Here is a 144179-nt window from a genome sequence, read left to right as displayed (position 1 = left end):
AAGACTGGCACACACGTTGCACTTTTATTAGCAATGCAATCAAGGTAATTAGTAACCAAATATGGTGACTATGGGACTTTGCCTGGGACAGACCATTCACTCTATTCAGCAAAAAGTATCCATGAAATTTACATCACTCTACAATCTGCCCCACCCATTAAATTGTTGTCCAGATAATAAACAGCTAGCCACCAAAGCTTAGTTCCAAGGTCTTCAAAGGGTTACATTGGGCACAATCATCTGTGAATTCAGTCACCCTTTCTCCCCCCTGCACCGCCCTCGGCAAACGATGCATGTTAACCAACAGTGGCACGTGTAGTCCTTCTCAGGCCCCTATTCCTTTCCTGATCCTCCCCTTCTAAAATGGGTAAAGGTGCTGTCACTAATACTGCTGGCTGGTCATAGATGCTAGAGACAATGTCAACTTGGCTCATCTGACTTAAAGGTGGAATCAGCACAGGGGTCAATGCCTCAGCAGCAGGGGTCAAGACCTCTGGAGTAGAATCTACTGGTAAAGAATCCACATGGACAACAGGTCCAGTCACTAGGAACCAACAGCCATCCAGATTTTCTCTGCAGTCTTTCCGAGGCGGCACCCCCCCTTCTTGGCCATCTGTCCCCAAACATCGCTCCATGTCCTTACTGGTGACATACTGCTTTAACTGGGTACGATGAACATTCTTAGTCCTACTTATGTCGTGAACTGGGGCCAACGGTAGATACTGCCCCTCTCTCAGCCAGCGCTATCATAATCCAGTACGGCACTGAACTCCAGCAATCTTGAATCATGTTACGGCCTCGCTTGGAATGATCACGTAACAACACCAACAGTCCCTCCTCCAGAAAACCATCACGGACCTTTTGATCATGGCTCTTCTTCCGAAACTCCACTGCCATCGATACGAGGCCCCTCAAAAGCCACCTCGAGTCGTGCTTTATGCTCCACGACCCAGTCATGTACTCTGCCCGCCACGGGGTCCCCAACTCTACCAAGCAGGAATTCAACAGTGAGCCTGGGATCTTGACCAAACATCAAAAAGTGTGGAGATTCACGTGTCGATTGATGCAGACGTATTGTAACACAACAGGAGCTGGGGTAGGCACACAGTCCAATCGCCGCTGATCGGAATGGAGACGACTGGATACCTCAAATTTATAACACCATTCAGTCACCAACACCTTCGCCACCGTGGAGGCCTGTTGGTCTCGAGTGGGGATCACCTGTGTAAATTTTGCAGCGTTCTTTTCCAGGAGAATTGTCCAATAAGAGACCAAGAAAAATTGTTAAGAAACAGTTTTATGTGGTCGAAAAAAAACTTTCCGAAATCTTACTAGGTAATACGCCTGACTCATTTTTTGACTAGATGGCCATTCATTGTAACAAAGTCAGAATGCATGACACACCTTTGCACGGGCACTTTAAGAAATCTGGAGATTTCCAATGGAGAATCTTAAACGTAGCTGTTAATTCTTTTGTTTCTATTATTAATCCCATCACCAGGGATAGCTGCGTTTTTTTGTGAGCTCAGGGAGACAATCTTTCAATGTTTTCTGGAGTGTAACTGGCTTGAACCCTACTTGTTTTGTTGGCACAGTTGTTTTTAGGTTTTGGAGAAAATTTCACTTTCAATGCTTTTATTCTGGGGCTGATTACAACCACAATCAAAGATCGAAATGGCAGCTAATCAACTTTATGGTTGGGTTTAGTGACTATACAGGGATGAAGGACTTGGAAACTTTTGCACTACAGTGATGTTTCAATGAAGTACTTTGTGCTGTGGTGGAGGAATATTACATATTTAACTTTGTGCTCGTATGGTGTGAGTTTTTTCTTTTGTTTTATGTTTTCTTTTTTCGAGTCTCTTATCACTGTAATTGATTAAATAAATGTATGTTAAAAATCCCTCTCTCTGTCTCTCTCTGTCTCTCTCTGTCTCTCTCTCTGTCTCTGTCTCTGTCTCTGTCTCATTGTCTCTCTCTCTCTCTCTCTCTCTCTCTCTCTCTCTCTCTCTCTCTCTCTCTCTCTCTCTCTCTCTCTCTCTGTCTCTGTCTCTGTCTCTCTGTCCCTCTCTCTCTCTCTCTCTCTCTCTCCAGCTCCAGTGACTTTAGATCCAAACACATCTCACTGTGAACTCCTCGTGTCTGATGATCTGATCAGTGTGAGATTCAGTGAAGATGCAGCAGATCTGATTCCTGATAATCCAGAGAGATTTGATGTGTCTAAGTGTGTTTTGGGTTCAGAGAGTTTTAGTTCAGGGATTCACTGCTGGGATGTTCAGGTTGGAGATAACACATGCTGGTTTCTGGGTGTGATGACAGAATCTGCTCAGAGGAAGAATAAAATTACATTCAGGACTGGACTCTGGTTTGTGGGTCATAACTCTGTGGAATATACTGCAGTCATTACACCAGAAACAGCTCTTGTTCTCTCAGTGAAAGAGAAAGTTGAGAGAATCAGAGTTGAGCTGGATTTTGACGGAGGAAAACTGACATTCTCTGATCCTCTCACTAACACACACATACACACTTTCACACACAAGTTTGCTGAAGGACTTTATCCATGGTTTTATGTTGGCTGTAACATTTCTCCTCTGATGATCTTACCTGTAAAATCACAACAGTAACAAACATAACAGATTTCAGTAAAAGATCACATTTTGTGTGTAATAATCGTCATGAACTCATCTGGATTGAAACAAGAACCTTCTCGCCCTTGAGAACCAATCAACTCTGACTACTATAAAAAAGGCCAATGAAATTTGGCCGAATGAAATTTGCATGCCGGTCTCCGGCCCTGGATGTCGGGTATAAAAGGAAGCCGGCGTGCAGCATTCATTTACCTCTTGTTCTGAAGAGCCTGAGATTCTCTCAAGACTGCAGCAGAATACAATACGTGTTTGTGACATAAGGGACACAACGTCTCGTTCCCTCCATCAGGGAACTGAGGTTACATACGTAACCAAGACGTTCCCTTTCTGTCGGTCTCTCGACGTTGTGTCGAGAACGACAGATGGGGTTGCCTATGGAAAACGCCAAAACGCTATATCGCATCACAATCTCAGCAAAGCGACGGTAACAGGCCTGGGCGTGTCAGCTCGATGCTTTCGCGAAATTGTAACCTTCCAATGTGGTGGTCGGGTGGTTCCAAAGCTTTCTTGGGGAAAGATGGGTACAGCCCTGACCGGTATCCTTTCTACCTGCGAGAGGCCGTCCGGCTCGGGTTTATACCGGGTAAGCGCAACTTCCTTAATCAGGGATGCACTGCAGAGGCCACCTCCTACCAGTGGGGAGGAATATGGTGGATATAGGTATGGTCTCGTCCTTGGAGGAGAACGCATGGAACATGCGGACTGGGCAGTTAACTGCGAGATGGAGGTCCACCTGGGGAAGCTCATGGGTTTCCAGAAGTGGGAACCATTCTCATGAGGATACATCAGACGGTAGCACTAGGTCCGGTTAGGGCTGTCTTTGATAGCTCATATGGTATGCCGGCCTAAGGGGGAAGGCTGCTCTGCCTAGCCAGCCCTTAGGGGGTGCTTGCTTAGTGATGGATGGAATGCCTGTTCTTAACCAGTGTCTGGGTAAGAAGAGAGGTAGTTAGCACACTGACCCAGCCTACTGGAGGGTGGAAAGGTGCTTTCGCAGGCATCCCCCGCCCCGGATGCCAGTCCTACATGTCGCCACGCAGGACGTGGGCTGACACCGGGTTTACGCGAAGGTTGTTAACCGTTGCGAAGGTGTATTGGCGTAGCCCAACGCCGCAGCTCTACAGATGTCTGCTAGAGAGGTGCTACTGCCGAGGAGGTAGCTATACTCCATGCGGAGTGAGCCCTCACTGCTAATGGGCATGGGAGATTCTTAGATCGGAATGTCGTCGTAACCGCCTAGTAGATGGGGCCCTAGCCTGGGTGATGGTCTCCGCCATACAGGGGGAGTAGCCAACTCAGGGTATTCTCGTCCCGTCTAGAGACTAGATATGGGTGTTCCAGAGGTCTGATCTGGGATGCTAGAACGTGTCCTTCACCTGAGAGAGCAGGTCCTCTGTCAGGGGAATGGTTCATGGGGAGTCGCTGTCCAGAGCATTAACTCTGAAGCCAAGTGCGGTTAGACCAATGCGCTGTAACCCATCACACTTGGTGCCACAGTGTCTGTGCAAGGAAGCTCCTGGGGGGGGAGGTGTGCTCCCGCCCATCCCGCAGTCAGCTGTGCACAAGGACATCTGTGCCGAGGGGGCCTCGGACAGGGAATACCAAAGCGGACAATTGGTGGTGTTGCGGGAGGCGAACAGGTTTTACCTGGGCCTACCTGAACAGCATCCAAATGAGCTGGACTGCGCGGAAGTGGAGTCGCAACTCTCCACAAGGAGTAAACTGACGAGAGAGCACGTCGGCTGTCTTGTCCAGTTTGCCCGGGGTGTGTGTGGCCCGCAGGCCTGTTGACTCCACTGGAGAAGGCGTCGAGCAAGTTGTGTTAGCTGCTGTGAGGGAACGCCACCCTGACGATCTGATGTACGCTACAGCTGTAGTGCTTTCCTCGGACCAGCACGTGCTTGTCCCGCACGAGAGGCCGCAGCCTGCTCAGTGCAAGTAGTACAGCCCACAACTCTTGGCAATTGATATGCCAGAGCAGGCGGGGTTTCGTCCAACGCCCCGCCTGCGTGCCCGTTACACACTGCACCGCACCCCTGCAGGGAGACGTCCGTCGTCACCACGACTTGCCTCGTGAACTGCTGAGAGGGACCTTAGTCTGTTGAAAAGTCATGGAAGACCAGGGGTTATGGTGCGTCAGCAGCAGGGCGTCATCACCATGCGCCTGCTGCCGGTGTGCCACGCTCTCCTCGGAACTCGACTCTGAAGCCAGTGTCGGAGCGGTCTCATGTAATGTTCCAGGCAGTTCAACATCGGCTAGGCGTGTACTGCGGACAGTTGCGCCGACATGGTGACAGAGTTGAGTTCCATACCGAGAAGGAGTATGCCCTGCACTGGGGAGAGCTTGCTCTTCTCTCGGTTGACCTGGAGTCCCAATCGATCTAGGTGCCGGAGCACCAGGTCCCTTTGTGTACATAACAGATCTCGCGAGTGTGCCAAGATAGGCCAGTCATTGAGATAGTTTAGTACCCGCACACCTTCCCTTCCTCCCCTCAGGTAGAAAGGGTGGCTTCCACAATCTTCGTGAAGACCCGTGGAGACAGGGACAGACTGAATGGGAGGACTCTGTACTGATATGCCCGCCCCTCGAACCATAGCCGGTGCGAGGGGAATGGAGACATGAAAGTAAGCGCTCTTCAGGTCGATTGCCACGAACCAATCCTGACACCTGATAGATGTCAGGACGCGCCTCTGCGTGAGCATCCTCAACGGCAGTTTGTGAAGGTGCTTTGTTCAGGGTACGCAGACTTATGGGGCGCAACCCGCCGTCTTTCTTTGGAACGATGAAGTGTGGGTCATAACCCACTGAACGTCTTGGTTTTTGGACGAACTCTATGTCTGTTTCGCCAGAAGGGTGGTGAACTCTACCCGAAGTACGGAGGCGTCCCTGCCTTTGAAAGAGGGAGAGAGGATGCCCCGAAACTTGGGAGAGTCTCTGGCGAACTGGATCGAGTAACCAAGACGAACCGCCCTCATTAGCCACCGAGACAGTGTGGGCAGCTCTCAAGCTCCCAGGGACTGTGACACGGGGGATGGTTCGTCGGCTGGCGGAGCTAACCATATGTCCTGGGGTCCCCGGATGGAAGGTTGGCTCTGCCTTTTTGCCTGCCTGACGGGACAGCTGCACGCACTGTCGGTTTGAGAGTGGTGGTAGCTGTCGAGTGTGTACAACCTTACGCCTTGCCGGGCACAGTCCAGTGGAGTGTGCGATCGGCTATAAGTACGGGGAGAACCGAAAAACTCTGTGAGTAAGTGGGCGCCAGGCCCTGAAAAGGGTCCGGGTTTGGTGTCGAGGCAGGAGCCGTCCCGTACCGACCGATCAGAGCCGTAGCTGTGAAGGTGTTGCCCGATGTTGTTCTCCCTTGGCTCTTCCCATCAGTGTCACTTCTCGCGAGAAGGTTGCTGACGGGGTGAAGGTTTCCCCCTCGACTTCCGCTTCAGGGGTGCCGCCTTTGGGGGCACAGGAACCGTAGCCGAAGGTGAAGGGTTCCTGGGCTACTGGAAAGCAGACATCACGCGAGATCTTGGAGGCCTCTGGGTGGCCGAGTCGCAGCGCGGTAAAATGTGGCTAATCGCCACTGTCGGCTTCTTCACCGTCAAAAACTGCCGTGCGCAGTCCTCGACGGTGTTACCAATAACCCACCCTGCGAGACGGATGCATCAAGAAAGCGGACTTTCTCGGTGTCATTCATCTGCGCAAGGTTCAGCCGGGGGTGTCTCTCCTGGACCACTATGGTGGAAATCTCTCAAAGCCCTGGCCTGGCGGACCTGGATGGCCATGGCGTAGAGAGAGGGGGCAGCCTGGCACGCGGCAGTGCAAGGTTTCGAAACCAGTGATGCCGAAGTCCTACACGCTTTGGACAGTATGCGTGGCCAATTTCCCTAGGTGGTAGCCGTCTGCGGCACAGGTGCACCGCAGGCGCATGTTCCACCCGGGGGATCTCGACGTAGCCTTTGGCTGCCCCACCAACGAGGGAAGTAAGGGAGCCGGAGCTGGTTTCTCCGTAGCAGGCCGTGAACGGAGTACTCAAAGTTTTACACAGCTCCTCCTGCACCTCTGAGAGAAAAAAATGGCACTCGGGGTGGGCGCGGTTTGCACCGCGCTCCGACCCTCAGGAACCACGTGTCCCCGGATTAGCACGGTTGACATCATCTCTGCTTTCTCCTGAGCTCGACCGCTGGGGGTTGAGCTCAGATTCGTCAGAGTCGGATGCCAGTCTCCCTATGGATCTGCGGGCGACATCTCATCTACGTCACGCATCGTTTCCGAGTGCGTGCCTGCGGATCCGGACGTTCAGAAGAGCGAAGCGGGGTGCGATCGGCCCGTGAGCACTTGGCTGGCGGGTTTACATTCGCAGAGGTCCCCACATCACTAAAGCAGCTAATACAGGCGGACTTCGAGGCCGTAGCCACCGAAGTTGTGGACTTTGGGGCCGTAGCCACCAATGACACAGCCCAGGTAGCAGACGAAATGGTGGCTGGTTCCCGTAGGAAGACAGCCACCCGTGACCGCAACTTCTGAATGTGCGGGCAGATGTGTCAACGAACGCTGCTTCAGCGTGCTGGACGCCAAGACACCTAACGCTGCGATCGTGTCCATCCCCCTCCTCGATGAGGGTGCTGCACCCAAGAGAACAGCGGGCAACGCCGCGCTGGAGAATGCTCAGTCCTGAAACGGACCACCGCCGAGACGCCCAGGGGAAGGTCGCTGCAGGTAGGGACGATCCGCTGCTTTAGGTCGTAGATCCGGCAATGTAGAAGAAGAAGAATTCATTGAATTCGTTTTGTTCGTGGTCATGAGCGAAGACTCTGAAGAACAAAAGGTAAATAAATGCTGCACTCCGGCTTCCTTTTATACCGGACATCCGTGGGCGGAGACCGGCATGCAAATTTCATTCGCCAAATTTCATTGGCCTTTTTTATAGTAGTCAGAGTTGATTGGTTCTCAAGGGCGAACCCCATCTGTCGTTCTTGAAAGAACGTCGAGAGACCGACAGAATGGGAACTGTGAATATGTATCATCAATATTAGGCTACAGATTGTATTTTTATTAATTTTTAAGAAGAATTGTTTGTTTTTATGCAGCAAATGACAATGTGACATGATTTTATTTAAAGCCTCTTTTCCAGTTTCTAACATACAGATGATTTTGAATCTATGAATCTTTCATTTTGTTACAACACAATTGTATGTTTAAAGTCAGTTTCTTTCGTGGTACTTTATATTTTTTACCATAATTAAAAAGTCTTTAATTAACATCCGTGATTGATTGACAATATAAAAAAAATATTCATAAAAGTTAATGGTATTACAAATTTCTTCTCTAGTAAATTCATGTAGTCTAATTTAAGCATGAAAGTCAATCTAAAGTCATTTCAGTTGAACACAATAAATCTCATTGGTTAGAATCAGGGGCGTGTCTGTGAATAAACTCCTCCCATTTACACAGAGAATCAGGAAACTGAGATCGTCACAAACCTGTTACTCAGTTGAATAAGAACAGTCGATCATTTGATGATAATGTTGAAAATGAAATGAAATAAGTTTAATGCACAGATTCTGAAGTCCTTGCTGTGGATGTGAAGATATTTTTATTCACAACTGAACACTGAGAGTTCAAACTGGATTATTACCTCACTGAACTGAAAGTGAAACTGAAGAAGGATTGTGACATTTCACTCAGAGAGAATGACGTCTAAAAGTTTTTCTGAGGAGGATTTATCTTGTCCTGTGTGCTGTGAGATTTTTAAAGATCCTGTTGTGTTGTCCTGTAGTCACAGTTTCTGTAAAGAATGTATTGCAATTGACTAAAAAGCTATTTTTCAAATTACCAGATTGTCTGACCTTCTCGCTCACTTTCATCCAAGCAACGTCCTTTTTATTCCTCTTTTGATAAAAGAAGATGCATCATAAAGCTCCGGGTATCCACATACCGTAGGTATGATGACAAAATGTTCAAACAGCCCCTAAACTCAGAATGGATTCAAAAAACTCAAAATTCCCTTTCCGACGACACCTGAATTGTGAAAATCAGTTGAGGATTGCGAAAGTTATGATATTTATAATACCGAGGAATATGGTCAAATAGTTAACATTAACTACAATAGAAGTCGTGTGACCGAAAATGCTTATAATTCACACCTTTTTGCTTGTAACTTCCTTATTTTATAAGATATTTGCACGAAATTTGAATCGAATGTAGAATTTTGTTAGTTCTTTAAAATGTAATTATGAAAATATACTGTTTTATCTGGAATGGGCTTCAGACCCATGGTACCTCACTCAAAACAAATAAAATTAACAAGCGTTCCTTCATATTCATAAACATTTATTTTGAGAATACAAGAGAAAAAAACAATACACATCAAAATTAATTGTTAATTCATATTCATAGAACATATATTCATAGCATCAGTAATAATTTCTAGAAAAACACCGAATGATTTGAATACAGACGATGTTTTTTTTTTCAGAACGGCGCCTGCAGTACATTCTATAATCTACCCGCCACAAATGTGACTTCACAATTTCCGCGATTTAGTTAAATACTTTCTCCTCGATGGATTTCGATGAAATTTCGTAAGTAACAAGATAAAACCTATTCCACCTACATTTCATTAGTGTCCAGAGCTTAGATGAAGCCCACCGACCGGTTGGACGCAACGCAAATTTTCTGAAACCCGCGGTGACCGAGAAGGGGGAGTCTGCAGACCTGGAGCATGCAGTTTTGCGCCCCATGCAGTTTTAGGAACCTGTTGTTCCTCATTTCTCCACTAGGGGTTCGCTGTTCATTATGAACCACCAGAACAGACCTAACAGATAACTTCATCGTCTATCGCGAGTTAGAGGTATGGTAAATAATCGTTTTTCTTACTAAGAAATGGTCCAACATGCATCGTTTTTTTACGATTAATTGATATTGTTATGAACTAATTTAAACATATTAACATATATATATATAATATAGATATTGGTGAGTGTAATTTAAACTCAAAGACAATACAGTTAATACTTATTGGCGACCAGGTCAATGTTGTGTCTGGATAAGCCTTAGCTAACCACGTGTATGCCAACTCGATATCTCTTACTCATTTTCATATTTATTTTCTTTATAATTTATTCTCATTTTGTCTCCGTAGTCAGTGCGAGATGGCCTGTCCTGGTAAGATATTCTTCTGGCCCTGTTAACTTGCATTGCATTCTATATTATATATAAACTATTTCAGTTTAGCTGCACACATACTCAAGTTTTTTGTAAAAAAAATCAATAATTGAGCACCAACAACCACAAACATGTTCAAACTGAAATTGAAAACATAAGTCCCATATGGACCTTGATTTGAGTTGTTAAAGAGATGATCCAATTATCTATCGTACATACAATATACCTCTTTGATATTTTCCATTGAATATTTTAACTTAATGATCTGGATTATAATGTATGTGCACCTTATGTGGGTTTTATCACGATTGTGATTGTTAGTGCACAATTAATCCTGTATCTTGTTTTCTTAATAGTAGTTGTTGGCTGACTAATTAGGATTATGTTGTGATATCATTGATCTCGTTTGTAATAATACTTGGAAATAATTAAATAATATTAAATGATCATGCAGTTGTACTGTCTTGTTATTTAAAAAAGTTTTAGAAAAATAAATCTCTCTGAACTTGTATGAATTATAAATGCCAATTTTCTCTTTCTATCTAACGTAAATTGTATTCTCTCTTCAGGTAAAGAAATTCCATCAACACAGAGAGGTTGCGAAGTACCAACAGTCAGCAAATGCACCTCTTGCTGTTCACTGTATCACTGTCCATTCTGCAGTATTTCTTTTTACAAACCCTCAAAGAAATATAAAGTACAGACTCATCTTCAGCTTCACTTTTCAAGGGCAGTTGTCCATGACGGTAACATATTTGTGAATTGTTTTTATAATAATGGAATGCTGATGTTAAATACATGAAGTTAAAATGTAAATTTTGATTGATTTTCTTTTTTTCAGATTATACAATACACCGATGTGGTCTAGGATGTCAGACAAGATTACATTACCATTGTGTATATTGTTCTTTAATTGTATTCCGAGGTGTCCACTTTGTGGACCACCTTACCAGATGTAAGATCAGCAATGGAGCATTGACCAGCACTGTTTCATCCACCATTTATGATGTACCACTTTTGACTGCCACTTCACATACAATTCATGGTGTGCCACCTCTGACCACTGCTACACCCAACAACATGCCTGGCGCTGTGCCACTCATCAGTAGACCACAACTACGTAACAGGATGGTTGTTAGGAAAAAATGCCCTCATTGCCACATTACCATTCAAAAATTTTTTTAAGAAAACATATGGAGAGAAAACACACAAACTGTAGAGACGACATTACAGCAACTCATCACCTTTATACTGACTGCATAGACAAAGCTAATGGTGTCTATGCAGTCCAGAAACATTTTCTTTCTACAAGTGTTCCGGTCCATGTTGTTTACAAAGTCTGGGGAGCAGAGCAGAATGTCAGATGCGAGTTGCCAACCTGTCAAGTGGACATCGACTTAGCTAGGAGAAGTGGACTAACCCAATACAGATGCTATCACCTCAGGTCACTAGACTACTGTGGATCCTATGCTGATGCTCTTACTCTGTCTGAAAGTACCCTGACAGATATGGTTGGGTTAAAATGGATCGGAAATGAAAGAAAGACAGACTGCCTACAAAGACAAATAGTGGCCACCCAAGACAACAAACCCTTGTCTGTAGCAACAAGGGTTACAAGGCCATCTTCCAAGAGGTGCATTTCTGTCTATGAGCCACATGCATCATATTATGCCCAATATGGAAGAATAATGGTCACATACAATGTGAAGCAGAAATCCTGGCATTGCCCTTGTGCCAGGTCAAGAAGATCCTGCCTCCATAAATACATTGCGAAATGGCACCTTTTCCAGACTGAGCGTCAGCTATTCAGGACCGTTCAAAGCACAGATCATGCCAGTCCAATTAATGAACATGTTGATGATGCAGGTCTACTGTACCCTCCACCAAAAGAACTGGAATCTATGATTCGCTACACCTTGAACAAGAAGACTATTCCTGCTATTATTCCTGAGCACCTGGGTCTGCCTTCATTTTCAAGCACATACCCAACCAGCCTCATTCCTGATGAGATGTTCTGCCATAGATGTGCTGGAAATGTACCCTTATCAGACCCTCTGCTCATAACATCAAAAGCCAAAATTTTTACAAATACAAGAATTATCAATGGTAAGTATTTATGTGATTTATGTCTGTAATTCTAAGGATTTATAAAATAGCACTAGTTCTGAATATGTACTAAAGGATATTGCATCACAAATTGTATAACATTGTATTTTTCAGATGTTTCTACCTACTCGAAATGTTGCCACCAATGTGGAATCCACTACAGGTATCAGGAGTGGAAAGATGGTCTGCACAATTTTAATGACAGTGTAATCCTTGACCTCCCCTTTTGCCTGCATATTAGAAACATGCTACAGGTCAGGTTATCCAAAAAAATGTACCGTTACCTTACTTGAAAAACACAGTAGTGCCTGGTAAAGTTTTTCAATAAGTGCATAGCAATTATCATTGATTGTCTTTTCTTAAATCATAGGTCCACACTGCTGTTGGAAGAGTGGTTGAGTGTCTGGAGCTCACCTTGAGGGAAAAGTTTCCTCCAGCTAAAACAGTGCCCCACGCCTATCTCCATTTTGAGGCACTCACAAAACACGGGTATGAATACACTTGTGTGACATGTGGGGATCATCCATCCGTTGTAATCATGGATCTCCACAGAAAAGGAGCATTCAACATGTCATGTAAGTCAATGTCAAATGTATTTATACAGCGCTATTTAACTCAACGGAGGTTGACCAATGTGCTGCACAATAAAACAGATTGAAGGTAAGTGTGCTACCATGGACCAAATAGATTTTCTGTGCTTCGGGCAAATAATGCTTTCAGGTCATTTGACACAGGATGTGCATGTGTTTCCACAGCAGGCTTTAATTGTAGATAATATTTATAATATTTTGGCTTTCTTTGTTATTAGTGAGTGACATCAAACCACCGCCAAAGAATTATAACGGCTACGTGGATATGGAAGACTTCTGGGAGACACCAGCCCTGCAAATGATTGGTCGTGGCTTTGTAAAAACTAAGTCTCTTCTTTTATATGGCTCCTATTGACATGTGTAAAGCTGTTTGCTGTTAACATTTTTTTTCAGGTTGTTAAGGACAGAGCGGCAACCCCTTCACTGTTCACCCCAATTACCAATTCGGGGCACCATGGATTGGAAGACATACACGCAAGTCAAATCAGTATCTCAACACAGAGTTTGAGAAAATCCACCAACCCAAAGAAGCTGAGATTTGTGATATAACTGTTTCTGAAGATAGACTTAAAAATGAGCTTTACACGAAAAAGGTAAAGTACATTTTATTTCTCATTTCTACAACTATCGCCAGGTTTATCTTTGTCAGGTAGTATTGTAAGATTATTTTTGTTGCCACTGTATTTTGATTTTTAGGTATCAGTGATAAGAAAGCTGTGCAAGGAATGTGGCATTGATTCCATTGGCTCAAAAACAGACCTCCTTGGTAGACTTTCATTGGAAATGAAAACGAGACAGACTTATGACAAAGTGTTTGAAAAGATTTGGGGTGCCTCTGGTGAGAAACAAACAGTTGTGTTTTGAATGTTTGTGACTGCCACATTTGGGGTGTTAAACTTCTGTAACTGCTGGCTGACATTGATTTAATAATAGAATATTATACCTGAAATAGATTTAATAACATAATTATTATTAATAATAATAATCTTTGTTTCAGGAGGATGGGGTGTGGTAATGTGCCCTTGTGGCATTGTGTACACTATAAAATGCTGTTTACGTGCAGAGAGTCCGAGAGACTTTGCAGATATCCTCCTCTCATGGAAGCACATACCAAATGTTGTAATCTATGATTTTGCACGTGGACTGGCCACACACACACCAATCTTCGCTCCCCAGAGGTGCTAACCTTCACACCACACGAAGGTCGTCTAGCTGACCCCACAGACAGCAACATAAAGATGGCAAAGGAGGGAAAGTTCAAGATCTCCCTACCATGGCTTAATATAAAAAAACAAGTCCCCGACAGCCACGGCCATCCAATTACAGGCTCTGCAGAGCACTATGTCCTCAATGACAAATTTCATGAAGACAATTCGAAAGATCAACGAGATGCTCGCCGCAAGATTGGTCTTGTAGCCCAACTTGCTGGTAAAGTAAACAGCCAGGTTGTGGAGCAGTTTTTTAGCAAATTAAAGAAAAACAACTACTTTCTGAATATGACCCTTCCATCAACACACATCTTCCTCATGAGAAGTATCATCCACCACCACGACAGTCAGAAGAATTTGAAAAGACTAGAGGCCTTCAAGAGAGTCTTTGGGACAGAAGTTGTGCTGAACATCAATCACCAGGCTGTTATTGGTAATGTTTGGATGACTTCCATACGACTTTAGTATCGGTTATAAACATAACTTGTACCGATATTGTCATGTATCAATACTTTGTGTTTATGCAATCAAGCTACTTTAGATATGTCAGAGACCTCCACTCAGCCTCATGTTTCAGAAGACCAATTGACCAGTAAGTGATCAAACCGCTTTTTTGGCAATTAGTCTGTCACTATTAAAGGGTTAGTTCTCCCCAACATAAAAAAAGGTATTTTTTTACTCACACACATGATGTTCTACATGTTTTGAGACCTCCCGGTGTCTTCGGAACACAAATAAAGATATTTTCGATGACTTCTGTGAGTTTTCAGTTCTCCTCATGGACATATTGGTAATAGTTCCTGTCAAAGCCCAGAAAAGTCCTAAAGACATTGTTAAGATGCTCGAGACAAAAGTAAATTGTAACATTTCCTTATTTGCATGTGCCCCCCATTCTTTTCTAATATCAACCTTGTTAACCCTAGCCATATTAATTTTTGACTTCTGCTTTTTCATTATCGTATCGTATTTATATTGCATGTGTATTATACTTGATCTAGTTTTGCATGACTTACAGATATTTCTGGCTCAGAGGCAACAGTAGATGTGCCACCTTTACCAGAGTCTGTTCCCCCTTTAACAGGAATAGGTATGGATAATGCCTTTGCACTAACTAACCAAACATTTTCCATTGCAGTTCATTATGAGTGACAGAGTTTGTTTCATTTTATTCCCTTAGTAGCCTCTGCAGAAGGGATCATGCAAGATTTTATGATTTTAGAGGATGCAGATGAAAATTCAACCCAACCTTGGAAGAAGCCTCATAATCCTCTACAAGACAAATTGGTAGATGTTCATGTCTTCACTAACAATTTTAAAATACTGTCCATAATAGCCTGTTTTATTTAACATCTACAACTTGTACAAAAACGGAAACGTCCTTTTATCAGGTCACGTTGCCTTTCTTAACAATTTACAAAGCATTTCTGTTAATGCCTTGCTATCTTTTGACCTTTGCAGCTCAGATACATACTTGACACGAGGCGGCTGGCTGATGAGGTCATTGTGAAGGAGGGAGCGACATGCCTCACAAGAGCAGATTTTTGGACTTTAGGTTTGAGACGGGACATGGAGTCAGATGTTAGTAAAATTTGCATTTGTATAGTTTTAATGAAGCAAAAATTAAAACATTGGGTGCAATGTATGCTTTTGGTTTTATTTGTTTATGTATATTTTTCATATTTTCAACAGATTGGAAATGCCTGCATGAAAATCATCTATGAAGATGCTCGAGCACATGTATAAATCTTTTTCTAGTGAAATCTTTATGGCACTTTTATAGTGTCTTTTTCATATACGATTAATATAAACAAACTATGAGCTTAATTTTTACTTTTGCTCTCACAGGGCAAAGACATATACATTGCCGACCTGTATCTTGTTCCAACATGGAAAACTGATAAAGATCCCCTAGCGTACTTACCTGTGAGTATCGAATGCAAAAATCATACTACTTGACACAGAGACCGTAAGTCTGAAGTAATATAACATGTTCTGTATTGATGTTGTGTGTTTTTTAAGAGTGATGCTGACATGAAGGATGCCCTTGTGTTTCCTGCATGGACACAAGCTGCCGGACCAGACCATTATGTTTTATGTGTAAGATTTTTCAAGTCATGGTCTAGCTGAATAATATTTTATCTGTATCAAGTTTTATTCAGGTTTATCTACTCTGTGGGTTGGTGGGAATGTTCTTTTACGCTGGATTTACAGAGGGTGTTCTTACCCCAGTTTCATAACGCAAAGTCATAATGCAATTATGAAATGGTTTGTATAACACTCTTTTGCCATAACCATTGATAATGCATCCCTATAGGTCCTGAAGCCACTGTTAAGAGAGATCCTCCTACTAGACTCCCTGTATAGCAATCATGAGTCTGGTTTTGGAGATGACCAGTACAGAGACATCTTTAGGTTCACAGCTAAGGAATATTTGCCCTGTTCCTATGGCATATAATGTTGTCATGCGGTTGCATTGTTCCAGTGTTCAGATTGTTAATGGCGGGTTGTCCGATTTTCCGAATTACACTGGTCTGGACCAACTCAGTTCACAGGACGGACATTACTCGAAAGATTGGGGTATAGTGTGTCTGTTTTGGTGATTTTAACTTCAACAACGGCTTAGATAAATCGGACACCCCACCTTCAAGTTATGAGATTATAAAGTTATATGAGATACAGTTGCCATGTTCCTATCGCATAATATAGACATGCATCATTGCATAACATTGCATTGTTACAGTATTTTGAATCAATTATGAGTTGGTGCTTGTCATATTAACAGTCTGCTTTTCATAGCAATGAGCATAATGTGAATATGACAACTTGTTTGATAATTTTAAGTTTGGTCTTGAAATATTAAACCAACAAAGCAAAATCATGCCTCTGTGAATGAGGTTCTTTGGGAGAGCGTCGGCTAAAATTTATGTGAGAGGAAAAATTGTTTAATTTATGGCCATATACAGTAGTCAACATTTGGATGAAAAAAGTGAATCAAAGTTTTCCGAAGACTAGAACGTTCTTGTTTTCGGACAACTTTTATTCACTTTTTTCATTCAAATGTTGACTACTGTATCATACTATTACATAAGCCCCCGATGGCTTTTTATGTTAATTTGTGTGCTTTACCCAAATCTTAGGAGTATTGCACATCGTCTCGATCCTGGACAGTGGACAGAAGTCACAGGATTGGATATTGGGGTGACACACAACTACAATACTACTGTTCATTTGTTTCAGCTCCGTAAATAAATTCTTATTTCTGTTTTCAAATTGTTATATTTGTATCCTAGGCCTTTCCTCAACAGAGCAACATCCATGATTGTGGGATTTTTATGCTCATGGTAAGTTATATTAATAAAGTTTTTATCACTTTTTTTGGGAAAATAAATTTTTACTCTTTTTCAGTATGCCCTCTACACTGTGCTGAACACTCGATTTAGTTTCACTCAGGTGAGATTTTGTATTTCATTGCTAAAAAGTCATACTTTATTGCTTGTCATTGAATATTAACAATGGAGACACAAATACTAATCCAGTCATATTTCACATTCTTTTAGCTTGACATGCCTGTAATCAGAGAGTGGTGGTGTCTACGTCTCATTGAGCGGTTTGAGACAGAGGGGTGCGTGTACTATTTTCTGTTCTATTAGTCTTGTATTTCATTTTCAATAGAAATTCCTTGCCAATAGAAATAACTGACCAAACTGAGGTATTAAAAAAAAAAAAAAGCTCCACAAAAGCTCGAATGGTGCAGGATGCCTTACACAAGACGCTAAAGGTGTTACAAGAGTGTGCTTGTGTTTGTGTGTGTGTGTCATTACTGTGAGATGACCACATGTCCCATATCAGTAGATTTTGATCTTTTGGGGACAATTTGAAAGTCCCGATGAGTCATACAAAATTATATTTATTGAAAACATTAAAATGCAGAAAGGTTTGTGTGATTATTAGGTTTAGATGTTTGGGCAGGGTTAAGGGATGGAATATATCATAAGCCTGATCTAAAATCAATGGATGTAAATGGAATGGAGTACTGGAGTAAAAATCTGATTTTTTTAGGTATGGGAAAAGGTTTGCCCACTGGAACGAGGATGCAAGGTGCCTGACTGAAGGGACATTACAACCTCTTTACCGGGATTTTCCAGGTCTAACTTATGACCTGCCACAACATGTTGTTGAAAGGAACCGTAAGTCATGCAACCAACCGTTGGTGGACTTCATTGTAGCAACAAGAGGAACAGATAACCACATTCAGGTACATGGTTCACGAATGCATTTAACATATTTACTCAACATAAATGATTTACAGAGACAATGACATTCTCAATTTTCTCTACACAGTCCATCATAAATGGCCAAAAGAAGTCAAAGTGGCTTGAAATGTTTTCCAATCCTTCTGCCAAGACCATGCTTGTACCTGTATACCTTGAAGATCAGGACCAAATAGATGACGTCTACATTCACCTCACTTCAGTTCTAGACAGGAGACCCACACACACTCACAGTGACACAGTCAAGTTTGTTATGGATGTCCTTTTTCCAGAGGTGGGTCCTATGTTAGCTTGCCAACCCTAACCCTAACTTGTTTGGGGTGTGATCCATCTTAACTCTTTCTTTGGTAGTCCATCATCTATGCTCTTGCTGCTTTGGAAAATGTCACCATGCTGGAGGCTGAGAACAAATTTTTACGAGGGCCTGTCATTGACATAAGGTATGTTATGATGCTATAAAGGAGAAATAGTTAAGCATGACCTCCTGCCATTATTTCCAATAACAATTTTGTCTACAACTGTAAATGTTCATTTATCAGTGAGCGGGAGCAGTTTGACAGGAGGATTGGACATTTTTTAAAGAAGAGTGGCAACCCATGGGAATCGTAATCTAGAGACATCCTAGGATAGTTTTTGATCATGGTATCAATAAATTTTGTTCACAAAAAACTTGTCTTTCTTTCTTTCATGAAGCGGTGAATTGTGCTGTTCTTCATAAAATAGTATGCAGTACACACATATAATTTTTTGTATTGATGGCGACATGGTTTATATGATTAGACTTAATGTCTGATGAGCTAAATGTGGTTAGTATTTGAATGTAACTTTATAACATGCCTATACATTCACAACAAACACTCAAGTCTCATATATATATATTTGTATATAACTAGGCCACATTATATTATATATTATTTTTGTACTCTATATCTGATCCAACTGTGTGTATCATTAATTTTTCAATTCACTAAAACACTTTGCATACTTTGTAGGCTATGTATTAAGACCATTAGTAGATATCTACAAATATTTTAAACTGTTCTGCATATCGTTACAATGTCAACAAAAAATAATGGTAACTAAAGATATTTGGTTAGCAGTTTGATTCATATTTTATTTTGTCAGTCAACTCCCCCTACAGGAGAAATAAGGAACACAGGGGCGTAAAACTGTCTGGCGGCGTAAAACTGCATGCTCCAGGTCTGCAGACTCCCCATATAGCGGAGACCTGAAATCACATTAGGGCTGAAATCCCGAAGTGTCCAACGCTTCAGTGGCTTGCACTCGATGTAGTTATCGTCGTATTCAGGAAAAACATACTCCCACCAGGCGGCCAGGAGAAGATATTGAATGACATACACATTTTAGTACCGCGCGGTTTGGAACACATTTTTGAGTCAGAATGTTCGCCGCGAGTGGTTACGATGTCATCATACCTACATACAGCGACGATGATGTTGTCCTCCATTGTTGTTTCAGATTCCTCCGCTCGTTACGTCATAATCACGTCACTACTAGAGCAAGCAGATTTAACAACGTCAAACGCCCGAAACACACAATTCGTACCTGTCGCTACCCGATCCGTCCCGGAAACACGATTTGTTCCGCGCATGCGCGAAAGTGCGTCTACTTCCGGCCGAAATAATTTACGGCAAACACGATTTGTTCCGCGCATGCGTGAAACTCCGTCTACTTCTGTTCGAAACAATTTACGGCAGTTTTAATAAAAAAGTTGTTTGTCCATACCGGAAATATTTTTTTAATAAACTCTGTATAAAAAAGAGCAATTAACATCAAAAGACATCAAACATATTACAAATGATAATGGTTTGGTGAAACGTACGGAGGGAAACACAAGGAATCCTGTAAAGAGTGAAAAGTAGTTTTTCTCTAATAATCTTTATGTTTCTTTTTATTATATTTTTTGATTCCAAGAAAATACAATATGACAAAATATTATATGTCAGGAGTGAAAAACTGATTTTTATATATAAAAATACTTCTTTATTTATAGAAAAACTATAAAACTTAAAATGAATATGGTTATTAGTGATTCTCTTAAAACCTTTTTTTGGCAAAATATGTCAAGGTTAATATGTGGCACAAATTGATAACCTAATTAGATTATTGAAATCCTTGGTTGCCCTTGACAAGCAGGATTTTCAGAATTCATCCAATTTATTTTTACATTTGTTCCTTATTTTCTTTAGTCATTCACTAAATCTCAACCTCCCACCCAGCCTCTCTCAGTCACACAATCAAACATCTATTCGTTTACTTAACTTGCAGATTAAGGAACAGGGCATTGACCTTACTTTTCTAATATTTTAACAAATGTCTGCATTTAAGAAACACACAGAAAAAGTTATTTATGTATTTATTACATTTATTTACACATTTGGTTATTCTAAACAACAACCCAAACCCCACCCACCCACTCACTCAACCTAACGACGCTCTGAAGGACAGGCAGGAATCTCTCCTTTTAAGAGAAATTTCTGAAGTCGTTCATAAAACACAAACGAATCCATAGCGCTGTAAACCATTTTTGTACTCTCCAACATCGCCACTAACAGACTGTCGTAAAACATCTAAGATAACAGGAAGTGGCGCCAATTAGAACGCATCGAGTCGACTGTCGTGAAAATGGTATTTACCGGAAGTAGACGCACTTTCGCGCATGCGCGGAACAAATCGTGTTTCCGGGACGGATCGGGTAGCGACAGTGCCGCCTCATTCGCATGAATCTGGTGGAAACACAGGGTGCTTCTCATGTCTTATTTGTGCGTCCTCGTTTCCTTTCCTCGTGTCTTAGCTCCAACTCTTCAGGGACGGAAGGACGGAGGAATCGAAGCAAGTGAAATGATATATCCTCGCTCTTTAGCTTCACTTCAAAATGATGACTCTACACCGCTGGATTTAGCTTGAACATCGGATATATTCTTGAACATAAGATATAATTATTTACATTGTAACCGTTTCAACCTCCACAAAATACCACATTTCTTCTTATTTTTTACCAGTTATTATTAATGGATTTTTTTTGTAGTGATTTCCCATACATTGTGTTTTGTACGAGTAAACAATAATGATAATGATTATAATTAAAATAATTAAAACTGTGCTGAAATTAAAGGCACTATCAAAAAAAGAACACACAGTGCAATAACTTTATCCTTAATATTCACATTTATGTGTGTTTGAATGTTCTGCCATGGTTAGCACTTGGAGCAGATGTAAAGTGGGAGGAGAATTTATACGTGCGACACGTTTAGGCAACAAAAAACTTTTGCATAGGATACACCTGTGTATCCTCACTCATGACTCCTCAGGAAGCCTCCTCGATCCTCGACTCCTCACGGTGCAATTAGAGAATTGAGATGTCCTTCAATATGGCTGAGCTCGATCGGTTTCCGGGTCATAGGATGGAGGATAGAGGAGCGAGGAGACGAGGAGACGAGGAGGGATATTGAGAAGCACCCACAGTATCAGTTGCGAGCTCTGCGATCCCGAGCCCCACTAGCTAATGTCTTTCAAGAACTTGCCGTCTAATTTTAAAAAGTATATTGAGGCAAACTGAAATTTTGTTATTACTTTTGCGAGCTATCTTTTTTCCAGAGAATTCGTGAAAAATCAACGCCAAATACAGCTGTTTTGATACTCAACATAGTGTGTGGTGTCATTTATAATTAAGTGGGGAACTGAAAAGGGTTTTTTAACGTATACAGAAAATCCCGAGTCAAGAAGTTGAGACGTTGTGAGAATCTGGAATTCGTCCTGTCCTCTACAAATATTGCATCTGTGTTTAATACAAAATTCATATATCATATGTAGTCTTCATATTCATTCCTATTAGTTCTAGCTTCTATTCACATAAGATGTGCCTTACTGTCTTGTTGTTTAACCTCGTTGAAAGTTGTATCATGTCTTATGTTGTCATATGTTGATATAAGTATCTGTTGTTCTCCATCTCAAGGTTCCTAATGTTAGGGACAAGTGTTTTGATACTGTAATATTGAATACGTACTTTGTAATCATATCTGATTGTTCAGGAGGAATAAGACTAAACATAAAGTCTGGTGATTTTCCACTGTTTTGGTGGTTTTATATGACGCCTCCTGATTCAAGCTTATAAATATTAGTCTAGTCCTAAACAATAAACATTGGACTCTGATTGAACAAGCACCTGGTGTCTGTGTCAAACTTTGTCTCCAGATCTGCAAACTCTGTGTGTTCCGTCGACTAGACATTTCAACCGTAGAATATTGTTTAGACATGGGGACGTAAGAAGTTTACATTCTTTCAGACGTCTATGTGATATGCTTAATATTATCTAAATACAGCGACTCAAATATGCCATTCCTCCATTTAATGGCTTAAAACTAAACAAATGCCTGAACTAGTCACTGTTTAATATAAACGCATCAAAGTCTCTACTGAATGCATACATTTAAAAGTATAAATCCCGTGCTAAGAAGCGTTTGCAAATACTTTTTATGACATGCGGATTAATTTGGACAAACATCGTATGAATGATTCTAGTGATTGTGTATGGTAGTCTCTTGGTATTCTTTACTTGTTTTCTAGGGTTAAATTTTTTATGAATTATTGCTGATTACAATAATATTTAAAATATATATTTATATATTATATATAAATATAAACTATTCAAGGGGTGCCATTTGTTAATACCATCTTATTTGACATTAGCATAAGATATTTGCACAAAGCATCAACCTATGGTGACTGTTAAACTAATAAACATTTGAACTGATATTTTCAAATTTGCCAGTCAGAATTTAGTAATTACAATAGTTTGGTTTTGTCTTGCTAAGTGAAAAAATATATATTTTTGGCAAACAGTTGCCTGTTTTTGAATCATGTAACATTTAATTAGTAACATTAAAGACTATTTTGGGGAGGATTGGGGTTGGGCGAGGGTGCGTGCAGTCTTCCTTCTTTTTTTGTCCTGGGCTGATCACATTCCTGATGAAACACCTGTTAATGCTCAATTGTACACATATATGGTTCTTTAATGTATTTGCATTGTACTAAAATGAGTTCATTTTCAATGGGCATATATGTGACTGAAACAGGTAGCCTTGTGCATCCCAAATTTTCCAACATTAACATTTTACCATAACATTATAGTCATTATGGCCTTTACAAAAATGTGTTTTTGAGGAGGTGGGGTAGTGAACAATAGGCCCCTGTGGCGCGGCCTAAGCTTCTGTCCCTAATGGCATTTTCTTCCTTACATTACTTTTCCTTTTATACTTTAAGTAGTTTTTAAACCAGTACTTTTAAACTTTTACTTGAGTAAAAAGCTTGAGTTGATACTTCAACTTCTACAGAAGTCTTTTTAAACCCTCCTGTCTATACTTCTACTTGAGAAATGAATGTGAATACTTTTGACACCTCTGGTATTTACATAAACTTGTTGTTGGACACTCCATAAACCAAAGTAGGACCTTAAAAACCATATGCTACGTACTCTTTAAATTAAATTGTCTGCGAAACATCACAGGTTTCTTTAAAACACAAACCTTTAAAGATTAATATGAAGGTAAGAGAATGTTTTTTTCATTGTAATTTCTGTAAGTTCTTTACATGTTTTCATTACTATGTGGTGATGTGAGATGGTCTGAGTCTGATGACAGAATCTTAAGAGGAAGAATCAAATATTGCTCTGGTCTCTGAGGTGTAACCATAACAAGTATACTCCTGATATTTCACTAAATGGTTTAAACAATTCTACAAAATATGTTAAAATAAAAACAGAATAATGTGAAATAATACCAGTCTGCAATCTCATAGATTGCTCAAAAATGCATCTAGTTAGTAATTGACTTTATTATTGAGTTTAGAGAGAATAAATGTATGTAATCTAACTAAAGCTTATATCTGATTTCAACAGCATTCAAATGAAAACATTGAAACTTTATACACATCAGATGTTTTTATTTGCTCAACTTTAAAGCAGTTAACATTCAAATACTGTTGTGAAAAATCTAATTTCAGTGTCATTTGATGTTCTTCACCTTTAAAATAATCTCTAATCTTCTGTTATTTGTCAGAGAAAGTCTCTGTTCATGAAGAACTCTGAAGACTATCATGTGTTCCTCTAGTAAACTCACCAGACAGCAGAGATAAGTGACTGATGTAATATCTTTAAATCATTGTGAACACATTTGAAAAGTCTCTGGTGGAGAGATTAAGATCATATGAGGATGTTATTATTAATCTACCAGAAGAGATCGCTGTTGCATCACAGACATTCTAGTTTCTTTCCTTCCTTGAAATGTGACGGTTGCCTTTCTGAAATAATAAACCTTATTAGTGACGTATGCCAGTAACAAATACATCCTCCAGAGGACGCAGCCTTGGTACTGAGACGCATCTTCATCTTCTGGAGCTCAGCAGACTGCAGGAGGACACGAGACTTCAGTGTCACACGATCTTGTAGTGAAGCGTCGACATGATGCCGGTGTGACCAACAGACTTTTCTGTTTATTTCACTTCTTCATGAGGACTTGTGTGTCTGTTTTCATGACCAAACACCTGGTGCAGGGAGCGCTCATGGGAGTTGCAGTTTCGTAGTGTCGCAATGCTCATTTTCATTATTTCGCATGACTTTTAAGAAAACTACAATTACATTTTTTTTTTTATATTTACGCATTTAAATAGAATATTTAAATGCGTCCGAAATCTCTAATCTTTGGAGGCAGCATTTCAAGTTAGTAAGGCAATAAGGCACATCCGAATTCAATTTTTGATTTATTTGCTGTCTCCTGAGATACCTCCATCAGGTCGATTTTTGAAGGCAGCATAGATGTTTCCTTACTGCCTTCAATGTCCCACAGTTCTGTGTGTGTGCTCACGCTTGTGATGTGATTGGTCGAGCAGGGTCGAGTTCCAAAATAATGAAATGGCGGCCAAGAAAGCATCTAGAACACAGTAACTGTGTAAATAAAGATCTGTTTTCTCTTTTTATAACTTACGATTGTATTTCTATGGAGACATTAGTGTTTTAGTTCATCATAAGGCGGCCTCTGTTTATTTTTCTGACAGAATCCGTTACGCTGCCCTTGAAGGCGGTCCGAATGTGTTTCTGACTTCATGTCTAAACGCTTCCTCTGAAGGCATTACATCATGAGACAGTGAGACAACAAGTCATCTGCTTAAGCTTTCAGACACAGCCATTCAACCTGCTAAAATGTCTAGTGGGGTGTTTGTCTTACCCTCCACATCTCACCTGTGATCCTGAAAACTTTCTTTACTGGTGCCATTGAAAGTATATTGACTCAGTGCATCTCATGGTGGTATTGAAACTGTTCTGTCCAGAAGCCCTGAAGAGAGTGTTGTGCTTAGCTGATAGCATCTCTGTGTCTGCTCTCCTCTCTCTGAATGACATCTACAACAGACGATATAAAGTCAGAGCTGTCAAAATCATTCAAGACTCCACACACCCTGTAAAGTCTCTCTTCTCCTGCCGTCTGTCGATGTTTCCCTGCCAGGTTTATGATTATGACCTTTGACCGTACATCCTGTGTACATTTATGACCACTTTGTTGTTTGTTCAGGAAAAAATTGTATAATGTCCAGAGCTCGTTTTTTACACCCCCCAGTAAAAAGTAGAGATAAGGAATTGGTTTGAGAATACTTGGTCTTTGACCTCCTGTGAAAGGAATACTTCGAGGATCTCCTCAATCCTGCCGTCACGTCTTCCATTGAGGAAGCAGAGGCTGAGGGCTCGGAGATGAACTCGCCCATCACCCGGGCTGAAGTCACCGAGGTAGTCAAGAAACTCCTCGGTGGCAGGGCATCGGGGGTGGATGAGGTCCGCCCTGAGTACCTCAAGTCTCTGGATGTTGTGGGGCTGTCTTGGCTCACACGCCTCTGCAGCATCGCGTGGCGGTCGGGGACAGTGCCCATGGACTGGCAGACCGGGGTGGTGGTCCCTCTTTTTAAGAAGGGGGACCGGAGGAGGGTATGTTCCAACTATCGCGGATCACACTTCTCAGCCTCCCTGGGAAAGTCTATGCCAGGGTACTGGAGAGGTGAATCCGCCCGATGGTAGAACCTTGGATTCAGGAGGAACAGTGTGGTTTCCATCCCGGTCGTGGAACACTGGACCAGCTCTATACCCTCTCCAGGGTGCTGGAGGGTTCATGGGAGTTTGCCCAACCAATCCACATGTGTTTTCTGGATTTGGAGAAGGCATTCGACTGTGTCACTCGCGGCATCTTGTGGAGGGTGCTCCGGGAGTATGGGATTTGAAACCCTTTGCTAAGGGCTATCCGGTCCCTGTACGACCGGAGCAGGAGCTTGGTTCGCATTGCCGGCAGTAAATCAAACTTGTTTCCAGTGCATGTTGGACTCCGGCAGGGCTGCCCTTTGTCGCCGATTCTGTTCATAATTTTATGGACAGAATTTCTAGGCGGAGCCAGGGGCCGGAGGGCGTCGGGTTTGGGAACCACACAATTTTATCTCTGCTCTTTGCGGATGATGTCGTCGTGTTGGCCCCAACAGACCAGGACCTTCAGCATGCACTGAGACGGTTTGCAGCCGAGTGTGAAGCGGCAGGGATGAGAATCAGTACCTCCAAATCTGAGGCCATGGTTCTCAGTCGGAAAAGGGTGGCTTGCTCACTTCAGGTAGGTGGAGAGTTCCTGCCTCAAGTGGAGGAGTTCATGTATCTGGGGGTCTTGTTCACAAGTGAGGGAAGGATGGAACGGGAGATTGACAGACAGATCGGTGCAGCTTCTGCAGTAATGCGGTCGCTGTACCGGTCTGTCATGGTGAAGAAGGAGCTGAGCCGCAAGGCAAAGCTCTCGATTTACTGGTCAATCTACGTTCCTACTCTCACCTATGGTCATGAGCTGTGGGTCATGACCGAAAGGACAAGATCCCGGATACAGGCGGCCGAAATGAGCTTTCTCCGCAGGGTGGCTGGGCGATCCCTTAGAGATAGGTTGAGAAGCTCGGTCACTCGGGAGGAGCTCAGAGTAGATCCGCTGCTCCTCCACATCGAGAGGTGCCAGCTGAGGTGGCTCAGGCATCTTTTCCGGATGCCCCCTGGACGCCTTCGCAGTAAGGTGTTCCGGGCATGTCCCACCGGGAGAAGACCCCGGGGAAGACCTAGGACACGCTGGAGGGACTATGGGCATCCCTGCTTAGACTGCTGCCCCCGCGACCCGGCCCCGGATAAGCGGTAGACAATGGATGGATGGATGGAATAGGCTAAAATACTGTGGACGAGGGGAACGTGCACATATAATGACAATTTGTTTTAAATTGAAGTCACGTCAGTCATCGACATAGCAGCGCAGGTGCCGGTGATTTCAGCATCATGGTCAAGCGACTTGGAAAGCTTGACCTGAGAGACTTCGGCTTTAAGAGGTCAAGAAGTAGCACTGAAGGCAAGTCAAGAGCCAGGAATACTTTTGATATGTCACCAAAAGCGGAATCTCTGGACAGAGGCGATAACAACACAGTTAACGATGGTTTAGAACTTTTTTTGTAAGTTAACGCCAGGTTAGACTTTACATTCACAAAGTTAATGTTAGATTTAGTTTTTGTTTCACCTGGAATATCTTTTTGCACTGTTTCCCACAGAACTTTACAGCGGCCGCCTAAACAACACATGCCTGCCTCCTTAACTAGCCGAAGTAGAAACAAAATTGTTCTTTTAATCGTTGAGCGTTATCTGTCGTGTTACTCTGTCCCACTATCTATCATCATTCGCCAAACATTCTACAACATATAAATGGCAAGTGCGAGGAAAGCCATTACAAGCCAATTCTTTTCCTTGCATGAAATGAAAGACCTGCATTGAACCGATCAGTTATTAATTTTGCTTCCCTTTTTGTCTTTTCTTTGGCCACCTCAAGTTTAAGAAATATCAGGTAGTGCTTTGTATTTTTATTGTATGTATTATTTTCAGATTGTGTACATTGTACATTTGTTTAATCCATTTGTTCTTGCACTTCAATTAAAGTGGACTTGACTTAAGAGGATTCATGTTCATTTACAACGTTTTGTGAGGTTTTGTTTCAACATTTAAAAGATGAATTCCCAATAGATTTATAGGCATCATGAGTATAAAGTTGCACTTGCGCCCAGTGGGAAACTGTGTCCTCTGTATTTACACTAAATATGTACAGTGGAAGCCATGCCAGCCTGGGGTCCAACTCCACTTCTGAGGTGCCTTGGTCAAGATCACTGACAGGAGTATCTGATAAGTAAAATATCATATCATGCATGTTGTTTTAGAGTAATATAATATAATAATTATCTTTGTGCTTAAATAATAATCAAAAGGGTCCACCGTTGGTCTCCCACCATATGCGCTGTCATAAGCACAAATGATCTTTCCCTAAACGTCAAATCCAATTCACCATCCCCCTGATTTTTTTTACATCTCGAGTACTGCATGTTACCCAACATGAAACTAGGAGAATGTCTTTCTTATCAACATGACCCGAACAAAGTTTATAATTTTGTGTGTTTATGACTTTGTAATCAAAGGTTAAGTTATGTTTTAAAAATAAGTTCTCTGTGTTGAAATGTGTTGGATGCAGTCAGTTGCATCCAGTGTGCATTTCTGACACCCTTTATTGTTGTTCAGGTTTTTTTTGTAATTTCCAGACCTTGTTGTTTCACATCCCCTTCTTTGTAGATGAGACAAGTATGTGGTTTCAGAATCCTTGGTCTTTGATCGTAATGTCTGTGAATGAGGCGATACAAGATGAGTTAAAGATACTAGAAGCACTGATTTAAAATAAAATAGATAAAAAATGAAATACGATCAAATAATTTTGTTAATTCAGGTTTTAAGTTTAAACAGAACTCGCTTGTGTTGAAGTGTGAACATGCAGTCAGTTGTTAAAATGCAAATGAAATTCTAGCAAAGTTGGGGGAATCCTCTGCCCCCTCCTTCCTACCCTCACAAACCCCTCAATCCCCAAACCAAGACCTAGATGTGACCCTGTCTGTCTTTTACTTGGTGACAGCATGTGCTGTGGGTAATTTGTAAATTTGAAAGAGATAAATTAAATGTCAACGTGGGTGACGTTTGATCTAAGAGCGAGTTGGTTTTGACATTTAACTGACAAATGATGAAACGTGTTCGAGACTTTGGCGTTTTGTCTTCTTATCAACGGGTTCAAAACAAAGTTAATGTTTGTGTGTTTTAATGACCTGGTAAATTATGTTTAGGTTTGTGGTTTTTATGACCTGTTGTTGTGTTTCTTCCCCTACTCCAGTTGGTAAAATGTGACGTTTTCATTTAAGAATGAGTTGGTTGCATGTTTAAGACTTTTACCTGCCAAATGATGAAAGTGTTTGAGACTTTGGGGTTCTGCCTTCTTATCAATGTGCCATAACTTTTACTTAAAGGAAATGCCCCGACATGTTCTTCCTGGTCATGAAGTGTTGGTCTGAATGTGAGTTTTTGTTAGACAGTGAGAGGTTTAGTGTGCAAGGGTTAAGTCAAAGATTCAGTTAAAAAAATATGTGTTTTTCATCCTGCCTGATTTTCTTCTGCCTGTGGAAGATGTCGGGGGTGTCTATATAAGTATATCGCTGGTCTGCATTCTTAACAACGCTTGTCAATTAGCTTTTGATTAATGCACGTGCCCGACATGTTCTCTCTTCCTGTTCACAGAAGGCAATCCACATGTCTTAGCACCTCTACACTTTCAGTTTAACACAACTATGGATTTTAGGAGTTAACTCAAGGACTTAACCATGTTGTGAGCTTCTGTCCTGTCTGACTTTCTTCTGCATGAAGATGCAAATGTGACTATCAACCATAGGGGCGGAAGGAATTCTAGCAACTTTGGCAGATAAACTATCCCCTTTCATCCTCACGTTAAAAAACAAACATGTCTAAATCTGGTTTAGTGTTAAACTTTTAAACCTGAAATTACAGGAAAATCAAATATCTATATCTCCATTTTGTCTAGTTCTACACTGTTTTATTTAATGAATGTTTAGTTTAGGATGATATTTCAAGATCTAAAATAAGGATAGTCCCCCAGTTTAGATCTAACCCTAGGTCAAAATATAATTGTTAAGCACTCTTTACAAAATTCAAGAATGATAACCTTATTCTTTAAAAAAATAAAAATAGATTAGTCTATTAACTTCTCCGCATCCTGTTGAGAACAGACAGTGTCACAATGTTTTTTTTTTTAATGTTTATAGCTCTGTTAAAAAAGTTGTAGCTAAGGATGTGTTTATGTTAATTGGTAAAGAGTTTTTTTGAGGGGGGGCGACCCCTCAGCACTCCCACATCCACTTTTTCACAGCTTAACTCCTGAGACTGCCGTGAGACTAGAGTAACTAGAGTTTATTTTTAGTACCAAAGCTCTCCATAGGCAAATTTTGTGTTGCATATCTGATCTAGCAAGGGAATCCAAGAAGTCCAAACAGTAAGTGTTTCTGTTTTACATTAGCCTACTTTAAGGGCAGTTCAAATGATTCTACAGCTATATGTTTGTAAAAAACGAGGTCTGGACATTATACAAATTTTTCCTGAACAAACAAAAAAGTGGTCATAAATGTACACAGATGTAATGTAAAAGGTCATTATGATAATTGTATGATTATTAAACAGTATCTGGACAAACATGAATGTCATAGATCATCTTGATGTGGATCAGAACAAATGTGAAATATCTGATGTTCACTAACAAACACAACACAAGAGTTTACTGAAGGACTGCAGGACATAAACACCTCCAGCTTCTGATCTTTCTGTTTGTTTTCTACTCAACTGTTTTCATATCAACATTTACTAACTGCCATAATGCCATAAAAACGTCTAGATCCGCCTACTTTTCAACACTAATAGAGGAAAACCATCACAACCCTAGGTTCTTATTTAACACCGTGGCTAAATTAACAAAAAAAAAGTTGTCATCGACGTCAGATTCTGATTATCAGCATAACAGTGATGAATTTTTGAACTACTTCACGAGTAAAATCCAAGATATAAGAGAAAAAATTATAACAATGCAACCTGTAGTGAAATCCGCTGAACAAACAAACTACAGCACTCCTAAGGAGAAATTGCAATTATTTTCGACAGTAGATCACGATGAACTGTCTAAAATCATTAGATCATCTAAATCGACAACATGCATGCTAGACCCTATACCTACAAAACTACTGAAAGAAATGCTCCCAGAAATTATAGATCCTCTTCTTAGTATTATTAACTCATCTCTGACATTAGGACATGTGCCTAAAGCATTTAAGGTGGCTGTTATAAGGCCTCTTTTAAAAAAAAAAAACTCGACCCTAAAGAACTAGGGAATTACAGGCCTATATCGAATTTACCTTTTATATCTAAAGTTCTGGAAAAAGTAGTTTCAACTCAATTATGCTCCTTCCTCCAAAGGAATGGCATTAATGATGAATTCCAGTCTGGATTTCGAGCATGTCACAGTACAGAGACTGCTTTGATCAGAGTTACAAATGATCTGCTTTTAGCGTCTGACCGTGGCTGTATTTCGTTATTGGTGCTGCTATTTGACACCATTGACCACAGCATACTTCTACATAGACTCGAAAATTACGTCGGCATTAACGGAATAGCATTGAAATGGTTTAAGTCTTATTTATCCGACCGTTTTCAATTTGTAGCAATAAACAATGAGGTGTCCCGCAAATCACAAGTCCAGTACGGTGTACCACAGGGCTCAGTCTTGGGGCCTCTGCTCTTCGCATTATACATGCTACCTCTAGGAGATATAATAAAGCGACACGGAATTAGCTTTCACTGTTATGCTGATGATACTCAACTTTATATTTCCTCGTTGCCTCATGAAACCCAGCAGTTTCATCGAACAAAGGATTGCATAGTTGACTTAAAAATGTGGATGAGTAACAATTTTTTACTACTAAACTCGGACAAAACAGAAGTGTTACTTACTGGACTGAAAACTGCTATGCGTAACAACCAAGAATACTGCTTAACGATTGACGTATGCTCCATAAAATCCTCATCATCAGCTAAGAATCTTGGCGTTGTATTCGACAGTACTCTGTCATTTGAAAGCCATGTCGCCAACACCGGTAAAATTGCATTTTTCCATCTTAAGAATATATCTAAATTACGTCATATGCTGTCACTGTCAGATGCAGAGAAATTAATTCATGCATTCATGACATCAAGACTAGATTACTGTAATGCACTTCTAGGTGGTTGCCCTGCGGGCCTATTACAAAAACTGCAACTGGTTCAAAACGCGGCAGCTCGAGTTCTTACACGTACAAAAAAGTATGAGCATATAACCCCGGTTCTGTCAACCTTGCACTGGTTACCTATAAAGCATCGCATTAACTTTAAGATCTTGCTTATTACCTATAAGGCCCTACATGGTCTAGCGCCGCAGTATTTGAATGAACTTCTATTGTATTACAGACCTCCACGTACATTATTCTCTCAGGCGTCCTGTCAGTTGGTAATACCTAGAATTTCAAAATCAAGTGCAGGTGGTAGATCCTTTTCTTATCTAGCGCCTAAACTTTGGAATATTCTTCCCTGCACGGTCCGGGAGGCAGACACACTCTGTCAGTTTAAATCTAGACTAAAGACGCATCTTTTTAATCTTGCATACACTACACCTCCATAATATTAATCCTCAGAGGATTTAGGCTGCATTATTTTGATCAACCGGAACCAGGAACACATCCAACAACAAATGATGTACTTGTTGCATCAAAGAGTGCAGAACAGTACTCTACTCTCAGCCAGTCTTGTCTATTTGTTCCAAGGTTACCGCAGGATGCAGTTCATGCCCAGACCTGATGGCAGAGCTGAGAATGGGAAGCGGTGACCTGACAAGAGCTAAGAGGATAGAGCTGGATAAAGGACGCGACAACTTTGTTTTTCCTACAACATTTCAAATGCTATTAGATTGTTAATGATAGTCTTAAATCCTTAATTTTTATATTTTTATTAAGCCTTGTTGTGCAAGCAATGTTGAGCTTGTGCAGAGGCAGCAGCTTTTGCCAGAGGGGAACTGGAATCCCCTGGTTGGGCCTGGGTTCCCCTGAGGTTTTTTTTTCTCAATGGGAGTTTTGGGTTCCTCACTACCGTTTGCATATTGTTTTGCACTATCTGCCTGGCCGGGGGGGCTGCTTTAGAATTCATACTTGTATTAAATGTGTCTCATGTACAGCTGCTTTGTAACAATGAAAATTGTAAAAAGCGCTACATAAATAAAGTTAAGTTGAGTTGAGTTGAGTAACTGACATGATTTTATTTAAAGCTTCTTGTTCAGTTTCTAACATGCAGACGATGTTCAATCTCTCAATGATTTTCTCTTTGTTCTGTTGTACAGTTGTGTGTAATACACTTTTAAAATCACATCTCTTGTTTATTCATGATACTTTATAAGTTTCCTTGAATAAAATGTAATCTTTAAAAACATCATGATTGATGAATATTTGTTTCTATGATTCCATAAAAGCTATAGTTGGTAATCTTGTATCACATATTTAATCTCTATAACAAATGTATTCTCGAGCAAAGACAATAAATTCATGTAGTTTAACTAAAGCGTGTAATTAAAAGTCAATCTAAAGTCATTTCAGTTGAACACAATAAATCTGATTGGTTAGAATCAGGAGGCGTGTCTGTGAATAAACTCCTCCCACTTACACAGAGAATCAGGAAACTGAGATCATCACAAACCTGTTACTCAGTTGAATAAGAACACTCGATCACTTGATGTTAATGTTGAAAATGAAATGAAATAAGTTTAATGCACAGATTCTGAAGTCCTTGCTGTGGATGTGAAGATATTTTTATTCATAACTGAATACTGAGATCAAACTAGATTATTACTTTACTTCACTAAAGTGAAACTGAAGAAGGATTGTGACATTTCACTCAGAGAGAATGGCGTCTAAAAGTTTTTCTGAGGAGGATTTATCTTGTCCTGTGTGCTGTGAGATTTTTAAAGATCCTGTTTTGTTGTCCTGTAGTCACAGTGTCTGTAAAGACTGTATTCACAGATTCTGGAGAAGTAAAGGAGCTCAAGAATGTCCAGTTTGTAGAATAAGATCTTCAAAAAATAAACCTCCAGTGAATCTGGTTTTGAAGAATCTGTGTGAGAGTTTCTTACAGGAGAGAAGTAAGAGATCTTCATCAGTCTGTCATCTTCACAATGAGAAACTCAAACTCTTCTGTCTGGATGATCAACAGCCCGTGTGTGTCGTGTGTCGAGACTCCAGAACACACAACAACCACAAATTCTGTCCTGTTGATGAAGCTGTCGACGAGAAGAAGGTAAAGATCAATAATATTAAAAACATTTCATCACAATTAAAATACTGATAAACATTTTCAGAGTGTCAAATAAGTAAGTGCACCGACAGTGTGATCAGGACGTGAAGCGGAGGGTCTTGTGTCACACTGAAGGGGATTATTTTGCGATAACAGACGGCTGCTTGTATTATTCCGTTTATTACACGAATACTTGACACACGAGAAAAAAAACTGACTTTGAATTATTTTATTACCAATTTTTTTCCGAATGCTAACCTTCTGCGAGGAAAAGCAGTTTACTTTCGGGTTTAAGGTAAAAAAACTACGTTCAAATGTCACGAACAGGCAATTTGGTTTATCCGGGAATAACCAGAGCCCTTGAAAAACAGAGTTGCAACACACTTCGATCTCGCCGTGGTCAAGTGGTTCATGAAGCTCTCAATAGTTCCAAACTGTCAGTCTGTTTGAATGTATTTAAGCGGGTGAGACAGTAGAAGCAGTTGAATTTACAACAATTTCCACTAAATACCAACACAATATATGCACCGATTACAATGTTGATTACATTTATAATAATATTTTGTCTGATGCATAAGGTGCATTACATTTACAGTATAAATAAATGTATTGTGCTTCTATGATCATCAGTACATTTCCATTCCATTCCATTTTCTACCGCTTATCCGAACTACCTCGGGTCACGGGGACCCTGCGCCTATCTCAGGAGTACTCGGGCATCAAGGCAGGATACACCCTGGATGGAGTGCCAACCCATCGCAGGGCACACACACTCACTCATTCACTCACACACTCACACCCTACGGACAATTTTTCCAGAGATGCCAATCAACCTACCATGCATGTCTGTGGACCAGGGGAGGAAACCCCCGAGGCACGGGGAGAACATGCAAACTCCACACACACAGGTCGGAAGCGGGAATCGAACCCCCAACCCTGGAGGTGTGAGGCGAACGTGCTAACCACTAAGCCACCGTGCCCCCCTTCATCAGTACATACCAATGATAAATTATTTTACGACACTCACATAAACGCGGAAGTAATTTATCAAATCATGATCAATGATTGCAAGTAAATTCACCACAAAGAACGCTATAACTATACAGCTCTCCACGATACGAGATACTTCTGTATTCCCCTCTTCCAACAGACATATATGCGAGTGTCGCAACTCTATTTTTAAACCGTCTCTGGGAAGAACAAACCAGCAAATGTCGCGACTGACCAAACAGAATCAAGCATTCCAACGAGGCCGTAATAAGTAGCAATAACATTACATTTGTAACAATACCATGTGTGACATCATTACACTCTGTGTTCAAACAGTATTAAAATTGTTTAGTTAAAATATACAAAATAATTATTTATAATAACATGTTGTTTTCTTTCAGGAGAACCTCAGAAGTGCATTAAAACCCTTACAGGAGAAACTGAGAATATTTGAGGAGTTTAAACAGAATTGGGATAAAACAGCAGAACATATAAAGGTTTGAATGAATCGTCATGTTCTTTTGTAAATGTATATATTTATGGAGAGCTGATTGAGTCATTCTGTGTTTCTCAGATTCAGAGTCGCCGCACAGAGACGCAGATTCATGAAGAGTTTGAGGAACTTCACCAGCTTCTACATGATGAAGAATCAGCCAGAATAAGAGCACTGAGAGAGGAAGAGGAGCAGAAGAGTCAGATGATGAAGGAGAAGATTGAGAAGATCAACAGAGACATTTCATCTCTTTCACACACAATCAGAGGTGTAGAGGAGCAGATGACAGCTGAAGATGTTTCATTCCTACAGGTGCTTCAATCTTCACTCCAATATATGAGGTTCATTTTCAATCATGTCAATCATGTCAATCATGTCAATCATGTGTTTGTGTCTCAACAGAACTTGAAGAGCACACTGGAGAGGTTTGTGTTGTGTTTGCTGTGATTGTGAATGTAAAGTCTGGGCAGAATGTCAGAATGACTCCTGAATGTTCTTCCAGAGTTCAGTGTGGAGCGTCAGATCCAGAGAACATCTCAGGAATGATGATCAATGTAGCAAAACATCTCAGCAACCTGAAGTTTACTGTCATACACAAGATGAAGACAATGTTCAATACAGTGAGTACACAACATACAACACAACACTGACTTCAGCACTTTACTCTCATCAACATCATTATAATCTCTCTCTCTCTCTCTCTCTCTCTCTCTCTCTCTCTCTTGACCCTTCTCTCTCTCTTCAGCTCCAGTGACTTTAGATCCAAACACATCTCACTGTATACTCCTCGTGTCTGATGATCTGATCAGTGTGAGATTCAGTGAAGATGCAGCAGATCTGATTCCTGATAATCCAGAGAGATTTGATGTGTCTCAGTGTGTTTTGGGTTCAGAGAGTTTTAGTTCAGGGATTCACTGCTGGGATGTTCATGTTGGAGATAACACACACTGGTTTCTGGGTGTGATGACAGAATCTGCTCAGAGGAAGAAGAATGTTTTCATCAGGACTGGAGTCTGGTGTGTGTATTATTACTCTGGCGGATATGGAACACTTATTACAGCACAGAAAACCGGTCTCTCTCTGTCAGTGAAAGAGAAAGTTGAGAGAATCAGAGTTGAGCTGGATTGTGACGGAGGAAAACTGTCATTCTCTGATCCTCTCACTAACACACACATACACACTTTCACACACAAGTTTACTGAAGGACTTTATCCATTGTTTAGTGTTAACTGTAACATTTCTCCTCTGATGATCTTAACAGTAAATTCAAACACAGCAGAAGTTAATAAAAGATTAAATTGATTGTCTGCGAAACAACACAAGTTTCTTTAAAACACAAACCTTTAAAGATTAATATGAAGGTAAGAGAATGTTTCTTTTCATTGTAATTTCTGTAAATTCTTTAAATGTTTTCATTTTTATGTGGTGATGTGAGTTGGTCTGGGTCTAATGACAGAATCTCAAGAGAAGAATCAAATATTGATCTGGTCTATGAGGAGTAAACATAACAAATATACTCCTGATATTACACTAAATGGTTTAAACAATTCTACAAAAAGTGTAAAAATAAAATAAAAACAGAATAATGTGAAATAATACCAGTCTGTATTATCGATGATGCATAATTGATTTTGGTGGTCAAGATAGTAAACAGCGTCTGGACAAACATGATCTCATAGATCAGCAAAAATGCATCTAGTTAGTAATTGACTTTATTATTGAGTTTAGAGAGAATAAATGTATGTAATCTAACTAAAGCTTATAGCTGATTTCAACAGCATTCAAATGAAAACATTGAAGCTTTTCACACATCAGATGTATTTATTTGCTCAACTTTAAAAGCAGTTAACATTCAAATACTGTTGTGAAAAATCTAATTTCAGTGTCATTTGATGTTCTTCACCTTTAAAATAATCTCTAATCTTCTGTTATTTGTCAGAGAAAGTCTCTGTTCATGAAGAACTCTGAAGACTATCATGTGTTCCTCTAGTAAACTCACCAGACAGCAGAGATAAGTGACTGATGTAATATCTTTAAATCATTGTGAACACATTTGAAAAGTGTCTGATGGAGAGATTAAGATCATATGAGGATGTTATTATTAATCTACCAGAAGAGATCGCTGTTGCATCACAGAGAAAATCACCTTGTTTTCAGTTAAGATGAGAAACAGATAATCGATTGATCGTGTTCAAATGAGTCATGAAAGATATGAAAGTCACTTTCAGGTGCTCACAACAAAACCTTCCCGTGAAAAACACATTTGTTCACCACATGCGTCATTGAGGTTGTCTCATTTCAGTTAAAACATTAGAATTTTTTTTTTTATGAACATTGTAGTTTCTTTCCTTCCTTGAAATGTTACGGTTGCCTTTCTGAAATAATAAACCTTATTATTGACGTATGTCAGTGACAAATACATCCTCCAGAGGACGCAGCCTTGGAATCTTCATCTTCTGGAGCTCAGCAGACTGCCGGAGGACACAAGACTTCAGCGTCACACCATCTTGTAGTGAAGAGTCGACATGATGGCGGTGTGACCAACAGACTTTTCTGTTTATTTCACTTCTTATGAGGACTTGTGTGTGTGTAGTGCGCATGACCAAACACTTGGTGCAGGGAGCGCTCATGGGAGTTGCAGTTTCGTAGTGTCACTCATTTTCATTATTTCACATGACTTTTAAGAAAACTACAATTAAAAATAATATTGAAATGCGTCCGAAATCTCTAACCTTCGGAGGCAGCATTTCATGGTAGGAGGGCATAAGGCACCTCCGAATTAAATTTTTTATTTATTTGCTGTCTCCGTAGATACCTCCATCAGGTAAATTTTTGAAGGCAGCATAGATGTTTCCTTACTGCCTTCAATGTCCCACAGTTCTGTGCGTGTGCTCACACGTGTGATGTGATTGGTCGAGCAGGGTCCAGTTCCCAAATAATGAAATGGCGGCCAAGAAAGCATTTAGAGCTCAGTAACTGTGTAAATAAAGATCTTTATTAAGATGATTGTATTTCTATGGAGACATTAGTATTTTAGTTCATCACAAAGGCGCCCTCTGTTTATTTTTCTGAGAGAATCCGTTACGCTGCATGCCTTCATATCAAGCTGGAGGGACTATGTCTCCCGGCTGGCCTGGGAACGCCTCGGTGTCCCCCCGGAAGAGCTGGAGGAAGTGTCTAGGGAGAGGGAAGTCTGGGCATCCCTGCTTAGACTGCTGCCCACGCAACCCGGCCCCGGATAAGCGGTAGACAATGGATGGATGGATGGAATAGGCTAAAATACTGTGGACGAGGGGAACGTGCACATATAATGAAAATTTGTTTTAAATTGAAGTCACGTCAGTCAGCGACATAGCAGCGCAGGTGCCGGTGATTTCAGCATCATGGTCAAGCGACTTGGAAAGCTTGACCTGAGAGACTTCGGCTTTAAGAGGTCAAGAAGTAGCACTGAAGGCAAGTCAAGAGCCAGGAATACTTTTGATATGTCACCAAAAGCGGAATCTCTGGACAGAGGCGATAACAACACAGTTAACGATGGTTTAGAGCTTTTTTTGTAAGTTAACGCCAGGTTAGACTTTACATTCACAAAGTTAATGATAGATTTAGTTTTTGTTTCACCTGGAATATCTTTTTGCACTGTTTCCCACAGAACTTTACAGCGGCCGCCTAAACAACACATGCCTGCCTCCTTAACTAGCCGAAGTAGAAACAAAATTGTTCTTTTAATCGTTGAGCGTTATCTGTCGTGTTACTCTGTCCCACTATCTATCATCATTCGCCAAACATTCTACAACATATAAATGGCAAGTGCGAGGAAAGCCATTACAAGCCAATTCTTTTCCTTGCATGAAATGAAAGACCTGCATTGAACCGATCAGTTATTAATTTTGCTTCCCTTTTTGTCTTTTCTTTGGCCACCTCAAGTTTAAGAAATATCAGGTAGTGCTTTGTATTTTTATTATATGTATTATTTTCAGATTGTGTACATTGTACATTTGTTTAATCCATTTGTTCTTGCACTTCAATTAAAGTGGACTTGACTTAAGAGGATTCATGTTCATTTACAACGTTTTGTGAGGTTTTGTTTCAACATTTAAAAGATGAATTCCCAATAGATTTATAGGCATCATGAGTATAAAGTTGCACTTGCGCCCAGTGAGAAACTGTGTCCTCTGTTTTTACACTAAATATGTACAGTGGAAGCCATGCCAGCCTGGGGTCCAACTCCACTTCTGAGGTGCCTTGGTCAAGATCACTGACAGGAGTATCTGATAAGTAAAATATCATATCATGCATGTTGTTTTAGAGTAATATAATATAATAATGATCTTTGTGCTTAAATAATAATCAAAAGGGTCCACCGTTGGTCTCCCACCATATGCGCTGTCATAAGCACAAATGATCTTTCCCTAAACGTCAAATCCAATTCACCATCTCCCTGATTTTTTTTACATCTCGAGTACTGCATGTTACCCAACATGAAACTAGGAGAATGTCTTTCTTATCAACATGACCCGAACAAAGTTTATAATTTTGTGTGTTTATGACTTTGTAATCAAAGGTTAAGTTATGTTTTAAAAATAAGTTCTCTGTGTTGAAATGTGTTGGATGCAGTCAGTTGCATCCAGTGTGCATTTCTGACACCCTTTATTGTTGTTCAGGTTTTTTTTGTAATTTCCAGACCTTGTTGTTTCACATCCCCTTCTTTGTAGATGAGACAAGTATGTGGTTTCAGAATCCTTGGTCTTTGATCGTAATGTCTGTGAATGAGGCGATACAAGATGAGTTAAAGATACTAGAAGCACTGATTTAAAATAAAATAGATAAAAAGTGAAATACGATCAAATAATTTTGTTAATTCAGGTTTTAAGTTTAAACAGAACTCGCTTGTGTTGAAGTGTGAACATGCAGTCAGTTGTTAAAATGCAAATGAAGTTCTAGCAAAGTTGGGGGTATCCTCTGCCCCCCTCCTTCCTACCCACACAAACCCCCTCAATCCCCAAACCAAGACCTAGCTGTGACCCTGTCTGTCCTTTACCTGGTGACAGCATGTGCTCTGGATGATTTTTACATTTGAAAGAGATAAATTAAATGTCAACGTGGGTGACGTTTGATCTAAGAGCGAGTTGGTTTTGACATTTATCTGACAAATGATGAAACGTGTTCGAGACTTTGACGTTTTGTCTTCTTATCAACGGGTTCTAAACAAAGTTAATGTTTGTGTGTTTTAATGACCTGGTAATAATGTTTAGGTTTGTGGTTTTTATGACCTGTTGTTGTGTTTCTTCCCCTACTCCAGTTGGTAAAATGTGACGTTTTCATTTAAGAATGAGTTGGTTGCATGCACTGTTGTATAAAGTACTAGAAAGCAATACTTGAGTGAAAGTACAAGTATCGTACTAGAAAAAGACTTTGGTAGAAGTGAAAGTTACCTTTTACAATAGTACTTAAGTAAAAGTCTTAAAGTATCTGATATATACTCTACTTACGTATTTGAAGTAAAAGTAAAAGCAACTGTTTGTTGAAGTAAAACAAACAGCATATTTTTTAGCTGACATCAAAGAAAAGAAAAAAACAGAAACAGAAATCTCACATTTGTATGAACTAAAAATGTAAAATGAAAAATAAATAATAACATTTCTTTAAAAAAAAAGTCCTGCTGGTAGGGAGTAGGGAGAACATTATAGCGTTATATTTTTTTGTTGCTGATGCTTATTTTATGAATAAAATAAATATTAAAATAAATATTTTAATGGAGTAACCGTTTTATAAAAGCAAAAAGCCCCTTGAAACCGTGTTTTAGAGTGCATTTAGAACAGCTAAGGGGGTTCTAACATGTGCGCAATGTCAGTTAACGGTAGGCATAAGAGCCAATTCATCCTGTAGGAAGAATCTTTCACTCCAATGTACAGAAACATTTCTTGCAAATACGGCCACGGATGTTTAACGTTATCTTCACCCTGTTCACCGAGTTCACCACTATCGTCGGGGTGGTCGTCTAAGATAACGGGAGGTCCTCCAGTAGGTGCTTCCATGGCGCCGGCGGTTTCAGTTGTGCTTCCTCCGCCTTTGGCGAAATAAGCATTACGCTGAAATAGAGCAGAGCGAAGAGAAGTGAGAAGTGATTCGCCAAACCACCCTTATTACAGTCGCACACATTTCACCTTCTGGTTGTTTTATTTAGTAGTAGCGAGTAACGAAGATGCTTAGTGGAAATATATCGGAGTAAAAGTATACATTTTATCTAGGAAATGTAGTTGAGTAAAAGTGAAAGTTGACATAAATGTAAATAGCGAAGTAATAGATACGTGAAATTTCTACTTAAGTACAGTAACGAAGTATTTGTACTCCGTTACATTACAACACTGTTTGCATGTTTAAGACTTTTATCTGCCAGATGATGGAAGTGTTTGAGACTGGGGTTCTGCCTTCTTATCAATGTGCCATAAACTACCTTTTACTTAAAGGAAATGCCCGACATGTTCTTCCTGGTCATGAAGTGTTGGTCTGAATGTGAGTTTTTGTTAGACAGTGAGAGGTTTAGTGTGCAAGGGTTAAGTCAAAGATTCAGTTAAAAATATGTGTTTTTCATCCTGCCTGATTTTCTTCTGCCTGTGGAAGATGTCGGGGGTGTCTATATAAGTATATCGCTGGTCTGCATTCTTAACAACGCTTGTCAATTAGCTTTTGATTAATGCACGTGCCCGACATGTTCTCTCTTCCTGTTCACAGAAGGCAATCAACATGTCTTAGCACATCTACACTTTCAGTTTAACACAACTATGGATTTTAAGAGTTAACTCAAGGACTTAACCATGTTGTGAGCTTCTGTCCTGTCTGACTTTCTTCTGCATGAAGATGCAAGTGTGACTATCAACCACAGGGGCGGAAGGAATTCTAGCAACTTGGGCAGACAAAGTATCTCTTTTGATCCTCACGTTAAAAAAAAAACATGTCTAAATCTGGTTTAGTGTTAAACTTTTAAATCTGAAATTACAGGAAAATCAAATATCTATATCTCCATTTTGTCTAGTTCTACACTGTTTTATTTAATGAATGTTTAGTTTAAGATGATATTTCAAGATCTAAAATAAGGATAGTCCCCTAGTTTAGATCTAACCCTAGGTCAAAATATAATTGTTAAGCACTCTTTACAAAATTCAAGAATGATAACCTTATTCTTTAAAAAAATAAAAATAGATTTTTCTATTAACTTCTTCGCATCCTGTTGAGTACAGACAGTGTCACAATGTTTTTTTTTTAATGCATATAGCTCTGTTGCTATATGCAAAAAGTTGTAGCTAGGATGTGTTCATGTTAATTGCTAAAGAGTTTTTTTGAGGGGGGGCGACCCCTCAACACTCCCACATCCACTTTTTCACAGCTTAACTCCTGAGACTGCGATAGACTGCCGTGAGACTAGAGTAACTAGAGTTTCTTTTTAGTACCAAAGCTCTCCATAGGCAAATTTTGTGTTGTATATCTGATCTAGCAAGGGAATCCAAGAAGTCCAAACAGTAAGTGTTTCTGTTTTACATGACTTTAAGGGCAGTTCAAATGATTCTACAGTTATATGTTTGTAAAAAACGAGGTCTTGACATTATAGAAATTTTTCCTGAACAAACAAAAAAGTGGTCATAAATGTACACAGATGTAATGTAAAAGGTCATAATCCTAATTGTAAACCTGGCAGGGGGTAATAAATTATGGGTAATATATCACGTTTTTGACACTCGGTGTATACAAGTTTCTTCTCTCCTTCATATGGACACATCCCACACTTGAAGGACTCTGACAGAGTAATGTCAATCACCAGGTCATCGCTCTTGCACTTTACCATTCTACTTATAACACTGTAACATGTATTTGCACATTTCTGCAAAGACTGCTGATTTAGTTTAATCCATTTATATAAACAACTTGACTTAGGGGGCACGGTGGCTTAGTGGTTAGCATGTTCGCCTCACACCTCCAGGGTTGGGGGTTCGATTCCCGCTTCCGACTTGTGTGTGTGGAGTTTGCATGTTCTCCCCGTGCCTCGGGGGTTTCCTCCGGGTACTCCGGTTTCCTCCCCTGGTCCAAAGACATGCATGCTAGGTTGATTGGCATCTCTGGAAAAAATTGTCCGTAGTGTGTGAGTGAATGAGTGAGTGTGTGTGCCCTGCGATGGGTTGGCACTACATCCAGGGTGTATCCTGCCTTGATGCCCGATGACTCCTGAGATAGGCGCAGGCTCCCCGTGACCCGAGGTAGTTCGGATAAGCGGTAGAAAATGGAATGGAATGGAACTTGACTTTAATAATTCATCATATTTATGAAGCGCTTTTCTAGAGACTCAAATCAATTGACATCGAAACATCCACCTGAATGATGCCTTGCAGCCATATTGCGCCAGAACAACACACATTCACATTAACATGTATCGACAAATATATTCTTTCCGCACATTTTGGTATTATTGCAAACTGTTCTGGTATATTGTCATTTCACAACGACCTGTATGTATAGGTGTTGGTTACAACATACTTTAGTCACAAGAAAGTTATTTATTGAAACTTACATCTGAAAAACGTATATCTGCCTTAAAGTTTTGAGACCTTTTATCGAGGATTCAACAGGTTGTGATTTGTGTGAACTTATGAAATTATGTTTCCTAACCGCAAAGGAGCAGTAAAACTGCATAATATTTATGTTTCAGAATTATTGTTGTGGCCTGAAGATATTAAACAGTATCTTGACAAACATGAATGTCAAAGATCATCTTGATGTGGATCAGAAGAAATGTGAAATATCTGATGTTCACTTACAAACACAACACAAGAGTTTACTGAAGGACTGCAGGACATAAACACCTCCAGCTTCTGATCTTTCTGTTTGTTTTCTACTCGACTGTTTCATATCAACATTTACTAACTGACATGATTTTATTTAAAGCTTCTTGTTCAGTTTCTAACATGCAGATGATGTTCAATCTCTCAATGATTTTCTCTTTGTTCTGTTGTACAGTCGTGTGTAATACAGTTTTAAAATCACATGTCTTGTTTATTCATGATACTTTATAAGTTTCCTTGAATAAAATATAATCTTTAAAAACATCATGATTGATGAATATTTGTTTCTATGATTCCATAAAAGCTATAGTTGGTAATTTTGTATCACATATTTAATCTCTATAACAAATGTATTCTCGAGCTAAGACAACAAATTCATGTAGTTTATCTAAAGCGTGCAATTAAAAGTCAATCTAAAGTCATTTCAGTGTAACACAATAAATCTCATTGGTTAGAATCAGGGGGCGTGTCTGTGAATAAACTCCTCCCACTTACACAGAGAATCAGGAAACTGAGATCATCACAAACCTGTTACTCAGTTGAATAAGAACAGTCGATCATTTGATGATAATGTTGAAAATGAAATGAATATTTTTAATGCACAGATTCTGAAGTCCTTGCTGTGGATGTGAAGATATTTGTATATTTTAATATATGAGATTAAACTGGATTATTACTTTTCTGAATTGAAACTGAAGAAGGATTGTGACATTTCACTCAGAGAGAATGACGTCTAAAAGATTTTCTGAGGAGGATTTATCTTGTCCTGTGTGCTGTGAGATTTTTAAAGATCCTGTTTTGTTGTCCTGTAGTCACAGTGTCTGTAAAGACTGTATTCACAGATTCTGGGAAAGTAAAGGAGCTCAAGAATGTCCAGTTTGTAGAAGAAGATCTTCAAAAAATAATCCTCCAGTGAATCTGGTTTTGAAGAATCTGTGTTTGAGTTTCTTACAGGAGAGAAGTAAGAGATCTTCATCAGTCTGTCATCTTCACAATGAGAAACTCAAACTCTTCTGTCTGGATGATCAACAGCCCGTGTGTGTCGTGTGTCGAGACTCCAGAACACACAACAAACACAAATTCTGTCCTGTTGATGAAGCTGTCGACGAGAATAAGGTAAAGATCAATAATATTTAAAACATTTCCTCACAATAAAAATACTGATAAACATTTTCAGAGTGACAAATAAGTAAGTGCACCGACAGTGTGATCAGGACGTGAAGCGGAATGTCTTGTGTCACAATCAAGGGGATTATTTTGCGATAACAGACGGCTGCTTGTACATTATCCCTCTTATTACACGAATACTTGACACACGAGAAAAAAAACTGCATATGAAATGTGACCCTCCGCGAGGAAAATCCGTTTTCTCGGTTTCAAGCTACAAAAAAACGTTCAAATGTCACGAACAGACAATTTTGTTTAATCATTTGTTACTTAAATGTCATATATGACAAATTTATATTACATTTGTAAGAAAAATTGTCAATTGATTCACTGCATTCTATTATTAGTTATATCCAGGGGCGATTCTAGGATTTTCTTTTTAGGGGGTCTCAGCCCCCAATGAGGGTATGATTCAAAAAATATAATTTGACTATTAGGGTAGGGTTGTATACTACTGTCCTTATTGCTATCCACTATTTCATTGTATTCCCTGTATTTCATATATGGGAGTAGGAGTACTGACTGAGCCATATAAAACACTGTAAAAAAATTTTGAAACATTTAGATGTGACCAGTAACTAGAAAATTTGAGTTGGGAATGTAGATTTTATTTACAATGATGACTTCCTGATTCATTATTCACTGTACAAACACAAGTACACACTTTTCATTAAAAGTAACAATCAATCAATTTGCCACATCTATAAATCAATTACTTAAAATAAAACACAAATCCCTTTACTCTACTCTTACTCTAATGTATGATGATACACTAATGATTCATTATTACTTAATACAAAAATGTATTTAATAAAGCAAAACAAAATAACTCCACATGATATTTCTCTCTCTGTGCCATTTGTTGCTTTCAGACAATGATGTGTGTATTTAACCTTTTTTGTGCATGGCTGCATAGCATAATGTAGTGCCGAGATGCACAATAATATGTTTTAAAATTTTTAAAGTAAATTAAAATAAATCATGATTGTTTTCTAAAGTATATTTTCATGGGTGTTAATCGCTTCATTTACGTCGGAAGAAAAAACACTATCACACATAAGGGCTGAAGGTGAACGCAGATAAGACGTACAGGTATTGGATGAGAAACCGAACCGTGTATTGGTACAGTAACATTATGTAAACTGCAATTACAAGAACTGCACCGATGCAGATGTCATATCATAGCAATCTATCAATAAATGCACACACACACACACACACACACACACACACACACACACACACACACACCTTGTACTCCCTGATGTTCGCTCCGCTCGGCGCCCCTTCTGATTGAATAACGCGCTGAATCCATGCAGACTTAGATCAGGGGAGGAGCCGAAACTTGACGCATCGCGCCGCCGTTTCAAATTAGTTTTTAAAGGGGACTGAAGCGATCAAAAATTAATAAATCTAATAAATCTAATTTCAACGTCAAACGCCTGAAACGCTCAATCCACGCCACCTTGTTCACGTGAATCGCACCGCATGATGTCCTATCGCGTCTTTGCATAAATTTAATATGTAAATCACCCGCGATTAACACTTCATTCCTGTCTGTTGGGAACACAGCATCAGTCTGTTTGAATGGATTTCAGCGGGTGAGACAGTGGAGGCAGCTGTATTTCCAACAAATTTTACTAAATTACAAAACAATATATGCACTGATTACAATGTTGATTACAATTATAATAAAATTTTGTCTGATGCAATATTTGCAATACATTTACAGTATGCATGCATTCATCTGTTTCTTGTGCTTCTATGATCATCCGTACATACCAATGATAAATTGTTTGAAGACACTCACATAAAATGCAGAAGTAATTTATCAATAAATAATCAATGATTGAAGGTAAATTCACCACAAAGAAGACTATACATGAGTTACTTCCGTATTCCATTCATCCAACAGACGTCTATGTGACTGTCATTACTCTGTTTTAAAACGACTCCGGGAATAACGAACCTGCAAATGTCTCGACTGGCCAATCAGAATCAAGCAGTCCAACGAGCACTGTAATAAGTAACAATAACATTACATTTGTAACAATAACAACTGTAACATCATAACACTCTGTGGCAACATACACTATTAAAAATTGTTAAGTTAAAAATATACAAAATAATTATTCATAATAACCTGTTGTTTTCTTTCAGGAGAAACTCAGAATTGCATTAAAACCCTTACAGGAGAAACTGAGAATATTTACGAGGTTTAAACAGAATTGTGATAAAACAGCAGATCATATAAAGGTTTGAATGAATCATCATGTTCTTTTGTAAATGTATATATTGATGGAGAGCTGATTGAGTCATTCTGTGTTTCTCAGATTCAGAGTCGCCGCACAGAGACGCAGATTCATGAAGAGTTTGAGGAACTTCACCAGCTTCTACATGATGAAGAATCAGCCAGAATAAGAGCACTGAGAGAGGAAGACGAGCAGAAGAGTCAGATGATGAAGGAGAAGATTGAGAAGATCAACAGAGACATTTCATCTCTTTCACACACAATCAGAGGTGTAGAGGAGCAGATGACAGCTGAAGATGTTTCATTCCTACAGGTGCTTCAATCTTCACTCCAATATATGAGACTCATCTTCAATCATGTCAATCATGTCAATCTTGTCAATCATGTGTTTGTGTCTCAACAGAACTTGAAGAGCACACTGAAGAGGTTTGTGTTGTGTTTGCTGTGATTGTGAATGTAAAGTCTGGGCAGAATGTCAGAATGACTCCTGAATGTTCTTCCAGAGTTCAGTGTGGAGCGTCAGATCCAGAGAACATCTCAGGAATGATGATCAATGTAGCAAAACATCTCAGCAACCTGAAGTTTACTGTCATACACAAGATGAAGGACAATGTTCAATACAGTGAGTACACAAAGAATTATGTTGATTGAAGAAAATCTTTAACTGTAAACAGAACCAGATGTTGTGTGAAGAGAAATGAAATATACAGAAACAGTTTACCATGCTTTTACTGAATGTACTAGATTGGATTCCCTGTTTACATTGCTGGAAAGAATTCTTAGGCAATTGGGTTTTCTTTTTAACAGGACACTTTTTGTTTATGGCTCTAAATACTCAAAAACGTACAAACAACAGAGTACTGTGGCCAATTTTGTAATTGGCCAAGCCAAGCTAGCCGTATGGAAGTCTTGCAGGCTGGCTGCTGAAGGGCGAAATTGCAATGTTCTTCAACTATTCACTGCTCTAGTTGAATCCAGAGTTAGAGTAGAACATAGATTTTTTCAAATGACAGAGAACATTCTTGAATTTGAGTTCAAATGGTGTACAAATGGAGCGTTATTGTCTCTCGTTGAAGATGGGATACATTGTTTAACTGGTGATATGTGTGATGCTGGGATCCATTTATCTTGCATATTTTTTTTTTTTTTTTTAGTTTTTTTTTTTTAGTTTTTTTTTTATTTTAATGTTATTTTACTTTTCCTTGACAATATGTTGCACTTTGTCTAGGGGATAATTTAATACCTGTTTTCAAGAAAACGTTATAATAAAGTGTGTTAAAAGTCAAAGTCTCTCTCTCTCTCTCTCTCTCTCTCTCTTTAGCTCCAGTGACTTTAGATCCAAACACATCTCACTGTAATCTCCTCGTGTCTGATGATCTGATCAGTGTGAGATTCTCTGAAGATGCAGCAGATCTGATTCCTGATGATCCAGAGAGATTTGATGTGTATAATTGTGTTTTGGGTTCAGAGAGTTTTAGTTCAGGGATTCACTGCTGGGATGTTCAGGTTGGAGATAACACACGCTGGCGTCTGGGTGTGATGACAGAATCTGCTCAGAGAAAGAATGACATATTCTGGTGGACTGGAGTCTGGTGTGTGTGTTATTACTCTGGTAAATATGCTGCAGTCATTACAGCAGAAACAGTTCTTGATCTCTCAGTGAAAGAGAAAGTTGAGAGAATCAGAGTTGAGCTGGATTGTGACGGAGGAAAACTGTCATTCTCTGATCCTCTCACTAACACACACATACACACTTTCACACACAAGTTTACTGAAGGACTTTATCCATTGTTTTATAATTACTGTAACATTTCTCCTCTGATGATCTTATCAGTAAAATCACATCAGTAACAAACACAACAGATTTCAGTAAAATATCACATTTTATGTGTAATAATCGTCATGAACTCATCTGGATTGAAACAAGAAAACTGTCTTTATGTGACATCAATATTACAGATTAATTTTTGAGAAGAATTGTTTGTTTTTATGAAGCAAATGACAATGTGACATGATTTTATTTAAAGCCTCTTTTCCAGTTTCTAACATACAGATGATATTGAATCTATGAATGATTTTCTTTCTGTTGCAACACAATTGTATGTTTAAAATCACAATTCAGTTTTTTTTCATGATACTTTATATTTTTCTGCCATGAATCACATGTCTCTAATAAAAATTTGTTTTGTTTTATTGTCAATCAAAGTTATCTGGTATTACAAAGTTATTCTCTCATTTATTCTCTAGTAAATTCATGTAGTCTAACTTAAGCATGAAAGTCAATCTAAAGTCATTTCAGTTGAACACAATAAATCTCATTGGTTAGAATCATCAGGTGTGTCTGTGAATAAACTCCTCCCACCTAGACAGAGAATCAGGAAGACAAGACTGTCAAACTTATTGTGCTTATAGTTCACATGTAACCTGCAGAACACATAATCATCTGATGAATATTATCTTCATATTTTACTTTTTTATGATTGTTCATATTTCTGACAGATATTTTAAAAGGATCTGCTGTGGATGTGAAGATATGTGAGCAACACAACACAACACAACACACACACACACACACACACAAACATAATTCTATGATTCATGTGTTGTTTCGTGTCAGGAGGTTTGAGCTTCTTGACTTTTCTCTCAGTATGTTTGAGATGTTTTGTTGAAACTGGTTCAAGTCTTTGTGTAAGTTTGTAAACTGGTGGAAGAATGTTTCTCTGATGTGTCTGTAGTTGGGACAGAGAGGAGAAAGTGCAGCTCTGTTTCCACTTGATTGTGTGTGCAGTGTGGACACAGTCGCTCTTCTCTTGGTGTCCATGTGTGTCTGTGTCTGCCCGTCTCTACAGTGAGCTCGTGATCACTGAGTCTGTACATGCTCAACACTTTTCTTAGTTTAGGGTCTGATACGCTTGTGAGGGATTCTGTATTCCATAGAATTACATCAGAAACAGTTCTTGATCTCTCAGTGAAAGAGAAAGTTGAGAGAATCAGAGGTGAGCTGGATTGTGAAAACTGTCCTTCTCTGATCCTCTCACTAACACACACATCGACACACTTTCACACACAAGTTTACTGAAGGAGTTTATCCATTGTTTAATGTTAACTGTGACATTTCTCCTCTGATGATCTTAACAGTAAATTCAAACACAGCAGAAGTTAATAAAAGGTTAAATTGATTGTCTGCGAAACAACACAAGTTTCTTTAAAACACAAACCTTTAAAGATTAATATGAAGGTAAGAGAATGTTTCTTTTCATTGTAATTTCTGTAAATTCTTAATGTTTTCATTACTATGTGGTGATGTGAGTTGGTCTGGGTCTGATGACAGAATCTCAAGAGAAGAATCAAATATTGCTCTGGTCTCTGAGGAGTAAACATAACAAATATACTCCTGATATTTCACTAAATGGTTCAAACATTTCTACAAAAACGTGCAAAATAAAATAAAAACAGAATAAAGTGAAATAGTACCAGTCTGTATTATTGATGAATAATTATTGATTTTGGCGCTCAAGATAGTAAACAGCGTCTGGACAAACATGAATCTCATAGATCAGCAAAAATGCATCTAGTTAGTAATTGACTTTATTATTGAGTTTAGAGAGAATAAATGTATGTAATCTAACTAAAGCTTATAGCTGATTTCAACAGCATTCAAATGAAAACATTGAAGCTTTTCACACATCAGATGTATTTATTTGCTCAACTTTAAAAGCAGTTAACATTCAAATACTGTTGTGAAAAATCTAATTTCAGTGTCATTTGATGTTCTTCACCTTTAAAATAATCTCTAATCTTCTGTTATTTGTCAGAGAAAGTCTCTGTTCATGAAGAACTCTGAAGACTATCATGTGTTCCTCTAGTAAACTCATCAGACAGCAGAGATAAGTGACTGATGTAATATCTTTAAATCATTGTGAACACATTTGAAAAGTCTCTGGTGGAGAGATTAAGATCATATGAGGATGTTATTATTAATCTACCAGAAGAGATCGCTGTTGCATCACAGACAGAAAGTCACTTTCAGGTGCTCACAACAAAACCTTCCCGTGAAAAACACATTTGTTCACCACATGTGTCTCATTTCAGCGTCTCACAACATTATAAATGAAAAAATTGTATGAAAATTGTAGTTTCTTTCCTTCCTTGAAATGTTACGGTTGCCTTTCTGAAATAATAAACCTTATTATTGACGTATGTCAGTGACAAATACATCCTCCAGAGGACGCAGCCTTGGAACTGAGACGCATCTTCATCTTCTGGAGCTCAGCAGACTGCCGGAGGACACGAGACCATAGTTGCCAACTCTCGCGAGATAAATAAGAAGCCCCCACTTATGAAAAACAAGATAAAAAGGCTGAAAAGGAACATAAAAAGAATGAAAGGCAGAAGAAATGGGTTCTAAAAGGGTCAAATCAAACCAAAATCATAAAGAAAAAGGTTGGGCACAGTATCTCAGAAGAAACCGCCATGGGCCTTCCACTTGATGACACCACTGACGATGAAGCAGAGGATGACCTGCAGAATACACACAACAGAGAAAATAAAAGGGCTGAAAAACAGAAAAATGAACGAAAATAAGAGGAGAGGGGCTCTGAAAGTGTCCAAACCAACCAAACCCCCCAAAAAAGTGACTGTCTACAGTAGCTCAGAAGAGAGTGAGATCTCCATTCCACTTAACGACACCACTGATTATGAGAGTTCAGATGTCCAGAATGATGAGGATGATGATGGTGACAAGGATCTGTCTGCTGGTGACTTTGTGATTGTGAGCTTTGCAGGTAAAACCAAATCCTATAACTACGTTGGATTGGTGGAGAAGGTTGAGGGTAGAGAAATCAGTGCAAAGTTTCTAAGGCAAAGTTGAAAGAAGTCTGTTGATGGAAAAGCCCATCTTTACATTTAAAGAAAATGATAGAGTCATCCCTAGAGGTGATGTGCTCAAGAAACTTCCCACACCCCATAAACTCTGTGGCACTGCCAGAAGGAAGCAGAAGTTTATATTCCCCTGCAGCATTGAGAAGTGGGATGCTAAGTAGTAGGCCAGATCCAGACCACCTAGACGTCCATACCTCATCGGTGTTTGTTAATAGAGTTAATAGGGTGACAATATCTAAATAAACCTTAAATGAGAAATGTTGTATTGAATTTGTCTTGATTTCATATAGCACTATAGTTCATAACATTAAAATGTTCTGTTTTACTTCAGAAATCTCTGGCACAATTTACCCCTGCGTATTCTCCCCAAAGGCACAACTTACCCCGCATCAGGGTCAAGTTGTGCCGCAAGACCACTTTTTCCCCAAAAGCTATATTTCTTAAACAATTTATTTCAGATTCAAAGTTACTGTTCTAAGGGGTGCACCACATCCTGAAATACATGTACATTCTTAAGTTGAAGGCATTACGGTCATGGCCTGGCTTTAAAGTCACGTTGAGTAAAAACTGGCACAACTCACCCCACTTTCCCCTACTGAGCGCACCGGCGCGTCCATGTCATCCAGTCATGCAGTATAAGCGAGCTGCTATTCAGCTTCCACACTCAGTCCACTAAAACACTTGAAAATGCACACATTTAATATATAGAATAGCTCACATGTAATATAGAGAAGCTTCTTTATTTTAAAATGTCCCCCAACATTAAAATTCGGGCTACGCCACTGTTATAGACAAATTCCCCAACAAATCTATATGAGATGAGACGTAGGTAGGCCTATCAGTGATGATCCATGATAAAATTTCAAACTATGACAACCATAAACGATTAATTCATTACATTTGTAATCGTTTTATTACATTGACTATAAAAAATACTTTCTTAACTTACGTGGTTCTTGAAATGTCGGTTAAGATTTGACATTGTGGTTATCGTGTCAGATATTCTTGCGTTGCATCTGACAAATCTTTTTTTATTGGCAGGGTCCAGTTCAAAGTCCTTATAAATGTGAATATTTGTGGAGCTCGACTGTTGTCTGACATGTTTGGTGGGGTTTGAGTTGTGCAGGCGTTAAAGGCACATGCGTTAATTAGTGCTGCCGAGTCACAATCCTTATTTTTAAAAGGAATTGTATTACTTTATTTTACTTTACTAAAAGTTCAAGTCATTGTCGAGTCTTCCACTTTAAGTCAAGTCTCAAGTCACTTGCTCTCAAATCAAAGTCAAGTAATTCTCTTACTTCAATCAAGAAGTCGCAAGTCCTGAAAATTGTGACTCGAGTCAGACCCGAGTCAAATCACTCGAGTCCCCCACCTCTGCATTATGTTATTGTTTTTTTAGCAGAAATAATGTATGATTTCTCACTCCCTTTACATTGCGCAGATAATAGGCAATATTAAAGTAAATCAAGAAATAATATACATGTGTATCATATAAATAATGAAAAATAAATAGGTAAATGAATGTGGATGTGACTGTATAGATGATCACGAGTGATGTGCTGATGGTTTGCGATGGAGACGTTGGGCACTGACTTCTGCTATCTCTCGTGCAATTTGGTTAATGATGTTTTGTGGAATGTCTCAGCGGGGCGGAAGGGTTGAGAAGATGACTTTAGCGTTGTGGTAGATCCTGCAGGCTCTATAAAGTATCTCTGGCAGAGCTTCAGTGACGTCTGTTATTCTACCGGTGAGGTCGTTGGTTCTGGTTTGGAGTATGATGTGTGTTGGTGCGTCAAGCACATCTTCTCTCAGAAGATTTAATCTAGACCGGGAGGTGGGACACCAAAACTTCTTCACGGTTCTGGAGACAGTCGTCTTTGATGGAGGTGATGACCGTTGGAGTCTTGCAGGATGAGCATGTTCTCTTTTCCCTTCAGTTCTCTGTGTGCTGTGTGAGATTGATGAGATTTGTGAGATTTGATGAGATGATGTTTTGCAGACTTTGTGTCTCCTCAGCAATAGAGATGCTGAGTGTTTGTGATGACATCAGGCTGATGTTGTGTTGTGATTGTGTCATTCAGTAGAAGTGTTTATGTCGTGCTGATCTTGTGTTGTGTTCTCAGTGGTTGAAGCGTTGTGTTTTATGAGTGTGTGTAACTGCCTCCTCATCTCTTCCATCTGTCTCTCTATGATGTAGTTGTGTGGTTCTCTAATGACCAGCTCCTGTCTCACTTTCCTCGTTGTCCTCCTCGAGCTGTCTGACAGTTGAGTGGAGTTGTTGTATTTGTTGTGTGTTGTGTATTGGTAGTGCTGCTCCAGTTCAGCAGGTTGTCTCAGGATTTGTATTTTAGGTGAGGTTGGAGTGTTAAAGTCTTTGTACGTTGGAGCGGAGTTTGATCTCTGATTAGTTGTTGTCCACTGTGGTGCTGGTGGACATCTCATCTGGTGTGTTGCTTTTCACTTCAGAATTATTTTTTATTTTTTGAACCACCATTTGAAAGTGTATGAAGTTTCTTTGAAGTTTGTCTAGGCTGGAATCTGGTAAGTGAACCATGAATGTACCATTGTGATTGTCAATAGGTTAACAATAATCCCAAAGTCGTTCTCTCCCTCCAGTGTGAGCTGTCTACCTTTACTGATTCCTCCTCTTCTGCAGCATGTCATGTTAGATGAGAGGACTGTGTGCCAGACTAAAGGGTGTTCGGTGAAGAACAGCAGGTTACAGCAAACTCTCTACTCCAGTATAGTAGGACAACAGCATCTTTCGGTTTTCTCTGAGGATCAATTATTTTATCTTCTTCTTTTCTTTTTTGATTTAACATCTGCAGGATATAATATATCCAGCTTCTCTTCATTTTTAAACATTGCCTCTGCTTCAACAGTTTTAATTGCAATGACTAGCAGTTCACGAGTTCACCTACACAGATAACAGTGATGTTGATAGGGATAATGATTGAGCTTGGTTATGAATGTTATGTGTATTTGGCGTGCTGTCCGGGAAGCGGGCTCCGAGCTCGCCAGGTCTATCCGAACCCGAAACACTCTACCTTGGTACGGGTGAGTGCGCCGAGCTCGGAACCGGTCTGAGCCTAGAGCCCACCCCAGGGTTCCTGCGGGATAGTGAGCTTGGGAGAGGATCCGGGGTGGAGGAGGGATGCTTAATCTTAGGAGATCGAGCAGGTAAGATGGTTTCCCTATTTATTAGTGAGCTTGCTAGGGCTGATTGTGTATACGCTGTGATTGGTGATTATAGATCAGCCGGCTGATTATATGCTCCGGCTCCTCCCAAACTTTGTTAATTAAACATCATTTAGCTCAGTGTGCCGACTCTATATAAGCTTTAGATGTTTCCGAAATTGTAATTTGAGGTCTTACCCTCATAATTTTCTGCCTCTTTTGTTCATGAGGTAGTATTTATTCACGTAGACTATGTTTAAATAAAAAACATACATTATACTCTCTACAAACATAATCCCTCTCTCTCTTCAGCTCCGGTGATTTTAGATCCAAACACAGCTCACTGTAAACTCCTCGTGTCTGGTGATCTGATCAGTTTGAGACGCAGTAAAGATGCAGCAGATCTGATTCCTGATAATCCAGAGAGATTTGATGTGTCTCAGTGTGTTTGGGGTTCAGGGAGTTTTAGTTCAGGGATTCACTGCTGGGATGTTAAGGTTGAAGATAACACTCACTGGTGTCTGGGTGTGATGACAGAATCTGCTCGGAGGAAGAATATAATATTGGTAATAATTTCTGGTCTGTGTTGTGTCTCTCTGGTGAATATGCTTGTAAAGAGGAAGGCGGGACAGGATTCCTGAGGCGGGGCCAGTGGCGTGAGTGATAGTGGGAATCAGCCGTGCGCACACCGGTCCCGCATATCTCACAGAGAAGATCGGGAGATGAAGAGGACGAGCGACAGGACTACAGACAAGAGAGGACCGGGTCCGGACATGTTTAAGTTTGTGTTTATGTTCTATGGCCTTTTACTTCCGTGTTATTGTTTGTTTATTTTGGATTCAACTTTATTTAAATGTTCGCTGGTTCTCGCCTCCTTCCTTCTCTACTTTGATCTTTGCTACAATGCTGCAGTCATTACAGCACAGAAAACAGGTCTTGGTCTCTTAATGGAAGAGAAAGTTGAAAGAATTTGAGTTGTCATTATGTCATTATGTACCATCAATACTACAGATTGGCTTTTTATGCATTTTTTAAAATAATTGTTTATTTTTATGTTACAAATGATGGTACAGCAGGAAAGTACATTTTTAAAGTACAATATGTCTTGTCTTCAAGATATTAAATAGCATCTGAACAAACATGGATGTCATAGATCATTTTGATGTGGATCAGAAAGAATGTGAAATATCTGATGTTCACTAACAAACACAACACAAGAGTTTACTGAAGGACTGCAGGACATAAACACCTCCAGCTTCTGATCTTTCTGTTTGTTTTCTACTCAACTGTTTCATATCAACATTTACTAACTGACATGATTTTATTTAAAGCTTCTTGTTCAGTTTTAACATGCAGATGATGTTCAATCTCTCAATGATTTTCTCTTTGTTCTGTTGTACAGTTGTGTGTAATACAGTGTCATGGTTCCACTATCATGTCATGTTTTATTCTTGTTTTGTTGTGGAGCCATGGCATAGCCTTTAGTTATGTGGTGGGAGAGAGACTATTTTGGCACCTATTTGGCCATACTCTCTCTCCGGTCTGCGTCTTTGTTCCCATCATCTCGTTCCTCGTCAGCCTCTCCTTAGTGCTTAATCCCCAGCACCTGTTCCTTGTTAATGACCCTGTGTTTGTTCCCTTTAAAACCCCCTTGTGTTCATTGTCCTGTGCTCGTTCATTGTAAACTGTAAGCTGTATGGTGTCCCTCGTTTGTATTTAGCAATATTCATGCCCTCGTCTTGCCTTGTTCCTGTTTCCCGTTTCCATTGTCTAGTAAGTGTTAGATTAGTGTTTTTACCAGTGTTTGTTTTCTAGTTTAGTTAGGCTTTGTTCTTGTTTTTGTTTATAGTTGTTCATGTCGTGTTTTCCCCATTGTGGGTTTTGTTTTGCCTTTTTTTGTAGTGCTTGTTTTGTCTAATAAATACCCTTGTTACCCCTACCGTCTGTCTCTGCCTGCATTTGGGTTCTCCTTCCATGTCTTCCCAGAAAGACCATGACATACAGTTTAAAAATCACATCTCTTTTTTTTGATAAAAAAATCAATATGATACTTTATATTTTCTCCCATGAATAAAATATAATCTTTATAAACATCATGATTGATGAATATTTGTTTTATAAACATTTCTAGCAAAACTGCAGTTAATAATCTTATATTACATATTTAATCTCTACAACAAATGTATTCTCGAGCAAAGACAATAAATTCATGTAGTTTAATTAAAGCGTGTGATTAAGTCAATCTAAAGTCATTTCAGTTGAACACAATAAATCGTCTTGGTTACGGATGTAACCTCTGTTCCCTGATGGAGGGAACGAGACGTTGTCTCAAACCGACAGATGGGGATTGACTTGAGAACCTATCATCTTCTGACTGATTTGAAAAGGCCAATGAAATTGGAGAATTAAATTTGCATGCCACTGCGGAAGCGCTATGGAACGTGCTATCGAGACCACTTCCCACCGTAGGTAGGAGTTTAGTGGAGACACCAACATGGTCTTGCCATCAGGGGAGTACTCATGGGAGGACTGAAGGGAGTCCCACAAGGTCGAGGCCCACCTATGGAAGGTTATGGGTCAGACTCCTGCCACAACCTGCCCTTACCCTGCGAAAGAAGGTCCTTCGTCAGGGAAATCGTCCAGGGGGGGTTGTCGTTAAGAGCATTAGCTCTGAGAAACAAGTCCGGTTGGGCCAGTAGGGTCCAACTAATAGCACTTGATGCTCCTCTTCCCTGACCTTGCACAGGACCTGTGCAATGAGGCTCACTGCGGGGAAGGCATACTTCCACTTGTCCCATAGCCAGCTGTGTGCAAGGGCATCCTTGCCAAGGGGGGCCTCGGACAGGGAGTAGCATAGCGGACAATGTGTAGGTTCCAGGGAGGCGAATAGGTCTACCTGTGCCTGCACGAAACTGCACCCAAATGAGCAGTGCTGCTCCCTGGGGCGTCGTCTGATGAGAGAGCGTGTCGGCGTTCTGGTTCAGGTCGCCCGGAATGTGTCTGGCTCGCAGGGACTTCGCCACCTGTTGACTCCACAAAAGGAGACGTTCGACGAGTTGTCTTAACTGTCATGATTGATATACGCCACGGCAGTTGTCCTATCCGACCGGACCAGCACGTGCTTGTCCTGCAAGAGAAGTTGTAGCCTTTTCAGTGCAAGTAGCACAGCCAACACGACACGTCTCAAAACCTGCCCAAGGGGGACACCTGTCCGCAGAAAGGTATGTAAAGACCAGGGGGTTAGTGTATGTTGTTGGCAGACTGGCGTGATGACCATACGCATGCTGCCGGTGTGCCACGCTCCCCAGGCTACCCCAATCTGTAGCCAGTGCTGGAGAAGTCTTGTGCATCAACCTGAGGGGGAACAACCCAGCCGAGGAAGCCATGTGTCCCAGGAGCCTCTGAAATAGTTTCAGGAGGACTGCTGGCTGCTGCTTCAAAAGGTTCTTTGCTTGAAAATGGTCTGCGTGGGGGAGAGGTTGCTCTTTCCCGGTTTTCCTGTAGTCCGAAACAATCTAGGTGCTGGAGCACCAGGTCCCTCTATGTACACAACACATCTCTGTGCCAAGATGAGCCAGTCGTCGAGATAGTTGAGTATACAGTACGCACGCCCTTCTCCCCGGCCTTACTTGGGGATTCTTCATGCCACGCTGGAGAATTTAGCTCTTTTAGAATAAACCCCTCTGGAACTGCCGAGACGCCCAGGCGGTCGCTGCGAAAATGGACAGTCCGCTGCACCACGCTGTAAGAATCAAGCAGTCTTTAGATCAGAAAAAAAGGGGAATGAATGAAGTACGCCGTCTCCCTTTTATACTTGGATATCCGGGGCGGAGTCCAGCATTCAAATTGAATTCACTAATTTCATTGGCCTTTTCAAATCATTCAAAAGATGATAGGTTTTCAAGTCAAACCCCATCTGTCGGTTCGACACAACGTGGAGAGACCAACAGAATGGGAATTCATTTGTTTGTGTAGAATCAGGAGGCGTGTCTGTGAATAAACTCCTCCCACTTACAAATAGAATCAGGAAACTGAGATTGTCACAAACCTGTCACTCAGTTGAATAAGAATACTCAATCATTTGATGATAATGTTTAAAATGAAATGAAAATGTTTTTATGCACAGATCTGGAAGTCCTTGCTGTGGATGTGAAGATATTTTTATTCACAACTGAATGCTGAGAGTTCAAACTGGATTATTACTTTACTGAACTGAAAGTGAAACTGAAGAAGGATTGTGACATTTCACTCAGAGAGAATGGCGTCTAAAAGTTTTTCTGAGGAGGATTTCTCTTGTCCTGTGTGCTGTGAGATTTATAAAGATCCTGTTGTGTTGTCCTGTAGTCACAGTGTCTGTAAAGACTGTATTCACAGATTCTGGGAAAGTAAAGGAGCTCAAGAATGTCCTGTTTGTAGAAGAAAATCTTCAAAAGATTTTCCACCAATAAATCTGGCTTTGAAGAATCTGTGTGAGACTTTCTTACAGGAGAGAAGTGAGAGATCTTCATCAGTCTGTCATCTTCACAATGAGAAACTCAAACTCTTCTGTCTGGATGATCAACAGCCCGTGTGTGTCGTGTGTCGAGACTCCAGAACACACAACAACCATAAATTCTGTCCTGTTGATGAAGCTGTCATCGAGAATAAGGTAAAGATCAATAATATTAAAAATGTTCACATCAATAACAACAATAACTGTTGGTTTTAGATATTCACACACAGATATAAGCTGACTGGAGGGGGCAATCAGATATTCTGTATGGGCCAAAAAAATGTGCATAGTGTTCATATGTTTCTGTGATTAAATAGAGAGATCATTATTTAACTATTTTATTTAAAATAATAAGACGTATTTGATGTTAGATTTTTTTAGTCTTGTGCTGGACATTTTTGGAGATATAAAAAATCTGGGGGGAAATCTCCCCCTAGGAGCCCCCTAGACCTGTTATACATTATAGGTTCATTCAAAAACATGTTAATTCTGTGACATGCAAAATTCAGTTGTTCCTTAGGTGTTACATTTATATATTATAATTTAAAACAATAGAGCTATTAATTTTAAGGGAGTATTTATGAGAAGTGTTACATAAGAGTGTTGCATGAGCAGTACAAAGGTCAAAAAGTTTTATTTCATGTGGACACACTGATAATATATTTACTTTGGATTAACTTTGTCACTTTGACCAAAAACATCTGCCAAATGTAGACATGAATTCTCTCTATTGACATGTTGTTTTCTTTCAGGAGAAACTCAGAAGTGCATTAAAACGCTTAAAGGAGAAACTGAGAATATTGGAGGAGTTTAAACAGAATTTGGATCAAACAGCAGGACATATAAAGGTTTGAACCAATCACAGTGGGCCTCATTTATCAAATGTGGTCATTTTAATATCACTGTCCCTTTACATTTACAAGTTCAGATCAGATCGGTTGAAAAAAATAACTCACTGCTTTGCAGTCATGCGGTTCATGGAGTTCACCCAGGTCTGTCAGCCTGTCTGTGTGAATGGGTTTAAACGGGACAGACAGTAGAAACAACTGTATTTGGGGTCACTTTCACCAAACAAATTATATATCTGGGTGGTTGAGAGACTAGTAGCCCTATGAACTGTATGCAAGAAAATGATGAAAATCGGAACGCTCGTTGAGGCTCTTTAGTCATGTGACCAAGTATGGGGTCTCTAACATTCACTCCATAGACCCAACAAGAGATTGCAACTGTTGAACCCAATAAGTGAATTTACAAAAATTGTACTCGGCACAAGTCATGCACTCGTCACACTCAACGCATTCCACGCCCATTACAATAGCGGCCATCTTGAAAAGTATAGTATTGCGTTTTTTCAATACTAGTCCTAGAAATTGTGACAGATTGTCACGAAAATCGGCTGACATGATCTTAGGACTGAACGGCATATACGTGATGCTCCCGAATTGAGATTTTTGCTGTAACTAAAATGTTACGACGCCGCAAATGTTTCAAAGTTAACCCAAAAATATATTTGAGGCTATAACTCTGGCAATGTTCGATTTATCGATACGACACTTGGTACATGTCAACTACACCTCGGACCTTTGGGGTCAAAAATACCAAAATGGGGAACAGCGGGAACACCTATGGGTCGCTAGATTGCCTCTAGCTTTTGAGATGTTTGTCAGAAACCTGTGATCTCAGTGTCTACGGATTCCTCGAATCATGCCGGATCGGTTGAGTACGATTATGTCACGGTTGAACGATCGGCTCATCCGCCATTTTGAAATCTGTCCAAAATCGCGATATCTTTTGAATCCTGTGATCTATCACCACCAACTTGTAGTCCAAAACGTTCCCTGGAAGTTACAAGACAGCGCCAACTAGCGTTCGTGAGATATTACTCTTTTATATATATATTTTTTACCCTCGAATGTTGCTGGGGGAAGCAAGCCAACGGTGTGGCGCGCCTGATAAATTCGCAAGTCTTGGGTGCAAGAACTCGCTGGTTAGAACCTCGTATTGCGCATTTTCACATTTCAATTCGCAAGTATGTGCACAAATAGTGCAAGTATGTCAAAAAACAAAATGTAATGTCATTTTAGTAATGAAATAAAAGGAATTAAAGAGTGATGTAATTCAAGGGTATTTGAATAATAAGATAAATTGTTTTTGATCTTTCATGTCTTTATTGAGAACAACCAGTAAAATCTCATAGTGCTTGTGGAAAAAGTATGTGAACTCTTGAGTTAATGACTTTAAAAAGGCTAATTGGAGTCAGGTTTTAGCACCTGGAGTCTCATTAAGAAAATAAGTTTGGAGGTGTGGACTACAGCTACTTTGAATGATAAAAATCCCTCAAACTTTTGGTGTTTGCTCTGCAGAAGAAGAATATGCATATGTGAGCCTTGCCTCGCCAAAAAGAGCTTTCAGAGGATATACGATCAAGAATTGTTGATTTACATGAAGCTGGCAAGGGTTACAAAGTTATTTCAAAGACTTTAGAAATTCACCGGTCTACAGTTAGGCAAACAATCTACAAATGGAGACACTTTGGGACTGTTGCTACTCTTACAAGAAGTGGGCGCCCAGTCAAAATGACACCAAGAGCACAACGAAGACTCAACAATTAGGTTAAGAAACAACACCCAATGACAGCCAAAGATTTGAAGGCATCATTGGAACTTGCTTACATCTCTGTTCATGAGTCTACAATATGTAAAACACTGAACAAGCAGGGTATCCACAGCAGGACACCTCGAAGGAAGCCACTGCTTACTAAAAAGAACCTGAAGTTTGCAAAAGAGCACATTGACACTACACAGTGGTATTGGCAAAATCTTTTGTTGACTGATGAAACTAAGATTGAACTATTAGGACAAAACGCACAGCACTACATCTGGCATAGAAAAGGAACGGCGTATCATCTTGAAAATATCATCCCAACTGTAAAGTATGGTGGAGGAAACGTCATGATTTGGCCCTGCTTTGCTGCATCAGGGGCTGGCCAGCTTGGAATCATTGAGGGGAAGATGAATTCCCAAGTATATCAGACAATTCTTAAGGATAATGTGAGAATGTCTGTACGTCAAGTGAAACTGTGTAGAAGGTGGGTGATGAAACAGGACAACCACCCAAAACACCGGAGCAAGGCCACAACAGAATGGCTTCAGAAAAAATAATCAGACTTTTGGAGTAGCCAAGTCATAGCCCAGATAATAACCATAATAACCCAATAGAGATGCTATGGATTGACTTGAAGAGGGCCATACACGTGAGACGTCCAATGAATATGACCGACCTAAAGTGGTTCTGCCAGGAAGAGTGGGCTAAAATTCCTCCTCAACATTGTGCAGGTCTAATCCACAGATACAGGAAGCTTGAGGTTTGTTTGAAGTTATTGCTGCCAAGGGGGGGTTAACCAGTTATTAAATTTAAGGGTTCACTTACTTTTTCCACTGCCATTTTGAATGTTTAATCATGAAATTCCAAAAGGTTCACATACATTTTCTTGCCACTGTAAATATATTCAAAAGGATCTGTTCCTCCAATATGCTTTATTTTTGCTAATTTTGTTCTACTGTCTTATTTCGTGTCGTGGGTATGCTGGGGGAAGTGTGGGCTGGGTGTGGTGGGTACGCTGGGTAAAGCGGCACAAAGTGAGGGCTTGCCCCCGGTAGTGCTGCTTGCAGCTCTTGTTCTAACTGTGCTTACAGTTACTAATAATATTATAGCAATAAATTTTGACTTTTTGCCAGAAATTATACATTGTAATATTTATCTTGAATTTGGTTTGTTTGTTTCTCTTTTTCTGTCAGTGCATCTCACATCAGTTTAAATTATTAAGAGTTTATGCAGCCAAGTGAAAGAGAGTCTTCAACCATTTAAGCTCTTGTTAAATTTTGGCAACGTGAAATGGGTGCAAAACCCAAATATGTTGTCATATTTGTAGAATTATTATCCAGTTTCGGTTGTAACTTTGTAAATGAAGGTTTTAACAACACAATTGTTCTGTGTATTTAGTTGTTCTATCTGTCTGTGTGAAATGTGTTTTGTATCATTGTTAACAACGCAAGGTTGTGGGTTCAAACACAGGGGTTTGCAAATGCCTATGTATAAATGTATAGGATAATGCAATATAAGTTGCTTTGGACAAAAGCGTCTGCCAAATGCCTAAATGTAAATTTATCAGATTCAGAGTCGCCGCACAGAGACGCAGATTCATGAAGAGTTTGAGGAACTTCACCAGCTTCTACATGATGAAGAATCAGCCAGAATAAGAGCACTGAGAGAGGAAGAGGAGCAGAAGAGTCAGATGATGAAGGAGAAGATTGAGAAGATCAACAGAGACATTTCATCTCTTCCACACACGATCAGAGGTGTAGAGGAGCAGATGACAGCTGAAGATGTTTCATTCCTACAGGTGCTTCAATCTTCACTCCAATATATGAGGTTCATTTTCAATCATGTCAATCATGTCAATCATGTCAATCATGTCAATCATGTCTATCATGTGTTTGTGTCTCAACAGAACTTGAAGAGCACACTGAAGAGGTTTGTGTTGTGTTTGCTGTGATTGTGAATGTAAAGTCTGGGCAGAATGTCAGAATGACTCCTGAATGTTCTTCCAGAGTTCAGTGTGGAGCGTCAGATCCAGAGAACATCTCAGGAATGATGATCAATGTAGCAAAACATCTCAGCAACCTGAAGTTTACTGTCATAAACAAGATGAAGGACAATGTTCAATACAGTGAGTACACAACATACAACACAACACTCTTCTCACTTCTGTGCTTCCTCTTTCCAGATCTGATGAGAAAGTTACTCTAACAAATGTTCCATCCTTTTGAAATAGAGATATTCGTCAAAGAACTGTCACAGTTCAGAAAAGAAGTTGCTCTGGTGAAAAAGTAAATCTGATTGAATCAATCATGTGTTGTCTTTCAGGAGATTCATCTTAATGACTTTGAATTAGAACAGAATCTTAATTTGAGATTCAGAATTAAACATTTAGATGCTGTCTGCATATCTGCTGATATAATGAAATACTTTGGTCACAATCAGGCCCTTTCATTTAGATGTGCCCCGAAAATGAAGATATGAAGTCATGTCGTGGTAGATAAGAATAAGAATATGATGTAAGACAAAGATCAGATGGCTCGTGCCCACTAATCCAGAACAAGATATAAAGTGAACAACAAATAAGACAATTGACACACACCTGGGGCCTAATTTAGAAAATGTTGTGTAAAAAAACATCCTAAATTAGATTTTACAATCATTTTGTGTGTATTTGATTCATAGAACTAAAGTACACAGAGAATGTGTCTACACCTCTATTTCAGATGTGAACTCTATAAATCTCAAATTATCTTGAAATTGCGCAGCTGAACAGTTGGAACATGAGTAACTAGGCACGGAGTGGACCCAAGTGCAATACAACATTAAATGAAATAATACAGGACAAAACACTGAATAAACATAAAACAAAGACCGACACCCTACAGTAGTGTAACAAAAGACACACGAAACACCTGGAGAAACGAATTAACAAGAGAAGCTATAAAGGACTATGAACATAACATGCAACAGGACACAACATACAATTCCAAACAGACAACAGTTTCAGATCTCTGCCTTTTAACAATGTTTAATTGTGTGTTTATTGTGCTGTTTAATTGTTAATGTTTAATGTTATTTGATATTTGAACAAACTGTTGTCAGTAAATGACAAACATTTAAATCTACAGCAAGTGACAGGCAAACTGCTGCCAGTAATACTGTCATTTCTACACAATTGTTTAACAGTGTGTAGAGTGTACGGACGTAAAAATCCCCCGGAACCTTCATATTTATAAAAACGTCTTAAATGTGGAAAAGTGCTTATAGTGCCACATCAGGGTCTGAGCGGATGTTCACACTTTTTTTTCCTCTCGTCTGCAGTCCCGTCGCTTGTCCTCTTATGCTCCCGATTTCCTCTGTGAGATATGCGAGACCGTTATGCGTTCAGCTGATTCCAACTATCACTCAAGCCACCGGCCCCGCCTCACAGCTCTCGTCCCGCCTGCCTCACCACAAGGAGGATTTGTGTTTCCCAGAATGCTTTGCGCGATGCTGTTACAGTTATTTTTGTAAAGATAATGATGTGTAAATGTTTAATGTTAATTGATCTTTGAACAAACTTTTGCAAGTAAATTACTGACAAACAGCTGCCTAGAGTTTCTACGGAAATGTTTACAGTGATGAAGTCTGTGCGTATGCATGCTTTATTAGTGATGGGAAGTTCAGTTCCTTTTTTTTTGCGATCCGGATTTTTCGTTTCCTTGTACCGGTTCAAAGCAATCATAACTTTCGTCAGTTAAAAACATCGAGATCGTAATCTGGCACGTTTCTTACATTTACGTTTTGCAACTAAAGCACCTAAGCTTTAAAGATGTGAAGTAAATAAAAAATCTTCATCAGCGTTGTACAAAACATGCATAATCCAGTATGATGTATTTGTTACGAAATAAACTCATTAATTCCACTTAAGTCTTTGGTTCATGTGCGATCATCGTCTTATTAGTACAACATCAGTTCTACAGAATACTGTTCTTTAGCTTCACGGTGAATCACGCATGCTCAGTATAGTCAGCTCATCGCTTCTCACATCAGACGTGTCCTAAAGAAATAGTCCTGGGTTCAGTGTACTGATGATCTGAAGGCTGTTGGAACCGGTTCTTTACTCGAGATCGAGTTTATTTCTCACAAGTTCTCTCTTCACAGCACATCCTTTCAGTGTACTGTTTGAGGAACTGAATAACTTCAGGATATAGTTTTTTTTATGCAGTTGTGTTCAAAATTATTCAACCCCCACTGAAATTGATTGTTTTGGTCGGTTTGACATTGATTATGATCTTCCAGTCATCCTGCTTACAATTAAATCAAAGAGGCACGTGTAGGTCAGACAAATATAACATAACATTTATAATGAAATAACCACAAATATCTTTTCTGAGCTCACATCATTATCAGTTTTACTCAACCCCCAAGTGACATTCAATCTTAGTACTTAGTTCAACATCCTTTTACAGTTATAACAGCTTTTAAACGTGAAGCATAGCTTGACACAAGTGTCTTGCAGCGATCTACGGGTATCTTCGCCCATTCTTCATGGGCAAAAGCCTCCAGTTCAGTCACATTCTTAGGCTTGCGCACTGCAACTGCTTTCTTTAAGTCCCACCAGAGGTTCTCAATCGGATTTAAGTCTGGTGACTGCGATGGCCACTTCAAAATGTTCCAGCCTTTAATCTGCAACCATGCTCTGGTGGACTTGGAGGTATACTTGGGATCATTGTCCTGTTGAAAGGTCCAACGTCTTCCAAGCCTCAGGTTTGTGACGGACTGCATCACATTGTAATCCAATATCTCCTGGTACTGAAGAGAATTCATGGTACCTTGCACACGCTGAAGCTTCCCAGTACCTGCAGAAGCAAAACAGCCCCAAAGCATGATAGACCCCCCGCCATGCTTCACAGTAGGCAAGGTGTTCTTTTCTTCATAGGCCTCCTCCAAACATAGCGTTGATCCATGGGCCCAAACAGTTCTAATTTTGTTTCATCAGTCCACAGAACACTATCCCAAATCTTTTGTGGTTTGTCCACATGACTTTTGGCATACTGCAGTCGACTCTTCTTATTCTTTGGGGACAGCAAGGGGGTGCGCCTGGGAGTTCTGGCATGGAGGCCTTCATTACGCAGGGTGCGCCCAATTGTCTGAGCATCTTTGCAATCTTCTTATAGCCATTGCCCTTCCTGTGAAGAGTAATGACCTGTTCTCTTGTCTTCCTGGACCATTCTCTTGACCTCACCATGTTTGTAACCACACCAGTAAATGTCTAGAAGGAGCTGAGTATCACAGTCATTTTAATGCTGCCTAATTGGTGCTTATTAGGCTTTATTGCTGCTCCCTGATATCCACAGGTGTTTTCAATACCTGATTGAAAACACTTCATTGAACCTCTGTTCTTCAGAGTGGTAGTCTTTAAGGGGTTGAATAATTATGTCAATGAAGAATTCACAAAAGAAACATTTACTACTGTATTACAAAACTAATTGATGTCATTTTAGTTGCATATGGTTCTTTAAGAAGTCCTTGTAGGATTTCATTCTGAATACAATTACAAATGTACACTAAATTCCCTAAAACCATTTACAGCATTGGGGGTTGAAAAATTTTGAACACAAGTGTATGAGGGACTGTGGTACACTTCAGAACGTGAGTAGCTATAGTAACTTGTGGATAAACATTCGCACTGTTTGTGTTATACATATTTGGTGTTAAATAAATGAAAGGCACAAGTTGAGTTTAAAGTAACACAAAATGTTTTGTTCCAGAAGTAACAGAGATGTGTTCAGTTAAAGACAACACATTTTATTAACCTTTATAACATAATTGTTTTTAGAGTTTCTATTTAAGATCAATATCAGTAAAGAGGTTTTCCCAACTTCTCTAGAGAAAAATTTAAATTGTGAGATGGATATAGATCCGGCTGTTGACTCGACTAAAGATGTCAAAGAAAAAGTGTTCAAACAAGCACGAAAAACACGATTTTTGGAATGTTCCCAGAGTGAATGGAAATATAATCAGATCAAATGAGTTTTAAAAATTGACGAACTAGTCAGAGAGGAGTTCAGGTGGATGTTTTGTTTTCGAGATCTGAAATGTATTGTAGAAGAAAATATATATTTTATATATATATATATCTTTATGATCCAGATACATTTATTCCATATTACATCTTTAACTGTAAACAGAACCAAATATTGTGTAAAGAGAAAAGAAATATATACAGTATAAAGTTATGTAACAGACAGAACCTGATGTTCTTGTGTAAACACATACCTTGACTTAAGAGGTCTAAAGAAAGACACAAAGTAAGGTAAAACATCTTTCTACAGTATAATACTCTTACCACAATTTGGCTTAATCATAATACTCAAAGTAGTAAGTTCAAATTTGTAAATTCACACTTGACTTCTTTTTTGAAGCTGCCAGCAGTTGTTTTACATTTTAATCCTATGGATTAAACCGCCACCTCCGGCTTCTTTTTCTACAGCTTCGAGCGCCTTTTTAAATTGAAAAAAGTTCCACTTTGCTGAAGGAAACGCCCTACATCAAGCATCTTTTCTGACAGCTGACCAATGACAAGCGAGTAGCGAGACCTGTCGTTTCCATAACAACATGCGAGAAGGTGATTGGTCGTGCAGGATTCTTCTCTAAACAATAAAATGGCGGTCGAACCGCTGCATTTAACATATTTTTACATAAATTCATTTTTATTTTTCACCTTTAATTAACTTTCGATTGGATTTCTAGCGATAAATTAGTACTGTAGTTTTAAAATATGTGATTGGTTTTTGCAAAAACAAAGGTTCATAATTCAAATAGACTTCCGTTACTCTTCCTATATGAGTCCTGTGTGCTTGAGCTGCCTTCATGCACAAATGCTGCCAGGTTTTTTTTTTACAAAAAAATCGCTCTTGTCAACTTTTTCTTTTAAAAAAATACGTCAAGTGTGTTTATGTTTTTAAAAAATTGCCAATTCAAAATGTTTCTTTATGCTAAACTTTAAGTGATACGTTTTTTTATATCTTCACTGATAAAAGTCAGTCTTCAAATACTATCTAACTATACACTACTTCTATCGTGTCAACAGTAGAATACTGTAAATTCCCATAATACAGTGTATTACTGAAAATTACAATATCACGTCAGAAAAATACCAACAATGTGATGCATATTACAGTAATTAACAACAGCAAATGATTATAGTATTTTACTGGCCATTTTGTGGTAACTAACTGTAAAAACTACAGCAAAGTCTAACAGTGTGGTTTACATCAACTCCACTTCTACTTCTAATTTCTTTTGTTCTTATTTTTTATATATAAACTCACATTTTTATTCCATTTTATTGCAGTTTTATTGTTTCTTACAATCTAAAGTTGCATTTGTGATGTTAAATCATTTGCATTTTAAAGATATGTCATATATCTTTTTGTCAACCATTTTATGTAAAGCACTGTGAATTGCCCTTGTGTATAAAATGTGCTATATAAATAAACTTGCCTTGCTTTTTTACATGAAACACATGTGATAATGAATAATTGCTGCAGATTGAATAACAAAATTATCGTAAGGTTCCTGAGATACTGGAGATGTTCTTGAACTTAAATATTTGGGGAGAATTTAAGAAGGGCTGTCTTTACAAAGCTGTAAAACCTCTCTTTGCTCGTCTGCTCATGTTGATGACATTATTAGTTTAGTTAAGAAGCAAAATCATGTGGACAAACTATTAACTAGAATACTTGAACTATTATAAAGTTTGAGCATCATTTTCTCAGCTAAAATAAATGAGAATAAAAGTGCAGTAATGTGAGGTGATTGTAAAGAGCAAACAAGAAATTTTCCAGATGAGTTATTTTATACAATTTATACAACGCTCACCAGTTCAGAAAATATGCTCGTTTCATAGAAGAGTATTTTAAACTTTTCTCTCTCTGTCTCACTCTCTCTCTGTCTCTCTCTCTCTCTCTCTCTGTCTCACTCTCTCTCTCTCTCTTCAGCTCCAGTGACTTTAGATCCAAACACATCTCACTGTAATCTCCTCGTGTCTGATGATCTGATCAGTGTGAGACTCAGTGAAGATGCAGCAGATCTGATTCCTGACAATCCAGAGAGATTTGATGAGTCTACGTGTGTTTTGGGTGCAGAGAGTTTTAGTTCAGGGATTCACTGCTGGGATGTTCAGGTTGGAGATAACACATGCTGGTGTCTGGGTGTGATGACAGAATCTGCTCAGAGGAAGAAGAGTGTATTCTCCAGGATTGGAGTCTGGACTGTGAGGTATTACTCTGGTGAATATGCTGCAGTCATTACACCACAGAAAACAGGTCTTGGACTCTCAGTGAAAGAGAAAGTTGAGAGAATCAGAGTTGAGCTGGATTGTGACGGAGGAAAACTGTCATTCTCTGATCCTCTCACTAACACACACATACACACTTTCACACACAAGTTTACTGAAGGACTTTATCCATTGTTTGCTGTTAACTCTAACATTTCTCCTCTGATGATCTTACCTGTAAAAGTGTGTGGGGGGGGGGTTAGATTGTTAGTGTAACAGATTCATTGTTATTATTTAGGTTTACATTTACATTTATGCATTTGGCGGAAGCGAATTAAATTGCATTATCCTATACATTTTTTTTAAGTACATGAAAACCCTGTGATCAAACCCACAACCTTGCATTATTAACGCAATGCTCTTACCACTGATCTACAGGAAAGCTGTTTAGGTTTAGTTTTCTTTATGCAGTTTTTAAAACTCTTGATTTTGGTTTAAAGATGTTCTTGACTTTATAAAATTAGGCCTTATCATTCACCCATCTGTACACTACAGTATAACCATACACATGAAGACACAGAAAGGTGTGACATAAGTGCTTGTTCAATATGATAAGTTATTTAAGTTATTTTCTCTTTGTTGCCACATTTTTGTAGCACAACTTTAAACCCATGATATATTTTGCAGACATAAATAAAACGTAATCTTTACAATTCATTCTTGATTTGATGAATATCTGTAATTGTCTACCAAATCTGCAGTTAGCAATAATCTACTCTGATGATCAATGTGACAGATTTGAAAAGTGTATTGTGTTCATATGAGGCTGTTAATATGAACTCTACCAGATTAGGTCTCTGAGGATTACAGCAGTCATAACAGCAGCATTTCATTCATCTGCAACATGTAGAGAAAATCACCTGATGATCGCGTTCAATTGAGTCATAAAAGATGTAAATCAGGGGTGTCCAATGTCGGCCCTGGCGGGCCACAGTCCTTCAGAGTTTAGCTCCAACTTGGCTCATCCCACCTGTTTGGAAGTTTCTAATCTGCTTTGTGAGACCTTGATTAGATGTTCAGGTGTATTTTGAATAGGGTTGAAGCTAAACTTTACAGGACACCAGCCCTCCAAGACTGACTTTGGACACCCCTGATGTAAATGTTCATTACAGCTGTTAACCGAGATGATTATGAGAGATACACTGGTTGTCACAGTTCACCAAGGATAAAACAAGGAGGAGGTTAGTAAAGTGAATATCTCTTTATTTATGCAAGTACATCAGATCGTTATGATGATAACTCCTGAACAACACGGAGATAAATATAAGAGATGGCAGGGTCAAAGTCTTATCTGAAGTGTCCACACATCATCCACATTATCCATTCATGAGATGTACAGTCCACCGGGTTTCTAAAGGAATCCTCGAACGGTAGTTAGCTCAAGATCAGTAGCTGAACGAGTATGGGAAGTGTGTTTATATAGTGCTCTGGTGATTGAGGGCAGGTGTTCAGTATTCTGGTGATTGGGGTTGAAGGTGAGTAGCTGGTGAATCCCTGACATTACCCCCTCCCCTACAGGCGTCTCTCGAAGTCCGAGAATGACGTGAGGTCTGCCTCGGCCTCTGGGAGCGGGATTGTAGACCGGAGTGTCCCGGAGATTTTCTGACGGCAGATCGCCCTCTGTAGATGGACATGAGCTGGATTCCATACCCTCTCATTCTCTCGAAACCAGTGATCCACAGATGGTACTCGGACACTTCCCTTGTCCATGGGAATATTGATGGTTGGTGGTTGAGTATGCCCTGGAAGGGTGTGAGTCTGGTAGACTCCTGTCGGAGAGAATTTTGTGCATACTCAGCCCAAGGAAGGTATTGGTTCCAGCTGTTCTGATGGTCATGACAGTAGGCCCTGAGGTAGTGCCCCACTTCTAGAATTTTTCGTTCTGTCTGGCCGTTCGTATGTGGGTGGAATCCAGATGACAGACTTACTGACACTCCCATTTGTTTGAAGAATTCACGCATAACCCTGGAAATGAACTGTGGTCCTCGGTGCAGTATCTAGGGCTGTATGTAGACCTTTCAGCGGGATAAGTTTGTAGTAGAATCTGTCTACTACTACGAGGATAGTGATGAAGCCATTGGAAGAAGGAAAGTCCTCTCCGAGATGGGACCAGTGCCTGCGTGGAATAGGTATTGGTATCAGTTTGCCCTCAGGGAGACAACGAGGAGTAGAGATCATGGCACAGACTGAGCATCCACTAACAAATCGGGCAATATCTTGGGCCATGTTGGGCCAGCAATACCTTCCCTCGTGGTGTTAGAGGGTTTGTTGCCTGCCTGGGTGACCAGATCCTGGAGATGTTTGAATCGAGTCCTCCCAGCGGAGCAGGTTCCTCTTCTGTGGCGGTTCGGATGTCATCGTAGAGGGACCAGATTATGATACAAACAAAAAGATCCCAGGATTGCCATGCGTTGGGAGGATTTGGGACGTGAAGGTAGGCAGTGCTGGATGCAGTAGTCACTCCACTGGTCAATTTCTCCCGTACTCCACCGAATGTTAGGTTGGTGTTTCACCAACCAGGAACGTCCCAGGACAACATCTACCACCGATTCGACTAGTACTAGAAAGGAGTAAGTTTCTTCATGAAGGCAGCCGATACGAAGGGTCAATTCTGGACTCTCCCAGTGTAGTCCGTTGGCTAGAGGTTTTCCCTGAATTGTTGTGATTTGATAGTGTGTGGTACTGTTCTTTCGTGGAATATTGTAAATGGTTAATAGGTGAGATGAAATAAAATTTCCTGAAGAACCAGAATCGACAAGGATTCTCACTGAGAAAAATTGAGAGGTGTAAATGAACAGAGCATCATGATATCGTGGATTGTTAATCATAGAGTTGACATAGATGGCACTCACCGCCGGGCGTGGAGGACGAACAGGGCAGGTTTGTAGTTGTTGATCATATTCTTCACAGTATAGGCACAGCTTTTATTGAAGGCGGCGTTGGTGTTCCATGGTGGTGAGATGAAATCGATCCATTTGCATGGCTTCTGGTGCTGGGAAATCACTGGCAGGCAAGTTGTCAATGAGAGATTCTTTCTTTGGGATGACCTCGGATAGATGTTGTGAGGTGTGTTGTGCCTTTAGCATGAAACCTTCTAGGCCTACGGAGTCATCAAGTATAGCCTGTTGTTGTTGAAGTTTGGGATTAAGTCCCCGGCGATATGCAGTGAGTAGAGCAATCTCGTTCCAGCCGCTGGGTCCGCGGGTGGAATCTTAAGGTGTGGTTTGAATAAACTCCTCCCACTTTCACACTAAGATATTTAACATTTTTGATGGACAATTTTGGGAGTTTGTACTGTGGATGTGAAAATATTTTTATTTCAACAGCTCAACCAATGTTATTCTTTTAGTGAACAGATTCTCACTGTGTTCTCCTCGTGTCTGATGATCTGATCAGTGTGTTTACTGTCACACACAAGTTTACTGAAGGACTTTATCCATGGGTCAGTGTTAAATGTAACATTTCTCCTCTGATGATCTTATCAGTTAAATCACAAGTATCAATAAACTATGTTTGATTCATAGTTCGTCCAATAACTATGTACAGTAAAAAGGATTCTTCTGAAAAACTGAATGCTATATGTTTTGTTTTGTAATATTGAGGGGGCAGTTTCACAATCAAGCGTTTGTTGTTTTTTGTCATTTGCAGTTTCTGTTTATGTTCTCCTCAACATTTTAATGCTTTTATTTGATAATACTCTACCAAGCAGATAACGTTGAATCTCCTAATGTTTGTTTTCTTTGTTTAAGGACAATTGCAATACAATTTTAAAACTTATATTATTTCTATTTCATGGTACTTTTTATTTTACAGCCTTAACGAGACGTTATCTTTAAAAAGTATTTTGAAATCGACCAAAAGTTGTTTTATATAATGGTCTGTAATTGGTAATCTGTGTGAGATGGTGGTCTAGTGGGTTAAACCACTGAACTGGTAAATCAAAGGTTGCTGGTTCCATCCCAGCAGCCACCACCAGTGTGTCCTTGAGCAAGACACTTTACTCCATGTTGCTCCAGGGGGATTGTCCCTGTAATAAGTGCACTGTAAGTCGCTTTGGATAAAAGTGTCTGCAAAATGTAAATGTAATCTTATTTATTATTAGTAATATAGAGCATGAATGTATTCTAACGTAATCACATATATAATTTAAAGGCATAACATTTAACACCTTGAACCGTTACATGTATCAGTTATATTTATTTGTTCAGCTTTATTAACGTACTACACTGTACCTGACACATAATAATAATAGACATTTTAATGGTTCTCCGATGTGCTATTAATATTCTCAAGAAAGTTGTTGAAGTCTCTTTTAGTTCCTGAAGAACTTTAAAGACTTTCACGTGTTCCTCTGGTAATCTCACCACACTGAACAACAGCAGAGATGAGACACCGGTGTAATTAACACTGGATCATATTCTACTCTGATGATTAATGTAAACAGAAACGAAACGCGTCTGATTGGAGTTATGTATAAACGAGGGTCGGGGTCAGCTGCAGATGGGCGGGTCAGCCACAAGTGGGTTGGCCAACCTCCAGAGGTTTGATTGGTTAATTCAATGTTGTGTGTTGTAGTATTGGTTCAATATTGGTTCATGATCCACAGTTTGTGTAGTATCTTGGGATACTAACAAAATGGAGACCCGAGAAGGCCAAAATTCTCGATGGTCACTTTATTGAGTACCCATTACAGCTACAGAAATGCACATTTTTCTTTTTTTAACAGCCTTTTTCAACGCCCCATACATCATTTTTACTGCCCCCTGCTGGATAAACTCAATGTCCACACACAACAGTTGTTTTATCAAAGGTATAAAACACAATCAAAGGGGGACAACGGACATCACAAATATTCTGCGAAGCCATAAAAATAAAAAAAAGTATGGATGGAGGAAGATTTGTGTTTTTGTATAAAAATAACCCCTCCCCAAACCAAAGCCTCGACCTAACTCACGTGGAAGTGCAACGTATGATTGTGAATGATCATTTTAATAATTGGTAACATAAATAGAAACCTCCGTGGATTAGAGAATGTGTGGTTTCTGAAATTAAAATACAAGAAAATGCATAATTGTTTTATAATGTAAAGACATTTGCGTTGCTGGGTGTTTATTTGTTAAAGCTTTTATTATGCCATACTGGCCGTATCTTTACGTAAGATTAAATTTCCGTTGGACTAAAAAGTGCTTTGCTCATAAAAATCGTTCCGTTTCGTTTTCGCTTTATTGTATATTCATTTGATGCATTTTGTCAAATTGTCAAACAAAAAATTGTAACTTCGACGAAAATGTCATTTAGTGCGCGTGAAAATCCAGCCTACTTGATGCATAAGCTCCTCCCATTTGCAGTTTGTGGCGTTAACTCCTCCCACCTGCAGTTTTTTTTATTTAAACAGCATTAATTTGCAAACTCAAATGGGGAACACAAATATATATATAAAAAAATACACACATTACCATAATTCAATTCTAAGCATACATAAGTATGCATGTGTATATATAAATCTACACACAATAAAACAACAAACAAACAAAATACTTTTGAACATTTACAAAGCAACTAACTAAATAAGAATATATACAATTAATATTATTCTTAGAAAAGTAAAGAGACTCATACATGGTTTTCTAGTATTCACCAAGGGGTTGATTATCTCTGGATTCCCACCTGCAGTTCTCCGGCCTGAAGCGATCCCGCGTGATTCTCCCCAAACCAGTTAAACGCGAATTCAGATTAAAGTTCTGTTATCGAGGCTTTGTAATAATTTAGCATATTTTAGTATTTTTACGATTTTATCTATCCTATTTTTTTGTCACAGCACAGGATTGTAAACGTTTTATATAGTACACAATCTCATATGTATAATAACAAATTACATTTTGCTAAAACAACTGCAATTTTAGTCACGCATATGTGACTTCGTAACATATAAATCAACTAAAAATCAATTATTATAATAATATAATAATTAATGATTATATAAAAGCCTTTATTGACACAAAAAACAACGCATAACAACCTCGATAGTTAAACATTAAACATATGTTCATTTTAACTACATTAACAGTGTCTTAAAATGAGTTATAATGAGCTTCCTGTGGAACGCAAACCCCGGTGGTGACGTCACCGCGTGACGCAATGACGCAGAGCGTGTGTCCTGTCAGCTGATCACTGAGCCGCTGCGGAATCAACGCGCGTCGCTGCTGCGATATTTTAATTAAAACAGCGACTGAATGAACATGAAACAGTAAAAACACGTTAAGGTAAGTAAAGCACACAAACACACCGACACACAATCCAACACGAGTGGACATAGACTCGCGCGCGCTGTCTGATGATGATGATAATGAAGATGATGAAGAGAAATGAACGGGCCTGAGGTCAATACACACATTATATACACACTGACATCATACACACAACAACACCATTCAGACATACACAATACACACAAACACTTTCAACGTATACAACCGAAACAGCACAACCACAATAATATATACACACAGTGGCATCATACACGCTTATTAAGTTGAAAACGAACACACAAACACACTATATTACTTATTATTGACAACATGGACAATCCCCCACACAATATACACTGGATATCATGAGGTTTGTGTGATGATGAAAGTCACTGAACACTGTTTGTTGTGGTGTCATCTCAGTGTTAACCTGCCGGTGTCTGTGTTGTTTTAACATCAGTGTGTTAAATATAATCTCTTCATGAGAACTGTATGTGATGTTTGTCCCTTCAGAGTTTGTTAGTTAAATATTGTGTTATATGAATATATGTTGTGTTTTATGAAAGTGAGTGACGAGATGTGAAGAGTCGAGCTGATGTATTGGGCTGATGTTTATGTTGAGTTGCAGAATGATTTTAGGGAACTGATTTGAGATCAGTGGTTGCGCACATGTGCTGTGTCTGTGTCTGTGTGTGTGTGTGTGTATGTTTGGAAGAACAATCATTGATTTCTGTGAAAGGCTTTGATCAGTCTGCTGTCATGTTGGGAGAGTTTCACACAGACACACAGAGAGAGAGACACGGCAGCATTGGGAACATATCATATTTTTTGTAAATCTGCAGAAGAATCATTTCAGAATGAAGTTGATTCATTTGGTGAAGATTAAACGTGTGTTTCGCAGGTTCAGGTTTTCTCAGAAGAGACGTAAACATTTCAGGTAAAGTGAGTCTTTTTGTGTGGATATGAAAATTTTCGTTTTCATAACTGCGTTAGTTTTTGTGCATTCTGAATTTGTAATGTATTGTGTTTTTAGATGTATTTTCAATGATCTATATTAGATATTTTAAAGTAAGTTAAAATCAGTTTGTGCCAGAATTTGGTTGTGTTGAATGGTCACTTGTGTAACTCTCTCTGGGACTCTTTAAAATACCCAATAAATGTTTTTATATCTGTATCGCTGAACAAATCCTGCTTTGTTGTCATATTATGTATGTTGAAACATTGAAGGGCTCTGTTGTTGGATTTTATTGGACCGGCGCACACAGATAGATTGCGTCGGAGTACTATTGAACGCTTCTATGTTATGTAACTCTTGAATTCTGATGGCTTTTTTCATTTTCATTTAAAGCAACATAGAGATCACATACAGTGTTGTGTTAAGTCAAGTATGACGCATATTGGCTCTCCGAGTCATACTGAAGTGAATAACATTTGTAAGTTCTGATCAAAGTGTCTGCTGTAAGAATTAATGTTAAAAGATTTTGATCAGTTAGTCTTTACTGTAGATCATTACTTTATTTTCAATTTCCTGACAGATGTTTGGCCTTTAATAGTACTAATGTACGGCTTCACTATAAACTTAAATCCGCCAAAAGCTGCAATTCATAATAAAATTCATATTGTGTAAGTAGGATGCATACTACAGAAATAAATTAGTGTGTCATACTAAACACAGCCTGTGAATCAAGTGTAACACACTGTTTGATTGATTTCTCTCTCTCTCTTCAGTATCACAGAGAACATGTCAGGAAACAGTCTGGTGTTACCCATAGTTCTGTGGGGCCGAAATGCTCCCACTCACTGTATCTCCAGTCTGCTGGTGATGGACGATCTGAGCACCATCATCACCGGCTGCCATGACGGACAGATCTGCATCTGGGACATGACCCCGGAGCTGGAGGTCAGAGGTCACACTCACTGTCCTCTTCTGCATGAGCGTTCATGAATGTTTAGTGACACTTTTTGTGTGTGACTGTGTGTTTAGATTAATCCACGCGCTCTCCTGTTCGGACACACGGCGTCCGTCACCTGCCTCTCTAAAGCCAGCGCCAGCAGTGATAAACAATACCTCGTCAGCACCTCCGAGAACGGGTGAGAGAGAGAGTGTGTGAAAGAGAGAGCGTGGAAAATAAACATGTGAACCTGTAGAATGTTGTGTTAATTGTGTGTGTTTCTCAAAGGGAAATGTGTTTATGGGATGTCAGCGACGGCCGTTGTATCGAGTTCACAAAGTTGGCCTGTGCTCACACCGGTATACAGGTAACTTTCTCAAGACTACACCTCATGAATCACAGAGAACATCTTACAGTATTTAGATGTGAATAAATCTCTTGTGTTTCAACAGTTTTATCAGTTCACCATCGGAACACAGAGAGAGGGCCGTCTCCTGTGCCATGGCCATTACCCAGAAATCCTAGTCGTGGATGCCACCAGCCTGGAGGTTCTGTACTCGCTCGTGTCCAAGATTTCCCCAGACTGGATCAGTTCAATGAGCGTCATTCACTCGCACCGCACGCAGGGTAACTCCCGCTCTGATATGAGACGCTTTTTATACGTCATAAACCACACGTGTTGCAAAGATACAGACAAATATTTCAACAAAATCAAACCTCAGGAGTGACATTAAGTCATCCAACAGCAATGTGAAAGACTGACCACTTGACAACACACATGAAAACTGTCATAAAAATCCAGGTTATTAAAATAAATATTTATTTTACTTTTCTAAAAAACATGACATAATGAATGAAATATGACTGTTGTGTTGCTTAAAAGTGAATCTGAACTTGTTTTCTTTGACGTATTTGAGGTGCCAATAAATGCAGATGGAAACAATGTTTTTATTTGAAGTTTGGGAGAAATACTGTTAGCAGTTCACAGGATGAAACATTTTACCTCAACACGTGAAATGCTATCATTTTGAAAATGGTCTCTTATTTTTTTTCTGTGGTTATAGGTGGTGTATTTATGGCAGAATAAAAATAAAAGTCACATACTTCTGTGACACTGTTTTGTATTTTCACCATTTAAATGACCCATAATGCATCTCATGTCATGTGTGTTTAAGAGGACACAGTGGTTGCCGTATCTGTCACTGGGATTCTGAAGGTGTGGATCATCACAGCAGAAGTCAGCCGGATGCAGGTGAGAATCACGCTAGTCTTCATTTAAACTTCTGATTTAAAACACCATGCTCATGGTGTGAGTCTCCAGAGATCCATGCCCATGTGTGTGTTCATTCTGTATGTGTGTGTGTTCAGCAGGATCTGGATCCAGTGTTTGAGAAGAGTCAAAGCCCATCTACTGTCAGGGCTGTCAGAGTATCTCATTCTGCACATTCACACAACTCTCACTGCTGGTGGTGTGCTCCAAATACTGGAGAGTAAGTGTGTGTGTGTATTTGTGCGTGTGAGTATGTGTCAGTCCGTTTGTTTGTGCGTGTGCATGTGTTTGCATGTATGATGCTGGTGGTGTTGTCTAAGTGTAAGCGTGTGTGTGTGTTTGTATGTTCTTCTGTATGACTAACTGATGTTGTGTTGTGTGTGTTACAGGTGTTTGACTCTGGCGATTTCTCTCTGCTGTGTTCTGTTCCAAGTGAGAGCGGTCAGTCGTGGTCTGGAGGCGAGTTCATCGCTGCAGATAAAGTCATCATATGGACTGAAGATGGCTGCAGCCACATTTACAAACTACCACCCAGGTGACAACAACACCTACATACACACAATTACCAACAAACAAAAGCGCACTTGCAAACTACCAACACACTTACAACGCTATATTAAACCCAAATGATCTACATGTGACCAAATAACAATCGCACATTTACACACCATCACCAATTACTGTACACATGATCACACACTTACACTCTGTCAACATGACAATGCAAACACAAACTTGCAACAAATGACGTCATACTCAGACCTCATACCTGTGTGTGTCACAGTTGTCTCCCGGCGAGTGAACATTTCGCAGTAGTGTTGGGAAAACCACAGAAGGCTCCATTCCACCGCTGGTGTACAGTATAGCGGACAGCATTGACAAACAGGTCAGAAATTAATATTGTTTATGTTATTAAACACGTTTGTCACCATGAGCATAGACATAGAAGCTGACACGGCTTTGCAAAAAATGAAATAAAAGCGATTTTTCACTTTCATGGTTCTTTATAATAAATGCAGTAAATTGATGTTTAGCAGATTTGTGTTAAATTTGTGTCTGTAATATTTCTCAGTAGTCTGGTCCTAGTCTAGTCTGTTTATGTGTTTGTACAGCATTTTATGTGTGTGTTTTGTTTATTTATGATTTGCTCTTTTGTCTGTTGTTGACCCCTCCCCTCAACTCCGGCCCTTGCCCCTCCCAGTTGGAGGAGGTGTGGCAGGGGCAGTGTGTTGTGGTGTGTCTACCTGACAGCGGTTGTGATGCGGAGCTCTACACTCCTGAATTGCAATACAGCCAACGGCCTCTAGAGGCACCAGTAAGCCCAGCTGACAGACGCAGACACGCCAGCGGGGGGCGCTCTAGATGCATAAATATGCCCCAGACATCCAGTCACTAAATAGGGATTTCATAAATTGATCATAGTGACTATTATAATCAGACAATTCAAACCTGTGAATCGAAATTATATGTTAATAACATCACATGTTAAGGTTTTTCTACGGTTGTTATTATAACAGGGTTCCCACTCTAATACAAATATGAAAAAAATATATACATAAAAAATCTTTAAAACATTACATTTGCATATTTGATACACACTAATAACACTATTTTTCAAAAGTTCAGGGTCATAGATTATTATAATTTTTTCACATTTAGAATAACACAAATGAAACTATTATGTATTTCAATGTTTCATCATCTTTGTAAGCTCAAGCTTGAGTTTTCATCTATTCAGTCTAAGTCATCCATTTAAAAAACATTTTTGTTTTTTAATGAAATCTTTTTTTTACCAGAAGTGAATTTTGTCTGCATAAATCATTTTAAACATTTAAGCACCCTTAAAGTGGACCCAAAAATTTTATATAATCTTGAAATTTTAAATCTTTGAGTTTATTTTTTCCGCAGAACACAAAAAAAGATATTTTGAAGAAAGGTGGTAACCGAAAATAACTGGCCCCCATTTTATTGACACAAAACCAATGCAAGTGAATGGGTCCAGCTAACAACATTATTCAAAATATCTTCTTTAGTGTTCTGCTGAAGAAAGAACTTCATACAGGCTTGACATGACAATTGGGTGAGTAAATGATGACAGAATTTTTATTTTTGGGTGAACTGTCACTTTAAATCAAAGTGTCATTAAAATGTCTGTGTAGGGTGACCTAACAACTTTTGAATGATGGTTTGTCATATTCTCTCAGTTATTCTTGGCTTTATATTCTAACATTACAATTTATCTGAACGATTGATTCGTGACTGAATTTAAACAACTTGATATTCTTATCTATAAATCTCTAAAAGAATCATGCAGTTTCATTGGTTGAACAGAGTGGGAAACCTGTCATTGACAAACGTAGCTTTGAATCAGTGAATCTGATTGGATGTCTTTAAGTGTCTGGCGTTTCTGCCTCCATCTCGCTGTCTTTGAAGAATCACTTTAATTCGCCAGGTCTCATGCTCCTCCCACTAAATCGGCCAATCATTGAGTCCCCTCATCCGTCTTCACCTGTTGAAGAAGCATGCGGCATCCCTGAGCTTCTTCACACTCGCTGCCGCATCAGATCGCATGCAAACGGATGAATCTGACAGATCTAGTATGCTGGTAAACAGCTCAGAAAACAAGTTGCTTTTTTATACTAACATTTATGAGTCTTTGATTTGCTTTTTCAGCCATATTATTAAAATGATTGAAAAGCAAAGAATATTTTTACTTATCTTTTAAAATTTGACGAATATATTACTTTCAAATATTGAATTGAATATTATTGAAAAAAATATTTAAATAATTAATGAAATATTATAGTGTTATTAGGGCCAGTAGCTGGGACGTGGCACATTTTTCATTTATAGTTTTTTAATCGGGGATCTTTCTGTTCGTTTCTTTTTGGTTTGGAGTGTGCAGGCGTGTAGCATGTTGTCACGTGTGATTGTGTGGTTTTCTCTGAATGAAAGCTTTGCACTATATTCAATACATCACGCTCCGAATATATGAAAGCACAACAAGTTTATCATACACAGTTGACACACACACACACACGGTTATATTTTTGAAAGAAATACACTTGAAAAGTTTTTAATCAAGTAAATACAAATTTTGTGTTTAAAAAAATCTTATTTTTTATTAATTAAACATATATTTTTGTCTTGAACACAGTCATAGAAGCTGAAAAAAAACTTAATATGATTAATAATAATAGTGGTTTATTATCTAAGCTGTCTTTTACCGTTTTAGTGGTTCTACCACACAAACTGACTCTTTTATTTACAAAGTTTTAACTTGAACATTAGCCTAGTCTTAAAATAAAAAAACACAATTCACCCTGTGTTCATATTGTGTTGTTTTGTTTGTGTCATGACTCAAACGTCTGTCGTGTCTCAGTCATGATTCTGCATCATTTCCCTTCTCACAGGAAATAGATGCTCATGTTTAAATCATACAGAGATGCGGTTCACAGAGACTGGTGCCGTCGGGCACTGGGTGTTTTTCAGCGTGTGTCTTGTAGTGAGTGACTTTCTCTGATGCTGTGATGATTTGCAGATGTGTTTTTGATGTTTCTGTGTGCGTCCTCACAGCTCCTGATCTGTCCACCGGTCACCCGATTCTTTTATGGCCGGAGGGAACCCTTCCACAAGCTACTGATTCAAGGAGATTCTGCCGGGAGACTGACGTTGTGGAGCATTCCGGAAACATCTCCCTTACCGCCGCTCTCATCCACTGAAGGTACGGGACTCAGCACTGCCCCCTAGTGTCCAATCTACTACATAAAGACATTGTTTGTCCCACACATCATATATATTTTCTCTCAGAGCTGCAGGTGTCGGCCAGCATCAGTCTCCAGGAGGCCTTTGATAAGCTGACTCCATCTCCGGCCGGCATCATTGACCAGTTGAGCGTTCTGCCCAGCTCCAATGATCCCATCAAGGTGACGGCCAGCGTGTACATCCCCTCTCAGGGTCGGCTGGTGTGCGGCCGTGAGGACGGAAGCATAATACTTGTTCCTGCCACTCAGACGGCCATCGTTCAGCTCCTGCAGGGAGAACACATGCTGCGCAGAGGTGCTCATGAGAATCAACACAAGACCTCTCATCTACACTAGTACGCTTCTTCATGTATTCGTCTGTTTGTGTGCAGGATGGCCTCCTCATCGAACCCTCAGAGGTCACAGACACAAGGTCACGTGTTTGCTGTACCCACATCAGGTGTCTCCACGCTACGATCAGCGCTCGCTGGTGTCCGGAGGTGTGGACTTCTCTGTCATCATCTGGGACATTTTCACAGGCGAGATGAAGCACATCTTCTGCGTTCACGGGGGAGAAATCACACAGCTGATCGTGCCTCCTGAAAACTGCAGCGTAAGTTTCATGTGTGTCAAATTAAAATAAACAAGAAGAACTGCGATTAACATACAGCAAGCCTGATTGCTGAATTAATCATATTAATGCCTAATACTGAAATAATTCTCAATTAAATTTACATCTCTGGAAGAAATAAGAGACCGCTTTGTTTTTATGTGCATTTATTGGCAGAAAATAAAAATAATAATTAGGGCTGTCAAACGATTAATCGCGATTAAAAGTTTGTGTTTACATAATATATGTCCGTGTACGTTGTGTTTAAAATCACATACACATGCATTTATATATTAAAGAAAAGTTTAAAATATAAAATTGTAAACGATTATATGTTATTTAAGTTATTCATAAATATATAAATAATGCATCTAAAAAATGTATTATATACATTAATGTATATGTATATGTTTTTGTTTTTTCAAATACAAAATTAATAGAGACAATACACAGACACATATTATGTAAAAAACGTTTATTCTGTATGCGTTTAATCACGATTAATCATTTGACCATACTAATAATAATATGAATAATATAATATTAATAACAAAACATTTTCAATTCATTATGGGGTAACATTGTATCTCACTGCAACAAAGTTGTAATCCTTGCAGGGCTGAAGGGAGAAGATGAGTTACCATGGTGACAGTGATGTGATGAGCAGGGATGTATCTGGTGTGTTTCTCATGGTCAAGGTTTCTCATGACAATACATCACCACTCAAGAACATCACCTGTCAACACACACACACTCTTAATGTGTTTCCTGCTCTGGTTGACCCACATCACTTTTCTTATTTTGTAGAATGTTTTTAATTTGTCTGTTCAAATGTTGTCCTCCACCTCCTTCCATCATTTATAGATGTGTTGATGCGGTTTCATGACTCAATAACAGAAGCTCTAATCTCTCACTCCCACCTCGGTGACCAATTAGATTGAGACTTTTCATATGAAATGTCAGAGCGAGAGTTTACAATGTCTCCAAAATACAATCAGAAGAGTGGACTCTGCTGTTGTCCTGGCAACGCTCCCGCTCTCCCCTTAAGTCATGCTTGACCTTTGCTGTGGGATTTGTTGTATGACACAAACAGCCGGTGACCTTACGTGAAGCGCTCTGCTTTCCCATTTTTTCATTTGGTTCTCCGTGATATCATTTCCAATTTCATTGTTGGAAGGTTTTGACTCTCGGTTGTTATTTAGCTCGTGTTGACGACGTTGTTGGCATTTCATAATTCGCTGGTAGAAGCCGTCGTGTTCTTTGTGAAAAAGAATCAATGCGGACAGAATGATATCAGAGCAGACATTTGTGCAGTGGAAATAATAAATATATAATTAAATAAATATAGTTGTACTTAAAAACTGCACACTTTGTCTGGAGAGGTTGAATGTGATTTTACTTACTGATCTCATCTTGTGCTTTTGGTGTTCAAGTTTCTCTCCCAGTGTTAGTTGTCCTCATATGTGATGTGTACGGTCATCATTGAGTGTGAAACTCGTTGTGTATTTGTGTTTGTGTAGACGCGTGTGCAGCACTGCGTGTGTTCCGTGGCCAGCGATCACTCCGTCGGTCTGCTCAGTCTGAGAGAGAGAAAGTGCATCATGTTGGCCTCCAGACATCTCTTCCCCATCCAGGTGATCAAATGGAGGCCGTGTGACGATTACCTGGTGGTGGGATGTTCCGATGGATCCGTGTACGTGTGGCAGATGGACACAGGTGAGTCTCAGGGTTCAAGGTCAGCTTCACAGATCAGAAACCGTCTGTCGCAGTGGAAGCAACCAGACAGATTATTATTTGAAGTCATGATGGTTGTGTGTGATTGTTGTCCCGTCTGAGGACACGACTCTGTCTCTGTGACCATTGTGTGATGTGTGTGTGTTTGTCAGGGGCTCTGGACCGTTGTGTGATGGGTATCACAGCGGTGGAGATTCTGAACGCATGCGATGAGGCCGTACCCGCAGCGCTGGACTCTCTCAATCACCCCGCGGTCAATCTGAAACAGGCCATGACCCGCCGCAGTCTCGCTGCGCTCAAGAACATGGCACAACACAAGCTGCAGACGCTCGCCACAAACCTGCTCGCTGCAGACAACGCTGACAAGGTGTGTGTGGGTCACAGTATGTGTGTCTGTCTCACAGTCTGTCTTTCACTCTCTCTCTGTTTCTCTTCTTCTCTGTGTCTTTGATTTCTCTTATCATCTATTCTGTTGGTCCGTTGACCTTTTTGTTCTAGAATGCGTGCACGCACATTCATACACAGAAACACAGAAACACACAAAAGTGTGATGCTTGGGGTAATAGGGATGTTCAAATCACTTTTCTGTGTCTTTTGTGTGAGATTGACAGTTAATGATGGAGTAATTTAAATGTGATCTGCCTGTGTCCTTATTGTTCGCATTGGTGTTCTGTACGACAGACACACACTATCTGAACTAATGACACAACCATCAGCAATCAAACACCCTGACTATGGATCTGTTTGTGTGTGTGTGTGTGTGTGTGTGTGTGTGTGTGTGTGTGTCTATGTGTGTGGCAGTTTTTACTTATGAGCATTAATATCAGTAACACCGAACATAAGAAACAACATTGTTATTAAAAATAATTATTACAAAATAAAATAACATTTGATTATAATCAAATATTTAAATAATCAAATGAAACAATCCTGCTCTCACACTTTGAGTGTTTTTGTGTCCTTGAGATTTTTGACAGACAGTGTGTGTAATGTATTTGAGTGTGTTTGTTTAACGCTTCTGTGTGTGTGTTTGTGTATTGATTTAGTAATGGCCTGCTGATGTTTTGCATCTATATTTGTCTGTGAGTGTTGCTGTCATGGACATACCCGCTAGTTCTTATAAACACACAAAAGTTGTGGTCTGGTCACATGATGTGTGTACTGTAGAGGTGTCACAGTGTTCCATTATATTCATTATGATTGACTTTCAGAAATCGTTTAGGTTTTAAAGAATTATACTGTTTGTGTGAGGGTGTGTGTGTGTGGATCAGGCTGTGGTTTTATTTGTGTTTTTTCTTATCTTTTAAGTCATTAGCAGTTGTCCTGTGGGGTGTGTGTGTGTGTGTGTGTGTGTGTAATAATCAGTTTTTATTATTCATGCACACACACACACACACAAGCTATCCCTTCACGGCAGATGTGTAAATGTCCTCTAGAGGGCAGTGTGCCTCCATGCGCAGAAATGTTTTTCTACGTCCATATGTTTGTGTGTTTGTTTGTTCTCTAAATTCTTGTTGATTCTAAATGTTGAGCTTTAACATTCAAATTTTTTTCACACTTTTCAGGCCACAGCTTCTTGTGTGTCGTTTGTTTGTTCGTTTTAATGAATTCACATCACAGGAGTAGGGTGTGTGAGTGTCTGATCTATATCTGTGACGCAGGATTGTGCGTGTGGAAATAATTGCTGAATCGGGATCGGTCACTGCTAGCGCTCGTCCAATCAGATCGCAGGATGATGTTATGTCAGGCATACAGGAGTGATATCTTGTTATGCTGACATTAAATACGTTGTGATGCGAGCAGCGTGACAGCGTGTCTACACCGAATGCGGCGCGACCCGACAATAGGACGCATTAGAACCCATTATAATTTTAGGGTATGAGTCAAGTCATACAGCGTCTGAATGTTTCCAGAGAGGTCTGATCTGAGAACAGGTGTCATGTAATGATTCTGATCTCATCTGATGTGTTAAATATAGTGCAGTGATGCTGTGATGAGTCGTGTGCTGCTGACCGTGATGCTTCAACTCTCAAGCAAACTTGACAAACTATTGTCTGTTACGTCATGTTTAAAAGTTGAATAAAAACACTAAAAGATTTGATTTAGAGAGAAACTCTTGTGAGTGAAGGACAGGATGGAGTAAATACATTGGGTATCAAAGGTGTTTTAACATTTAGGTCGGGTTTCGCAGACAAGTCTTCGCTTAAGACCGGACTCTGTCTTAGTTAAATTAGGATATTTAAGTGACTTTTATTAAAATGCCTTGGATGAAAACATCACTGGTGTGGTTCTGTTATATCATGTGATGTAGTTTAAGTTATATATTAAATTTGAAAACTCGACTCTGATTGGCCGGAACGAAGGTGTGCACTTAAATCCATTAACGCACGGCTAGCTGTGGATTATCCCCTACAAATGTCAGGCCATTTATTTTCATTAACAACATATTAAACCTTCATTTTAGTATATCTAGCCTTAAAAGAATACTTCACCCCAAAATGTATATAATATATATCTGTATAAATATCTTTGTTCTGATGAATGCAGAGAAAGATATTTGGAAGAATGCTTCTAACCACATAGATCTTGCCCCCCATTGACTCCCATAGTAGGAATAATACAATTATTTTAAAATTGTATTTTGTTGTGTTCAACACAAATGAAGACATTTTGAAGAATGTAGGACAGCTAACAGTTCTGGATCACTTTTGCCTACCATTGTTTTTTACTATGGGAGTCAATGTGGGTCAAAAGCTGTCTGGTTATAAACATTCTTCCAAATATCTTTCCCTGTGTCATCAGAAAGACATTTATACACATTTGAAAAAGCTTGAAGGTGTAAAATTTTTGGGTGAAGATTCACTTTAAGCCTTGAAGCCGGGCATAAAGTACAGACTGCAGTTTATTAGAGCCGCTGACATGACTTGTGCATTTTGACATGTTTTCATAAATTTTGAGAGCTGTTTTATTAACATTAAGCACATAAAACACATTGTAAGCCTTTTCCTGTTGTTTGAGTTATGTGTTATTGTGAGTTATTTATGTTTTTGTTTGTGTGTTTTCATTATCTGTAGTTTATCTGTAGTCATGCTGTACAAGATCACAGTTCAGAATATCTTTGGATAGTTAATTTGAGACCACGTGATGATGACAAACTGATATATGTGTGTGTGTGATGTAACGTTTTTGTGGATATGTGTGTTCATGTGATGTGTGCGATATATGTTTATCCGTTTGTGTGTGTGTGTCCAGCATTAAGCATTGTTGTAATTGCTGGATTTACTTTGAATTAATGTTGAAGAACAATGACGAGTCTGCTCATTAAATCCACTGCAGACTGATGAGCTGAAATAAATGCTGGAGGATTTAATGACATCATCACACACATCATCACAGAACATAAGAAATCATGCAGCTGATGACGGAGGAGGAACATTTGACTGATGTCCTTCAACGTTCTGACCAGTTTAATTTAACCTTTAAGAAGAAGATTCTGTGACATTGACTAGTGATTTACTAATAAAACCAACCAATCCAACCGCTAGTCAGACAGACAACAGAAGGACTTTATGAACTGAATCCAGCCTTGCTTGAAACTGTGAGGTCTTTGAAAATACAAACGAGAGATCATTTCTTCCCCAAACATTCTTTTATCTTCTAGAGTTGAACTAAAGCAACCTTATTGCCTCACTCTTCAACAGTGCTCTAAGAGCGGTTTTGCTTTGGATAAATGTTACGTTTAACTTTTGCGTGTCTTGTCTTTCTGTAGGGTAACATGCCCAAATACTCTCATAACTCTCTGGTCGTTCAGTCCATGAAGACGAACATCACAGATCCAGACATGCACGTGCTGTTCTTCGACGTGGAAGCCGTTATCATTCAGCTGTTGACCGAAGAAGCCCAGCGGCCGAACCCCACGCTCGTATCGCCCGAGACGTTGCAGAAGACGCCCGGCGGGGCCGATAAGGGCGGATCCTTCCTGGCCAACAAGATTTTCAAACAGGTCAGACTCTCCTCACCTGTTTACTGATTTCGCTGTGGTCTTTTACGGCGTCGATAGAAATGTGAGGTTAAATGTTTTACACTTACGATCTTGCCCGTGCAGGTGAAGGAGACCATCAAAGAGAACATCAAAGAGCACCTTCTGGATGAGGATGAGGATGAAGAAGAAGAGCAGCGTCGCCGCGAGGAGAAGTCCAAGTCCTTGAGTTTATTAGAGTATAATCTCACCATGGACACGGCCAAACTCTTCATGTCCTGCCTGCACGCATGGGGTCTGAACGGAGAACTGGATGAGGTGTGTTTGAACCGCCTGGGCATGCTCAGACCGCACACACCCATCTCCTTCGGCCTGATCTCCCGCGGTGGTCACATGTCCCTCATGCTGCCCACCTTTAAAGATTCTCTGCTGAGGCGACTGGCGCAGGGATGTGCGGACGGACACAAACTGTCCGTCACCGAGGTCGTAGGTAAGGGCACGTACGGCGTGTCCAGGGCGGTGACCACGCAGCACCTGCTGTCCGTCATCTCGTTGGCCAACACGCTGATGGGCATGACCAACGCCACCTTCATCGGGGAGCACATGAAGAAAGCACCGACCAGGTGAGTTCAGAGCACTCATGTATGATTTCTTGTGGGGTCCAAGGGGACAGACGGAGGTTCAGGGTGTGTGCGCGGATAGTCAGATAGAAAGCATGAAGCATTTCATCTAGACCCCGAGGGATTTGTGTGTACCCACTGATGGGTATTGTGTTCTGGGGAGGGGTCGGGCGAGTGTTATTGAGCTCACGGAGGGCAGTGTTTGTTTGCCGATCATTCAGCTCGTCCTCATGTGGGAGATTGTACGGTCCAGGTAAACTGTCGGGCCGGCATCAACACGTGAAAGCCATCGATACGCTCCGTCGATGTGTTTGTGTATCATGTTTAGATTGAAGGAGAACTTCACCGATGTGTTTCAAAGTCACAGCTTTACCTTGAAATAATTTTCAACATAATGAAATCTTGAGCCGATCTGTTCGACTTTACCGTAGTAATCAACTGTACTTTAACAATCAACTATCATATTTTATGATGAGCTGTTTCCTTATAATGGGGAAGAAACGCGTAACGCTTAATTTATTACTTTTTTTGTTAAATAAGGACTCGCAGTTTGTGTTTATGACAAGGCCGAAACGTGGACTCGTGTCCTTCTGACTGCAGATTCAGGTTTACAAATCATTTATTCCTCCTCGCATTTTGCCCCTTCATGAACATCAACTTATGCTTCACCATAAAAACACCTTTTGGTTTCATGGTTTAATCAATTTAAACGATCAAAAACAACGCAAACATTGGTATTTTGAATTTGCGATAGGATTCAAATAAAAAACATTTCCCCCCATTTTGTGTACCCCCACTTCTCAAACCAAAGTTACAACCTTGATGGTGTTACGGTATTTATTTAATTTAGCGATGAAAATCTAGAAAGTCGAAACAAAATTCTTCAAGGTGTTTTTGTAAATCTTTGTAATACTGCAAATTTTACTTCTACCATTATGGATAAGCATTTTTTTATTTAATATATAATTGATTTTCATATAAGAAAAACCATTGGTGTTACAATGATGGGGCAGTTTGTTTACATGTCATACAAAAATTATATATTTAATGCAAAATCAAGTTTCTTATTTCCTTCTAATGATGATCCGGAAATGTTCTTGATGTCTAGTTTCAGGGAATTTTTATCTATTTTCGAGAACTTTCTCTTTTCATCCATGTAAATCAAGACTGTGTGATAGAAACCCAGGTTGTCTGAAATACGGAGAAAACTCCATAGACAGATACTAAAACAAAACTGAATCTGTTTTTTTAGCTCTGAGCAATATTTGATTCTAGTTTTTATGAGGCAATTTCATGTTTATGGGCTTCTTCTATATTTTTTTAAATTCTCTTCATAGAACAGCAAGATTAACTAAACAGAAAGAGATCTGTCAATATTCCTCTAAACAAAGTCGAGCTAAAACAAACTAATTTAAGGTTCAAAAATATAAAGTAGTTTATTGCTCTGTGTGGACATTTGGACTTTTATTGTATTTTACAACATGTTCAGAGTAAATTTGAAAGCCTTAAACCCGAGATGCTCTTAAGATTGTTCTCATGTTTTGATAACATCACGTCCACATGTGTGTTTTCTGTGGATTTGGTGTTTTTAATATATTGTAGTTTTTTTCAGTTAATAAAACTCTCGCCGACATCCTCTCAATTCCTTTCAGCCGACAAAATGTTTTCAGTCTCGCTCCGAACTTTGTAAAAGCTGTTTAAGTTGTGGCCTCTCTCTCCTCTCAAACGGCCCGAACAGACGCAGGATTTAAAGATCTCGGGGAGGTTTCTTCCAGACTTTAATGAGGTCAGACTCTTGTTAGAGTGAATGCGACAGGTGGACGAGAGAATAATGATCACAGGAGGAGACGCTGGAAACTTGATAGAGCATTAGCCGGAAAAAAAAAACTAGAGAGAGAGAGAGAGAGACTAAGACATCTCCTGAAAGAGAGTTTTAGATGTAGCTAAAAAAATTTAAAAATATATTTTTTCTCCCTTTTGATCACTTTTTAACCTTTGGTGAAGTGAACCGAGAAGGGAAGAAGTAGGGCCGTACGATTAATCGTATTTTAATCGTGATAAACTTTTATGCTTCCCACAATTAACTGAGCATAATCGTTGTGATAAAAATGTTTTAAAAGCAAGCACAAAACTCCCTATAAGGACAGAAAATCATCGCAAAGCTTGTATCTTTTAAACTGACACTTTACAGGAAAAGCACACCGTTTTTTAATCGGCATTTGTATAATTTAAATAAGTTTTTGCATAACCCACAGACAAACATGAAGGGTGCCCAATACTAAGGATGAATAAAAATAAAACAAGAAATAAAAAGTGGAGTAGCAAGGTGTCATTCTGAATGTCACAAAATTGTGATTTTTTTTTGTGTGTGTTTAGATGATTTATAGCGTGCTATAAAATGCACTGTTGAAGAAGTTCAATGGCAGCAGATTATAACACGGAAGTGGAATTAAAAACCAAAGTCCTGAATTGAAAAAATAATGGTGTTTATTAACCTTGATTCAATTGTTTTTATCAAAATAACAGTGAAGATCATTTTTCCCATAACCGTGCAGCCCTAGGCACAAGTACATTTATTTTCCTGAACTGTTTTTAATTAAAAGACTTTTGTTACATACCTCGCAAAAGCATGCAGGTGCAAATGCAAGTCCAACAAGTGCATGCTGCATCTAAACATTTTATTTATGTTCGTTCGTTCAAGGAACACGCATGAAATGTTCATTTTAAATGTTTAATATGTGTTCCTTGTGTTTGTGTTGTGTGTCAGCGTGTCTGCCTTCGCAAGTTTAATTTTGTTGCGTTCTGAAATGTCAAGGAGTACACAGACTGATGTAGACACGCTTTTCAAACACAACAAACACAAATAAAAACATGTTGGGTATCCATGATTTATGGGTTTGTACCGACCCACACACATGCATAAATGCAAAGGATTGTACTGTATACCCACGCACACACACACATTTGTACACATGTATGCTCCTTTACACAAACACATGGTCATTTGTACACGCGTGTCTGGTCTGAGACACACAGGTTTGTGTCTGTGCTGAATTGTGTTTTGCAGATGTGTGTTAAATATTTGATTTGGTCTTTTGTGTTTTAGGCCCCCAAGACCAGGAACCCCAGAGACTCAGAGAAAGAGCAGCGTACAGACCTCCAGCCCGGCCATGCAGAGCCAGATCAAACAAGGTAACTACAAAGAGAAACTTGCCTTCAAAATAAAGTCCCGGAACATGAAAAATTCTGCTCGCACCACCAAACACATGCTGCTTACAAAGTCAAAAGAGTTTAAATGTAAAACCTCACACAGACACACACACACTGACACACACACACAGAGACTGATACACACACACACACAGAGACTGATACACACACACAGAGACTGATACACACACACAGAGACTGATACACACACACAGAGACTGATACACACACACACACAGAGACCGATACACACACACAGAGACCGATACACACACACAGAGACCGATACACACACAGAGAGACTGATACACACACACAGAGACTGATACACACACACACAGAGACTGATACACACACACAGAGACTGATACACACACACAGAGACTGATACACACACACAGAGACTGATACACACACACAGAGACTGATACACACACACAGAGACTGATACACACACACAGAGACTGATACACACACACAGAGACTGATACACACACACAGAGACCGATACACACACACAGCGACCGATACACACACACAGCGACCGATACACACACACAGAGACCGATACACACACACAGAGACCGATACACACACACAGAGACCGATACACACACACAGAGACCGATACACACACACAGAGACCGATACACACACACAGAGACCGATACACACAAACAGAGACCGATACACACACACAGAGACCGATACACACACACAGAGACCGATACACACACACAGAGACCGATACACACACACAGAGACCGATACACACACACAGAGACCGATACACACACACAGAGACCGATACATACACACACACAAAGAGACCGATACACACACACAGAGACGGATACATACACACACACAGAGACTGATACACACACACACACAGAGAGACCGATACACACACACAGAGACGGATATACACACACACACACAGACAGACACAAGCACACACACAGATACACACACACACACACACAGAGACACAAACACGCAGACAGACACAAACAAACACACGCACACAGAGACACACACACATGGAGACAGACTCACACACACAGACAAAAACACACACACACAGATATACACGCACGCACAGAGAGACAAAAACACACATACAGACACAAACACACACACACACAGAGACAGACACAAACAAACACAGAGACAGACACAAACACACACAAACACACACACACACAAAGAGACAACCACACAGAGACAGACACACAGAGACAGACACAATCACATACAGACGCAAACACATACACACACTCACGCAGACACACACACAGAAACAGATACAAACACACACACACACACACACACACAGAGAAAGACACACACACTTAGTTTCCTAAAGTGTAACGTTGTCAATAGTACGATTCAGAAGTTTAGGGGGTCACAACATACCACTATTGTCTTTTTATTAAAAACCACAGTTATCGATATTGTGTTAATTTGACACATTTGAAAATATCCTAAATAATTCAACAGCCATTAAAAGTTTTGCTGTTAGAGCCACAATGGTTATTATAAACCAGTTCAAAAGAGTCATTTAATCATGTTCTTTGTGTTATTTCACCTCGTTCTGTCTTTCTGTCTTATTTCATTCAGTTCAGACTGCGAACACAACATGTTTCTTCAGTTCTCTTCTCTGGGTCACCCTGTCTGTTAAACCCTTTTAGCAACACACACACACTTCCTCCACACGTGCCCTAATTTGTCGGCCATCCCGAGCAGTCATTGTTCAGTCACAATAGAGACAGACTGTGAATAATCGCTTGTGTTCAGCAACACGCCGCACGCCTGTTCGTCCCCATTGAGACGGGACGTGTGTGTGTCGCTCTTCACCTCTCTGTGCCCAGAAGGGCCCGCAGCATCTCTTTCACATGCTAACCGCTCTTTCAGCGCTCGCAGAAACATCAGCCCTCCGTGTCCGACATTCTGACACGCGCCTGTCCGATGAATTCTCACGCTGAAAGAGATGGAGAAAATATAGTGAAAGAAGCCGTGCACTTTTATCTCCGAGAGAGAGAATATTGATCTCACACTTCTCTTAAGGTTCGTAGATGTAATGAAAGTTATTCAACGTGCGCCGCGTGTTTTCCCCCTCCTCGTTTCCTCTTATTGATCCGAACGGGTTTGTGAAACTGCGCTCAGGTTGTTATTAAGTGTTATTTAATGGAGTCGTTCTTTAAATCGGGCGTACAGATAAAAGACGAGCACGTGCCGTCGTCTGGTAAAGGCAGATCGAGGGATTTAGAGAAACAAACGGTTGAATTTAAGAGCAGATCTCACTCTCGAGACGAACAGAGGAGGTGCAGATGATTCCAGGAAGAGTGTCATAGAAAAATTTGCGAAGTTCTGTCGTTTGAAATGTGTTGTTATTTCAATTTAAATGTGTATCCTGGTGAACCTCTAATTGTTGAACAAATGTTCTTTTTCAAAAGGTTTGAAAAGTTTTTCTTTTGCTTTAGAGCGGCAAAAGTCCTTGAAAAATAATAAGATAAAGTTTTCTCTATTTTAAAAAAGAAAGTTTTGAAGATGTTGGTGCTGATGGAACTTTACTAGAGCTGTTTTATGAATTAAATTCAAATGTAAACTTTCTTCACGACAGGTACAGCGACTCTCTGTCTTTATGTGTGCATGCATGGCTTTGCTCTCGCTGTCTCTCTCTCTATCTCTCTCTCGCTCTCTCTCTCTTTCAGTGATGATGGAGCTCTTTCCCTCAGATATTTATGGGTTTTGAAGTTTGTTACACACTTAATGGATTTGTCTCTTAACACCTATGTTTTCCAAAATGTCAGAAGTTTGCGGGTCATGTGATGTTTTTCAGCTAAATATATTGATGTTGTCGTTTATGATAATTCGTGATTTGGAATCGTTCATGTTTAATATGAAAATCTAAATGAATCTAATTGAAATGGAGAAATAAACACAAAGATATGCCATAGAAGAACAATTTTTGGTTTATTAAGTCAAATGTTCTTTAAAGAATACACTCTTTCTTACTTTTCTTTACCTTTATTATCATTTCACATGTTGAAGGTTCTTTAAGGAACCAAAAGGCTCTTCTATGGCATCAAAGAACCTTTTAAAGCACCTTTTTAAAGAGTGTATATATATATATAAGTGCTGTCAATCGATAAAAAATGTAATGTGATTAATCACACATAACATTAATGTTTAAAAATATACTTTTACAATATAATATTTTCACATTTAATCTTTGAATTAATATAGAAAAAAACATCTTTCTTTAACAGCATCATTTTATGAACGAAAGCCAACATTCTCTTATTAGTACTGTTACTGAAGTCTCTATTAAATTTATTCTTTTTTATTCATTTTAACAATAATTATATACATTCAACAGTATAATTGAGAGCTATCGTGTCTAATAGGCAGGAAATTCACAGAAATTGAATTGAAGTTCTCAAACACAAATACAGTCTTTAATGCGAAATTGTAAATTAAATACAGAAGAATTGTCATTAAAGCTACAAAACACATTGAACTCTTTGCTTTCATTTACGTTTTTTCCTAACATGTTGAAGTCTGTGCTTATGAATATTCTAAACCATTGTTCTTTCTGTCATGATTTGGTTTTGATTCATTTAAGCACAAAAGAGAGCTTAATACTGATGCGCTGTCTGACAGAGATTGACTGACACAGCCTTTAGCGTGTGACTGTACACACCAGACTGGACCATGTGTTGTGTTTTGTGTGTCCCACAGCTAGAAACTGTTTATCTTTACTAAATAAAGCTACTGTTTAAAAATGCACATAAGTGATTTAAAAGCCTGTACACGAATAAGAGCGTGATTATATAATGTAACCTAGACAAAGGACACAACAATCGAATGCTGCATTAATTGCCTTAAATATTTTTAACACGTTAATCTGAAAAAACCGTTGACATTGACAGCCCTAATATATGGGTCAATGACGTGACATGTATTTTTTGTGTCCAAATTCATTATTTTCCTAAAAAGAATTTGAATAAATACATGTCATATATCAAATGGATCTACAATATGTCCTTTATAAGAAACCCTTTTCATTTTATTGAAATTCAATAGATTTTTTGAGTTTTGGTGTTTGAAAGACCAAAAAGGTCAGGTGGTGCGACCGTCCGAACATACAAACAGAGAACAAAACTGAGAAATAAATGTTAATTTTCTCAATAAAATTCTTAATAAAGTATTTTGACATGATTTTATGTTAAATTTCTTATATATGAGGGGAAAAATACTCAGTGCTAAATACATTAAATGTATATTATTTTAAATTAATATATGGTCGCACCACCTGACATTTTCTTGGTGGTAAAATCAGAAATCTTGTTTAATAATGAATTAATGCTCCCTAAAATGCTGTAAAACCAATATAAATCAACACAATACATTTTTTTGGACATAAAAATACATTTTCAAACTGTTTTGCTTAAAATATTTTTTTTTTCTTCTTGAAAATCTTATTTGTCATTGACCCATATATATATATATATATATATATATATATATATATATATATATATATATATAAAACATTGGTTCATGTTAAATGTTATAATAACTAATATTCTTAGTCTAAAATGTGACTAATTTACTGAAGAATTTCATGTTTGTCTTCACATCTTTAAACAAATTGTGTTTGGTTGTTGGATGAATCATATCTTCTTAGTTCATCTTTAATTTTCACCTATTTAAATTGATCCTGAATATCATACAGATTAAAAGCAGACAAGGATTATTAATGATTGATAAAACTGTTGAATTTCACTCCTCATTTACAAACAAATTTACTGTACAAATAAATCATTTCACTTAAAATCTGCTGCTGTTCTCCTCTAACACCGCTGCAGGCTTCTCTCTCTCTCTCTCTCTTACTCTTTCTTTCTTCCTTTCGTTCTTTCTTTCATTCTCTCTCTTTCTCACTTTCTTTCATTCTCTCCATCTCTCTATCTTTCTTTCTTTCTTTCTTTCTTCGTCGTTCGTTCGTTCTTTCCTTTTTTAATTTCTTTTTCTCTCACTCTCTTCCTCACTTCTTTTTTGCTCCCCTTGCAAGCTGCCGTCGCTGTCTCATCTTCTGCTTCAGGATTGTCTCACTCGCCCTCAGTCAATGAAGGTATCTCTCTGAATAAAGGAGTCTCGCTCACTCGCTCTCTCTCCTGACTCCGGCTCTCTTTCTCTCAGTGCATTCTGTGCGCCTCATGCTCAGTGCCAGAATGTGTTTGTGTATTACTGTCTTGTGCTTGTAGTCGGACTCTGTCTGTGTTTCTGTCTTCATGTTTGTCTTCTTCAAGTTTAGCATGTGTACGCACACACACACACACACTCACAAGCACACTCATGATTATTTAAATGTTTTATACTGTGTAATGATGGTATGAAGTGTTGATTCAACCTAACTTTATTTACTGTATATGGTGCTTTTTTCAATTTTCATTGTTACAAAGAAGCTGTACATGAAACATATTGACTATTAGCAAAACATTAAACTTATACAACTTATAAAAGTTATAAAAAAGTGAACACACTCAGAATACAGACACACACACACACACACAGGTTCATAAACACACATACACTTACACATACACACAACTCCTCATGCACAGAACACAAAATACACAAGCAGACACACACACACACACACACACACACACACACACACACACACACTGGTCAAGTATTATACGGACTATAAATTCCTATATGAAATAATAAATAAATTAAGCTGAGTGTTACATTTAAAGTGTTATAAATAAATATAAAAACTTCAAAGCTTGACGGTTTAAAGTGTGCACATAAAAACTTTTGTGCAGATCACATGTTTAATGATTTGAAGAAATCTTTTTCACACATGCATTGCTTTAACCACTCATACAGAAATACATTTGATCTACCTGCATATAAAAGCTCAACTCCTAAACATCTGAACAAATAGAACTGGTGCTCATTTGAACATTTAACAACTTCACACATTTGCTGAAGTCTAGTCATTAAAAGAAGATCCTTTTTTTCTGGCTTATCCATAAAGAAAAGATCTGGATTATCAGTAAAGAATCTGTTCACTATAACCATAAAATATATGCCAATTTTTTAATGTATATATTTTATTTTAGATATATTTATTGGATAGCAAATGACGGAATAGTACATTGAATATATTCTTGATTTATACTTTCATATATTTCTGATTTATGTCAATCTCTGTTTGATGTTGCTCATGAATATAGTTTACTGAAATGTTTCTATGTAGGTTCCTGTAATGATGGAGGGTTGTTGTGAGTGATGATGGTCTTTCTCTCTCTTTATGTCTCTCTCTTTCTCTACTCTCTCTCTTTATGTCTCTCTCTCTCTCTCTCTCTCTCTCTCTTTATGTCTCTCTCTTTCTCTCTCTCTCTCTTTCTCTTTCTCTCTCTCTCTCTCTCTCTCTCTCTCTCTTCTCTCTCTTTCTCTGTCTCTCTCTCTCCCCCTCTTCCTTTCTCTCTCTCCTTTCTATTTCTTTCTCTCTCTTTCTCTGTAGGTTGGAGTCAGTTGGCTGCCATGCATTGTGTGATGTTACCTGATCTTCTGGGTTTGGAAAAATTCAAGCCTCCTCTGCTGGAGATGTTGGCACGCAGATGGCAGGATCGCTGCCTAGAGGTAATGTTATTATTTAGACTACACAAATATCAGTGTAGTTGTTTATAAAAAGGTTTTCGAGTGATTCTTTACTTTAGGGATGTCGGGAAAGAGAAGCTTGTGTCAGTATTGATGGACCAAATGAATTGAAACTAAATAGCTGTGATGTTATTGGCATCCAATATTACTTTTCGCAACATAAAAATAACACTGCAAAATGTGCCACGTGCAACCATGAACAACCTTTTTTCACATACTTAGATTTTTGATCTTACTTTACTTCTCATTGTTATATACAAAAGTCTTTTATTTTATTAAAGAGTGTGTGTGTGTGTCAAAGTGTGTGACCGCAATGGTGTCGTACACCACACTGAGAGAGAAATGAAGAGCAGGAGATAGAGCGAGAAAAGAAAGAGACGCTCTGTTAAGCATCCTTAATCCTTTTTCTCCAGAACGCGCACACACACACACTTTTATTGGTATCTTGCTGCTTTAGCACCTGCTGACCTCCGGGGACACACACACACTCAGCATCTCTCAATGGCTTTTTCTTCTCTAGCTTCTTTGAGGCGATTGAATTCAGTTCTTTATTTCAGTTTCAGTGTTTGAAAAGAGAATCTGTTCCATAAGTAAATATTGCTGTGTTTGTGTCAGTGGTGTTAAATGTATTTGACGGGTGTGTGTTGGTTTGTGTGTGTTTCAGGTTCGAGAGGCGGCCCAGGCTCTTCTGTTGGCAGAACTGCGTCGGATTGGTCAGTTGGGCAGGAAGGACACCATTGACTTGTGGGCGCCGTACCTCCCGCAGTACGTGGATGCTGTAAGCCCTGGTGAGTGTCACATTAAACACCGTTCTGAAATCACTTTTGGATCTGGATTATTTGTAATCACACATTATTATATGTAATAGAATATGAAATATTTAAATATGTGAACTATTACGTGTGTGTCTGATCTGAAGAGTGCGTGTCCAATTCAAACTCATGTGCAGCATCTTTCTTTATAGAAATGTCAGTGTGTGTGTTGGGTTAGTGGGAGGCAAGCAGTGGCCCTTGGGAACGGTTGCCATAGTTACAGCTGCTGGTCACTGTAGTGTTTAAATCAGTGTTTTTGGTGGTAGCAGTGACCTTAGCAGGATACAGGACTGCAGGGGTCAGTGAAACTGATCTGTCACACGCACACGTTAAACACTACAGCTGTTTCGGTATGTACTCTGTATCATAGATAAGACATCACACACATATATATGTGTGTGTTCACACTGATCAATACAGGTCAAGATTCATTGCTACTATTGCTCATAGTTAGAGTTTGCTTTTGAACAATCATATCTTGTCTTTTCATAGACACAAGTGAATTTGAACATAGAAACCATTCAGAACACCCCAAAAAAGCACATAGCAACACACTAGAACACCATAGCAACAATCACAGCAGCACGTGTGGAGTTTTGCAGAAATTATATGTCGGCTATAAAAGTTGACACTGCAGTTTCAGTTAAAAGATGTTAAAAACACTGTCAAGACATTTGCTGTGTGTGTCTTTCATCACAAGAGGTTGTTTTATTTCATATTAGCTGGTTAAGATGCCACAGATATTATTGATTATGATTAAGAAAACCAAAAAAGAACATGTGTTGAGAGAAATGCATTTGCAGTGACAGTCAGAGAGGTTGTTGTGCTGTTAGTAAGTGTGCACTTTCATTGTTTCTATTTCTCCTATAGATCATAAAATAAATGAACACACAGACATGTCACAGCCCATCTAGAAAGAAGCTGTTTTTGTTCATTTAGACTGAAGTGTTTACTGATGGCAGACAAGCACTGGTGATTTCTGTGTTTCTGTCGTCCTGTTGCAGTTAAAGGTCATCTCTCCAAATCACTGCACACACGCACACTGGCCATTAGACGCTCTGAAAATGAATATATGACCTTTACTGTTCACAACAAAAGCAGCCGGTGAGGTGAGACAGGTGCATTCTGGGTTCTGTGTGACTATCTGCGGTTCTGTGAGGTGAGACAGATGCATTCTGAGTTCTGCACGTCTGTGAGGTGAGACGGATGCATTCTGGGTTCTGTGTGACTATCTGCGCTTCTGTGAGGTGAGACAGGTGCATTCTGGGTTCTGAGCGTCTGTGAGGTGAGACTGATGCATTCTGATGCATTCTGGTTTTTCGCTCATCTGTGAGGTGAGACAGATGCATTCTGAGTTCTGCGCATCTGTGAGGTGAGACTGATGCGTTCTGCGCGTCTGTGAGGTGAGACGGATGCATTCTGGGTTATGCGCGTGTGTGAGGTGAAACGGACGCTTTCTGAGTTCTGCGCGTCTGTGAGATGAGACACATGCAATCTGATACATTCTGGATTCTGCGCGTCTGTGAGGTGAGACAGATGCAATCTGAGTTCTGCGTGAGTTATATTTGAGCATAATATATAAAAAAAATGTATTAAGTTATTTGATAATTATTATTATTATTATAATTCTGCGTATGTAGACATGTCATAAGTGCATTATGAAACGGATCCAGTGTCTCTGTATCATCTTCACTGCTCAAGCTTGACTCCCGTGTTAGATGTTGATGGTTGGGATTTACCCTTCCCAGCATCCCCTGGGGTGATAAGCAGTCAGAGGTAGAGAGGCCGATCGGTGGGAGGGGAGGATGAGCAGGTGATTATAAACAGCCTCAGGCGGTTCCAGCCCTGCGGATGTGACTCTATAATCCCCCCCACACACACAGTACTAGCGTTTATCTTGAAGGAATATTCTGGGTTATTTACAACTTAAGCTCTATTGACAGCATCTGTGACCAGCTGTCGATTTCCTCACAAGCTTGTTTTCACCACGCCTTCAGTTTATAAACACAACAGCGTAGCTGCAACAAATGCACTCGCTTCGTAAATATGAACTGTGTTGTGGTTTATATTCATACTGCAAAATAATATTACTCCCACCGTGAAACAGGTTTATGGTCATACCGCCCCCCCCCAACCTGACGTGTCGATGTTTGAATGAAGTCAGTCAGTAAGTCATAAAGCAGAATATTCTTCAGAACCTCACACGGTCAAAGTTTAAAATCAAATTTTGTTTGAGACAGTCGGACATCCAGACGCCAGATATTTACTGCTTTTAGTACATTTACTACTGGAAATATGTGTCTGTATGCAGAGGTGCATGAGGTGCTCCTTTAGATCTTTTTCAGATCTTGTTCAGGATTATTTCAGCGATAATGTTTGCTTTATACCGCTTGTATATGTTGGATAAAGTCTGATATTTTGAGAGACACATATTTCGCTTGGATATTGTCTGACTGCAGCTTAGCTGAATTTTAAAACCGTTCTCCTGTGTGTGTGTGTGTGTGTGTGTGTGTGTGAGAGAGAGACAAAGGATGAAGGGATAGGGGTGTGCGGGGTTAACAAGGCTGGGTGCGAGCTGTGTGTCATGCTTGACACGGGTGTTTGACCTTGCTGCAGGCTCCATTTTACACAACTGACACCAGCAGCTCTGAATTATGAAGTGTGTGTGTATATGTATGTGTGTGTGTGTTCATATCATGCTGAGGAACCTTCTTGCCGTTATATGCTTCACTGAACACACACAAAACTCAACATCATCACGGTTCAGTCAATCAAAGCAGAAGCAAACACACACACTTCAGATCACAGTATTACTGCAGTTAACACCATCAAACATTTACTCACACTGATGGTTCTTTTGATCTTTCTTATTTTGTGTATTTACATGTGTCAACATAGATTGTGTGATATGGAGACACAGGATGTTGTATAAATAGTGTAGTCTGGAAATGCCTTGGTTTTATGAGTGTCCTCAAGATTGTCCCTTAGTAGGCAGCTCCCTAGGTTTTGGTGTGCCATCATGAGGAGAGGGAGACGATCTTTAGATTGTTCATTGGTCAATGACAGGTTAATTGAGCAAGGACACACACACACACACTTCATCACACCTAATTGGAGGAGGTTGTCAATTTGAGTTCCAAAGTGTCTCAAACTAGAAGAGTGTATGTTGTATGTAAGTGTGTGTGTGTGTGTGTGTGTTTGGGGCTTTGTTTGTATATCCAGGTGGGGACCTAAACCTGAATTTGCACCAACACATTGAGACTCGTGTCACTGTGGGGACCAAAATTGATCTCCTCATGGGCAAAGAAAGCGAATAAATCTTACAGAACAATCATTTTTAAAAATCTAAAAGTGCAAAAAGTTTTCTATGATCTTTAGGTTTAGGGGATAATATATACAGTTTGTACAGTATATAAATCATTACGCTTATGGACTGTCCCACTGGGATAATAAACCAGATGTGTGTTTGCGTGTATAATCGTTTCGTCGAACACTCTTTCTTCATATGGATGTTCTTAAAGATAAAAATGATGAATTTCTGGTGTTGTTGTGGTGAGTTTACAGTACTCACTCAATTCTTGATCTTATTTAATGTTCTTTCACGTCTTGTGTTTGATTCAGTTCAATTTTCTGAGATAATAATTAATTCCTTTGAGTTACGGAATCTCAAAATAATGAAAAACTTTTTATAGTTATAACTTAACCTGACAATCACTGTAAGTTTTTTATATTAAAGTTTTTTATATTTTATCAAATATATTCTTATATAGTATGTGTGTTATATCAACTGTAATAATGAATACAAATCAAAAATAAATAAAGGATCAGTATTATCGGTAGGTTTTAGTAATTTTTGTGGGTTTTTTCAATAAACAGTAGTGAGACACCATTTTTGTTATTATGATTTATAAAATTTTAATGACATGTGTTGTATTCCAGTATTCTTTGTGTATTTATAAGGTGTTATATGCCGACATACCATGTGCTGAAGTAGAGCGAGGATGAGTTCATCTCTCCTGTGCACAAGTTAGTTTTTGTTTGGTTCTGTTGGTGTTTTTCTGCCGATCAGAGGTTGATCTGTCTGACGGAGCTTAAAGACCAAACGTGTCCGTGTCTCCGCCGAGGGCAGACGGGGGTCTGGGGGTCTCATTAATTAGCAGCGCGTCTAGATTAGCTCATTCTCACCTTTAAGCAGCATCGATTCAGTTCCAGACGCTTTAATGAAAAGCTTATTTTAATTGGTAATTCCAGGATAAGCGCCCAATGAGGCGGCTAAATAAAAATGGTTGTAATCAGCCGCTAAAGCTTAATAAAGCCTCGATAATGCAAAGCACCAATAAACCCTGATGAGCTTTTTAATGAGCTTGCCAGAAAACCAGAATTTTTTTTTGCCTTTTGAGAACGGACGAGGGGAAAATATACTGGGTTCTGTGAGATTCTGTTGGCACATGTTAACTGTTAACTCTGCGTGTTTGTGTGCAGCTGGAACGGCCACGGACACGACCCAGCCGGTCCCGCCCCCTCCTGAAGCTCCGCCCACTGAGCCCAAAGTTCCAGAGGAAGAGATGGATGTGACGGACGATGACATCACAGCAGGTGAGGACACACCTACACTTACATGAGTGTCAGTTCTGACTCGGATGTGATGTGAAGAGTGATAGCTGAACGTCAGTGTCAGTTTTTCATCATTTATTTCCTGTAGTGCAAAAAGAGAGGGAGATGCTCATATCCAGAAATACAGTCTATCTTTAACCTGGACACACACACACACACATCCGTGTTTCACAGCTCTAATAATCTCCCATGACACCCCACAAACACCATTACTGGAACACACAGAACATGGATGGACGGACAGATTTATCAGATATCCGTCTGTCTATCATTCTGATGTCCCTGTACATGTGTTCTGTGTTCTTTGCTGTGTACAGATGTGTTTTCTGTATGTTTGTGTGTAACGTTCCTCTGGTCTTACTCATTCAATTTTGTGAAATAAATGGAAAAACAATGTCAATAAGAGACATATGAGAGTAGAAAATGATAAATCATCAAACATGTGGGTATTGACTGATGCAGAGAGAGAAAGAGAGAGAGAGAGCATGTTCTGCTTTACAGTACAGCTGGAACCCGCGTGTGCAAGTGTGTGTGTACCTGCGCATGTGTGTGTGCGTACCTGTGAGTGTGTGTACCTGCAAGTGTGTGTTTGTGGACCTGTGAGTGTGTTTGTGGACCTGTGAGTTTGTTTGTGTGTTAACCTGTGAGTGTGCGTGAGGACCTGCAAGTTTGTTTGTTTGTGTACCTGCAAGTGTGTGTGTATGTGTGTGTCTGTATGTGTGTGTCTGTATGTGAACCTGCGAGTTTGTTTGTATGTGTGTACTTGAATGTGTGTGTGAGGACCTGCGATTTTGTTTTTTTATGTACCTGCGAGTTTGTTTGTGTGTGTGTATCTACGAGTGTGTGTACTGCAAGTTTGTTTGTGTGCATGTGTAACTGTGAGTTTGTTTGTGTTTGTGTGTGTACCTGCGATTGTGTGAATGAGTGTGTGTGTGTGTGTGTGTGTACCTATGAGTGTGCGTGAGGACCTGCACGTTTATGTGTTTGTGTGTGTACCTGCAAGTGTGTGTACCTGCAAGTTTGTTTGTGTGTGTGTGTGTACCTGTGAGTGTGTGTGAGGACCTCCGAATTGGATTGTGTGTGTGTACCTGCGAGTGTGTGCCTGCGAGTGTGTGAATGAGTGTGTGTGTGTGTACCTGCGACTGTGAGAGTGTGTGCATGTGTAAGTGGTTTTTAAGATGTTCTTAATATTTAGAGACAGAATGATTCTATTAAAAAGAGTTTTAAACTTCATGAGTGATATGAAACACATACTCAGAAATAAATCTAAAGCATAATGCAATGTTAGTTGCTTTGGATAAAAGCGTCTAGCAAACGTAACTGATAATGATGGAAAAACTCTCACTGTACAAGCAGCTCACCTCAGAGTGACTATGGCCGTTCGTGCATTTGAAACAGCGTCTTCATCTTTAAGATGCTCCCTATGTAGGCAGCTGAGATGCAGGTGTTTGGTGTGGCGAGAGAGAGAGAGAGAGAGAGAGAGAGAGAGATGAGACAGAATTACAGAACAGAGCAGAAACACAGTAAATAAAGAATGAGAGATTGAGGAGTGAGCTGCTGTTTTTACATTTTATACTGAAAGGTCAGTAGTGTTTCTGTGTGGACACACACGCAAGCACACTTTACCTCTCTCTCTCTCTCTCTTTCTATCTTGTGTCCTATTCTTTCATCTTTTGATCTATAAAGCATTCTCTTTTCTCATTAGCTGTTCATTTCCTCGTCAAGGTGCCGACTCTTTATCTATTAAAATAATCTCTATAAAAACTCTAGGAAACAAGTTCCCAGTATTGGTTGTTAAATAAAGAATAATCCAGAGTTCATGTAGAAGTGAAATGTCTTGTGTGGTGTGTGTCTGATGGTATATTAGGATCTGATGAGGTCAGAGGTCAGAGTGAATCTGCTCCTCCTCAGATATCATCCTGTTAAATGACAGAATATCTTTTGATGCAGTGTGTCCGTGTGTCTTTGATTTCATTCATGTTGCGTGTTTTTGTTTCTTAGAAAACATGTTGCTGTGTGTGTGTGTAATATTTCTCAGGACGGATGAGTGGTCCGCGGGACAGTGACAGAGATGGAAAACTCCTCGATGAGGAGCCATAGTTCAGCTCACGGATGCATCATCAGTCTGCAAAAACAAAATCACTTTAGTCGTGCATAACCTTTTTACAAATACATAATCATTTTACAAACGTGACAGCGTAGATGGAGAGCGTTTTTTTTTCCGGACAGATTTGTCCTGTTGTGACTTGTGATGGAGAGAGAGAGAGAGAGAGAGAGAGAGAGGTGAAGAGTCTCATGCAGGAGATCTGCAGCCACTGTAGAGGACAGAGAGGTCAGAGGTCAAAGGTTCTGAGACCTGTCATGACTCTTCTCTCCTTTGTCTCCTCATCTTTTTTCTCTAGTCTTGTCCTTCCTCTTCACTCGTCTCTTCTCTCCTCATCTCCTTTCCTCTCTCGTCTGGTTTCCGCTCATCACCTCTCGTCTCTTGTCTTGTCCTCTCCTCTACTCGTCTCACCTTCTCTCTCTCTCTCTCTCTCTCTCTCTCCCTCTCTCTGTCTCTCTCTCTCTCTCATCTCCTGTGTCTTCTCGCCTCTCGTCTTCTTCCTTCCGCTCCCGTCTCGTCTCATCTCTCTCATCTTGTCCGTTTCTCGTTTAACCCGACGTGGGTGCGTTCATCACAGATGTGGAGTGATGATGATGTCAGAATGCTGCAGTGTCATGACTTTACCGTTGATGATGCTGAGAACGGCCTTCAACATCATAAAACACATAAAAATTAATAATTCAACACACTGGAGCCACGCCGGGTCCGGGTCCAGCCGAGACGGGAAGGTTTTAAAAATTCAGCTCTGATGTCCAGAGAGTGAGATGAGAATGAGGAAACTCTTGCTGTTTGACTGATAATGCGTCTCGAGCGATGCTGTCACGTGTGTTACGTGCGGAGGTTTGCATGTAGTGTAGTTGTGTTTGTTATGACAGAAGTTGACTAACGAGTGGATATGAGGGGTGGGGTACGTGACAGGACAGTGTGAGGTCAAACCCCCCCGACACAGCCCAGAGAACAGCAGCATGTCTGCTCGCATCAGGGGGTAACAGAGGGTAAGAGGGGTAAAGGGGAGGAGGGGGTGACAGATGGTGTTGCTGGGGTACAACACACACACACACACAGATATGTTTCTGTATTTTATAAGCACCTCTGATTGACTTCTATTGTTGTCGTAGCAGACTCACTGATGATATTTTGATCTACTGGCTCTAAACCAAAAACATGATGCAGCAGATTTATGAGCCCTTTTACCAGCACTGACCAATGGAAAAATAAACTCTGTTCTTTTTTTAAATGCACGCTTAAATTTGAAGATTTAGGTCCCTATCATACACCTGCCGACAAAGTGTTTTTGCTAGTTTCATCCCGACGCAGTTCTCCTTTTCCCGTCCTGCGGCACTTTGTTTAAATAGCAAATGCATTTGCGGTCATTTGTGCGCCCAAGGGCAGGTCTAAAAACGAGGTGTTTCAGACGCATTGTTGGCGCGTTGCTATTTTAAGGAACTGAAATAGACTGCGCCATAGACCAACTCATACCTGGTCTAAAGTCAATGCTGCAGTATGTTTTTGGTCAATAAAGAGCGGCGATAGGCGGGTCCACAAAGCGCGTACATTCTGCTTATTACACACATGCCCAAATATAAAAAAAGGAAAATGGATTACAATGTAAACGATTATTATTGTTTACATAAAGATAAAAAATTTGACTTGTCCTGCAGATGGTCTCCTCGCTCGCTATAACTTCACGCACGAGCAGATGCGCCCAGTCTTTGGGTTCTACGCACGACCATAACTTGAGCTTTAGGTTTTTCAAACAAATCTACTACAGTTTACTCTGTATCTGTGCATGTAGAAAAGATATCTTCTTCTACATTTTTTAAGGCATTTACATTAGTTTAATGTACAGCTGCAGAAAAGATTAAGAGACCACTAGACTATTTACAGTTTTTCTGAATTTACAGTTTCTAGTTTTTTGTTCTGTGAACTGGTGACAACATTCCTCTCAAATTCCAAATTAGTTAAATTTAATAATGTATCAAATAAAAATGGATGCGATCGTGAATGATGCAAAGATAACAAGTTTATCTTCATTAACAGCACTATACTCAACTCATTTACAATCAGTTCAAATATGCTATAGACCAGATTTTTTTACAACTTTCATATTGCTGTTGGGTGACTTTATTTAATTCCTGAGGTCTGTTTGTGTCTTGAAATTCAACAGAAACTGGACTGGATTTGACGATTCATGCTGAAATGATGAACGAATGCAAACCGGCGTGATCTCTTGTATGTTTTTACAGCATTTTTAGCAAATGTTTTGACCATTTGACCATCACATATAACACCAAACTTGTACAAACATGAATTGGTTCATACAGTCTTTTTTTTTTGGACTGAGCAGACGACAGTGAGTGTTGGATGTACACACACATAATGTTGTACACACCTGTTATACACACATTACATGTATATACATATTCTATCATTTGTTTATATTATACCTATTTGTGTATTGTTGTATATGACATGCAGTCTTTACAGATGAATCTGCGTTTCACAGGTTTGTATCTGGTGTGTGTGTGTGTAAACAGTGAAGTGAGTTGTCAGAGCAGGTTGTTTATTGATTATCTCTGTATTGAATTACAGAACGTCTCTTTCTTTCTCTTCTCATTTTTTTGTCTCTTTCTAAATTGCTTCCATGCAGAAAAAAAGGCAAAAGAGCAAAGGATAAAATTAGATTGCGGAATTGATTGAGTGTGTGTCCGGTTGCGCATGTGCGTGTGTGTTTCTACTGTGTTCGCTTCAGACTTTCTCTTAAAGGACATTTTTTATTCTGTCTTTACTTGATTGCAAACCTGTTTCTTGTGCTTAACACTTAATCAGATTTGATCAGAATCCTCATACAGTACTCTGTCATACAGTGAAGGTGAATCGGGACAGGGGTGTTCATGCTAAACATCTCCTTTATGTGAGGTTGGAAAAACATGCGTGTCAGTAAATTGAGACAGAATTCATGTTTAAGATGAACTGTTCCTTTAAATGCTGAATGCACACGACTCAGAAGTCATAATATTTCCTGTCTTAAATCACTTCATCAGGGTAACGTCTCATCCTCTCTCTCTCTCTCTCTCTCTCTCTCTCTCTCTCTCTCTTCAAGGCTGTTTCCTTGAAATCTGTCTGCCGTCTTTTGTGAATGTTCAATTGAATGAGCTTTACTGCAGTAAAACACCACTTAGATTTGAGTTTTAATGGAAACTGTGTGTGTGTGTGTTCTGATTGGCACGTGTCTCACACACACACACACAGAAGAGTGTTATGAGGTGAAGGTCTGTTTCGAGTGCTTCAGAAAGATAAAGGTTTCATTCACACACAAGAACAAGGACGGAATCCCTCCCCAGTCCACGGAAACTGATAAATGAGTTTACTTGTGCCGCCAGCAGGGGGCGCTGATGTGTGATGAGAGCAAAACAGCCACCCACTCTGACAGTGATTCACTCAAAATCATTATAAAAACTTTTGTAAAGAATTGACCGTCACAAGTGTAAGCTACATTATTGTACGAGTAAATGAACTATATTATGAACATCATTGTGGAATTAGACGATTGACTATTCAAATAACTACTATGTTATGAAAGAATTAAAGAATGGCAGAAATGTATGAGAGGTAAAGACGGAAGTTAATAATGATCTATTTTTATAGTTTTGTGGTCTCCACTGAGGAATTCCTGTTTCCATGGTAATAGTAAAGTTTCTGATTGGTTAGGCCAAAGTTTCACTGACAATTTGGCTTTTTAATGAAAACCAGATTGAAGATTCATCCCATCATTTGATGCTGTATTAATATAGAATACAAACATGCAGCGTCCAATTAGAATGTAGCAGAATTACCAAAGTGTGACCCCATAGGCCAGACCAGATCAGATTGAACTAGACTAGACCAGCAGTCTCTGATATTGACCATATCCTGAGTCTATCTACTCTTCATACCTGCAAAGGTCTCTCTCTCTTTCTCTCTCTCTCTCTCTCTCTCTCTCTCTCTCTCTCTCTCTCTCTGATGCCCGAAGCCACACTATTGATCTCATCCACAAGCCCACTGGCGCTTTACCTTACTGGAATTTTAGATCGTATGGACGTCTGTCTCACCGCACACACACACACACACACACACACACACACACGTGTCCGTGGCGGTGTCTCCATGCAGCAGGTCTGATGTCTGGCCTGTCGTGTGCGGATGGATGAGGAATATTCCCTCTGTGCTTCACTTGACACACAAATGTTTCAAAAGCGAGAATCCTGATGTCTGTGAGCACTGTGAGATTTTCCTGGAAGTCATGTAGACGTGCTGTCCGCGGTCACATACAGCCGACAGAGAGACAGAGTTTAATCTATAGAATAACCGATACGCCTCCTGTAGAACTGTGAAAACAATTCTGTTCATTTCATCTGTCAGAACGAGGACTGAGTTTTTATTAAACGAATGTGAAAGGTCAGAGGTTTGGTTTGAAGAACACTGTAATGTTTGGGGACAAAGAATAGAAATAGAAACGTATCCGAATTTTAAAGCATTGCAATGGCAAACCTCACATTTACTTTTAATTTATAACGATTTATATGTACAACAAAATGTGTTGCATCGAAAGCAACAAAAAAAAGTTGTTGAACAGGTTGAGAAAGTTTTTAGCATTTTTGTCTTCAGCATCTGGATGTCTATTTCAGGATCAATCAGCTATAATATCTGAATTTCCCGCTATTCCTCACGTCCTTCCGTGCTCCTCGTGTCCGATCGTGCCGGCGTCCGTCTCAAGTATTTTCAGCTCTTTCGAGGGAAGTTAAAAGTGTTTACCGACAGCTTAGAGCTTAATTGACTGAAGGCCAATAGAGAGTGTTGTCTATTCAGAGCAGTGGTCTATTGATAAAGCCCGGCGTGAAAGCAAGCGTGAGCCGGGGGGGGTTGTATTGAAAACAGAACGGTCACAATCTCTTTGTGGACTCTTTTATCATGGACTCTTGAGCTAGAGTCTCCACGGACGCACACCTCCCGTCTGTCTCACTATTCAACACACACACAGTCAACAAATTGATGTTTGTGTGTGACTGTTGCTGGTATTGTTTGGAAATGTACGAAATCTTTATATATTTTTAATGTATATACTGTATACAATCTGATAATTATATTGAATCACATACACACATGTATGTATGTATGTATTTATGTATGTATGTATGTATATTTATTTATATAATATACATACACAGGTGCGGTAAAAATTGAGGCGACCATATCGAATGTTCATGTAATCATCATTTCTAGATGTATTGTGATCATTTCAGTCCAGTGTTTGTTGAATTTCAAACAAAATCAAACCTAAGGAGTGACAAAAAGTCATCCAACAGCTTGACAACACTGAAAACTCTGAGAAAAATCACATTAGGTTATCACATAAAAAAATATTTTTTAACTTTTCCTAAATACATGTGGAAACATGACTGTTGTGTTGCTTACAAGTGGATCTGAACTTGTTTTATTTGCAGCATTTGAGGTTTGAAAATACACAGCATCTTTTCTGTTATTGACCTGTTTCTCCAGTTTTCATTTTCTCCTAATAAATAGAAGTAGAAACAAGATTTGTATTTAAAGATTTGGGTCGGCGCCAAGTGGTCCAGTGGACTGTGGGACATATTGTTTTGTAGTACTTCCGGCGACCTGAGTTCAAATCCCGGCTTGTGGTCCTTTCACGGCTACCGGTTCCCTCTCTCTCATCCCATCATTTCCTGTCTTACTCTCCATTGTCCTATCCATACAAAGTCCATAGAAAATTCCACATATGTACCGTGTATGTCTAAGTTTATGTAGTAAATATCTACTGTATAAGTTTTAACAGAGGAAGACATCGACTTTAATACTTTGTGGATGATTTGTGTCTCTGAAGAACTTTGTCATTGTAAAATATTAAATTGTAGTTGATTGAAGGTTATTACCTCTCAGACAGCTTTCATTAGGTCAGAGTGTTTTTATTAAAATGTCTAGATATACGTCCATCATCTCCAAACAGTCTGACACTTTTATCACATTTGTCTTCTTCATGATTGTTTCAGAGAGAGAACGCACACACGTTTCATAACTAAATGTAAGAAACCATTTCAAGCCGAATGAAGGAATGGAGTCTTGCCTTTAAAATGTCACTTAAGGTTGTGTGATGTAGAAGTTTTAGGTTGCGATGTTCATTAATAGATACTGCGGATATGAGCTTCAGGTCATGTGTGTTTCATAAAAACTCATCAGTTGTGTTTGAGTTTTGCGTTTTGTCTTGACTTACCCCGGGACAGATACAGTAACTTACATTCTCTGTCTTGTTTTATTACGAAACATAGCATGGGATTTTTCCTGCATTGTAGGGCATGAGCGATCAATCCTTTCCCACAATCCCCTGCTATCAAATTGTACCTGCCCGTGTATCGGTGATCAATGGTGGAGCAGGCAGTGCATCATGGGAGCTGATAATCTATGATGTTAGAGCACGCTTGGTGAGAGAATCCAACGTGATTTTTCCTGGGATGTTGGAGAGAATCCTCTGAGTTCTACTGCTTTCGGGGGGCATGATGGTATTGATTTACTTCACGGCACGTCTACAGCATCCTTCTTTTTCTTCTCTGTCTCTCTCGCTCTCTCTCAGAGTTTAATTGATGCTCTCTCTTCTTAGATAATTTTATTATCCGTCCTCCCTGATCCGAGTCTTTTTCAGATGGAAATGAAAAATGGACATACGTGGAGTACCCAGCCGTCGTCCGGCGTTTTGACTCGATTTTGTTTGGCCGCAAAAAGCAGCAAATGTGATTCAGGTGGAATGACATTAAAATAGATCGGCCGGTATTAAAGATACGCCGTCGATACCGTTCAAAAATCAATACGGTGTAGCCGACACAGAGCGAGAGAGCATAATCCGTAGCCAACACTGTTTGTTTTCCTGCTTATTGCATCCGACGTGAAATATAGTGAAATATCAGTTGGCCGGTGAGATTTTCTATTATTGTAACGGCTGACGAAAAAATGACGCTCTGAATAATATTATTGTTGGCTGGAGTGGTCACTGTCGTTAATAAAGATAAACACGGACGGATGACAACGCTGATGTGATCACATTAAATACATCACAACAGGCAATAAAAATGTCACGCAAAATAGAAAAAGTGTTCATTTACCTTCTGATGTATGAAGAAAAATAAAAGAATTTCTGCCCTTTAAACTTCAGACTTTCAGAGTTATTTCATTTAGCAGACCTTTAGTTTTATTGTTATTTTAATATATATCTGTGTGTGTATAAGGGGTGTCTGTGTGTGGAATGTGTGTTTACATTTAGGCTGATGTGTGTATTTTGGCTGTGTGTGTGTCTGTATTTGGGCTGTGTGTGTTAATATTCTGCCTGTACGTGCATGTATATTTGGGCGTGTGTGTATATTCTGCTGGATGTGTGTATTTTCGTCCTGAGCCTTTGTGTATTTAGTGTGTATTTGTGTGTGTGTGTGTGTGTGTGTGTGTGTGTGTTTGTCTGCGTGTTTGTGGGCATGTTTGCATGTTCGTACGTGTGTTCATGTTCGTGTGTGAGTGTTTGTATAAGTGTGTTTGTGTGCGTGTGTGTTTGTGTGCGTGTCTTTGTTAGTGTGTGTGTTTGTACGCGTGTGTTCATGTGTATGTCTCTGTGTTTGTGTGTGTTTGTGTGTGTGTGTGCGTGCGTGCGTGTGCGTACGTGCGCGTGTACGCGTGCGTGCGCGTGTACGTGTGTTCCTCATCACCGTTTGATGTGTTTTCATTATGAATGCAGCACCGTTGTATTGATTCAGTGGAAGTGAAACACAGTCACACACAGATCGACGCCGACCGCCGCACACACGTTACACACCCGCTGACAGTAAACTCTTTCTCTCTCATCACATTTTCTTTCTATATCTCTCATTGATCATCAAATCACGAGATCATTCATATAATTTACATATTGCATTGCCTCTATAAATAAATCTAATACAAAAACATATTTTAAAATCTGAATAAGATAATAAATCATCAGTGTTGATCACCAGGAGCCTCATGTATCAACGCTACGTACGCACAAAAACGTTGCGTACGGCAGCTTTCACGCTCCCTGTCGGATGTACTAACAGTGAAATTAACGTGAGAATGTGCATTTACAGCTTTGTCCGTACGAAATGTTTTAGTATGAATTCAATGCAATTCTTTGTACATGAGACACCAGTCGAATTACAGAAACAGAAAGTGAGTTTGAGGAAAGGGCGACGCTTGCTTTGAGAATTCGTTTCTGAGAGTCCAGACTGAACAAGTGAACAAACTTGAAACAAAGCTGTGAATGTGTACGTGTGTGTTGTTGTGTGCACACTCTGATACTCTGATATTAATATCAGGACACACACACATAGGTTGAGTCGGGCGTTGAGCCCTCTGAGGATTATAAATATTTCAGTGTTTGTTTTGTTCTTGTAGCTTTGATTTCAGTCTTTAATATTGCAGGTGAGATGCTTCACCAATTCTGATTAAACTAATATGATCAGATCACGTATGTCACACAATCAGAAGTCACGTGTGTTTTTTAAGAAGTGTGTGTTTGTATTACACAAAGCACAAGATCACCAAAAAAATCGCACTTTTATGCGACCCATATTGGTGTTTTCACTGTTTTTAACTTTACATGGTTGTTTTTCTTTTTTAATACAAAAACGAAATATTATTATACAATTTAAATATTGTGGTTCTGATTAAGTTTGATAATCAGTTGTCAATGTCTTTGCCTGTGATTGTCATGTGTGCACATGTTAGAGATGGAGGTCAGAGGTCAGGTGACAGCCAATAGAAAGAGGCAGAACGGATGAAGAGGTCAAATTGAATCAGCAGAGATGCGGCCGCTCGCGCTGTCAGAGGATAAAATATTAACTCAGCCAATCCGGTTAGACCTTTAAGTGCCCAGCAGAAAAAATGAAACGATATGTTTTTGGTAGAAATGAAAGGACAGATATGGATACAAAATCTGCTCTGAGATCAACAGTGCGGTGAACGTCAAACGTGTGAACTTTTCTTAGATCTCCGTAGATTGTTTACTACTCATTTTTAGTAATTAGGTCATTTAATTTCCTCCATTTCACACACATTATGCATCACTGTAATTCATTATTGTAACATGTAGTTCAATTACATGACTCTTCATTTACTGCGGTAAAAATTTTCATCAGGTGTGAGTTATTGATTTATTATTACATGTTTTGAATGGGAAGATTGATTGTATGCAAAAACAAAAGAATTGATGTCTGGGATGAGATGAGATCTGAGACTGAACTCCATTTTTTCTAACAATTAATATGGAAGACAAGGTGAAATTATTAAATGAATAAAGTAATTGTTTATAATATTTGAGATTATTTAATGTATATGTGGATAGTTGTGCAGAAGGCCTGTAGGTTTGTGTAGCACAAAATGCACATGTACATGTGTGTACTTTACAGTGTGATATTTTAGGCTTTATAGATCTCTCCCTCTCTTTCTCTCTCCCTCTCTTTCTCTCTCTCTCTCTCTGTCTCTCTCTCTCTCCCTCTCTTTCTCTCTCTCTCTCTCTTTCTCTCTCCCTCTCTTTCTCTCTCTCTCTCTCTGTCTCTCTCCCTCTCTTTCTCTCTCTCTCTCTCTCTCTCTCTCCCTCTCTTTCTCTCTCTCTCTCTCTCTCTCTCTCTCTCTCTCTCTCTCTCTCTCCCTCTCCCTCTCTTTCTTTATTTCTTTCTTTCTCTCTCTCTCTCTCTCTCTCTCTCTCTCTCTCTCTCTCTCTTTCTCTCTCTCTCTCTCTCTCTCTCCCTCCCTCCCTCCCTCTCTCTCTCTCTCTCTCTCCCTCCCTCCCTCCCTCGCTCTCTCTTTCTTTCTCTCTCTTTCCCTCTCGCTCTCTCTCTATCACACTCTCTCGCTCTCTCTCTATCACACTCTCTCGCTCTCTTTCTCTCTCTCTCTCTCTCTCTCTCTCTCTCTCCCTCCCTCTCGCTCTCTCTCTTTCTTTCTTTCTTTCTTTCTCTCTCTCTCTCTCTCTCTCTCTCACACTCGCACACTTTCATTGACTTCTTTGTGTTTTGCTGCGCTCGCTCAGAAATCAACACACCAACTGTACACTAGAGCAGAGAACAAACGTGATCACACACACACTAGACCTGGAATCTGATTGGTATTGTTGCCTTAGACGTTAATAAGTGTGTGTGCGTGTGCGCACGTGCACGTGTGTGTGACTAATTGTACCCTCTGTGTTTAAGAGGCTCCTGTGGCACACACACGTTTGGTCACAAAAGAGCCCCCCGTCTGAATGCACCCCACACTTCCGAAAGCAAAGACCCCCTCCAGGTCTCTTTAGGAGAGTGTGTGTTTGGGGGGGTCTGGTTTCAGCACGTGTCCCTCCAGAAGAGACCCTGACCATGACCCACACACACACACAATACTGCTTCATTCACATATCACAGTTAAATACACAAAGCACAAGACGACAGAAGTGTTCAAGTCTTCATTTAGATGTGACATATGGACGCTTTACCACCACAGAAAACTGTGTGATTTTTGTGCGTAACACACTTTATTAACAAATTCACACACACAAACACAAATGAGCAGAAAAATAAATGTGGGAGGATTCGTCCTGCACAATGTTGCATCTTTCTTTAAAAAATATTCTGGTTTAGTTTCATTATAACAGTTGCAAAATGTGTTTTCATGACTGATATCAGAGACAATATGATCGCAAATGAAATGCACAAGCAATGTTTCAATTAAATATTACTCAAAAATGTATTGTTAATATTTATTATTAGTTGTTGTTAGATTTTCAGACATAAGAAAAAACACATCACTCAGTCATCCCTTCTCTGGTTTTTTCAAGTACAAATCATATTTCATATCATATCATAACAGATGAATATTCTGTTTCATTCAGAAACATATTTTATAAGAAAAAGTTCATTGTATTGTTTATGATGCTTCATATGGATTGGAAGTTGACGTGTCTCTCTCTGTCTCTATCTCTCTGTCTGTAGGAAGTTTGTCTAACCTTCCACCCAACACTAAGAAGATCTGTAACTCATATGAGGAGAGGAGGAAACAGGCGACGGCCATCGTCCTGCTGGGAGTGATCGGGGCCGAGTTTGGTGCAGAGATCGAACCTCCTAAACTACCGTCGCGCGCTCGAACCAGCACGCAAGCCCCTGAGGGTTTCGGTCTGACCACCGGCGGCTCAAACTACTCACTGGCCCGTCACACCTGTGAGTAAAAACATCACACACGCAACACAACACACGTGTGCTGCAAACACAAACACACAGTCCAGGATGATGAGTAATAATCTGCCTTTAATTGCTGCAGACAGACCTGAGGGCAAGAATTAATTTCTCTCTCTCTCTCTCTCTCTCTCTCTCTCTCTCTCTCTATCTCTCTGTCAGCAGTTTGATTGACAGGCGGTTTATATACAGCCACATGTATTAGTTTTGTTTTTATTAGTCTACAGACACTGCTGGTGTTTCTCTCTTTAGTAATTAAGGAATTAAATAATAGTAGTTTGGTAAGTGTACATGAATATGTAAGTGATCAAGTTTGCAGTGCATTCTGGGAATGTATAAGAAGGGAATGGTTTTGACAGTAGACATCACTGGAAACACATGATCCCTGTGTAGTGTGCCTACTATTGAGTGTTTGGAGCGTTCAAGGTCAAAGCACCTGAAGTCTGTGTGTGTGTGTTTGTGTGTGTTTGTGTGTGTGTGTGTGTGTGTTTGTGTGTGTGTGTGTGTTTGTGTGTGTGTGTGTGTGTGAACACAATAGTCCAGCATCCTCTCCTCTATGAAGAAACAAAGCTATTTGTTTGCCTGAGGACATCCACACACACACACACACAATTAGACTGTAACACATTTAGATAACAGACACTTGAGTTATTTCTACTTATCTCTGTGACCTTTGAACTTTTGTCATTAAGGAAACACAATCATGTGTCAAACTGGTATTTGTCAATAATATGTGTGTGCGTTTGTGCGTGTGCCAGTGTGTGAAGCATTTATAAGATAGTTTTATAGAACTGCAATTGTGGTGAGAAAATGTAGAAGATTTGTATTTTATTCAGATGATTTTCTTGATGGCTCACACAAGAGAGTCGCCCTGGTAAAGAGTCTAATAAGTGCTAAATGATTTAATAAAATGAAGTCACAGAGTCTCACACACTCTGCGGTGACAGGAAGTGATGTCACATTAATGATGGTCTGCCCTATATTCTGCCGCCCTTCGATCTGTAAATTCAGTCTGTTGACGGCTTTCCCTGTTTAGACACCCTTTGTTTCTCTCCATCTCTCATGTGCCTCCCTCGCCCAGTTCAGCTGCATTGATTTTAACCTCACTTTCCATTTGACCAAAGCAGAGAGAGAGAGAGAGCGAGGGTGAGCGAGGGCGAGCGAGTGGAGGGCAAACGGTCCTGCAGTAATAAGGCCACTGAAACTGTAATGGGATTGAAGAGTCAGGGAGTGTGCAGCACCACACACATTTTTAATCACGGTTATCATGTCGCACAGTATATTATTTTATACAAAAAAGTCATTTCTATTTTAATAATCTGTTGAATTAAATATTACACTATTCAAGCGCTGGAAAAAAAAGAAAATACTATGTTTAAAAGCTCTCTCTCTCTCTCTCTCTCTCTCTCTCTCTCTCTCTCTCTCTCTCCATCTCTCTCTTTCACTCTCTCTCCATCTCTCTCTCTCTCTCTCTCTCTCTGTCTCTCTCTCTCTCTCTCTGTCTCTCTCTCTCCATCTCTCTCTCTCTCTCTCCATCTCTCTCTTTCACTCTCTCTCCATCTCTCTCTTTCACTCCCTCTCTCTCTCTCTCTGTCTAATTAGCTTCCTGTGGCTCTGGCTGTAATGTGGCATGTTTATTGCTCTAACTAACCACTCATTAGCTCGCCTGATGTTTTGTCAATATTAATTCATCCATTTGAACCAAGTCAAGTCTTAAACAAAGATGTCCGCTCTGAAAAATGGACTCGAGCCGTTTGGGCCGGCCAGAGTACAGCGGGTCAATGAACGAGCTTTAGCTTCACAGTGATGAGGTCATTTCCTCTGTGTCAACTTGAACAAGCTCTCACTTTCTTCCTGTCCAGACAGGAAGTGACATGTAGTGATCTCTTTCTGTTTAGAAAATCAAATATGACAATAAAAAGACAGAATAAAGGCAGTACAACAAATACTGACCATGTATGAACAGTATTACCATGTAAAGCTTTAGAGGAGATCCCTGATGACTGTGTAATTGTGTGTGTGATAGTTTAAGAGTAGCAGTGAAGTAAGGCTACGGTTACACGTCTCTACTTCCACAGGCGATGAGTTGGTGAGAGTGAAGACTGTGTGTGTTGCGTGCGTGTGAGTATATGTTTGAGGACTTGTGTGTGTGTTTGCGTGCGTGCGTGCGTGGGGATAGGTTAGGCGTTTTGTTTGGCAAAATTGTTGAATTGTCTAGCTATCTTAATTTATGATTTTAAGTGTTCAGTGTTGTTAGCATCATTTTCTCTTGGTTTCCATGGCAACGGTAGATTAATTTCATAGAGTCATATTCATTTTAATCAGAAGTTTTATCAAATCTGACCCACACAGATTCTGTTGAAGGGTTCATCTGGAATCTGTCTGCATGAATTACACATGAATTACAAATGTTCTCCGTTGCCAAGGTAATTACCCGGCGACCTGTTGCCGTGTCCACGGGCCGAGAGCGGACGCAGATAAATTCTGTGGCAGAAGAGATAATTGTGTCTGTGATTATTACACAGTTGATCAATCAGAAACAACGTAAACATCGATCAGATCATCTGATCAGACATGTGAATGCTTCACACATATACTGTTTGTGTGTGTGTATTTTGTGTGGGTTTGCCAGGGTCTTGTGTGCGGTGACCTCTTCCTCCTCAATCCCACCTGCATTGACGGTTGCCATGGACACAGCATGTGTGGTTGTTGTTGACTAATAGAGGCCTGCAGTCATGTAAACGAACCCCTCGGTGGAGCTCCACTCCTGGACACACGTGTTCAAATCTAACACTCACCGAACCCAAATAAAACACGCATGCTGAAACATGCTACACTGAACACGCAAAATGATTGACAGACGGAGAATTTTTCTGATTGGCTAGTTTTCTAAATGGTTAAATAAGCAGGTGGTACGTAGATTTTTTGGTGATATTGTGCCATTCCTCTGAAAGGTTAGTGATTATTGCTATTGCATCTCAAAACTACGGTGAGAACTGTAAATGGTCAATAAATGTCATCGCATATGTGTTGATATTCTCCGCTGTGTGTATTTGATGCATTATGTTTTGACTGGAGCTACATTAGCTTAGCATCAACATAAGCATCTGCAGACAGACCTGATAACTGATCTGATCAATACATTAGCACTGTGGATATTAATAACACTCTCTCTCTCTCTCTCTCTTTCTCAGGTAAAGCATTGACGTTTCTCCTCCTGCAGCCGCCCAGTCCCAAACTGCCCCCCCACAGCACCATCCGCCGCACAGCGATCGATCTGATTGGTCGAGGGTTTACGGTGTGGGAGCCGTATATGGATGTGTCGGCCGTTCTCATGGGTCTGCTGGAGCTCTGCGCCGATGCTGAGAAACAACTGTCCAAGTGAGAACACACACTAAAGGTTTTGTGGGTGTTTGAATCCGTTTGACGTCAGAGTTTGATTCGTTTGTTCGGTGCGGATGTTTTTTTTTTCTGAACTCAGCCAGGTCAATACACGACTAAACCAGAAAAAGTACATTGACTTGGAATGTTGAAATCAAGGCCTGAAGCAAAGAAACTGTAGTGAGCTGTCTGATCTCTACACAAGCTGTCGATTTATATGGAGTCAGTGTAACTCAAGTCATGTGATTATCACTACTAGACACCGTCCACTAATATCAGGGACACCTAAAAATAAATGAATATTAAACGTTTTTATTTTAAAATGAATAATTGTTTTTATGGAAAGGTTAAATCTTTTTATTTTTTATGAAAACCATAAACTTTTTCTCTAAAAGAGAAAAAAATTATACCCCAAAAAATACATTTTACGATAAAGAAATGTATTAAATAAATAAATAATGTTTAATCCAGGATGAAGAAAAAAATGCTTGCTTTTAGATAACACAATATCTTTTACTTTGTATTTAAATGTAAATATTAAGATTTATTTCTTAGGTAACTAATACTTCACATCTTCAACTCAAGATGAAGAAATATTTATTTTAAGAAAACCATAAATTTTTTGACTTCCATTTAACAAAGTATTTTTTTCTCTAAAAAATAAAGACATGTTTATTTTTATTCCAACCTAAAAAAAAACATTTAAGATAAATAGATGTATTAAATAAATAAATTATTTTAAATCCAAGAAAAAGAAATATTGCTTGGTTTAAGATAACTCAATATCTTTTACTTTGTATTTCAATGTAAATATTAAGATATAACTATAACTACACATGTTCACATCAAGATGAAGAAACATTTCTTATTTTAAGATAACTTATCATTTTGAGTTCAATTGTAAAGAAATATTTGTCAAATTCAAGGCAAAGAAATGCCTTTTTCCATATCTCTAAATCAAAAAGATTAATAAATCTTTATAACTATAACTAACCACGGTTCACCTCAAGATGAAGGAATATTTTTAATTTTAAGATCTTAACTTGATAATAAATAGGCATTTCTTAGCACAAAGGACAGGGTCAAAAAAATCCTTCACAGCCCATCAGTCAGTCGGTCGGTCGGTCGGTCGGTTGCTTTCTCCAGGTTTCATCCCTCCGTGCGCTGCTGCTGTGACCCGCTGACAGACGAGAGGCAGGGTTTAATCTGATTGGAGGCCATTAATATGATGTAATGATGTCTCCTCCTCAGGATGGCGGAGACCTCGATCCGTAAGAGGAAACCCATATGTCTGGACCTTAACCTCCACGCCCGAACTCTCTTAAACAAGGTTACCGTCCAGCCTGGAACCCCCCCAGCCCGCCTTCGCCTCATTAAGACCAAACCTGATCCCTAAAAAATTTATTATGAGTACAAATATGTCTGCGTTTCTCGTGTAGCGCGTGCTAATGCCGTTAGAGCCAAATGACGCTCATTTTTCAGGCGTCATTACCAGCAGATAGAGACGCGGCTCGTCGCTGACCGAGTGGACGTGAATGAGCGAGAGATGTTGCTTCCTTTTCATCTTAACCATGAGGATGTTTCTCTGACCTCCAGACTGAAACAGGGCAACACTATCTGCTTTTGAAATGGCAAATCCATTTAGCAGCACTGCAAGACCTTTAGTGAAAGAGAGAGAGAGCGAGAGAGCGAGAGAGCGAGCTGATGATGTCGTTTAGCAGCATCAGTCCACATCACTTCTGGAGTTTATTTGTCAAAGACTGATATTGATCACACCGTGTTTTGTAGTTTAATGCTGAATATGAGATGAATATTTTTATAGCAACAGCCTCACCTGTCTGTCTATCTGTCTTTATGTCCGTCTCTCTTTGTGGCCCATAGTTTATCTCGATCACTCTTGAAATCAAAGTGATTGATCAGCTATTGGCAAAGTGAGAGAGTCTCATTAACACACACACACATGCACGAAATTGATCCTAGTTTAAAAAAGTGTCTTAGAAATGATATATTAAATATTAATTATAAATATTCATTATTAATTAATTATAATTATATTATTAATTATAAATATTCATAAATACATAATTTGATCTCTCACAGGGTCTGTGTGTATATTTTTACATGATCTCTTTCCCAGGACATTTGTATGTTCTTGACTGGGTATATATTAGTTTTTTATACATTTTCCCCCATCGTCCGAATTTCGCTCAACACCTGAATGGTGATTCACAGAACCTGAGGAGCAGATAAACATTTTCTTTGTTCTCTCATTGAAATATTGATAAATAACACTTGAAAGTGTAAATGTCTTCAGGAGTTGAATCACACGTGAGACTAACATTGATATGTTTCTGTAAAGCTGCGGTTCATTGAGATGGAAATAGTTCAACTTACCGGAGTACTTTTGTGCGCACCGCGGGTGCTTTGAAGAGAGAATGAGGCGTGGCTCACCTTTTAAACGCGGTTTTAGACGCGAGCCTAAACATTTCGCGCGCACAAGTTTGTTATTTAAAATGTAGACATGTGGCAGGTGCGCGTAAATAGGGATCGACGCTGGCAAATTTTTCATTGAGATTGAAATAGTTCAACTTTTCGCAGTGCCGTTTGCGTACAGCAGGTAATTTGAAGAGATTTCGATTTCGAGAGTGCGGTTTTAGACGCGAAATGTGAATCGCCCCTAACAGAATGATTTGAGGAATAATCGAGATCTGAGGAATCTACAGACAGACTTCATTTAAATTCATCACACATTCTGCTTGAGTTTGATCTAAACAACAAGAATCTACTTCTTCAGTTTAAACAGCGTTCAAGACAGAGAATCTCAACCTTACAATGTCTTTCTATCAATACTTTTTAGGAAATGCAAGATGAAAGATGCTTAGGTTAGGTTATCTTTCGCTCATTACAGAAAGTTTTTGTAAATTGTAAATATACAAAAAAATACAAATCTGATTCTGAGTCTTCAGTAGTCAAATAAAAGCATTATTATTGTGCTGATCTATCTTCTTTTCTGTTATTTTTCTTATATGATTCTTCTGTTATCAACCTTACTTTTTAACTTTTTGCCGCACGAGTTATGATGAAATGCTCATTATAGATGATGGTCATTGTTCATATAATTTACGATATTCATGTTTTTTGTTAGTAAAAACAGCACATTTGACACATGTTTCAGAATGTTTATTGGAGGATTAATCAAATGATGAAGTTATTGGTTAGTATTAGTTTTTCCTGCACTTACGACCTTAATGACATCAGCAGAAACATCTTTTTAATGATCACAAATTTTAAAGAAAATCTACAAAAAAATTCTGCTTTTTTTTTCTTGACACAACAATGAACAGGAACCGGCAAAGGCATCTAAAATAACGATTTATCCTCCCAAAAGGAAAATAAAATATACATAATAATAATGAATAAATAATAATAGTAATAATAAAACCTTAAAATAAAATAATAAAAATAAATAAATAAATGAAAATAGTACAAATAGTGTTACATTTTTCAGGTTGTTTGTTGTTGAGCTGGCAGGTTTATTCTCTCTCTCTCTCTGGTGTGTGGTGGAGCGAGGTGCCGGTCAGCAGGGTTTCTCCTCTGTCACATGTTAATGTGTTTTAGGCACGCATGTTACTGAGAAAATGAAAGTGGCAGCACACACTTTGATCACACGCTGTCATGCATGAGTCTCTCTGTGTATCCTAATGCATATTCACACACACACAGGGTGATTTGTTAACATGAGGCCTCGTACAGATGTGCATCGGTGTGTCTGCGTGTGCTGTGATGTGTGCGAGTGACTCCATTGAGCCTCACATTATAATGTGTGTGTGTGACGGTTTGACTCTATATTTGTGTGTTTAGCATCTCAATGGGTTTACCTCTGAGCCCGGGCGCTGATTCCGCCCGATCGGCCCGTCACGCCCTCTCCCTGATCGCCACCGCCCGACCCCCTGCCTTCATCACTACTATAGCAAGAGAGGTAACATTATACACATTAATGCACACACTCACATCTCAGATTCACATATACACACACAGGTTGATAAAGTCACAAAAATACAGACGCACAAGATCAGATTCACTTATACAACAGCAAACACACGTTTGTGTTTAACAGAAGCAAACAGAGATTTATTCTTCACACCATACATTCAGTCTCGATCTGTCTCTGGGATTCTTTGATGTGAGGAAGTAAAGTTTACCTGTCGTGTGTGTTTGTGTGCGTTTGTGTGCGTGTTTGTAGGTTCACAGACACACAGCGATGCAGTCTCAGGGTTCACAGTCGCAGCAGAACGTCAACACTACGACACTCGCACGTGCCAAAAATGAAATCCTGCGAGTCATCGAGATTCTCATCGAGAAAATGCCGTCTGACGTGGTGGACCTGCTGGTGGAGGTACACACACACAAATACACACAAACACAAACACTGCTGAGATCAAAAACGTCCTTTATTTTTTATAAACTGTATAAAGTTACTTGTTGTGTGTTGTATTTGTTGTGTTTATTTGTGTTTTAGATATCTTGTTTGTATACCTTTTGTTGTGTTTGTTGTGTTTATTTGTGTTATAGATATATTGTTTATTGTTGTGTTGTGTGTTGTAGGTGATGGATATCATCATGTACTGTATTGAAGGGTCTCTTCTAAAGAAGAAAGGACTGTCTGAGTGTTTTCCAGCCGTTATCAGGTCAGTGTTTTATACAGTTTCACTTTTATTTCTATTTAAAACATTTGTACAACTTTTCAAGATTTTAAAGTTTGTTTTAATGACGTTGTGCTGTTATTAAATGAATATCGAGCAACAAACTAAGCCTTTGTTTCGAAGGAATGGGGTAGGGCAAAGAGAGTTCTATATTATTGTTGTTGTGTTTTCATTATGAATAATAAACCAACATTTGAAGCAATTTTTCATTTTAAATAATTGTTAATTTATTTATTTATTTAGTTGCAATAATGGGAGAGATCAAACGTTTCAGATCAAAATAAGCGCTCAGATGTTGAGTGTAAAATGCGCTGTATTTATTCATGGTTCACATCCATACCACCAACAACAAACATTTTAATTGTCCTTCAAAAAAGCACTGAGGTCAAATTGACTTCTGTATTGATGTTCATCCGATATCTTATAAAGGTTGTGTTTTGTATTTCATTGACTAACATGTAATTAGAAATCTAATTAATATTAAGATTAATCTAAAATGTTATTAAATAAATTCAGTAAATTATTCACTAACAAGCTGTTTTATTTATTGGTCCTTCATGAACTTCTGAAAGTGATGACGCCTGAGGTTCATTGATCTAAAGAGGTCAGAGGTCAAACCACAGGTGTCAGTGACTCATGTGTGATTAATGGATTTAATTCAGATTTGCATACTTCTGCTGTTCATTAAACACATATATTTCTATCACGATAAGAAACATTACACTTATAATGGATTTGTAACATACTGCATCTCTCTCTTCCTCTCTCTCCCTCTTCCTCTCTCTCTCTCTCTCTCTCTCTCTCTATCTCTCACTCTCTTCCTCTCTCTATCCCTCTCTATCTATCTCTCTCTATCTCTCACTCTCTATCTCTCACTCACTCTCCCTCTTCCTCTCTCTCTCTCTCTCTCTCTCTATCTCTCACTCTCTTCCTCTCTCTCTCTCTCTATCTCTCACTCTCTTCCTCTCGCTCCCTCTCCATCTTCCTCTCTCTCTCTCTGCAGGTTTTATATGGTGGCGTATTGTGACCGCAGTTATCGTATCGCCGTCGGAGCGCGTCAGGGATCCGTGGCTCTTTATGACGTGCGCACTGGAAAGTGTCAGGTGAGATGTTGTGTGATGATGAAAGCTGTGTGGTGGTGTTCTGCAGGTGTTCACTGGAGGGCAGAGGTGCATGATGGGAACCATCGCCCTGTAGAGCCGACAGATCGATCTGATCCTGTGACACTCAGGTGACCGTGATGTCACGGCTGAGGTCACATGATAGAGTCTTACTGTCACGCCCACTGCTGTGTGCGTGTGCACGTGTGTCTGTGCGATTGTATGTGTGTGAGTGTGTTTGTGCGTGTGTGTGCGCGTGATTGTGTGTGTGTGTGTGTGTCAGGTCAGGCAGTAATCCTCAAAGTTGTCAAAGTGCACAAGATGCCTCTGGTTTGAGTTGATAAGACCCCATACACATACACGCACACACACACACACACACACACACATAGGTTTGTTTCTATATTTTAGTGATGATGTTTATTTATCAGTTATTTTTCATCTGATGTACTTCACAATAGTTTTGGCACACTTGAGTAGTTGTGTTATAGTAACTATGTAAGAATAAAAAACATTGCATCTATTTTAGGTCTTTACTAATGTTTGTACTAATCTGGGTGCGTTTGTTTGTACTTTGTGTACATGTGTGTGTGTGTGTGTGCGCGTCTGTGTGTGTACTGTACATGTGTGTGTATCAGACAGTTAGTTTCAGCTCTGGGCTGAATTGATTGAACGATTGATTTTAGACTGTTTACAGTTCTCAAGATCAAATCTCTGTGAAATCGCTGTCTGGGGACCCTGACGATCAGATCATATGCACATCCCATAATGCTCTGGCCACAGAGACTGATCACTGAACGCATGATGTGCATGAACACTGAACAACTGCAGCTACTGTGTGTCTCTGTGTTTGTGTGTTGTTGTTCACCATGTGTGTGTGTGTGTCTGTCAGTGTGATTGTGTGTTCCCCCATGTGTGTGTGTGTGTGTGTTTCACTCTGTCTGTCTGTCTGTCTGTCTGTCTGTGTTTGTGTGTGTGTGTGTGTGTGTGAGTGTGTGTGTGTGTTTGTGCGTGTCTGTCTGTGTGTCTGTCTGTGTGTGTGCGTGTCTGTCAGTGTGTTTGTGTGTTCCCTCATGTGTGTTTGTGTGTGTTTCACTCTGTCTGTCTGTCTTTCTGTCTGTCTGTGCATGCATGTGTGTGCTTCTTGTCCATATTAACATGTGGTTTACCTTTGATCTTTGGAGTGGACAGCCGGACAACAGCTGTTTACTACATTACTAATTGAAAACTGTGTGTGTGTGTGTGTGTGTGTGTTTGTGTGTGTCCATGCGTGTGTCTGCTTGTCCTTTTTTTATTGAATTGAATTGTTTTCATTGTCTTACACAATAGACAAAAAAACAATGAGCGCACTGAACTCACTGAGCATCAAGACAATCACACTGCAGAGAGAGAGAGAGAGAGAGAGATATACAGAGAGAGAGAGAGAGAGAGAGAGTTTGTTTCTAATGAGTCCCCATGAGGTTTAGTCACTGTCATGGATTTATCTTCACATGATCATTTAAACTTTACCTCCAAACACACACACACTCACTGAGTGCTAAACTAAAGTGTGTTGTGATGTGTTGAGCTAGGTTGTATATACTGTGTGTCACGTGTTTTTCTTTCCTCATTGGTCTTAAACTCACTGGAAGTCATTAACAGTGTATGTTTTGCTGTCTGTTGTGGTTTCTGTTGAGGTGTTGTGATGTGACAGCTCAATATCTGCAGACGGGCTGTATTATGTGTTTTTATTTGTGTGTTTTTATTAAAAACACTTGTGTGGTGGTTTCTAGCAAGATGTTAATCTGATCTCAGATGATGATTGTGTTACAGCCGCTCTGATGAAAATGTTGCTCTAGAGAAACGAGTCGACATTCATGTCAACATCTGATCAGATCAAACACACATTAACTGAAGATTTCACTGACGGCCGTGAGCTTGTGAGCTTCACGTACACACGTTTGCACGTAACGCAACATTTGTGTCTGAAAACTAGACACCAGCATTTTAAGACACATCTGTGATTTCTGATGAAACTAATAAAGTTGTGTTATGTAAAGAAAATAGTAAATAAAAAATGATGTAGAAATCTAAAATGTAAAAATACCCTTTGCTGTGTAAATGATCTGATTGGCTCACATCATTCGCATGTAAACATCCAGGTGTATCGTTCTGTTTTATTAACTTGTGTGTTTGCTGATGAGTTTTTCTTGTTAAACACCCGTCTGCAGCATATTCACGGACACAAAGGGCCGATCACCGCCGTTTCCTTCGCTCCTGACGGACGGTACCTGGCCACCTACTCCAACGCTGACAGTCACATCTCCTTCTGGCAGGTAAAGACCGCTGACCTGTGATCAGTTCTCTACACATTTGTACAACATGAGTTTATCTCAGAGCCACCGCAGTCTTGTGAGAAGATCTTTCAGAAACACTCCAGTCATCTTCTCTTCCTCTGTGTGTCTAAGAATGTTTTCAGGCTAATGGAATCATTACTGTAAAGCTAAACCAGGCTGTGTGCGTGCGTGTGTGTTTGTGTGTGTTTGTGTGTGTGTGTGTGTGTGTGTTGTAATGAATTCTGTAATCCTCGAGAGTCCACAGGCGTCCGGTGCTGCCGCCTCACTGTTATCCAGGCTGGGTTGAGGGCGGCGGGGCGTCTGTGACTGCTCTCTTACAGCCTGTGTTATAGTCCACAGTCTCACACGCTCTCTCTCTCTTTCACTCTGTCTCTCTCTCTCTCTCTCTCTTTCACTCTGTCTCTCTCTCACTCTGTCTCTCTCTCACTCTTTCACTCTCTCACTCTGTCTCTCTCTCTCTCTTTCACTCTGTCTCTCTCTCACTCTGTCTCTCTCTCACTCTTTCACTCTCTCACTCTGTCTCTCTCTCACTCTCTCACTCTGTCTCTCTCTCTCTCTCTCTCTTTCACTCTGTCTCTCTCTCACTCTGTCTCTCTCTCACTCTTTCACTCTCTCACTCTGTCTCTCTCTCACTCTGTCTCTCTCTCTTTCTTTCACTCTGTCTCTCTCTCACTCTGTCTCTCTCTCACTCTTTCACTCTCTCTCTCACTCTGTCTCTCTCTCACTCTGTCTCTCTCTCACTCTTTCACTCTCTCACTCTGTCTCTCTCTCACTCTTTCACTCTCTCACTCTGTCTCTCACTCACTCTTTCACTCTCTCACTCTGTCTCTCTCTCACTCTGTCTCCCTCTCACTCTTTCTCTCTCTCACTCTCTCACTCTGTCTCTCTCTCACTCTTTCACTCTCTCACTCTGTCTCTCTCTTTCTCTCTCTCTCTCTCTCTCTCTCTCTCTCTGTCTCGCTCTCTCTCTCTCTCTCTCTCTCACTCTTTAACTCATCCACTCTCTCTGTCTCTCTCTCTCTCTCTCTCTGTCTCGCTCTCTCTCTCTCTCACTCTTTAACTCATCCACTCTCTCTGTCTCTCTCTCTCTGTCTCTCTCTCTGTCTCGCTCTCTCTCTCACTCTCTCGCTCTCACTCTCACTCTCTCTCTCTCTCTCTCTCTCTGTAGGAGCCGCATTTGAGTTTGTTTTTTGGTTCCATAATTTACTTAGTTTTCTTTTCTATTGCATTCTGGTAGTACACCTTCTAAAAAGGCAGGGGGCGCGCCACCCTATAAGTTGGAGCAGGTACCGCATGATTAGGGAGAAGAAGTGCCAGCAGATACAGTCTTTGACCTCGGCCCGGATCTGCAATACCGGAAGGCTTGGCTTATACCAGAAAGCGCTACACAGGAATACTTAAAGACATTTAAAACAGTTCTCATTTTTTGTTTAGTCTTTTACTCCATCTATTTTACAATAAACATCGACAAACATTCAACTACAAACACTCTTGGAATTTCTTGGATTCGGGCTGTGAGTCTGACCCTGCACTTGCATTCTCCCGGTGGTCGAAAACAGTAACAGGGGGTTACAGGAAAAATCCAACGTTGTTTTTGCCACTATATTTCGTCAAAGACTTGCTGTGGATTCGTTAAAAACTGCCTGTGAATTCATCAAAGGCGGATTTATGTTGAAACTACGCGATATGAAGATGAAGGAAACGTCGATCTAAGCGTGGGAAGCCAAACAAAGAAACACTTCAGCGGAGGTATGTGCTTTCAAAGTGAATATTATTAGAAGGATATAGAAATGAATTTCACTGCAGATTTTTGAGTTGATGAACTGTGACACAATCAAGAGCGGTGAAAGCACAACCTAATTGGAACAAATGAAATGCAACGATATGTTGATCTTTGGAAAGAATAGGAACTGTTTTCTACTTTTTTGAAGCAAGGTATACTCTCTGTGATTTTTGGAATTTTTTGGATTTTTTTTGTTTTGTTTTGTTTTGTTGAGAATAATGGCAGATTCCAACGAAGAAGAAATAACTCCTGTTAAAGACATGAGTGAAGTTGTCGCGCAATTGCGCTCATCTAGAGGAGGAAAAATGTCACATGTAACAAGGAGAATGAACATTGTGAAAGATTTAATGACTGATCCGGAATTTCTTGATGAAGTTAAACAAAACATGATTAAGTTTTATGAATTTCTTGAAGAGTTCAAAGCCTTGCATGCCTCCTATAGTGAAATGTTGGATGAAGAAGCAAATCAAGAAGACCTCGAGACATGGTATCAGCCTAGATGTGTACAGATAACGGCTTTTATGGATAACGTTGAAAATTGGATTTCAGGCATAGAAAACCCAGGTTCCCAAGCCACAGTTGAAGTCTCCTCTTCTGTCACCCAAATAGAAGATGAAGATACTGATACCGATGCACAATCATTTAGATCACAGACATCGTCTGTATCATTGCGCATTAGTGCAGAGGCAGAGAGAGTAGCTTTAATGGCTAAAGCTGCAAAGCTGCAAGAAAGGCATGCAATTGAGGAGCAGGAGCATATTTTAAGAAAAAGGAGAGAATCTTTAGAGTTGCATTCTGAAATTGAAGCCACTACTGCAAAAATTAATTATCTGAAAGAAGCTGAACAAGGAATGTATAAACCTGCTCATTCTGATGTGACGGTTCAGATGCCCTCATTAGGAGCAGAAGCAGATGAAGTGAAGACAAAATCAACAGTGACACCTTTACCATTGGATGAAAGGCTTGCTAGCTCTCTTTATTTACATGACAGGACTTCCCCAGTAGTTAAAAGCAAGCCAGGTGTTCAGGTTCAATTTCCTCTTCTTAATTTAGGCCCAGATAGGCATCACAGCAGATCTGTCTTCCAGCCCAGGGCTAGCCGGCAACAACTACAACAGACCTCCGCGTACAGTATTCCCCCTGTCATTCCCCAGTCATTTGCAAGGTCAGCCACAGCAATTCAGTCCACTGTACCTCAACAGCAAATTCCTATACCCAATTCAGCACAGGAAAGCCATATGATCAAAATTCTGGAAAAGCAGAATGAATTAACAAGGATTCTTATGAAACAGCAACTTCTCTCTACACTACCGCAAGGTAGCATTCCACTCTTTGATGGACAAGTTCTTGAATACAAGTCATTCATTCACTCCTTTGAAAATATGGTTGAAAGCAAAACTAATAACAATAAGGATAGATTGCAGTTTCTTATTCAATATACTAGAGGCTCGGCACAAAGGCTTGTCAAGAGCTGTGAGTACTTGTCACAAGATAGAGGCTACCAGAGAGCAAAGGAGTTGCTAAAGGAAAATTTTGGAAAGGAATACAAGATCTCTTGTGCTTACTTGGAAAAAGCCCTATCCTGGTTCCAAATCAAATCTGAGGATTTTAAGTCACTACAGGATTATGCTATGTTTCTTAGGAGCTGCTGCAATGCTATGGAGGAAATGGAATATATGGAGGAGCTGGATACAGTATCCAATATGAGAAGCATTGTGCTCAAGCTACCATACAAGCTTCGGGAAAGATGGCGTAACAAGGCCTATGAGCTACAGGAACAACGAAGAGGTAGGGTAAGAATTTTAGATTTAGTCTGCTTTATTGAACGACAAGCTCGCATAGCAGCTGATCCAATATTTGGTGATCTTCAAGATCAGTCGGCCAGTAGAGGAAAGGCTAGATCCCCAGTCAAATCACAGGCCTCGAAGTCATCTGGCAGTACTTTTGCCACTAGTATAGCTATTGCCCAAAAGCAGAAGAAGTTTGATCTTTCTTGCCCCTTCTGTAGCTCAAGACACAGATTGGACTTGTGTGAAGATTTTTTAAAGATAACACATAGAGACAAGCTCAGTTTTATAAAGACCAAAGGCATATGCTTTGGATGTCTCTCCAAAGGCCACATTAGCAAAGACTGCAAAAGCCGTCTCAGCTGTCAAGTATGTAAGCAAGCTCACCCTAGTGTCCTACATATTGAGGCCAAAGATAGTATCATCAAAAAGGCAGAAAGATCCGCCGATGTTACAGGCAGTGCATCAGCAGGGTTATGCGGTCATATAGGGGCCGGAGCCAAAGAGAGTGTGCTGTCCATTGTCCCAGTTCAGGTTAAGGCAGCAAAGGGCAGCCAAGTCTTACAAGTGTATGCTCTCCTGGATCCTGGATCCTCCGCCACCTTCTGCTCAGAGGATCTTATGTTTCGCCTCAATCTGAAGGGTAGAAAAACTCAAATTCTTCTACGCACAATGAATCAAGAAAAAACTGTTCCAACTCATGTTGTATCTGAAATTGAAGTTGCAGCACTGGACAGCAATAACTTCTTACCTCTTCCTGATCTCTTCACTCAAAAAGAAATGCCAGTTACCACAAACAGCATTCCAAAGCAGAAAGACTTAGCACAATGGAAGTATCTAAGTCGAGTCAAACTTCCCAACATTAATTCAAAGGTGGAGCTGTTGATTGGCACAAATGCTCCAAAGTGTATAGAACCGTGGGAGGTTGTTAATAGTCAAGGTGGGGGCCCCTACGCAGTTAGAACCTTATTGGGATGGGTTGTAAACGGGCCACTGAGAAGTGCTGATGGCAGTGCAGAGAGTGTGAGTGTGAATAGGATATCGGTTGCAAGTCTAGAACAGCTTCTGATCACACAGTATAATCAGGATTTCAGTGAGGTAGCATCTCAGGAGAAGACCGAAATGTCAATTGAGGACAGAAGGTTTTTAGAGATAGCCAATGAGGCGTTCTTACAAGATGGACATTACTATCTGAAGTTGCCCTTTAGGAAAACTGATGTCAGTATGCCTAACAATCGCCAAGTAGCAGAACAGCGCCTCCAAACTCTAAAAAGGAAAATGAAAAAGGATGGACAATACAAACAAGAATATGTTACTTTTATCCATGACATCTTTGAAAATCATTATGCAGAGGAGGTCCCAGAGGAAGAACTCACGCAGGTACCTGGAAAGGTGTGGTATATACCACACCACGGAGTATACCACCCCAAAAAAAGGAAACTTAGAGTGGTGTTTGATTGTGCAGCTACTTATAAAGGTGTATCCCTCAACACAGAGCTACTACAGGGTCCTGATCTGACCAATTCCCTTGTTGGAGTCATTTGGAGATTCCGCAAAGAACCTATTGGAATTCTGGCTGACGTTAAGTCAATGTTCCATCAGGTGGGAGTAGAGAAATCAGGTGTGGACTACTTGCGCTTCCTGTGGTGGCCACAGGGTGACACCCTTCAAACCCCAAAGGAATACCGTATGCTTGTGCACATATTTGGTGCAGTGTCCTCCCCAAGTTGTGCAAGTTTTGCATTACAAAAAACTGCTGATGACAATGAAAGCTGTTTTCCCCTTCACGTAGCTGAAACAATCCGGCACAACTTTTATGTGGACGATTGTGTTAAGTCCGTGGCTGAAGAGTCTGAAGCCATCCAGCTAGTAAAAGACCTCACCGCACTATGTTACAAAGGTGGATTCCAGCTGACTCAATGGGTTAGCAATAATCGGGCAGTTCTAGCATCCATTCCAAAAGAAAAATGGGCAAAAGAAATTAAAACACTGGATCTTGACAAAGACAGCCTACCAATAGAAAGAGCCCTGGGATTGCAGTGGTGTGTGGACTCTGACCATTTCCAGTTTAACATCAATTTAAACCAGAAGCCACATACCCGCAGAGGCATACTTTCTGTTGTAAGTTCCATTTTTGATCCCCTCGGTTTTCTTGCTCCTCTCATTCTCCCAGCCAAGCAATTGCTACAGGAGCTCTGTCAGAGAGGTTTTGGATGGGACGAACCTTTGCCCCAAGCTTTAGTAGACCGGTGGGAAGGATGGACAAACAGTTTAGAAAGAATAAAAGGCTTCAGTGTTGCACGTTGTTTGAAACCAAAGGACTATGGAACAACAAAGTGTGCAGAACTACACCACTTTTCTGATGCCAGTGAGAATGGTTATGGCTCAGTGAGCTACATAAGACACGCTAATGAACAGGACATTATACATGTCACTTTTCTCATGGGAAAGTCCAGAGTCCTTCCTTTAAAGAACATCACAATACCACGTCTGGAGCTAGCCGCTGCAGCATTGTTGGTAAAGGTGGACAAAATGCTAAGGAGAGAACTACATCTAACATTAAAGCCCTCCGTTTTCTGGACCGACAGCCAAACCGTACTTAAGTACATTAGAAGTGACACTGCAAGATTTAAAACGTATGTAGCAAACAGGGTCTCGCTGATTCGGGATAACTCAGAGCTGTCTCAATGGAGATACGCAAGAAGTAAAGACAATCCAGCTGATGATTCCTCAAGAGGATTGAGTGCAGTCAAATTTATGGAGCAAAGGAGGTGGATGCATGGCCCAGAGTTCCTATGGAAACCTGAGGAAAGTTGGTTAGAGGTGGAGGCATTGGGCTCAGTGTTACAGGATGATCCAGAGGTCAGGAGAAACACTACTGTTTTTACAACAGTGGTGAACACTGAAACACCCACAGACCAGCTTATTTCATACTTTTCAAATTGGATTAGGCTACTTAAAGCAGTGGCATGGTACATCAAACTAAAAAAGGCCTTGATACTGAGAATCAAAAAACAAAAGGACTTTCCATCGTATCAAGTTATTACCCGCTCCCACAGCCAAAAGGTGAGCCCAGAACTTGAGGTTCTCAGGTCCAAACCCGGTGGACAGCTCCTCTCAGTGGAAGATCTCTTACAGGCAGAAAGGTCAGTTATCTCTTATGTTCAGAGGCAAGCATTCCCAGTTGAAATAACAACACTACAAGCCACCCCACCTAAAGTGAAAAGGAGCAGCAGGATCTGTAGGCTTGATCCTGTGCTAGATGAAGGCATCTTAAGAGTAGGTGGCCGGATGCATAAATCAGCCATGCCTGATGAAACTAAACATCCCTGTATCTTGCCCAAAGATGCACACATTTCAATTCTTCTTTTAAGACACATTCATGAACGCTGTGGTCACAGTGGTAGGAACCACATGCTCTCAGAGCTTCGTAAGAAATATTGGATTAGTAAGGCCAATTCCTTAGCAAGAAAGGTGCTCTCAAAATGTGTCATGTGTCGACGTGTGAGGGGCAAAGCAGGTGAGCAGAAAATGGCAGATTTGCCGCTAGAACGAATCCTACCTGACCTCCCTCCCTTTACCAATGTCGGATTGGACTATTTTGGCCCGATTGAAGTGAGGCGAGGAAGAAGCACCATCAAAAGGTATGGAGTTCTGTTTACATGTATGTCCAGCAGAGCTATTCATTTGGAAGTAGCTTTCTCATTAGACACTGACTCATGCATTCACGCTTTGAGGAGATTTGTTTGCAGAAGGGGGCAGGTTAAGCACATCAGATCTGACAATGGAACGAACCTGGTGGGTGCTCAGGTGGAACTCAAGAAAGCTCTGATAGCACTGGATAAGTTGAAGATCCAGGATGCCCTGCTTCCTTATGGAATCGAGTGGAGTTTCAACCCACCAGCAGCATCGCACCATGGCGGAGTCTGGGAAAGGCTTATAAGATCTGTTCGTTACGTGCTGAACTCCACACTCCATCAACAGTCTATCGATGATGAGGGTCTTCAAACTCTATTCTGTGAGGTAGAGGCTATTTTAAACAACCGTCCTCTCTCCACAGTGTCCTCAGACCCATATGACCTGGAACCACTGACCCCAAACCACATCCTCCTGCTGAAAACCCAGCCCATTATGCCTCCAGGAATTTTCCTGAAATCAGACCTTTATGCTAGACGCCGCTGGAAACAGGTCCAGTATATGGCGGATCTCTTCTGGCATAGATGGACCAAAGAATATCTTCTTCTACTCCAGGAAAGGCAAAAATGGACTGTAGTGAAGAAGAACCTGAATGTTGGAGATCTTGTTCTAGTGGTTGACCCCACTGCTCCTAGAGGATCATGGCCACTAGGAAGAGTTCTAGAGACTAAGCCTGATCAAAAGGGGCTGGTCCGATCCGTGAAGCTCCAGACACAGACTTCAATCCTTGATAGACCCATTACCAAGCTATGCCGAATTCTGGAGACTGAAGAGTGTCCAGTGCCTCCTAAAGATCACCAATAAGGGATGTAATGTATAAATACATATTTTTCTAAAAACATTAAGAGATTGTTTATTTCTGGCCCCTTTTTTGTATTTATTTTAAATAATTGGTTCTATAGAGACCAATTAGGGGCCGGTGTGTAGGAGCCGCATTTGAGTTTGTTTTTTGGTTCCATAATTTACTTAGTTTTCTTTTCTATTGCATTCTGGTAGTACACCTTCTAAAAAGGCAGGGGGCGCGCCACCCTATAAGTTGGAGCAGGTACCGCATGATTAGGGAGAAGAAGTGCCAGCAGATACAGTCTTTGACCTCGGCCCGGATCTGCAATACCGGAAGGCTTGGCTTATACCAGAAAGCGCTACACAGGAATACTTAAAGACATTTAAAACAGTTCTCATTTTTTGTTTAGTCTTTTACTCCATCTATTTTACAATAAACATCGACAAACATTCAACTACAAACACTCTTGGAATTTCTTGGATTCGGGCTGTGAGTCTGACCCTGCACTTGCATTCTCCCGGTGGTCGAAAACAGTAACAGGGGGTTACAGGAAAAATCCAACGTTGTTTTTGCCACTATACTCTCTCTTTAACTCATCCACTCTCTCTCTTTCACTCAATCACTCACTTTCTCTCTCTCTCTCTCTCTCTCTCTCTCACTCTTTCTCTCTCTCACTCTTTCTCTCTCTCTCTCTCACTCTTTCTCTCTCTCACTCTTTTTCTCCCTCTCTCTTTCTCTCTCTCAATCACTCTCACTAACTCACTTTTTCTCTCACTCTCTCAGATGAACACGTCTCTGTTGGGCAGTATTGGGATGTTGAATTCTGCTCCTCAGCTCCGCTGTATCAAAACGTATCAGGTTCCTCCGGTCCAGCCCGCGTCGCCCGGATCTCAGAACGCCCTTAAACTCGCCCGGCTGATCTGGACCTCAAACCGCAACGTCATCCTCATGGCTCACGATGGCAAGGAGCATCGCTTCATGGTGTAAGGAGTCACAGGTTTGAATCCTTCAGCTTCATAGCAGTTTCACAGTCAATCCAGGGCAACGGTACCACGTTTACATCCGACGGTGTAACTTTTCATTCCTGTTTTATTTTATTTATGCTCATGAGACTGAAGTTCACGAACAGATTGAACCCTGTTCATCCTGCTTGAAGGTCAGACAGATGCGACGGAGCCGATATCACGTGAATGTTTTCCATTTTTTATTTCTTCTGTGTCTCAGAATTCTTTCACCTTCAACTCACTTTTGTGTTAAACACACGGAAACACTCCTCACGGTCGACACTGAGAAATAATGTTATTTAACACAGAATCTACGTCCACACCGGACGACTAGAGTCATATCATGCTGTCGTATCATAGAAGTGAACTTTTCCTTTAGCGTGTTGTGTAGTTGTGAAATGTTTCGGTGTGTGTTTGTGTTTGTTGTGGGTTAGTTGGATCTCATAAGCACTGGAATATTTACAGCTTTGTTCACAGTGAAAAACACAAGCACTGCACGCCGCCATCTGCTGTCAATCACACTATAATGTACTGAACAGAGTTCTGTGATTTTACAATAAAAGTCAAGTTTATTAGAATCTCACACACAAATTGGTCCTCCTAAAAATACCTTTTGTATAAAGGGAAATAAATCGTATTGTAGTTACAAGAATAAATATCATTCAGTATGGAAATATTGATTTTTAAAACATGTTATTTATTAAATTAAATCAATTTAAATCAATACTGTAAATAATACCAGGATCAGTCATTTTTGTACAATGTCAGTTTATGCATCTTTTTTCTTGAGTTACAGTAATGAAAATGATTTTGTTTTTTCAAAGATGATCTTGAATTTCTTACTTAGTTCAGACCAGTCCACACTTCACACGGCCAGAGAGAGAAAACTGTTTGCCCTCAATGCTTCTGTCACAGAAACAATATATATATAGATTGTCATAACACGCATAAAATCTTACTGAGATCTTATTCTGAAAATGTAAAAGAATCAAGAGAGAGAAAGAGAGTCTGAATGTTGAGTCTCTCTAATCTGTCGTATTTGTGTTTGTGTGTCTGTGTTCGTTTCCTATGATGTGGTTTTTATGCGTGTGGAAAAGTCCTTGAATGTTTTGGAACGGACAGAAAAACTGGAATCATAGCGTGATTGATTTTCTCCTGCATATATTAACGGCTTCGTCTGTTCTCTCTGCTGTAAAAATGAAATATTCAGGCTTTCCTGCTGCGATCGGTTTCAGCGTGGCTCGATGTCTACATGGAAATACATCCAAATGCTTTATCTGTAGATGTGAGAAGTGTGTATATTTAGATCAGTGTGTATATCAGATTGTGCTTTAATGCTCTTTATGGATTATTATTGTTGTGTCATTGTGTTGAATAAACATTTACCATGACAACCGTCTGTGTTCTGTTTGTTTTACACACATGTGCATGACGGTTGTGTTTCAGCTCCACTATTAACAGCATTGTGTGATTTTGCAACAATTAAGCAACAACACACAATTGTGATTGCGATGCAATATCATACACAAAATATCACATAGTTATATGGGCCAAGCTTAACTTCCGGTAGACCGCTGCAAAGAATAATCACTGTTGAGTAGTCTTCATTTAATTTAATACAATTAACATACATTGAAAAATAAATGTATATTAATATAAATTAAAATGTAAAATCAATTTTTAAATTAGAACCAAACACATACCGGAAGTTACCTTCAGGCCAGGCGCGTGCGTCTCTGCTTCAAAATAATGCAAATCGCAATATTTTGCAATAACATCCGCTTTTAAAAGTTATTTGTGATGCTTTTTCCCCCAGAAAAAGTATGAAGCATGTTGCTTATTTCATTTTTAACTCGTTTGAATATAACGTGCATTTTAAATTTGACAAATGTAAAGAATTATGTCTCGCAGATTGTTTCTCAATTTGTCATTTTTTTCGATACTATGATTCCAGTGTTATATGAAATATCATCATTTTTGGAGCGTCACTCGCCCAATTTGTTGTATTAATTGTGTAATTTCACAGTGTGTGTGTGTGTGTGAATGCAGCAGCTGTGTGAAGGAGTCCACGGGGACGCTTTGTTTCAGTTTAAAAAGCCTTTTGTGGTGGAGACTCGTGCCGGGTGTGAAGAATCCGTCAGTTGAAATATTCCCGATGGTCAGAACGCATCCGTTTACCTCACAGATGCTCTCAGCGCGCGAGAGCTGTAATGTGGTTTTCTGACTGACTGAATAAATAAGATTTTATTTTCAGGCCTTTTTGTGGACGTTTTATTTCTCTCAGGATCACCAGAAAGCAGTTACAGCGCGTCACAGATTCACTAAACGCCAGCGAGAGCAGATGCACGTCCTCCAGAACGCTCTCGGCTCTGAAATATTAGGCCTATTATCGGCGCTGGGAAAGAATTCATCATTTTAAGTGTGAAAATACAGCGGCTCTCTGAAGCTCAGAGCTGTCGATCTGAATGAGAAATGAATTTCAATGAATTCAGACGGAAACAAAGTGAGAGAAATGAGCCGAGCGGCTAATGACCTACAACACCTACTGCTGTCTTCATCTTTAACATCATCTTCATCCTCAACATCAGTGTTGGGCATCTTCATCTGTAAAAAGTAATTAACAGTTGCTAATTGTGCTAGGATTGTGAGTATTATTCATTAAAGCACAGATTTTAAAATTAGACTTTGAATTTTGATGTCAATTCCACTATCACACACACACAGGCTATATTACACACATTTAGTTTAATTACATCAGAAGTAACTAATTTAATTACAGAACAAATAACAGTAATCCCTTACTTAAATTACATTAACTAATTACTTATTAACTAGTTACACACAACACTGCTCAAGATCAACATCATCATCTTTATCATCATCTTTATTATTTATTATTATAACCATCATAAATGGCATCAACATCTTCATTATCTTCATCCTTGTTGTCATGGAGACGTTCTTCACACTATCTATCTGTTTCTCCTCAGAGAACATGGTGTCAATAGCTGCTGTCTAATGTGCCATCAGATGAGTTTGTGGTTAAATGAAAATTTTTGAATTCATGATGTTTAATTTGAGTTTGGATGAGATTCATTACATTATGTTGAAAGCCACACACCGCTATACTGATGTTTGTTAATGTGGTGTTTTGGGACGTGACCATAGAGTCCAGTGCAGCACTTGAATGTTTATTTTTAACATCATCCTTCACTTCCTTGAAGATTTTGAAACTGGTTTCACATGAAATGCAGGAAAATGTGAGGAAAGATGAGAGAGAGGTGTGACTGGCTATTCTCTGACCCAGAATGCACTGGAGGAAGTCGCCCCAGCTGAGAACAA

The 144179-nt window shown here is 39.8% G+C and overlaps 6 protein-coding genes across 8 annotated transcripts in view; all 6 read left to right on the top strand.

Moving 5' to 3' along the window:
- The window catches only part of LOC130408179 (E3 ubiquitin-protein ligase TRIM39-like), a 6131-nt gene extending 3507 nt beyond the window's left edge, over window positions 1-2624 (top strand). The window contains exon 6 of the mRNA XM_056731660.1: window positions 2095-2624. Coding sequence (XP_056587638.1) covers window positions 2095-2624 — 530 coding nt within the window. The remainder of the gene's footprint in view (window positions 1-2094) is intronic.
- A 5501-nt stretch (window positions 2625-8125) lies between these two features.
- LOC130407827 (uncharacterized) lies at window positions 8126-18688 on the top strand. 3 transcript variants are annotated; one of them, XM_056731107.1, is made up of 27 exons: window positions 8126-8385; window positions 8483-8586; window positions 9122-9496; window positions 9788-9810; window positions 10380-10556; window positions 10652-11916; window positions 12031-12170; window positions 12287-12811; window positions 12900-13099; window positions 13203-13344; window positions 13504-14147; window positions 14247-14306; window positions 14730-14801; window positions 14892-14998; window positions 15173-15292; window positions 15404-15451; window positions 15560-15637; window positions 15734-15811; window positions 16029-16126; window positions 16852-16912; window positions 17005-17055; window positions 17120-17164; window positions 17272-17336; window positions 17774-17969; window positions 18056-18259; window positions 18337-18425; window positions 18525-18688. In XM_056731107.1, exons 11-27 carry the CDS (start codon window positions 13745-13747, stop codon window positions 18592-18594), a joined length of 1845 nt encoding a protein of 614 aa, XP_056587085.1. In that variant the 5' UTR covers window positions 8126-8385; window positions 8483-8586; window positions 9122-9496; window positions 9788-9810; window positions 10380-10556; window positions 10652-11916; window positions 12031-12170; window positions 12287-12811; window positions 12900-13099; window positions 13203-13344; window positions 13504-13744; the 3' UTR covers window positions 18595-18688. The 3 variants fall into 3 exon arrangements, with proteins under 3 accessions (XP_056587085.1, XP_056587086.1, XP_056587083.1); XM_056731108.1 differs by having other exon boundaries at window positions 8126-8586; window positions 14895-14998; XM_056731105.1 differs by having other exon boundaries at window positions 8126-8586; window positions 9122-9810.
- Window positions 18689-33693: 15005 nt separating this feature from the next.
- On the top strand, window positions 33694-37417 carry LOC130407828 (E3 ubiquitin-protein ligase TRIM39-like). The gene is made up of 6 exons (XM_056731109.1): window positions 33694-34291; window positions 35680-35775; window positions 35853-36083; window positions 36174-36196; window positions 36274-36395; window positions 36517-37417. The coding sequence occupies exons 1-6, from the start codon at window positions 33902-33904 to the stop codon at window positions 37071-37073; spliced, it is 1419 nt and encodes a 472-aa protein (XP_056587087.1). The 5' UTR covers window positions 33694-33901; the 3' UTR covers window positions 37074-37417.
- Window positions 37418-45328: 7911 nt separating this feature from the next.
- LOC130408178 (E3 ubiquitin-protein ligase TRIM39-like) lies at window positions 45329-49871 on the top strand. Its single transcript, XM_056731659.1, has 7 exons — window positions 45329-45718; window positions 47930-48025; window positions 48103-48333; window positions 48424-48446; window positions 48524-48642; window positions 49342-49632; window positions 49681-49871. The coding sequence occupies exons 1-7, from the start codon at window positions 45329-45331 to the stop codon at window positions 49869-49871; spliced, it is 1341 nt and encodes a 446-aa protein (XP_056587637.1).
- Window positions 49872-60142: 10271 nt separating this feature from the next.
- Window positions 60143-72151, top strand: LOC130407769 (E3 ubiquitin-protein ligase TRIM39-like). Its single transcript, XM_056730985.1, has 6 exons — window positions 60143-60726; window positions 61323-61418; window positions 64742-64972; window positions 65081-65103; window positions 65181-65299; window positions 71157-72151. The coding sequence occupies exons 1-6, from the start codon at window positions 60337-60339 to the stop codon at window positions 71708-71710; spliced, it is 1413 nt and encodes a 470-aa protein (XP_056586963.1). The 5' UTR covers window positions 60143-60336; the 3' UTR covers window positions 71711-72151.
- Window positions 72152-78599: 6448 nt separating this feature from the next.
- LOC130407602 (WD repeat-containing protein 7) lies at window positions 78600-142233 on the top strand. Its single transcript, XM_056730649.1, is given in 31 exon segments — window positions 78600-78679; window positions 79471-79642; window positions 79727-79833; window positions 79923-80001; window positions 80087-80261; window positions 80810-80886; window positions 81006-81021; window positions 81024-81124; window positions 81294-81439; window positions 81689-81711; window positions 81714-81790; window positions 84481-84628; window positions 84715-84963; window positions 85040-85260; window positions 86778-86973; window positions 87144-87358; window positions 90761-90994; window positions 91097-91593; window positions 94697-94782; window positions 99881-99940; window positions 101345-101463; window positions 102146-102269; window positions 106776-106889; window positions 120024-120248; window positions 123458-123644; window positions 127506-127623; window positions 127888-128040; window positions 128250-128332; window positions 129351-129450; window positions 131658-131762; window positions 140617-142233. Coding segments are annotated over 31 exon segments (4491 nt in total). The 3' UTR covers window positions 140821-142233.
- The last annotated feature ends 1946 nt before the right edge of the window (window positions 142234-144179 follow it).

The sequence above is a fragment of the Triplophysa dalaica genome, chromosome 19, assembly GCF_015846415.1.
Source record: "Triplophysa dalaica isolate WHDGS20190420 chromosome 19, ASM1584641v1, whole genome shotgun sequence".
NCBI lineage: Eukaryota > Metazoa > Chordata > Actinopteri > Cypriniformes > Nemacheilidae > Triplophysa > Triplophysa dalaica.
The sequence above is the reverse complement of the archived record's forward strand: the minus strand, read 5'-3'. Positions and strand labels throughout refer to the sequence as shown.

Coding starts and splice junctions, on each gene's coding strand:
- LOC130407827 (XM_056731107.1), top strand. CDS start 13,745: ATGGCAAAGGAGGGAAAGTTCAAGATCTCCCTACCATGGCTTAATATA. Junction 14,802..14,891: donor TCCCCCTTTAACAGGAATAG/GTATGGATAATG, acceptor TTATTCCCTTAG/TAGCCTCTGCAGAAGGGATC. Junction 16,127..16,851: donor CAGTACAGAGACATCTTTAG/GTTCACAGCTAA, acceptor CCCAAATCTTAG/GAGTATTGCACATCGTCTCG.
- LOC130407828 (XM_056731109.1), top strand. CDS start 33,902: ATGGCGTCTAAAAGTTTTTCTGAGGAGGATTTATCTTGTCCTGTGTGC. Junction 34,292..35,679: donor AAGCTGTCGACGAGAAGAAG/GTAAAGATCAAT, acceptor GTTTTCTTTCAG/GAGAACCTCAGAAGTGCATT. Junction 35,776..35,852: donor AAACAGCAGAACATATAAAG/GTTTGAATGAAT, acceptor TGTGTTTCTCAG/ATTCAGAGTCGCCGCACAGA.
- LOC130408178 (XM_056731659.1), top strand. CDS start 45,329: ATGACGTCTAAAAGATTTTCTGAGGAGGATTTATCTTGTCCTGTGTGC. Junction 45,719..47,929: donor AAGCTGTCGACGAGAATAAG/GTAAAGATCAAT, acceptor GTTTTCTTTCAG/GAGAAACTCAGAATTGCATT. Junction 48,026..48,102: donor AAACAGCAGATCATATAAAG/GTTTGAATGAAT, acceptor TGTGTTTCTCAG/ATTCAGAGTCGCCGCACAGA.
- LOC130407769 (XM_056730985.1), top strand. CDS start 60,337: ATGGCGTCTAAAAGTTTTTCTGAGGAGGATTTCTCTTGTCCTGTGTGC. Junction 64,973..65,080: donor AAGATGTTTCATTCCTACAG/GTGCTTCAATCT, acceptor GTGTCTCAACAG/AACTTGAAGAGCACACTGAA. Junction 65,300..71,156: donor GAAGGACAATGTTCAATACA/GTGAGTACACAA, acceptor CTCTCTCTTCAG/CTCCAGTGACTTTAGATCCA.